Here is a 144,179-nt window from a genome sequence, read left to right on the forward strand (position 1 = left end):
AAAGAGGAAACAGAGAAAAGGAGCATTCATCACAGGAGCAGTTGTAGACAGCCCGGTTTTTCAAGGCTGCTCCATCAATCAATATGCCCATGGCTGATCACGTATTCCAATGGCATGTTCCCACATTTCTTCTCTGTACTGTTGATTCCCTCCAGGAATATGAAATACGGCACTCTCCTTCTTGAATATATTCAAGATTTGGGCTCCGCTGCTTTCTGTGGTGGAAAATTCCACACAATCATGACCTTCTGGGTGAAGGGAATTCTCCTGCTCTTTGCTCTAAATGGCACATGCCGTGCCTTGCTTTGGGAATTCCCAGCCACCGGCAACGTACTCCCTAATGGAACTGTATAGGCTTCTATAAGATCTATTCTCTTTCTTCTATAGTAAATCACTTGTTACGTACCCCGTAAGTGAGTCACTTACCAGCAAAGATAGAGAGGTCCGTTGAAGTCTGATGGTACTATTTTTAACAGTATTTATTGATAAAAATACACAAAAATAACATCGGTGCAAACATACAGATAATATATGTCGTCAATACTAAATCTAAAAGCACGGGTATAATCATAATCAATAAGAAATAGCTCTATTGTTGTCTAGGGGATAATGTATTGTCCGATGGAAATATAAAAGTCACTCAAGTTCATTCAAGCTGCAGGCTGAAGTCTTTGGTTGGAGTCAAGAGAGAGAGATTAAAACTTGCCCATTCCTTTTATGATGTCAATCCTTCGAGAGTCGTTGGAGCTGATTTCTCCTTTGTTGTTAGCTAAAGCCGTTCTTCCGTGGCAAGGCCCACCAATTCCGAGGTAAATGGAAAAGGACGCACGTGTCTTTTATCCCCACTCACAGGGTCTCAGATGTCAATCAGGGTGGAATGATGCCATCCCCCAACCAGCCCACGTTGCCTGAGGGCTTCCACGAAGCACAGTACTCAATACACAATTCCGTCTCCAAGAGACAATGGCCGCTTCCCGTTGCTTTGTATCGCTGAGGGCCAGGACATTTCAAACCCCTTTGTGGATTCTGCATGTCTTTCTCTCATTTCCTGGGTCTCCTGACCCGAATCAATAGCGATCTTATGATTCTCACAACGGAGGGGGCTACTTTCCACCCTTCGGCCCCTCAGAGTTGGGGCGCAGGCGTAACACACTATACATTACAATAACAGATAAATAAATATTGCAGAAGAGGAATAGCAAGGTAGTGTTCTGAATGCCCCACAAACACTACATCTCTCTTCCTCTTTTGCACTCTCTATTTATTCAAGTTCAAAGTACATACAACCTTGAGATTAGTCTCCTTACAAGCAACCACAAGAAAGGAAACCCAACAGAACCCATTACAAAAGAAAACTGTCAAACACTCAATGTGCAAAAATAAAATAACAAAAGGTGCAAACAATAAAAAGTAAGCAATTATAATGCAGAACTAAAGTTCAAGGAAAAGAGTTCACAGCCACAAAGCCAGTCATCACCGCAGTCGGTCCGGGGGCCCATTGGTTGCAGGCCAATTCAGCCCAGAGTCAAGAAAACCTCACCAAGCAACAAGCTGAGCACCAGCTTGTCCCTCACCTCCGGCTCTGATATCCTGACCTTTTCAACACCGGCCTGGCACTTTGATCATTCAAGCATCAGCTCATTCCTTATTCTTGGGCCTGGGCCCTACTGTCTCAGATCTGAGGCTCCAAATCTGCTCGACCAATGGTCAACCACCAGCCTGTTTCTCGCTCTCGGGCCCAGGCCCCGCCACCTCGATTCGGCTCATTCCTTATTCTCGGGCCTGGGCCCTGCTGCTTCAGATCTGAGGCCCCAAATCTGCTCCAGCAATGGTCAAACACTGACTTGTTTCTCGCTCTCGGGCCCAGGCCCCGCCACCTCGATTCGGCTCATTCGCTCCATGTCACAACTGTCCTGCACCTTCGAGACTTCAGTTCACAACACAAAAAATGGCAGGTCACAAAGCTCAGCTCTGAAAGGGAAATTACAGGCTATTGATTACAGTGATCATGTTCCAGAGGAAGTGTGATTCATAAAATAGTTTTTAGTTTTGGTTGTTACCAGTAAAGCATCATTTTAAAACAGAGTTATAAGTTATAGTAAATTATTGCAATTTTACATCTTGTTCTGGACTGCTGCCATAGAACAAGTTTCATGACACCTCTCAGTGATAATAGACCTGATTCTGATGTCCCAGTGAACATATGCTTAATCAACACAATCTCTCAGCCTTGACATCCTAAAAGCAGTCTTGTCAACCTTCATTTGACTCCTTCCAAAGGTACGAATATTCTTTTTCATATTTGAAGATCAAAACTGTTCACGTTTCCTGACATCGTCCTGTTGAGGCTCTTCACAGCTACTCAAGACTTCCTTGCTCCTGCACTCAAGTCCTCTTGCAACCAAGGCCAACGTGCTATTTGCTTTACAAATAATTGCTGCAGCCTAAAAATTTCTTTCAGTAATACATGGGGGGTGACACCCAGGAACTCCCACAAACAAATACCTGTTCCATCCTCAGTACCTACCCTATCCAGCAAAACCTGGATCAATAATCGCAGGGCAGAAATATAAAATGACTGGCAAAACACTAGATGCAAAGTGAGGAATTGTTTAGAATATGGGACTTAGTGTGAGGGGTACAGAATTGGAGCAACAGCTTTTGAGAGCAATTTGAATGAGTTATCTGAGGAAATTCTGGGAAATAAGAAATCAGCTAACTTGTAATCATTTCTTTCTCATGGCTTAAGCTGGTATTGAACGAGATAGTTTTTGGCCTCAAGCAACCATCTAAGCCTCAGCTATGATAAAGTCAATTGGCATAAAGAAAAGGAATCGTCATCGCTAAACGCTTAGGCATCAAACCCCTTAAGAGCCATAAATGAACAGGAACTTGCATTGTGTTCCGAAAAGAGTGATGTCAGTGATAAGCTCTGTGAAGCATGTTATTAAAGGCTGACTTCAAAGTTACCCAAGCTAGCAAGATACAGGTCACTAACAGTAGGTTACCATTAACTGTATCATAGGACAAATATCCTTTCGCTTTGCTTGGACAATACGGTTACTACATAAACTGAACACTGGCCATCTTAATGGAAAGCAAAATACTTCAGGCACAGGAAATCTGAAGCAACGTGAGAAAACACTGGAATCAGTCTGCCGGGAGAGAGAGAGAGAGAGAGAGAGAGAAGCTAGCTAGCTCAGTTATCCTCACAGAACTGTGCGATGCTCATCTCTAGGAAAGAGCACATTTCCCTCACTGTCTGCTTTGTGAATTGTTGCTTCCCCAGTTGGAACTTACATACACAGCAACATAGGGAGGCCTTGACAAGAGCTCACAATTGATTTGATAAGAGGACCTTATCCACATTTACCTTGCAATACCTAAAGTCAGTACCAGAATGCTAAAAGAAGCCAACTAAATGAACTTGAAAACAATAATTTATTTTTAATTGAGCTTTTAAATTACTTTCAACATGGGCAAATGAGGGAATCTTGTACATGGGCAACTGCCTTGAGATTTGCACTGGATGGTCCCAAGTCCAGTATCACCGGCCATTTAACAAAAGTGACCCTTATTAACATAGTACATTACAGCACAGCACAGGCCTTTTGGCCCACAATGTAGTGTCAACCTTATAATCTTATCTGCCTCGGCAGGACATTCCATGCACCACTCTCCACGCATCCACAAAAACACCCAACTCTGACATCCCCCTATACTTTCCTCCGATCATCTTTAAGTTATGCCCCCTTACCATTTCCACCCTGAGAAAAAAGATGCCTCTCAACATCATATACAGTACACCTCTATCATGTCACCTCTCATTCTTCTTCACTGCAAAGAGAAAAGCCCCAGCTTACTCAACCTACCTTCATAAGACATGCCCTCTAGTCCAGGCAACATCCTGGTAAATTTCTTTTTGCACCCTCTCTAAAGCTTCCACATCCTTCATATAATGAGGCAGATTGTGCATGCTATTCCAAGTGTGTCTAACCGGGGTTTTATGGACTGCAACATTACCTTAAACTCAGTCTCGTACTAATGAAGCCCAACACAGCATACATATTCTTAACAACCCTATCAACTTGCACAGCACCTTTGAGGGATCCAAGGACATGGACCCCAAGATCCCTCTGCTCAGAATCCTGCCATTAACCCTGTGCTCTGCCGTTAAGTTTGACCTTCCAAAGTGAATCACTTCACATTTCTCCAGGTTGAACTCCATCTACCACTTCTCAGCCCAGCTCTGCATCCTATGTCCTGTTGTAACCTACAACAATTCTCCACACTATCCACAACTTCACCAACCTTTGTGTTATCTGCAAACTTACTAACCCACTCTTCCACTTCCACGTCCAAACTATTTATAAAAATCACAAACAGCAGGGGCCCAGAACAGATCTCTCCAGAACACTATTGGTCACTGTCCTCCAGGCAAAATACTCTCCATCTACTAACATCCTTTGCCCTCCTTGGGCAAGCCAGTTCTGTATCCATACAGTTATCTCTCTGGATCCCATGCCTACTGACTTTCTAAATGAGCTTACCACAAAGAATTTTATCAAACACCTTACTGAAATGCACATAAACCATATCCATTGTTCTACCATCATCAACAGTCTTATCACAACCTCTAAGAATGCAACCAGGCTCCTGAACCATGACTTGCCCCTCACAAAACCATGCTGACTATTCCTAATCAGACTACGCTTCTCTAAGTACTCCTAAATACTGTCTCTAAGAATCCTCTCCAATAAGACTCACTGATCTATAATTCCCAGGGTTATCCCTATTCCCTTTCTTCAAGAAAGGAATAATACTTGTCACTCTCTAATCACCTGGTACTACTGTAGCCAGTGAGGATGCAAAGATCATTTCCAAGGGCGCAACAATCTCTCTACCGCTTTCTGTAGTAACCTAGTTATATTGCGTCTGGCCCCAGAACTTATCTATCCTAACGCTTCTTTTTCCCTAAAGTTGTAGCACGTCCTCTTTCTTAATGTTGACATGTTCCAGCATATCTGTTTGTTTTACGCTGGCCTTGCAATCGTCCAGGTCCCTCTCACTGGTGAATACTGAAGCAAGGTATTCATTAAGGACCTTCCTTACCTCCTCCAACTCCAGGAACATGTTTCCTCTTCAATCCCTGATCACTCCTTCCCTCACTTTGGCCATCCTCCTGTTCTTTACATACATGTAGAATGCTTTGGGTTTTCCTTAATCCTACTAGCCAAGGCCTTCTCATGCCCCTTTCTGGCTTTCCTAAGACCATTCCTCATCTTTCTACAGCCCTCTTTGATCCTTGCTTCCTAAACCTTAAATGTGCCTCCTTCTTCCTCTTGACTAGATGTTCTGTTTCTCTTGTCAACTAAGGGTGAAGGAACCAATCATCTTTTCTCTGTCTCAATGGGGCAAACCTATCCAGAATCCCCAGCAAGTGCTCCCTAAACAACTTCCATATTTCTATTGCACATTTCCCTGAGTATATCTGTTCCCAATGTATGGTCCCCAGTTGCTGACTAATAAGAGCATTAAAACTCAAAGCTTTTAAGTATGAAGGATGTCACCGTAACTAACTACCAGAGACAACCAAGAGGAAACCTAGTTTAATAAAATCACTAAGCACCAATGGAATGTACTATTATTAAAGATAATCAAGTATTCTGATCAGGTTTAATGACTATTACCAGAAGAGGAAGCACTGGCTAATTAAAGCCCATTAAGTGGTGACAAAATCCATTCGAGTATTCTAGTTGCTATCCTGAGATCATCATCGACTTTATGGATTTGGAATTTTACTTATCTTTATAGCTTATTTTCATTTTGTGCATTGCATTAACCATCTGGATTACACATGAATCTGACCGCCATTTTAATTTTTAAGGCAATTGACCACCTTCCTCAAGAGCACACAGCTACTGATCACTCAGCCTTCAGAAATATTAAGTTATGTTGCCTCTACTAGTACTCAAAGGGAATATGGGTTCATTGTTTGTGGGAAGGCGCATCAGGCTGCATTTTTTGCCGTTTCCATAAGTGTGACTGTTTTTTCTAAAACGAGGTATAGTTACAAGTTCTCAACCCAGCACAAATGGAAACTCTGTAAGGAGCCAGCCAGATTCGAACTCAGGACCATTCGCCTCAAAGTCTGGGGCTGATCCCACTACACCACTGATCAGCTTTCATTGTTTTGTAGTAATACTCAATGTTTCTGTGTTGTCCTTCAATAACATCAGACTACTCACTTCTGTATTATTTTGTCTTTTAATTTTGAGCTGATAAAGACAAAGACACTGAAAGCTAATGTCTCCGTAATGTCACACAAAAATAACGGCTACTTCTAAGTAGAGTCAGAGTAGGGAAAGTGGTAAAAATACACAACTTAGTGAAGATTAAAAACCTAACAAGGAGATTTGGCCAAATTATGGCTAAGAGGGAAGCTGAGAGCCAAGGAAATACTCCTAACGATCAGGAAAATTTCAGAAAAGGAATTCCAAGACATTGTTAAGAAAAAGGAATATATTACTGATAGTAAGGTCTGCTCACTAGAAGCTGTTGAACATCAGAAAACGGGCAGCTTTGGATACTATTTCCATGTCACTTTCTTGGCTTTTGCAAATGGACCTGTTCTTGACAAGCAGGAAATTGTAGAATTTTCACTTTTTATATAATGAAATATCTTTTGCAACCAAAGACATTGACCATAAACACCAGTGTTAAATCATGTACTTCTCCACAGTGAACACTGAAGCAAAGAATTCATTAAGGACCTCTCCTATCTCCTCCAACTCCATGCGTTTCCTCTACAATCCCTGATTGGACCTATCCTCACTCTGGCAATCCTCTTTTTCTTCACATACTCATGTGGAACACCTTGGGGTTTTCTTAATCCTACTCACCAAGACCTTCTCATGCCACTTTCTAACTCTCCTAAGTTCTTTCCTAAGGTTCTTCCTGGCTACCTTATAATTCTCAAGACCCCGTCTGAATTTTGCCTCCTAAATCTTAAGTATGCTTCTTTCTTCCTCTTGACTAAATGTTCTACCTTTCTTATAATCTATGGCTCCTTCACCCTACCATCCTTTCCCTGGGTCTCGGCAGGACATACCTGTCCAGGACTCAATACAAGGGCTCCCTAACAACTTCCACATTTCTGTGGTGCACTTCCCTGAGATTTGTTCCCAAATTACACGCCCACATTCCTGCCTAAAACTACTGTAATTAGCCCTTCCCAATTAAAGATTTTCTGATATTCTGTTCCTAACCTTTTCCACGGCTATGTTAAAGGATGGGGAGTTATAATCACCATCTTTGAAATGTGTGTGGTTGGGGGTGGGGGGAAGGAAAGCTCTGCTTGGTGGTGGGATCCTAGATGGCAGAACTGGCAGAGAAGCCACTCCCCCATTTCTTTTACATCCCTTCCTGTCCCTATTGAAACATCTAAACCCTGGCACAGTCAACAGCCATACCTGCCCTTGCAACAGCTAAGTCACAATAAGTTCCTTTAAAAACAAAATTCATCACATTGGCACATCCATGATTATAAAGCACATGCGGACACGATAGGGTCTTTTAAGAGACTTTTGGATAGGTATATGGAGCTTAGAAAAATAGAGGGCTATAGGTAAGCCTAGTAATTTCTAAGGTAGGACATGTTCGGCACAACTTTGTGGGCCAAAGGGCCCGTATTGTGCTGTAGGTTTTCTGTGTTTCTATATCATTTCAGCCCCCCCCCCCCCCCACTCCTCAAACTTGCTTGCTTGGGAAACACAAGAGTATTCAATTGCAGTCACAGACCCACAGAAGTTTGAGATACTTAAATGAATATAGCACTTTCATTTGGCCAAATTATTAGGAAGCATACTTACTTTTCTTCATATTAATGATTCCCTAAAGTAATAATTGATTCTGTTAAAACTCTAAAGAGTGCCTCAACTAATCTCCATATTCTGGTGAGTGTGCCGTGAAATGTGCAAGTTCATAGGGATCTCCTCTTCCTAGGGCTTTTAAGTCAGGATCTCTAAAGGCTGCTTACAAGGCAAATGACACAAGGACGAGCGTGCTTGGGAAATTGCTTCTGTTTCCCCAACTCATTTAGGTGATAAGCATTAAACTGAAGGCTGACATGGCCAGAGATGAGTTTTCAATGAGAAATCATATGCACCCTAGCAGAGGATCCAGGTAAAGGAAACTATTTAAAACCTCTAAGAAAAAGTGGTGGAAACTATGGTGGAAACAATCCTTACACTTCCAAGAAAATGAGTAATTTCAGTCAGTGGCAAAGAAGTAATGTTGAAACACTGAGCAGCTGAGTTCAATATTATACATACCTAAAAGATAGGATGTACAAATCAACATATTTAAAAATAAAATTGGTCCTTCCAAAGAAATAGGGTCAAGGATTTTACCAAATCAGTCATCACTGAAGCACAACTTCAAATAAAGACATGCTGTATGTTACATATGGAAGTAAATACATTTATTTATATTGGAGGCTCAAATGAAATGGGAACAGAAATTGTTAACTTAATGATTATAAAATTGAATCACTTTCATGGAAAGTGCTAATTTTCAGCTTTATTGCAAAATTGACATTCTGGTAGAATTATCAAAACTTACAAATTTGTGAGACAAAAAGACTGCTTGTCATTATCTACCCTTGTCAGATTTATCATAACATGTGAGGAGCTCTGTGCTATCCTCATGGAATATAGTTCTTAAAACATCTTCTCAGGATTAACTCAGAGCAGCTTTACAAATAGTTAATCAAACTGAATCCCTAAAGAAATCAGTGCCTTTGAGAGGACAATATTGTAACTTCACAATATGGTTGCCATAAATGGATTATTTAGGCAAAGCTTCCGTCAGCTATGATGAGAAGATTTGTAATATTTAAAGAATAGGAACTACTAGCTTGTCTCTTAAGTGCAATATTCAAATCAAATAATTTGAAAATTGTTAAAGCTCCAAATCTTTGTACGTCATATTATGAATTCCTCCTGGGTCAGGTTAAATGACTCATTAGAAGACAAAGTTATTAGAAAAATTTGGTGGCTCAGACTCAGATCTATTTGATTCTAATGACTTAGCACGCCGAGGTAACTTAATTAATTCTAACTGACTGATCCAGTTTGTTAAATAATGAAAAGGCCCTAAGATCCAAATATGCCAAGGTAATTCAAACAAAGTAAATCATTTATCTTGCCTCTTGCCAAGAATTGTGAAATACCAATACTGAGGTCCTTTTGAAACAGCAACTGCCAACTTACATCACAAGCAATTTAACAAGCTTCTATTATTTTTAGCTAGCAAAAGAAAAATTGTTTTAAGAGGAAGCACTGTGACGATGGAAGAAGTCATATCTAATCTATGAACGTCTACGTCAGATTTATCCTGTCAGATCTGTGCCAGAGTCGGCATACATTTTGTTTGATCATATGGATTACATCAAGCATAAGTATACAAATTTACAGCTTGAGAGTAAAAATACTTGTGAGTAGCCAAGTTGGTGCAAAGCTTTTCATTCTACCCAATAAAGCATAGTAAATGGCCATTTAATCAAATTTTTCCAAGTGCATTATTCTCAAAATTCTTTATGTTATTTATTTTATCTAATGGTCACTAGTTGGCATGTGTCCTAGTGGGCAAGGCATCAGACTAGTAACCTGAAGGTCACTGGTTCGAGCCTCAGCTGAGGCAGCGTGTTTGTGTCCTTGAGCAAGGCACTTAACAACACATTGCTCTGCGACATCACTGGTACCAAACTGCATGGGTCCTAGTGCCCTTCCCTTGGACAACATCGGTGGCGTGGAGAGGGGAAGGCCTGCAGCTTGGGCAACTGCCGGTCTCCCATACAACCCTGCCCAGGCCTGCGCCCTGGAAACTCCAGGCGCAGATCCATGGTCTCTCGAGACCGACGGATGCCACCACCACAATGGTCACTATATTGGAATATAAATTACGGGAAGGCCAGCATTGATATGCTGACTGGTTCTGTATTGTTAAGATTAACCCATGATGTATTGAAAGCATTGGCAACTTTCCACGCTAATTTGTAATGTTTACATTTATAATATCTACCAACTTGATATACTTTAATGATCATTCTGTTACCAAAGCATTCAAGTTTAAGCACTGCAACACCACCATTGGCAATAGTGTTGAAGTATAGTACAAATTTAGATAAATAGTTCCATAAAAAAAACAAGGAGACACAACAGAATCAGATACAAAAATTGACATTAGTATTACTTCAAAATGGGGACAAACTCACTGTGCATTCATGTCAAATTAGGCCTTGTTGCATTAGGTAATATGTGAGGACAATGATGGGCAGTAGATGCAATAGCTTGTTACATTTGTGTTTAATGCACCGTCAGAAACACCATATTAAAACTGCCATTACATGTCAAAGCAATAAAAGGTTTAAGCATAGAGACAAAGATTTTGCAAATGTTGGAAATCTTGAGCAACACACACAAAATGCTGGAGAAAATCAGCAAGGGTAGGAGAATAAAGAGTCAATATTCTGAGCCAAGACCTTTGATCAGAACTGGAAAGGAAGGGGCAGAAGTCAGAATACGATGGGGGGAGGGAGGAAGCAGTCCATGCAGGCAGGTGGTGGGGAAACCAGATGAGGGGAATGAAGTAAGAATTGAGGAGGTGGTAGGTGGAGTAGTAAAGAAGGAATGTGGTAGAAGAGGATGGTGGACCATGGAAGAAAGGAAAAGAAGAGGGCCTTGAGATGGAAGTGATGGGCAGCTGAGGAGAAGGGGTGAGAAGAAGAAGAAACAACGAGGAATAGAAAAGGAGAGAAGGAAGAAGGGGGAGGAATTACTGGAAGTTAGAGAAATTGATGCTTGTGCAGTCAGGTTGGAGGCTACCCAGACAGAATTTGAGGGGTTGCTCTTCCAACCTGAGTGAGACTGCACTGGGAACACTGAATACAATAGATGACACTGACCGACTTGCAGGTGAAGTGCAGCCTCAACTAGAAAGATAGTTTGGAGACATGTATGATGGTGAGGGAGGTGATGTAGGCTATGAGCATGCGCATGCCATATAATTTCACAACCAATACAATTTCAGATGCTTTACCCCATTGATTATTGAATCATAAGGATCTTTCAAGTGTACAGTCCTATTAGTCTCAACAAGACATTCAAAGTTTAATTCTTTTTGATAACCACTGTAAATATTGTAGTTTTGAGCCTGTACAAACAAGCTGGAGGAACTCAGCAGGTCGGGCAGCATCCGTTGAAACAAGCAGTCAATGTTTCAGGCCGAGACCCTTCGTCAGGACCCTTCGTGAGTCCTGGCGAAGGGTCAAAGCTCGAAACGTTGACTGCTCATTTCAACGGATGCAGCCCGAGCTGCTGAGTTCCTCCAGCTTGTTTGTACATGTTGATTTGACCACAGCATCTGCAGTGTACTTTGTGTTTACTATAGTTTTGAGCCTTACTTGTATAGGACCCAATGTATTTTCTGATGAAATAAAATGTAATTGGACATGACAATTTATTTGATGAATCTGTATAATTACCAAAGAGAATATAAAATTCAAGCTGTCCTTAGACTTGTAAATTATATTTTTTTTTATTTAAGACAAAAACATAATTAAACAGTCTGTCTCAAGTAACCCCTTAAATACACCTAAAAATCAGTATCAAAAGTGCAACAATTTATAATTTAGAGTAATTTTTCAATATATACATACAATATTATGCTATCAAAGAACATACATTTTTCTGTAGAAATTTTTTTCCTTTTTTTTTTAAAACGCAATATACAAAATATTCAGCTGTGCCCCAAAGAACTTCATGACTTAAAGACACAAATCAGTTCCATTATTCACCGGTTACATTTCTCTATCACCCTGATTTCTGATGGCTAATATGCAATGTTGTAGTACTTTACCAAACTATGCACCATCTGACTGCAATACAATAGCCAAATTAGTTCAAAGTCACTAAAATCTACATCCAAAACATTTTGTTTCACAAAACCCGAGCAAACACAGGAACAAATGCGTAATGCTGCAATATTCTAAAGATATATCATTCTACCAATGATTTTGTTTTTCTTTTATTTAATTGAAGCATTCCTTTATTTTAAAAACAAGAGAGTGACTATTAAGTGTACAATCCTTCCAAAGTTAAAAGTAGGGAGGCAGAGAGGAGGAAGCAAAATGCATTCAATAGAATGTTCATGGCTTCTCTACTCCTGATTCCCAAAAATGTGTTTTAATGCAGGGATAAAAGGAAATTGAAGTACTATTAAGTCCAACAGACTTAAATAAAATATAAAATTTTTAAAGATAAAAGCTAATTGGGACTTGAGCTACTACTTTATCTACTTAGAAGCCAATCAGTCTGAACAGGCCCCGTTCCCAACAACTTAACATCTTGCCACAATAACATGATACCATACCTTTCTGAAGAAACCTAAACAAAAATGCTAAGGGCTAAATGGCATCAATCGTAAAGACCACAGCATTTCCTGAGGCAACAAGTCAAAAAGCATTATTCTAACAGCTACAAGATGTTCACTGATGAATTAAAGTTTTCTTTTTAGCAGCAGATAGACATTCTTCATTGGATTTCAAAGTATCAATATGAAATACTATACAAGAGAAAGGTGGTAAAGTTCTCCACCTAGTTTATTCAAAACAGTGATTTTGGTCTTAAACCCTAGGTTAAAGTTTTTGCAGGCCACTTTAAAATTCATTTTGGGATGAGTATAGTATGCTCTCATATCAATCATAAATGCTCGGATCCTGTTGAACTAACGGGTAACAAATCTATCTTCAAATTATAGGCATGCTTCGGACATCTAATCAGATAGCATCAAACCTTGATTCAGAAACATGGGCTGGTGTGCATCATGAGGAGTAGCCAGGCAGCGATTTACAATCAAGTTTGATTAAACTTACTCAATTTGAAACTAATAAAGGGAAGGGAGTTAGTTTTACAAAGAAAGCCTGCCAGTCATTTATAGGAATTGTATAAACAGTGTGCATCAATTCCCATAAACAGAAATGCAAAACAGTTCCAAACCTATATATGCTGTGTAAACAGGGTCTTCAAATATTACATTCATCTGTGACTGTGAGTTCAATAAGTGCATGGGAGCACAAACCATATATTCCAGGCAAAATAGTCAGTTACTTCAATCACCACATTGAAGAACATAAAGTAGGAGAAATTCTAAGATGACAAAGAATAACTTTACAAAATAGTGAGCAAAGATTTATAGGAACTGAAATAGTAAATAGAAACCAATGAACCTTAAAATGATTAATCACATTATTTATATATTATATACAACTGAAAATAAGTAGTGCTCACTCCAATATAACAGAACAGTAGGGGGATTTCATTCTACTAAGGCATTTAAAATATGATTTTATTTACTTTTTCTTTATATATTTGCATGGAGACAAAAACAATTGGAATTATTTTTATAACACTTTGCCACTTTACAATTTCTCTGGGATACGAAAAGCTATTAAAAAAGTATTTTAGTTTGTTGACGCTACAAAATTGTTTTTATGTTGTATTTACAAGGCCCTATAACTCTGCCATTGCTCTTGCCCTGTATTTAACATCTACACATATAGGATGCTTCTTGTGCATTAGACAACTCAGTAATCAGCACCAGATTTTTGTTAACAAAAAGTTCAGATGATTAGATGGTAAATTTTTTTAAAAAACACTCAAATTTAATGCAACTTAACACCAAGACTTCTGGAATATTACATATTCAACTTGTGGAAATTGAAAAGAGACAACTGCAAGACTAGATGTTGGTCAAGTATTTTGTTTTGTTAGAAAGAGATTCAGAAGCCTTACAAAAATCCACAATATCACGTTAGTCTTTGGTGACAATTTTTGCGCAAACTTGTTATGATGAACTATCATCATTTTTGGTCAATATTTTGAAAAAAAAATTCAGTAGTCCCAAAATTTGAGGATGTAAAAATTGCCTAACATAAAATGCCAACTGGATGAAACCAGGGAAGATTAATCAGGTCAAATATCAGTTCACTTTGGTTTCATTCATATGCATTTAGCATGCATCACCTTCAGTTATGTCAGACTGAGCTCTGGAACCAACATTTTAGCACCAGCTCAGTGGCCCACTTACACAAGCAACATTGCTGCTACTCATTTCAATGTAATTTTTTTTAAATGAGTAAAACTGCTTTCATCACAAAGGATATTTTTGATTAGCCATTAAAATCAGTATGACTCTAGTGTAACTGAAACTCGATAAGCAAGATGCAATGTTCTTCCATCTTATGCTTCTTCTGAATGATCTCAGTGCCTTGTTCTGCAAGGGTCAGCATTTGGAAGTGAGTGAGATGGAACTGTTCTCTTGCACTCATTTAATCCCTGGACTGGTAGAAAAGGATATAACCAGATTCAGAGGTCTTTGAGATATCAGAAGTCAATCCATAGAATTCCTCAATAGCTTGTGCATCTATTTTCTGTTGGATAGATAACAAATTATATTAATGGAGAAAGTGCAAAAGAGGAGCCATCTTTTACCCAAATAGCTTAGTCTACCAAAATAATCATAAATGATTAATTCTAAACACAGTTGGTGCAAGAATGAATCACAGAAAGGCTTTTATCTAAGGCATAGATAATCTGCATTTCTTTTTATTAAAAGTCCTCAAATTAACAACCTACTGGGGAATTTTAAAAAAAATCCATGGGAACAAAAATGGGCGACTGGCAATCAAAACAGGACATTGGAAAGTATACCGATTTACAAGTTTGCAAAACTGCTCAAGAAAAATTTCAACCCAACCAGTTTTCTACTAAAGATATATTCTGAGAGCAGCATCAACAATGAATGCGTCCTTTACCAACTTCAAAGATTAACTTTATCAGTCAAGAATGCATCTCCTCAAATTTGACTGTCCAAGAAGTTTGTCTCCATCTTGTATCATGAAGCATCTTACACATCATGATATCAATCCAATCTGATCCAGATTTTAAAAGCCAGTCCCTATGCTGAGTGATACCAAGATGCATTATTGCACCCCTCCACCCCACCAATGTATTTTCAAATCCTTGTCACAGCAATACTGCATCCCAGTTCCTGCAAGTTTTCCAATGAAGTTAGGCACTCTGCAGGACAAATGAGAAGCTATTCAACTTACTTTGCCTCCACTTCAGAACCAAATTTTAGACATCAAGTTGCAAAACACATGCATGAATGCATACCTAAGATGGAACTTCAAGTCATTATTAATTCATTCACTGAAGCATTCGAGCAAATAACTCTTGCATCCACAAAACAAAGCATCTCTACCTATCTGCCAATACTGCACAAGACTGGCAAGGTCCTGGGAAAGCACGGACCACTTTCTATATCTCAGAGGTCATCTGCAGTGAAGACAGATCAATAAAACTCATTATTGCCTGCAACCTGTCTTTGAAAGAGTGTTTTTGTACACCAAAACACAAAACCTTACAATAAGCTCAGTCTATGTGGCAGAAAGGAAACCTGCATTTCTGTATACTTCCAAGTCGGTGACTACCTATAGAAAGCATCTTAAAGCTCACTAGACCAACACTCTTCATAAAGTCTTACAAATCTACTAGCAGGACAAGTGAACCAATGCCAGAATTCTTTGCCAGGCCAAAATCAGCAGAGGTCTCAGTAACACTTTAAGCTACAATGGAAAGACCATATCATTCACAAGCCAGCACCATTCTCCCTATTCAGAAGATGCTCTCAAAGAACCTTTGGCAAAACTACTAGATCCCCACTGATCCAAACAAATCCATAGCACATAACCGTTAATAACAGAATAGCAAACTTTCAAAACAAGACTAAAAATATGTTGCAATACAACTATTACTGTCAATAGGATCTCCATTTCAGTATCAGAAATATAACATTTGCATATTAATTACTCCTTACAAATTCAAAGCATATAATGTATTGCAATAAAAATCATCTATACTAACACTCTTCTACTAATTCCTATTTGGCCTTGTTATTCTGTGTTATTAAATTTTTTTCCAGAATAAGAACAAAATCTCCCACATGATAGCATGCAGCTCAAGTGTGCATTCTGCAGTGACATTTCTCCAAAAGGTTAAAAGATGCTTAAAAATAGACTTTTAAAAGATGTTTAAATTTTAATACAATGAAGCATACCCTAAATGTCATACTAGATATCTCGTATACTTTTCTTCAGAATAAACAAAATATTATTGCCTACGCATGTAAGGGATGTCTTCCAATTGCACTACATGAATTACTGCCAGAAAAGGGAAATCATGACAAGATGTTTACTGCTTCATCTTTAACTTTCAGGTTTAGAACTATACTTTGAATATTTGCCAGACCACTTTGAAACAAAACTTTTTCCAAAGCTGCAGGGCCACATGGATTGGAGCTGTGCTGAGGGAACCAATCTGCACACCATAACTGTGCCGACTCTGAAAGAGCTAAAAGCAGGACCCTTGACATCTCTCAAATGAACTTGGGGCTGGGGGTTGCCCGCAGGGGGGTGGGGGGAGCAGGCGGCCAGATCAGGAGAGGGGAGGGGGAGGAAGCCAGGTCAGCAGTGGGAAGTGGGAAGGGAGGAGGGACTAAACTAGCAGAGGGAAGGGAGGAAAGTAGTGTCCAGCAGAAGAGGGAAGTGAAATGAGAGGAGGGGCAGTGGCCAGGAGAGGAAAAGTCAGGAGTGGGGGTTGGCTGGCCAGGAGAGGGAATGGGGTGTTGCTGGGTGTTGTGGGGAAATAGGCGGGGGAGGGAGGGGTGGAAGAAATGCTCATCTGTACACCACTGTTGTAATGTGTGATTATTTGAGTTATTGTCACCTTTATCTTTATGGATCTGTTGATCAACTGGTGGATGGTCTGTATTTGTATTTACAAATTCTGATAGCATGATAATACACCATTATTATATTTCAGAATTTCCTCTGCTATTCATAACCAAGCCCCTGAACAGTTAAGTAGTTCCTAAGAATTTGTATGCTCTAGTTTAGACGTTTGCCTCATCATGCTATGACAGGTATGTATTCTGTTGCTCTCATAAGAATAACAATCATTGAATATAAATTACTTCAACATAAAATAGGGATAGCTTTTATGACCCCAAAGTTCTATTTCTTAAACTATTAATTAGTCTCTTTTTATTTTGCATGCATCATTTAAATCATTTTTGACAGGGCACATGCATTCTGAATGTTAAACTATTTTTTCTTTACCTCATTTTCCCCTCGCTCAGGTTTCTTTGAAAAAAAATAGAAATTGATACTTTATAATTTAACTAAAGTACTGTTTCTGGTCCTGAATGCAATAGTTAATTAGCATTAAGTTTCTGCAAATCCTAATACAAAACAGTTTTAATCCAAATTTCAACTACATAGTAAAAGTAATGTTTGGAATAACTTTAATATTTGTGAAGCTCATTGTTCAGAACAGGATTAATAATAGTTTCAGAAAACAAACTTCAATCATATTCAGTAATAACTGCATTAAACATACCTCTACAATATCATCATCGAATAGCAACCAGAAATCATGGCTCTTCACTATTGCAATGTAGTGTCCCCTGTTAGGACCACTGATCAAAAGAAATAATTGACATTATTAGTAGGGAAAAATGCACTTCAAAATTCTCATAACTTCACATAAATTATCTACTAACAATGATTAAAATTTGCAGCAAAACCACATCAAGTGATAATGAAATTGCCTTTAAATGTTCATCTGTCCAATTTATCTCCAACTCCATTCACATTTTGAAAATCTGCCAGGTTACCTTGTAAACTATGGTCAAAGCACAGTTCATCATTTTACTCAACCTTTTCAGGAAAATTTTGCTTGAATTGTCAATTAACTGAATTTAATAAATGACTGTATACTGGAGATTGCAAAGGAAATTTACAATAGGTATTATTAACCCTGCTTTTAGTTAATAATGAATAAATATGTAATATTTACATTGGTATCGATACCCACAAAGGGGAAAGTATTTAGAGATATTCTTGATTCATCAACCAAAAACTATTGACTTATCCATCAGCTTCATACCTGCATTTAACAGCATTTAGTACAGGCATTCAAAGATAAAAATGTTCTCTACAGATGCAAACAAAGTTTTAAGAATAATTTAATTCATTCAACACAAGAGCAACACCCATCTGAGAGCACAGTAGAGCCATGGGACATTAACAACACGGCTCTGTTAAAAGTGTGCCCACGAAACTAATTACACTTCTACCCAGATGTTTCTAGTTGGTTCAGCATAGCTGCAAGATTCTGGAAACTATTTTGAAATGCCTGAATCACAGTCAAAAGAAATGCAGTAGAGCTAATTGCCACAACATCAACCTAAAAGAGCTGTATTCCAGAGGCCAAGTAAGAGTGTCTGCTCTTCACATCAAGGCAGCACCAGTAAAAGTGAAATTAATGGGAACATTTTCCACAGGTCATAACCACTGCAAAGAAAGATGCACTTGTAGAATTTCTTCATTGCAGCATTCTAGGCACAACCATCTTCAGATGCTTCATCAGTTGTCCACACTCTACGAGCAGGTTAGATGGTGGAATATTCATTGATGATTACAAACTGTTCAATTCCATTCATATTTCCTCAGTGTAATGTTAGTGCTTGCTTGTATGTAGAGAGATTTATCATGGTGGCATGACTGGAAACTGTGATAGTTAAGATTTTCTACCATACTGCCTTCTTCAATGCCAGAGCCAAACTACCTACCCATGACATTCAATGGTATTACCATTGTTGACTCCATTATCAATATCACCACTGACCAGAAACTCAACTGGATCAATCACCAGTATTACTATACAATACTACAGACTTGGTATTCTGCAGCAAAAATCAACTCAAATTATAATTTCACCATCTACAAGGCGGGAGCATGATTGAATACTCTCCATTGCATGCATGAATGCATCTGCGTCAGCATTCAAGGAGATAAACACCATCCCCGGACTACCTGTGAATTCAGTATGGTATTTACAAAATTTAACACCCCATTACTGACAACTTTCCTCAAAATCAACCCTTCCATGCAGTAAATATCAACAGTCGGCATATATTATCTGTAATTCCCCAAGTCACACACATCCTGATTTTGAATACATATAGTTCCATTCCTTCATCTTCACTAAATCAAAATCCTGGAACAATTACTACAGGGCTTCAGTAATAAGGCTCAGCACCACCTTTGAGGGCAATTAGGGAGGAGCATAAAATTTTGGTTTTATTAGTATTCTCCACAATCCCCGAGGAATAAAAACAATTAATGGTGGTATGGAGAGATTGGATTAAAGGATAGAGAACATTAATGAAAACAGTGTTAAATTTAAGATAAATTACTGAAGCTCTTTAAACCAAAATTCAAAAGCAAATTTAAACATTCAACAATGACAAAACCATAAACATCAACTAATCACCCTCATGTATTCCTTTAGGTGCCAGTTTTTCCTGTGCTTTGGCTTTCCTCCTGACGGACACAATGCATTCTCATGTGATTGTGAATTGGTCAGTGACTTATAATGGAGAAGGGTACTGAGGCCTTGAAAAACCACCATGAGAGTACCAAGCACCTTTTGCCTTGGCTGACTAACAAACAGTCAAGGGCACTGGCAAGATCATGAATACTAATACCCTGAAAGAATGAAGTAAATACATTCTCTACAAAGACAATGCCTAAATAGCAATATACTGGAGAGCAGGAATGCCGCAACACTTAGAGAATGGCCAACCTATGCTAATATTCCAATTGCGATTCAGAAACTACAGATCGATTTTATTGATTCAAGAAATGCAGATATCTCTAAGGTAGGATTTTCTCCCCCCTCCCCTCCGTCCCCAATTACAGCTGACACTATTAAGTTGATTCAGAGGACAGAAAAGAGTCAACCACAGTACTTTATCATGTTCTGACACTTGGGCTATATATTTTTTTTCCGCATGACTATGCTTTTTGGCTCGCTAACGTGTATGTTTTGCACCTTGGCCCCAGAAGAACACTGTTTCATTCTGCTGTACTCTTGTATAGCTGAATGACAATTAAATTTGAATTTGATTTTATTTGAAACAACTTGCCTAGATTAGTTGGGGGTTAGTAGTAGGAGATTTGGCTTCCTGAACGCCATTCATGAACCCAACTGATTTTAAGCAGCTCCCCTCTATTATTTGTAGTTTAATTCCCTGAATACAATGGTATTTAACCTTGAGTCTAGAGATCAAGATCATATCAATAGCCCATACTTTTGACTATTAGCCCAATAACTGAGTAACTACACTACCAAGCATTTGTGCAGCAAAGCTAGTAGAGCTTCTGCCTCAACTCCAGAAACCTTGGCTCTGGTGTTGTGTACAGAGTCCGCATGTTATTCCTGAGATCAGGTGCTCTGATTTCGTCCCACATCCCAAAGAGACACATGGTTTGATAGGTTAATTAGGCACTGTTAACTGCCCTTAGTGTGTAGGAGTCAAATATAATCTGGAGGTGGTGGGGTGGAACTGGGAATGTGAGAAGACCAGATCCATGTAGGATTGGAATAAATAGGGTGTTGGGTTTTCAGTTGTCTTCAACAAAGCAAACAAGTTTTCTGGAAAGTTTGATGATGACCAGTTTTTTTAAGTGTGCAAAACTGTTATATCCACTTTCCAGTTGTCTAAATGAAGACCTCATCCAAGTTCTCCACAGTAGAGTTCCTTGTATCTCATCCCCTCAGCTACGTTTTTCACAGCACTTCTTGCCAGTGATTCACTGTGTGGTTTTCCTATCTCTAACCCAACTTCATGTGCACAAAGTAAGAATATTTGAGCTAGAACTTATGAGCTACATATTAAATCACAGTATGCCTCCGTCTTCATTATTTAATAACCAGACTGTACTTCTGAAAGCAGAAAAAGTGTTATGCTGAGAGTAAGCATGGTGATGTAAAGGGGTGAATGGAATGAGAGACAGCATGGAATAGGCCTTTCCATGCTGTATCTTTAAGGCATGCTGCCCAGCAACCCTTCAGATTTTATGCGTTGGTAATCATTTACCAAAATTCTCTAGACACTGGGCAGGTCCCAGTGGATTGGAAGACAGCAAATGTCACGCCACTTTTTAAAAAAAGTATGTAGGCAAAAGACGGGCAACTATAGGCCAGTTAGCTTAACATCTGTAGTCGGGAAAATGCTTGAAGCTGTCATTAAGGAAGAAATAGTGAAACATTTAGAAAGGAGTGGTTCCATTAGACAGACGCAGCATGGATTCAGAAAGGGCAGGTCCTGTTTGACAAGCTTACTGGAGTTCTTTGAGGACATAATGAGTGCAGTGGATAGAGGGGAACAGATGGATTTCGTATACTTGGATTTCCAGAAGGCGTTCAATAAGGTGCCGCACAAGAGACTTATAAACAAGATAGGGAAGCATGGAGTCGGAGGAAGTGTGTTGACAGGGATAGTGGATTGATTAACCAATAGAAGGCAGAGAGTTGGTATAAATGGGTGTTTCTCCAGTTAGCAGTCGGTGGTGAGTGGGGTGCTGGGCCCACAGCTATTTACCATTTACATTGATGATTTGGAAGAGGGGTCTGAGGGTAGCGTAGCAAAATTTGCTGATGACACTGAGTGGAAAAGCAAACTGTACAGAGGATGTGGAGAGGGATAATAGGAGGCAGGGTTTAAGGGTCTGCACAGCATTATGGGCTGAAGGGCCTGTACTGTGCTGTACTACTCCATGTTCTATATAGATAGTCTGAGTGAGCCAAGGTCTGGCAGATGGAATACAACGTTGGTAAATGCAAGATCATCCACTTTGGAAAGAATAATAGAAGAGCAGAATATTATTTAAATGGTGAAAGATTGCAGCTTGGTGCTGTGCAGAGAGACTTGAGAGTGCTTGTGCATGAATCGCAAAAAGTTGGCTTGCAGGTTATTAAGAAGGCGAACGGAATTACTAAAGAGATTGAATTCAAGAGCTGGGAGGCCATGCTGCAACTGTACAGGGTACTGGTGAGGCCGCACCTGGAGTACTGTGTGCATTTCTAGTCTCCATACTTGAGAAAGGATATACTGACTTTGGAGGCAGTGCAGAGGAGGTTCACCAGGTTGATTTCAGAGATGAAGGGGTTAACCTTGAGGAGAGATTGAGTCGCCTGGGACTATACTCTCTGGAATTCAGAAGACTGAGAGGGGATCTTATAGAAACAAACAAAATTTTGAAAGGGATAGATAAGATACTAGGAAAGTTGTTTCCATTGGTAGGTGAGACTAGAACTAGGGGGCATCGCCTCAAGATTCAGGGGTGAAGATATAGGATGAAGATGAGGAGAAACTGTTTTTCCCAGAAAGTGGTGAATCTTTGGAATTATCTGCCCAGAGAAGCAGTCGAGGCTTCTTCACTAAATACATTTAAGATACAGTTCAATAGATTTTTACATAGTAGGGGAATTAAGGGTTATGGGAAAAGGCAAGTAGATGGAGCTGAGTTTATGGATAGATCAGCCATGATCTTATTGAGTGGTGGGGTAGGCTCGATGGGCCAGATGGCCTACTCCTTTTCCTATCTATTATGTTCTTATGTTTACTCTGGCCTAATCATGGGACAATTTACAACGACCAATAAACCTACTAACCAGTAGTTTAACTAACTACTATGTACTGATCAGTATGTCTTTGGACTGTGGGAGGAAACCAGAGCAGCAGGAGGGAACCAATGTGGTCAAGGGGCAAACATACAAACTCCTTAGAGGCAGCAGCAGGAATTGAACCCAGGTCACCGGTACTGTAAAGTGTTATGTTAACCACTACACTACTGTGCTGCCACTAGAAGCCAAGTGATGAAGGCAAAGCAGAATTAAAGGAATAGGTACAAGTGTATCATTGTCTTCAACAACCTGTCTCACTACTAGCACGTTTACATTCCAGTTATGACAGGTATACACCAAGTTTTTTTGAATGTGATAAAGCCTATCCCAAGCCGCAAAAGTGAACCTCACTAGTCAGCAAATATGAAAAACATTAGTTAGCAACAGATCTGGATGAAGTTGAATAGCTGAGTGTGTGTAAAGTCTTTAGTAGTGGCAACAGTGCAACATGTAGAGGGCCTCACAAATGTCCAATCGGTATAATGGCCAAAAAAGATGGCTGTTAGATCAGTGGGAGCAGTAGACCCAGAAGCATTGAGTAAGATTATTTGTGAAGACTTCATATCCTTCCTTGGCCTCTGATGCAGTCATGACTGCTCCAATTTTGACCCAAATACTCTCATTTAATAGCAGGTCAAGCTGTTTTAGCCCCATTAATTAGATGTCACTGGCCCAAGTTTTATCAACTTGTCCCATAAGTGATGAAATTTGAAAGCAGGCACTTTGTAGAAACTGGGAATATCAGTGGAGCAGCAGTAATGTGAAAGTGTTTGCTCCTGACCCATAGAGATTATCGGCAGGTGATTGGTGGCAAGGTGATTCACCGAAGAGTGCTCAGAGCTGTATTGCAATGAGTAGCACATTGGATTTGAGGAAGTATTTACTGAGAACTTTTCATATTTTGCCTCCAGGTTCACTGCACACACCTTACATCTAGTCCCATAGATGTCTCCTTCACTTTTTTTTCCCCAACATTTGGCTGAAGGTTATTGGGTCCTCAATAGAAAAACTACTTTCTAACTTGTCAACCAAGGCCTCAAGTGCCATGCTGAAATTCAGGCTGGAACTCTCACCCGTTTTTCACCATTCTTTCAGTAATCTGTAAAGACCTTGGAATACTTTCCACCATCTACTCCATTCAAGTGCTGGTTTTGATCAACACAAGCTATCTTATTGCTGTGCAGTTTAAAGTCCCTTTGTGATGATGTACTAAGACAATTAATGGTACAATTTGTCATAGCTGGAAGTGGAGATCATGATAATCAGCAGGTAGGATGAATTCTATGCAGTCTGCCCCGGTCACATGAATGCAGGTTAGAATCACGCACTATGATTCTACTCTGCTTTCCAGCATTTATCAAGTAGGAAACCTTTGCATCTGAGTATGCATCTTGCCCATGAGACTCTGCTGTGATGAGCAGATTATAGCTCACCTAGATCACTATGGTACTTTTATTTTATTTAGAGAGACCCTTCTGACCCAGTGAGCCTGTGCCATCTAATTACACCCATATGAATACTTAACCTATCATCTGGAATGTGGGAGGAAACCAGAGCTCCCAAGGAAACCCACATGGTCACGGGGAGAACTTATACACTCCATACAGCAGGAGCCACCAACCTTTTTTGCACCACGGACCGGTTTAATATTGACAATATTCTTGCGGACCAGCCCGGGGGGGCATGTGGGTGTTAATATCGACCGGAATATAGGTGATAAGTCAACTATAAGTCACTTATAAGTGCCGAATACACTGAATTTCATTTCTAAAAGGGTTTATCTAATGAATTTAATATTAAACACACAGCGCATATTTACCTTGCATGAACATAGTGATAAGTCAATTATAACTCACTTATAATAGCATCATAACATTTTAAGTAACATTTGGATATTAAACACACAGCACATATTTTCCTCATATGAACATTGCAACACACCAATGAGAGGACAAGGTAAGGGCCGGAGGTCCCCGTACCGGGGCCGCAGCAGTCACAGTCCGGAGAGAGCAACTGACCGACCAAGGAGTGCGACAGGGCGTGTGCTCGCACCCCCCCCTTGTAGGTAGGTAGGATTTATCAGCCAACAAAAGTTTGGCTCGAGGGATGACTGTCAGTAGATCGCAGCGAGGTAGCTGCTCTGCTACTTACGAAACCCTGAGCCCGAATTAGGTCATTTGCAAATATTTTAGCACCGGGTTCCCCACAAATATTCAGTGTGCTAAACAGGTTTAGAGGCGGCACCCATCTGTCCGCGCTCCAGGCCAGTATCAACCGCACTTCTCGCCGGCCGTGCGAGGCAGCCGGTTACCCGAGACCAACCAGTGATCCCTGGCGCGAGGGTATCACTGCGCTTAGGTGACTGATGACCTTGCATGTGTTCAAGTTCAACAGTGGGTGTGACAGGGAATGAGGAAAGGTGCAGCTGACTCATATAATTTCATATCGACAAATCATATCCTTGCGGCCCGATAGCACATGCTTTGCGGCCCAGTGGTTGGGGACCACTGCCTTACAGACAACAGCCAAGAATGAACCCAGGTCTCTGGTGCTGTAAAGCGTTACACTAAAGTTACACTACCATGCCATAACTGGTGACAATCAATAGATAGTAGTCTATTGTCCTTATTTATATATTAGATGCAAATTTAAACTGAGTGAAATGTAGAATGTTCTTTGCATTTAACAAAGTATTCACTCCTCTATCTCAGCATTATAAAACAAAGTTGGTGCATGTACAATCACATAAAAGCAAAGACTCTCAGAGTATTTGTAACATGCTAGTCATAGGAACTTTTGAATCTTGATTCAGAGGCGATTCTCTAATACTTATGGTACACTAATTAGCTTCCTGATCATCATTCCCTTGCATTTCCCCCCCAATTTCAATATATTTCTTCTCCCCACCCTTTCTATTACCACTGCCGTCTCCTATTCTCTCAATCCAGCTGCATTATGTCTTCTCTCTCCCATCCTCATCACAGAATATTACTTCATTCTTGCTTCACTTAGGCAGGGCATAAAAGAAAAGAGATGAAGTGGGAAATCGCTGCTGGAAATAAAATGCTGTAGGCAAAGTGGAAGATACAGCAGAATTTTGCAAAAAAAAAGAGTAAATTTTTTTTGTATTCTTAATTATAAATGGCCTGCATTTGTGCCTCTAATCTTCTCAAAACTTTTTCTAAGAGCCCTATTGTCAGGTTAAAGGAGACATTAACTTAAGTACCTAGAATATGGTTTAAAGAGTGGTCAATAGAGAGTTAGGCTACATCCACACTAGACCAGATAATTTTGAAAACACTGGCTTCTCGTAAAAACAATAGGCGTCCACACTATGTGTTTTTGAAAATATCTCTATCCACACTGAAACGGAAATTTCAGCGAATCTCCTCCTTCTGCGCATGCACAGGACACATCTACCGAAAACAAGCGACATGTTTGGTGTCAAATCTCGCTGTAAAAGTGCACATTTGAGCAGTTACAGACTAGAAAAACTTAAATGACAGCTGTTGGCTCTTGCGCAAGAGAACTTAAAACGAAAAAAATCAAATAATGGAGCGTACGGCGGCAACCAACAGGGAGTTCACGGACAGATTGACCCGGCTGATGATGAACATTGAAAAACTGACTAACTCTGTTGCATTAATAATGCACCTTATTAAATGTATAAAACATGTCTGCATCAGTGTTATCTTGTATTTCCATACAATGTTACATTAGGCTGTTACACATCTATTGTCAGAGAAGTACTCGCATAAATAGGTAAACCATCTTCATACGAGCAAGGACAGAAAACAGGGCAAAGTGAGTACAGTATACTTATTTATTCAGTAAGTTATCAGTCAAAGTATTTGGTGAGTACATTTCTAACTCTTCTGGCTTCAGTCTCGTTGTCGTCTGTTCTGAAATTGTTAGGTTGCGTTCAAGAAAACAATGAAATTGCGCGCTGCTGTCTGACAGCGTTTTCAGATTTCTCCGGCTACCCTATCCACACTGATTTGCCCAAGCAGTGTTTTCAAAATTACCCACCCTGGAAAGCGTTTCTGAAAAGCTCCGGTTTCAGGGAACGAAAGCACCATTTTAGAGTGGACGGAGGGTAAAAACAAAGAGAAAAAGTTTTGGTTACGGATTTATCCGGTGTAGTGTGGATGTAGCCTTAAAGAGATGAGCAATTTTAGCAGCTTGAAACACTGGCGCCAATGATTCAGAGATTAAAATCAAGCATGATCATGAGACCAAAAGTGGAGGAGCATCAAATTTGTATAAAGCAATGTCTAAGCAATAGAACAGAACAGAAAGACCATGGTGACATTCTGCTTCACATTCCAATGTCCATGTGAAAACTAACTTACGACTTGGATGAAGTTGTAAAGGTCATTATAAGAAAAATGAGTAACTACTGATAGTTTCTAGGGAGAAACCACAAGTAATGAGAAGGTTCCATCATTAGGGACCCCCACCACCCAGGCCACTGCTGCTATTAGGAAAGTGGTACCAAGAACCTCAGGACTCTCAACACCAGGTTCAGGAACAGTTATCCCCTCTCAATCTCAGGCTCTTGAACCAAAGGGGGATAACTTCACTCAATTTCACTTGCCCCATCACTGAAATGTTCCCACAACCTATGGACTCACTTTCAAGAACTCCCATGTTCTTTAAATTTAATATGTATTTATTTTTGCATTTGCACAGTTTATTGTCTTCCACATACTCCCATGTTGATTCATTGATTCTACTATGGTTACTATTCCATTATGGATTTATTGATTATCCCTTCAAGAAAATGAACCTCAGTGTTGTCTATGGTGACAAATATGTACTGTAATAAATTCACTTAGAATTTTGAAGGTTATAGGGTTGTAAAAGTTACACAGGAAGAGGAAAGGCTACTGAGCGATCTGAAAACAAATGTGTTGTTTAAATGGAAGACAATGGAATTAATGCAAAACCAAGATTTAATTTATGTTAGGCTTCTGGCAGCAGAGCCTTAAATTATCTCAAAAAATCATATGCAGTCCATCATAATAGAAGAGAAAGACATAAATAAGGGCTATATCAGCAATTTAGAACAGTGGTAAATTAGAACATTACAGAAATTAGAAAACCTTAGTAGTGGCCTACATACATGACTAATACTCATCTCAGGATTAAACAAACAAGATTGTGAATAGTCTGATGTTCTTCCAGCAGCTGTTAGAAGGGATGGAGTCAGCAGCTTGGGAGCAACAGCTTCAGTCTTTTCAAAATTCAGCTGGAAGAAATATTTATTCATCTTTGATAGAATACTAAAATGGCAATCTCTAAACAACAAAGGGATTGAGAAAGATTGTTGTTTGGTTTAGGCCGTAAGACACTGAAACAGAATTAGGCCATTCAGCCCATCAAGTCTACTCCACCATTTCATCATGGCTGATCCTGGATCCCACTCAACCCCATAGACCAGCCTTCTCACCATATTCTTTGATCTGGTGAAGAGGGATGCTTATGTGAGAATGCTGTTCTTTGACTATAGCTCAGCATTAAACACCATAATTCCCTCCAGACTCAACAAGAAGCTCAGAGACCTCGGCCTTCATCCTGCCTTGTGTAGCTGGATCCTGGACTTCCCATCAGATGGCCAGCAGGTGGTAAGAGTGGGCTCCCTCACCTCTGCCCCTCAACACAGTTGCCCTTCAGGGCTGTGTCCTAAGCCCCCTCCTTTATTCTCTATCTACCCATGACTGTGTCACCACCCACAGCTCCAATCTAATTAAATTTGCAAATGACACTACACTGATTGGCCTAATCACAAATAATGAAGCGGCCTACAGAGAAGAAGTCACCAACCTGACACAGTGGTGTCAAGAAAACAACCTCTCCCTCAATGTTGCAAAAACAAAGCAGCTGGTTGTGAACTACAGGAGGAATGGAGACAGGCTATTCCCTATTGACATCAAAGGATCTGGGGTTGAGAGGGTGAACAGCTTTAAGCTCCTCAACATAAACATCACCAAGGATGTCACATGGTCTGTACATACCAGCTGTGTGGTGAAAAAGGCAAAACAGCGCCTCTTTGAAGGCTGGTTGAAGAAGTTTTTTCCACCAGGCCATCAGACTGCTTAATTCATGCAGATGCAACTGTATTTCTATGTTATACTGTTTGTTGTACATAATATTTATTATAAATTACTATAATTGCACATTTAGACAGAAACGTAAAGATTTTTACTCCTCATGTATATGAAGGATGTAAGTAATAAAGGCAATTCGATTAATTCCCTGACCAATCAGGAAACTACCAACTCCTGCTTTAAATATACCCACGGATTTGACTCCACCAGAGTCTGTGGCAGAGCATTCTACAGATTCACTACACTGAATAAAAAAGATTCCTCCTTACCTTTCTTCTGAAAGGTTGCCCTTCAATTCTCAGGCTGTGCCCTCTAGTTCTGGATGCCCCCTTTCCACATCCACCCCAACTAGCCCTTTCAACATTCACTAGGTTTCAATCAGATTCCCACACATTCTTCCAAATTTCAGAGAGTACAGGCCCAAAGCTGCCAAATGCTCCACATATGTTAACCCCTTCATTCTCGGAATCATCCTCGTGAACCTCCACTGGACACTCTCCAATGACAATATATCCTTTGAGTCAGGATGGGGCCCAAAATTGTTGACAATACTCCAAGAGCAGCCTGACTAGTGTCTTATTAAGCCTCAACATTATCTCCTTACTTTTATATTCTATTCCCCAACCTATAAATTAACCTTCTGGGAGACTTGCATGAGGCCTCCCAAATCCCTTTGCACCTTTGATGTTCGAACTTTCTCCCTATTTAGATCATAGGCTGCACTACTGTTCCTTGTACCAAGATGCATCATCATACATACTCCATCTGTCACTTTTATGTATTCTAATATGTATTCCATCTGTCACTTTTTTGCCCATTCTTCCAACTTGTCTAAGCCTTGCTACAATTGTATTGCTTCCTTGGTACTACCTACCCCTCCACTCATCTTCGTATCATCCGCAAACTTTGCCACAAAGCCATCAATTCCATTATCTAAATCACTGATAAACAACATGAGAAGTAGCGGCCCGAATACTGACCTCTGAGGAATACCATTAGTTACTGGCAGCCAACCAGAATAGTCCCACTTTATTCCCACTCGCTGTCTCCTGCCTGTCAACCATCCCTCTATCCACACCAGTATCTTTCCTGTAATCCCATTGGATTTTATCTTGTTAAGCAGCTTCATGTGTGGCACCTTATCAAATGCCTTTTGCTGGTACATATGAAAACTAGCAGTATTTTTGATGAAGTTGTGAAGGTCTCTACGTAAATGAGGAAAAGGAGGACATGCTAATCGTTCATTGGGGAACACCAAAAGTAATGACATAACCTTGAGAGGCGGAAGATATGAATAGAACCAGGTAAATGAAGACAATTCAACTGAGAATGATAAATAGTGGAAAGACTGTGCCTAAAGCTGCAAATTAATGAGAAGTTTGGGATGGGAATGGAATGCTGAGCTATATTATCCTTATAATTTCAAGTATTTCATAAATGACTGATAACAAGTTTGATTCTGTGATACGGCGGGAATGTGACAGCACTAATTAAAAAAAAATCAAACAAAATTGTGCGAATATTTAAAGCTATATGAAATGTTGGTTAGAGATGGAATTTTTTGCACAAAATTGAACGAATTAAGATTTCTATTGAGAAAAGCGATTAAGGAATACCTTGAGGGACAATGCCTACGTGTCAGCTTACAATTGGACTAAGAATACAAGCTTGAGGGGCAAGCATAGTGAGAAAGGGATCAAGGGGGAAATGTGCAGGAGTGGAATTGTAGAAAGATTAAGTTTAAGCTTGGACTGGAAAGGAGATCATTACATGATATGCTGTGTTCTTACCTTCCACAGTGCACCACTACAGCAACTAGGTCATACATTCTATCTGGATTAGTAGCATCCCCTGACGTGTTGAATAATCGGAGTTCCAAAGGAAAGACTACTCTGTAAGATAACTTTGTGTATCGATGTAATTGATCCATATATTTAAATCTTTTCAGATGAAGAGCTAAAATCATAGGAAGCTTTTTTACTTTCATCCTGCAAAATGACAAAGAGAAGGAAAAGTGACAAATGCTACAATACACAAAGCTAACATTTTAACATAATCTAAATGTCTGTTCGAGTCATCCGTTTAGGCACAAAATGTTTTGTACGTTTATATTATACACCTAAATTGCATAACTACTGACAATTATGGGATCTCTACTTTCATCCTCTTCATTCAAGTAGCACATGCTAGTACCACGGGTCAAGGTGCATGCTGCCGATCTAAAGCTACGACCATTAAACACAGGAGTAGAATCAGGCCATTCAGCCCATTGAGTGTTATCTGCCATTCAATCATGGCTGATTTATTACCCCCTCAACCATATTCTCCTGCTTTCTCCCCACAACTTTTGACACCCTTTTTAATCAAGAACCCATCAACCTTTGCAAAATACAGCCAATAACTTGGACTTGTACTACCTCTATGTTAGTGATGTTGTGAAAAGATCTGTATGGCATAACTTTCATTCATATAGGAGGAGTTAAGGATACTTCCTTCTACATCTAACAGATAAACATTTTTAAAGTTCAACTTGTTCCAATAAAAGGAACTCAATTTCCTCCTCTAAAATTATTTAACACAGTATTTTAATAGAGTAATTTCCATTTCCTCTTTTACCAGGAAACAAGTTTTAAGTATTCAGCAAGTAGCATTTAATTGTTAAATTGAAAGCATACTCAACATTAACTCAACTATGCACAAAAGTGAAATGATTATTGTGTGTAGTTTATAGTAGTGATACACCCCAGTCCATCACAGAAAAAGCCCTCCTCACCGTTGACCACATCTACAAGTACTGCCACAAGAAAGCAGCATTCATCATCGATCCCCACCACCCAGGCCAAACACACTTCTTAGTGCTACCATTGAGGTACAGGAACACTACCAGGTTCAGGAACAGTTATTACCCTTCAACCATCAGGCTCCTGAACCAGTGTGGATAACTTCACTCATCTAACACTGAACTGCTTCCACAGCCTGTGGGGTCACTTTCCAGGACTCTACACCTCCTTCTCAACATAATTTGTTTATTTATTTGTGTTTTTGTATTTGCATTCTTTGTTTGTCAGGTCTTGTTTATGCAGTTTTTCATATTCATTGTTGTGTTTCTACTGTGAATGCCTGCAAGTACCGTAATGCATATATGTATTTTAACAATAAATTTACTTTGAACTTTAAAGGTATACTTGCATTCCAGTTATATTGATGGAGGACCCAACTTAGCAGAATCTGAACTTTCAGAAAACTTTAAGAAAATTATCCTTGATCTTCCACTCCAAAATTTCCAAACTCATTTGCATCCAATTATATTTCTTACAAGGAAGTGGAGAAACAGAGGCACAAAACTATAAATTCCTAAAATTTGCTCAACATCAGCAAATGTTAAAGGTAAATCATCGACCTCACAAAGTATATTTGTAGAGTGATCAGATCAGAAAAAAAAGTGTTTGTCATCATGCTGACTATTTCCTCAGTCTAAAGATAACTGAAAGAATGTCCCTCTCTGGAAGTGGCTAAGTTCTCATATTAATGTCAATGATTCAGAGTATAATTTTAAATCAAACACAGACTAAATTTGAAAAAAAAACACTATTTTAAGATGGTAACCAGTTATGTATTTTAGGAAAAACTTGCTAATATAACATTAAATGCTGATGAACTATTTTATCCAGTACATTGGTGCTGCTTCTGCAGGCATAGAGAATTTGAAAATTTCAGTGCTTCCACTGCCAATTTCTACTCGGCTCTTCTTTTTCACATTATCTCTGTTTTCTTCCCCTTCTGGATCTCTCTGCCTCTATCTGAAGCCATAGCCCAGCCCACAGACCCCTCAGCTATCCTGATTATACTTCTTCCCATCTTCAAAGTTCAGAGTAAATGTATTATCAAAGCACATATATGTTACCATATACTAACGGGAGATTTATTTTCTTGGAGGCATTTACAAAGATATAAAATAGAAGTTTTCAAAAAAAACTATACAAGAAGTGACAAACGCCAATGTGCAAAACATAACAAACTGCAAATAAAAATAACACTGAGAACCTGAGTTGTAAAGAGTCTGAGAAAGTGAGCTTGTAGATCGGAGAATCAATTCAGAGTAGAGCTGAACAAAGTTATCCACACCAGGTCAGGAGTCCAATGGTTCAAGGTTTCCTGAACCTAGTGATATTGGACCCAAGGCTTCTGTACTTCGGATACAACGGTAGAAGCGAATACAGAGCATGGCCTGAATGGTGGGATTTTCGATGATGGATGCTACTTTCTTGTGACAGCTCCCCATGCAAATGTACTCAATGGTGGAAGCGCTTCGCCTGACAGACAATCTGAGGAATAATGATACTGACTAGGGTCATCTGTCTTGTACAGACACTACCTAGAAAGCAGCAATAGGCAAACCGCATCTGTAGAAAAATATACCTAGAACAATCAGTCATGAATAGAGAATCAGATTAAAGATGGAAGACAATGATCACCCACATCATGATGATGAACCTTAAAAACTAGTTTTGAGACAGAGATTACTTCAGATGAGTCTTGAATAAAGATAGATATGAAAAGTAAATCCTTCAAAAAAAATTTGGAATAGATATGTCATATATACATCAAAAGAAAATAGTTAAATGAAATTAAATGAAAAACAAGCCAGTTTCCAAAAAACTATTTGCTGTAAATTGTATAGCTACCAATGAATATTTAATACATCAGCTTTTTTTTATATTACAGTTTGCAATGTATTCAGTTCCACATCACCAACACAGTGACAACAAAGCAATTTTAAAAATCTGCAGAAACCAAAATAAGACTAAGAGCTCCCTTGCTTACAAGGTGCAAGAATCTCAAAAAAAAACTGGGAATCAGTAAAATGAGTACTTTTGTGTTACATGATGTGTTTCCTTTGAGGACCTGAGAGAAAAGACTTTTTTTAAAGCAGGAAAACCTAATTGGACATTTTTGTCTGAAGATCTGTCAAATACAATCACATAGTTTGGATAAGAAAAACATCATCATTGCCAGAACCAGAAAGAGGGAAGACATCTTGTGCAAGCACTTATGAACATGAATTCCTTATCTGAAAATAAATAAGGACAGCAATTTACAAAACTGATTAAACTGGGCTAAATAAAAATTCTGTAATTGTATGCATTCAATTTTAGAGTAACTATTTCAAAAGTTCAGTTAAAGTTGTCCTTTATTTACACATCAGACAAGGCAGAGAATGTGGTTGGAAGAGATAATAAATCAGCCATAACGTGCAGAAGACATAATAGCCCAAATGTCTACTTCTGCTCCCGTGTCTTATGGTCTTACCGGATTTCCAAAACTTTAGAAAAATAACTGATTTAAATTAAATCTGAAATAATATACAGAATCCATGGAAAACTTCCAGATTCGAAACTGTGTACAGTTTATGACTACTTCTTCTTCTGAGAATTAAAATTAACTCACTGCATAATATGTTAATAAATAATAACATTATTTACAGCACATTAATGGTTCATTGAAATCTTACCTTTTCTGAGCTTCTTGTTTACTGCAGCACACCTCACAGTAGTATTTATATTCACTACACAGTGTCTCTGTATTACTAAACCCCCTGCACAAAAAACACAAATCTCTGTAATAATCTGAAATACTTAGGAATATTAATTTTTTTTAAAAGATGAAGATTAACTATAATTTTTAGAAGCCATTTATAAAGCTCTGGTCTAATTATTTAACATGCAATATTTGTAACAATTATGTGCTGCATTCTTTAAAAAATCTACAAAGCTATTTAAACATTTTACTTAGCATACCTCAAGCAATGCGTAATTGAAGTGTTCTGCTCCACATCAACAGATAGGTCTAAAAAGTCTTCATCTTTGCTACTTACCTGTGAAGTAGGGACAATTTAATTACTAATAGTAGGAAGGAACAATGCAATACTCTGAAATTATTGAAATACAATACATAATAGAAATTTATTTCCCAGTGTTCAGTGGTTGGTTAAATGAATGGAAATTGAGTTCTGTGTTTAAAGCAAAACAAATTAAACCATTATTCAAACATGTATTAAAAAGGTATTTCAAGAAAAAGAAAATGTGAAAAGTGCAGGAACATGGTATTACATTAGATACTCTGATGTGGAGCTAGCATTGGCACAACTGAACAAGTGATATCCAATGGAATTCGTGCCACTATAGCCAATGAATGGGGTGCAAACATAAGCTTTTGACAATTATCTGACAAGTTAGTCATTCACTCCACCTCTTCCTCATTCTTTAAACTAAATCAACATTCAAAAACAAAAACTTGAAAATAATAAAGTTTGACCAATTTTAAAACTTAAGTTCACTTACAGTTTCACAGTTAAGACACCTGGTTTCATTAGTTAATGTTCCTTGAAACATCTCATGCACCCAAGTTGGTTCCAGTACATCATTACCATTGTCATCATTAATACAACCATTATGTAGCTGTCCATTTTGTTTCTCTTGCTTTTTCTCTTCCTGCAGGATATCAGCAATAGTGTTTAACAGATAGTTCAGGAACTCATGAGCATCTTGCTGCATGTAATTATCAAAAAGTTCTGAAACAATAAAAAAGTTCAGTGATGAAAACTTCGGACTGTATGAATAGGGAGATTAACATGACGCAATAAAACTTAATTTAAACTACTCAATTTATACTACCAGCTATGATCTTTAACAGTCAAGTCACAAAAATTAAAAACAAAAGATGCTGAAAATATTCAGTGGACCAGGCTGCATCTGCGGGAAAGGAAACTGAGTTAACATTTCAGACAAAAGACCTTTTGTCAGAGCTGGTCTTCAACCCAGAATGTTAACTTGTTTCTCTTCACACAGATGTGGCCTGGCATGCTGAGTTTTTTCAGAGTTTTCTGTTTTTATCTTAGCACACCTAATAGAAACAAATTAATAGAAACAAATATTTTATATCTTGAAATTGCCAAGTAATAACTGCCTCTAATATAAATAATCTAATCACCTATCATTGACATCAAAAACTCTACCATAGCCAAATTTCAGAATCAACACCCTTGGTGCAAAATTAACCAGAAACCCTACTGGATTGGTCATATTTATTCTGTTGTTGAAAGACAGGTCAGAGTCATTACCGTACATGATGTTACTCAGCTCCTATAACACCAAAGTTTTTTCCACCATCGGGCACCACCATAGGCACGAATCAAAAGTATAACAATATACAATCATCTACCTAAATGCAGCTCAATCAAGACTCAAAGCTCTCACCCAGGTCCCTTGCTTTCAGCTCCCTTTTTTTTCTGGTAGTAGGCATTATTATCCTCTGTTGCTAAGTGTATTCACAGTCTGGGAGTTTGACTGTCCTGACCTATACTCTTTATATTGTGTTGTGGTCGGTCTGGAGTTGTTGTTTTTTTTCTTGTGTTGTGGGGCTTGGGGAGGACACTAAGCTTACTTGTCTTTAATTTAGGTGCTTTTTTGTTAAATTCTCTTCCTTTGTAGCATATTGTTATTGTATGCTTAATTTTGCACTGTATTAATGCTCCTCATTGGGATTTGGGGTTTTTAATTTGTAAAATGTTTTGAAAAACTAATTAAAATTTTTTTTTTTTTTAAAAAAGCGCACTCACCCAGGACAAAAAAAGCCTACATCCACCATTTTAAGCATTTGTTCCTTCCAACAATAGAATATCACGGCATTAGGAGAACAAGATCCAGTAACATTCAAAGATTACTTTGATTTGTGAACATGACTTTGCCTGGGTGGAAATCTGAAAGAAGCTTTGAGTAAGCTAACCGGTACAGATGCTCAAGGATGGGAGATCAGCCAATAGTTAAGAACAGTCAAGTCTAAAGATTACAAAGATGTGGATAAATATTTCAGCTGTGCTCAAAAGGAAATAGAGATGAAAACTAACGTTGTCTTGGAAGCAGAAGCAAGCCATCTTTGAGAAGAAAAGAGTATGCAAAGCATCTCAGACCAAGTTTGAATAGGAAAATAAGGTCAAAACTGTCAGGACAGGTGGTGGAAAGAAAACAAAATAGGAAGAAAAAAATACTCTTCCTTAAAACTCCGATAATCTGGCACACTCAGGACTTTGGTGGTTATGTATTAGGAGATATAACTCCTATCAATACCTGCAAACAGATTTATTTTTCCACATATTACAAAGTATAATAAATTTTCCATGGTCCCCCGAGCTAGATACCAAAACATCACTTACAAACAATCAATACTATTTATTAGTTTTTTACTCAGAGACTGGGATATTCAGGCAATCTGTACTCATCTGATTTATTAATTACTGTGCATCTGAATATTAAAATCAAGAGATTACTGCAACACCAAAGATAGACAAATTGTTTTCCTCAATGACCTGCACAACAATCAATCATCCCCACTTATATTGTCAGCAGCTTTAATGTTTAATTTTAAATTATTGCTCATTTATATTGAGTGTATACCTGGTAATGATAATCAATTTGAAAAGATACAATTTCCTTTTTTTTAAAAAAAAATTACCATTTTCTTTTCGTAGTCTTGTTATGAATTTCTTGGGAGGTATTACACCAACTTTCTTCTTTTGTGTGGCTATGTTATGGAAGAGATCTGCCAAGCACGTGAGTAGATTTTCCTTTCTCCTTGGCTGATTCTTGTAGGCTAGAACTTTCTCTCGAAATGGTCGACAAAAATAAAGTGCCTGGAGGACTGAATTACAGTAGCAGGTGTTCCCAAACTGAAATGAGAGGACAAAACTAGTTGAAATTTATCACAAAGTAGTGCCAAAAGCAGTTACTTAAAATACATTTTCACAAAGTTGCACAAGAATATGTTCATACTTCAAGCCTCCAGAAATTACGAAAATTGTAATAAATTGTTAAGTGAAACATCATTTTTAACTTTTGTTTCCAATCCAGGAAGAGTAAAAGGGATTCAAAATTCTAAGTAAATTTATTATCAAAGTACAATATACAGCCCTGAGATTAATTTTCTTCTAGACATATTCAATAAATCTATAGAATAACCATAACAGAATTAATGAAAGACCGCTCAACTAGGGTGTACAACCAGCATGCAGAAGTCCGTAAACTATGTAAATACAAAAAGAAATAATAATAATAAATATTGAGGAAAAAAGATGAAGAGTCCTTGAAAGCAAATCTGTTGGTGTGGGAACATTTCAGTGATGGGGTAAGTGAAGTTGAGTGAAGTTATCAATTTGGTTCAAGAGCCTGATGGTTGAGGAGTAGTAACTGTTCCTGAAGCTGGTGGTGCGAGTCCTGAGGCTCCTGTACCTTCTTCCTAATGGCAGCAGCAAGAAGAGAGCATGACCTGAGTGGTTGGAGTCCCTAATGACGGATGCTGCTTACCTGCGACAACATTTCATGTAGATGTGCTCAATGCTTGGGAGGGCTCTACCCACAGTGGACTGGTCCATAGTCACTACTCTTTGTTGAATTTTCTGTTCAAGGACATTGGTGTTTCCACACTAGGCTATGATGCAGCCAGTCTACGTAGACGCTTTGTTAAAGTTTTAGATGTCGTGTCAAATCACCGCAAACTCCTAAGGTGTACAGGGGCTGCCGTGTTTCCTTCATAATAGCACTTACCTGTTGGGCCCAAGTTGCTGTTATGTATTATGTACACATGTACAATTAACATTGTGCACAAGATATTTTTCTTAAGTTGTTTAAAAATATTTGGTCACTTTTCTAAATTCTTCATGGAAGCCACGTACAAATTACAAATGTTAAGATAAATGCATAAACTTAATAGAGCTACAATCAAGAAATGTATATCAGCCTACTAACACACTTCATGCTCAGAGCTTCTTGCTTCCAATGAGTCTTGTCCTCTGCAATTAACAGGCTAAACTTGGATCTGCCCAATAGGATTGGAATAGATCCAAGTTTATCAGAGTATGTCAGTGGAATAGGGACCAGATGCTGAAGAATTTGAAGTGGGAAGAGGCAGACCTTTGGATAAATATTCTGCTTACTCCTCTTAATTCAGTAAGAATGTTTTAATAAATATATTTTTTAAAATCACAGTTATGTGATGCAGTATTGGGTAGACCTGGGCATGTTGAATTCAAACTAATGCATCGTTTGTGTACATGCATGACATTGTAGGTGGTGGTTTTCGCATTAGGCATGTCTAAGTAAAGGCAGAAGACTTTAGCAATGCATCATGGGAGTAGGAACATAATCATGAATCACACAGGAAATTGTCTCCCTCAGACTGGCACAAATTAGTCAGGCAAAATTTCTTTCAAGTAGTGCAGTTCTTCTCTTAAGCTATAATAATGCCAAATTGCTCGATGACCTTCTTAACCATTCAGCACTCCTGCCTGAGATTCTAGTCTGACACTAATTTAAAAGTATTATGCTGTTATCATTAACCACCTGATTTGCTACAGCCCATGTGCTGAGGTAATCTGATAGTCCTCAAAATTCTAATATTTATACAATATAAAGCAACGTTTCTTCAAGTCAGTGTGGTAAAGAGCAATGCGTATTTGCAGCAGGTTCAGGAAATAATGTAAACGATGAGCTGGCATGTTGCCATGGTGTGTTTATAAATGGGACATACTGTAGACTGGGTGCTGAGTGAGAAGCTTCTTCTAGTGTTATTGAAATTACACTCAAACAAGTTGAAAGTATTCTTTCACAGCTTTACCTTGTACGCAATGGAAATGATTAGGGGACTCAGCAGTGACTCAGGTGCCAAAAACAATACTTACCTTCCCAGCTTTTCTTTTAGCCAGTGTTTATGTGGCTATTCCAGTTAGGTCAATACTAAAGCTCAAGTTCATAGGAATTTCAGTCATGAAATTGTCATTAAACTAAAGATAAGGTTGAATCCTCTGTTGGAGATGGTCTCTGCCTTTCATTCCTGTGGCATGACGATTACTTACAGTGCATCAACCCATGACCAAGTTGTGCCTAGGTTTCTTTACTGCCAAAATTGCTCAATTCATCAGCAAATTTCCCCATTTTAAGCTAAACACAGAAAATGCTGGAGGAACTTAGCAAGTTGGGCAGCATCTATGGAAGGGAATAAATAATCGATGTCTAGGTCTCAGGTTGGAGGAGAAATATCTCATATTAAGTCCAATCTCAGGTTCAAGGAGCAACACCTCATTTTCCATCTGGGTAGCCTCCAACCTGATGGCATGGAGATTGATTTCCTTGAGTATTTTCTCCTCCATTTTCTCTTTTTCCATTCTCCATTCTGACCCCTTCTTTTCTCATCTGTTCATCCCCCTTTCCTTTCATCCATAACCCATTGTCCTCTTCTCTGAGAGGCCTCTTTATTCAGCCTTTTACCATTTTCACCTATCCCTTTCAGCTTCTTACTTCAAATTCCCCTCCCAGCTTCTGGTTTCATCCAGCTCCCACCCACCCAGTCTCACCTATCACCTGCCACCTTGTAGTCCTTCCCCTCCTCCACCTTCTCATTCTGATGCCAGTTCCCCTTCCTTTCCAATCCTAACGAAGGATCTAAACCCAAAATGTCAACAACTGATTCCTCTCCATAGATGCTGCCTGACTTGCTGAGTTATGTATTGCTCAAAATTTCCAGCATCTGCAGAATCTCTTTGATTTTAGGCAGTTGAAAATGTTTGAGGTTTGTCCATTTTCCTGATATCCTGGAGTTGAGATGACTGGCTTCCAACTACAATCACCTCTTTGTGAGATGAACATCTCTACTAAATCTAGAATTTTTCTCTCTGTTCGGACCGATATTAGTTTTACCCGGGCTCCAGCATGCCAAATATGTTCAAATGCTACCTTTATGTCATGGACAGTCACTCTCACAGAAAGAATGTAGTTCTTTTATTCATGTTTGTTCCATGGCTAAGGAGGTTTGGTGACAATTACAAATCCAAATAGATGTATGGGTTTGTGCTACTGGATGACATTGCCAGTGACACCATTCAGAGCAGACTGATAGGCCAGAAATTAGCTGGAGTGAATTTATCCTCTTCCTTTTCTAATGGTCAAGACATCACTGAACAGTTTTGCATATTAGTAACAGTCCTTAACAGCCCAGAATGGCCAACTCTGGGGCACAAGTGGTCACAAGCCTGGAATGTGTTCCATAGACTCAGTGTTTTCTTTGCGCAGTCAGAGCGAATTAAATGGCTGAAAACTAATACTGATCACTGAGATGGATTATCCATCCATTACCTCTTGCTGAAGATTGTTTCTTCAGACACATCCTTTGCACTGAAATAGTAGGGTCTGCCATCAATGAGAATGGGAATAATTTTGAAACCATGTCAAATTAGTTCTGCTGAGTTTGCATGGACTGCATCAAAACAATAGCACAATTTAGCAGAAACTTCAACCAAAATTTAACAAGACTTCTTGATGGTTCAATAGGTAAATACATTAATTTGACATAGTCGTAACTGTTCTAACAGGCAAAAGTCACCTTTGACATCTAGTTTGCACTTGTCTTAATTATACTGATGGTGGAAAATTATTAGTCAGCAATCTTGCTGGAACTTAAGTTGAGTGATTAATGATGAGAGTATAGTGTTGACTATCAAGAAAGTTCATGACAGGTTCCATTAATATAACAGCTTAATCGTTAACTTTCCACTTTGCTCATGGAAAAGCAGGCACATGGGGAAGCTCTTGGAGGATTGAACAAACACACTGAGGTATAGCATAGCATGACTGCTTTCAAAGGGGATGATGGTGTTGAGACTTAATGAACTAAGTGGAAAGTCTCATTTGTACTCTACTTTTGACCTCCTAGAAACCCATTTCAGAGGTCTGCTCTCTTTTCCCAAGTACTTTATTTTTATTCTCATTCTACGTGAGGTGCATGCTCCTTCCGAACAGTTTACTTTTTGCAAAATACAGGATGTACCATTGAAGGTTCAGGAGTGCCAATCTACAGCATTCTTTTCCTCACTGGAGGTACAACTAAATTACATTTACCCTCTCTGCCAAATGAAATTTCAAAAGTTTGAAATATCACCCAGAATGAAATCAAACTTTATTATTGATCCATTTATAAATTCTAGTTAGCAACCTCTTTAAAAATACTTCAATCACAATGATATAATCAGCATTGATCTGTTGGTGCCATTTTGAAATTTCAGATACTTACATTGACTAAACCAAAATAATGCTCATTGATTGGAAACTGTTCAGGCCCAATCTCTTTCTCCAGAGCAGAGGCATTGATGCCCTAGGAAAAAGATAGAAAAATAATTGTTTTGATTGATTATAAGCAAAGAAATCAAAGTACAAGCAGACTGCGCTTCTGGAAGATCCTAGACAGAATCTGTAATTTGTGATATTTTCACACAGTATCTAAAGTTCAAACAACACAGACAAAATGCTGGTGGAATGCAGCAGTCCTGCTGTGTTCCACCAGCACTTTGTGTGTGTTGCTTGAATTTCCAGCATCTGCAGATTTCCTCGTGCTTGCGTATCTAAAGTTCAAAGTTCAGTGCAAGTATAACTTACAGATTTTCCCAAGACACAAGATGGCCCACTAAAGTGCTATGTTTGCACTTAATGTGAATAGTATCTCATTTCTGATCAGGACTTTAATAAGCACAGAGCTGCTTACAGTTCCACGAGGATAAATGGCAAGGGATTACTTATTTACACGACTTCAAAACTCAGCTGAGGAATGCTTCTGATGATGAATAAACAATTTAATTAAGTGTTAACTGTTCTCTCAACCAAAACTCCTGAATTTTTTCAGATATTACTAAGCAACTACAAGACCCAATATACTGTTATTGGCAGAGTAAGCCATGTAAAAAATGTTAAACCATAACTCCCTCTTCATATGTCTTTTAATATTTTTGGGGGTTTTAGGACTTGAATCTTTGAACTGAATTATTCAGGTTCTGTTATCCTCAACCTAATTTGCACCCGCACTCCCAATATCAAATTGCTCTCTAATTTACACAACTCAATTTTTACTTGCCAGGACCTGTGAAAAAATGTTTTCATTTTCCCTTCACCTCTTGATGTTGCCTCATTCCTGAAATTTATGTCATGTTGTGCCATGCTCAAGTGAAACCATCAATTAATTACTACTGTGCTGAGTTAACTGGTTTCAAAGTTTGTCCATTTCCCTTTCCTCCACTTATATAACAGTAGCTTACTTGCACATTGCACAGAATTATAAAGAAGAGTCATTTTATGTTTTTTTCTTTTTTCCAAATATTTATCCACTTCTTCTTTGCAAGCCATTACAGAAGGAGTTCTGCTGGATGACAAACTCTGCAAGTAAAAACTTTTTGTAAATGTAAATTGTAATGACATCCAGCTAATAACTTACTAATTAATGGAAATCGTTCATAAGTAGTTACATTATCGAAACCAATCATTTTTGATGACTAGATTTTCCCTGATCCTTGTTTATTCTTATTAATAAAGCCTTGCAGATCTGGCAAGAATTTATTTGCTTCATTATTTGCAACAAAGCCATCTATTCCATCATTAAATCATTGATATAAAGCATAAAAAGCTGTCCCAACACCGACCCCTGCGGAACACCATTAGTCACTGGCAGCCAACCAGACAAGGAAACTTCTATTCCACTAGCTGTCTCTTACCAATCAGCCAATGCGCTAACCGTGCCAGTAACTTTCCTATGATACCATGGACTCTTAATTTATTAAGCAGCCTCGTGTGTGGCACCTTGTCAAAGGCCTTCTGAAAGTCCAAATATACAACATCCCCGTAAAGAGCTGGGATGTTGATTGATGAAAGAGATAAAGGGCTGGAGAAAGGAGAATATGACAGGAGAGGATACAAGACAATGGAAGAAAGGAGAGGGGGAGAAGCACCAGAAGCAGATGATAAGCATGTAAGGTGGTAAAGTGAGAGAGGGAAACAGTAATGGGAAATAGTGAGAGGGGTGGGGGCAATTACTGGATGTTTGAGAAATCGATGTTCATACTATCAGGTTGGAGGCTACCCAGACGGAATGCAAGGTATAGTTCCTCCAATCTGGCAGTAGAGGAAGCCATAAACTGACATGTCGGAATGCTAATGGGAAGTAGAATTGAAATGGAAGGGCATCAGGAGATCCCACTTTTTCTGGCGTACAGTGCTCGGTTGAGCGGTCTCATCGATATACAGATTACCTCAGTCTCGTAGGTGAAGTTTGGGGAGGGTTTTGCCTGCAATATGAACTACTACGTACAATGTTTCACGGTATTCATTAGATACTGTATATATTCTATTAATTTACTGTATGTACTAGAAACAGAAACATAGAAAACCTACAGCACAATACAGGCCCTTTGGCCCACAAAGCTGTGCCGAACATGTCCCTACCTTAGAAATTACTAGGATTACCCATAGCCCTCTACTTTTCTAAGCTCCATGTACCTATACAGGTGTCTCTTAAAAGACCCTATCGTTTTTGCTTCCACCACTGCTGCCAGCAGCCTATTTCATGCACGAAAAACAAACGTTTGGCTCGAGGGATGACTTTCAGTAGATCGCAGTGAGGTAGCTGCTCTGCTACTTACGAAACCAAATTAGGTTGTCTGCGAATATTTTAGCACCAGGTTTCCCACGAACATTCGGTGTGCTAAATAGGTTTAGAGGCGGTGCCCATCTGTCCGCGCTCCAGGTCAGTAGCAATGACTCTTCTCACTGGTCGCGCGAGGCAGCCGGTTACCCGAGGCCAACCAGTGACCCCTGGCACTAGGGTATCACTGCATTTATGCGGGATTCTCAGCCAAGCACATACACCAATGGTCCGAATCTGCAGTTCCTCTCGTACTGAGCAGGATTACTGTTGCAACACATTCTCAGTAGGGTAAAACTAACCTGTCCCACAACGGTCTAAAACTATTAAATGAGCCACAAGGTAATATAAAACTTGGGTATACCACAAGGAGGTTGGGGGGGGGGGGGCAATTAGTTCTGGTTGCCTCATTATAGGAAAGCAGTGGATGCTTTAAAGAGGGTGCAGAGGAGATTTACCAGGATGCTGTCTGGATTAGAGATAATGTCGAGCGGAAAGATTGAGCGAGTTAAGGCTTTTCTCTTTTGGGTGAAAGAAGATGAGAGATAACTTGACAGAGGTGTACAAGTTAAGAGGCATTGATAGAGTAGACAGCCAGTGCCTTTCACCTGCTTCCCGCCCCCCCCCCACCCACCACCGACATGTAGCAATGGCTGATATGAGATGGAATAATTTTAAGGTGATTCCAGGAAAGTTTGGGGGGTGGGAGAGGAAATATCAGAGGTAAATTTGTTTTTATATAAAAGCAGTGGTAAGTGCATGGAATGAATGCACTGCTGATGGTGGCGGTGGAGGCAGATACATTAGGGAGATTTAAGAGATTTAAGACAGCACATAGATGAGAAAAATGGAGGACTGCATGGAAGGGAAGAATTAGATTAAACAAAGTTAAAAGGTTGGCACAACAACAGGCCAAAGGGCTTGTCTATGTTCCAGTGTGATTATGGATAGCATTCGTGAGAATATTCAATTAAAAAAATTATAGTGTACATAGAACAATGTGATATGGGTAGCTATATGGGTGATACGTCTCTAACTTAAATCAGCTTAGAGTAATTTCTCAGTAACCAAACCTTTACAAACTAGAGTTCAATATCCTTAATAGTTCACATATTTGCTGGCCACATAGATAGGTTTCTCAAACAAGAGAAAATCTGCAGATGCTGGAAATCTGAGCAACACACACAAAATGCTGGAGGAACTCAGCAGGCCAGGAAGCATCTATGGAAAAGAGTACAGTCGACATTTCGGGCTGAAACCTTTCGGCAGGACTAGTAAAAAAGTTGGAGTAGATTCCAAAGGTGGGGGGAGGTGTGGGGAGAGAGAAATGGCAGGCAATAGGTGAAGACCATGGAAGAAAGGTGGGGGGAGGGGGGAAAAACACCCGAGGAAGATGATGGGCAGGTAAGGAAATAACATGAGAGGGGGATGAGGGGATCCCACCACCAAACACATCTTTCCCTGCCCCCCCACTTTCTGCTTTCCGCAGGGATCACTCCCTATGCGACTCCTTTGACTGCTTGTCCCTCCCCACTGATCTCCCCCCTGACACTTACCTTTGCAAACGGAACAAGTACTTCACCTGCCCCTACACCTCCTCCCTCACTACCATTCAGGGTCCCAAACAGTCCTTCCAGGTGAGACGACACTTCACCTGTGAGTCTGTTGGGGTCATAGACTGTGTTTGGTGCTCCCGGTGTGGCCTCTTGTATATCAGTGAAACCCAACATAGATTGGGAAACTGCTTCGCCAAGCATCTACACTCCATCTGCCAGAACAAGCGGGATTTCCCAGTGGCTACCTATTTTAATTCCACTTCCCATTCCGATATGTCCATCCAAGGCCTCCTCCACTGTTGTGATGAGGCCACACTTGGGTTGGAGGAATAACACCTTATATTCCGTTTGGGTAGCCTCTAACCTGATGGCATGAACATTGATTTCTTAAACTTCCAGCAATGCCCCCCACCCCTCCCGTTCTTTCACCATTTCCCATCCCCTTGTCCCTTTCTCATGTTATCTCCTTGCCCACTCATCGCCTCCCTCTGGTGCTCCTCCCCCACCCCTCCTTTCTTCCATGGCCTTCACTTGTTGCCTGGCGTTTCTCTCTCCCCTCCCCACACCGTTCAAAACTACTCCTCAGCATTTTTTTCCTCCAGTCCTGCTGAAGAGTTTTGGCCCAAAACATCGACTGTACTTTCTTTCCCCCATAGATGCTGCTGAGTTCCTCCAGCATTTTTGACAGACAGACAGACATACTTTATTGACGCGGAGGGAAATTGGGTTTCGTTACAGTCGCAGCAACCAAGAATAGTGTAGAAATATAGCAATATAAAACCATAAATAATTAAATAATAATAAGTAAATTATTCCAAGTGGAAACCAGCCTATTGGCTTAGGGTGTCTGACACTCCGAGGGAGGAGTTGTAAAGTTTGATGGCCACAGGTAGGAAAGTCTTCCTATGACGCTCAGAGTTGCATCTCAGTGGAATGAGTCTCTGGCTGAATGTACTCCTGTGCCTAACCAGTACATTATGAAGTGGATGGGAGACATTGTCCAAGATGGCATGCAACTTGGACAGCATCCTCTTTTCAGACACCACCGTCAGAGAGTCCAGTTCCACCCCCACAACATCACTGGCCCTACGAATAAGTTTGTTGATTTTGTTGGTGTCTGCTACCCTCAGCCTGCTGCCCCAGCACACAACAGCAAACATGATAGCACTGGCCACCACGGACTCGTAGAACGTTGTGTGTTGCTTCGGAATCGAGCATTTGCAAATATTCTCACGTTTGTGATGTAGATATGTTTCTATTTTCTTTCTTCTATTAGTATACACTAAAGTTTCAGATACATTGAAAACCTTGTTCATTAAGAAATCATTTTGAAGTTTTGTTTTCCTATTGTGTCTCTGTCCTTCCCCACTTGGTTTTCCTTTGTTTTGTTCTCTATCAGGGATGTTGCCTCACTTCACAAATATCCTATTTTCAACCTTTTTTTAATATATGTCACTTCAAAGCCTCTCAGAGGATCTGATTACATTTCTCCTATCCACAAGAAAGCCAGGCCAGCACGTGTTGAATTAAACACTGTTAATCCTTTCCATTTGCAGGTCTACTTCAATTATCTAGATCAGATCTTTTGATATTTTGTGCGGACAGTTAAGCCAACTAGGATGAGGAAATTGAGTCACCTTGGAACTGCACCAGACAAGATCGACAGGCAGCAATTTCTAAAGGGTACATTACCTGCTGGAGTTTTACTACAAAACAGTTTAATGATCACTTTTACAGGCACCTGCCCTTTTTGAATTATAGTTATGAATTATAGTATAGCTACATATTCTCAAAAGTCAAAGAAAACAAAGTACAAAAACTGTTTGGCTTTACTTGTAAGACACAGAAAAATGGTGCTCTACTTAATCATTCAGTACTGCAATGATTCTATCTTGGTTTTCTTTGTTCTATTCAGATGGTAAATAACCTAGCTTGTTTTATTGGAAATAAACACCATATGAAACTTAGATTAAAAATTCAAAATCTTGCCAATCAGGTCACTACTCTAGAGGGAATAATTGAACAGAAACCAGGCTGTTTTCCGCATTTTTAAGAAAAAGAATCATGCTTGCTCTCTCGTATACACCGCGTAGACATCAACAAAAGGAGATTGTTAGCTGCCTACTGGACTGACACACAGATGGGGAAAAATTACATCATCTAGACAAATGCCTACATATTCTCAAAAGTCAAATAGTGTAATGGTCAAACTTATATCAATATTTATGTTGATAAATCAAAGGAACTTAGCATGAATCTGTGAAAAGATGAACCACCAAACCCATATCAGGTTTCATTTTGAAAAGCCTGAACACTTTCTCAGTCAAAGTGAAACAAAAGGGCATGGGCACATCATAGGAACAGGCAAAGAGATCCCAGAAGACAATATATCGGAAACACTCAGCAGAGGTAGGTGAAGAAGTAGAGAGCGAAAAAAAGAGAAAGAGAGAGCAAAGTTGCCAAGGTAACAATTATTTAAAAATGGGGAGAGTCAAGGCTTTGGGTTATCAGAACTGGAAAATTGAGAAAATAAGCATGGCCTGAAAGGAACAGAGGGATTGGAATGTCTGTGCTAGGGTGAAAATCAACAACTACTTTAGAAACAAGATGGTGACAAAAGAATAATAGTTACAAACTGAAACAGAAAAGGGTACAGTCTCTTCTGTGGACCAACAGAAATGCAGTTACCTGAAACTGGTAAGTCTGAAAGCTTCAACTTACCTAGAACATGTAGCAATATTAAATTTTAAAAGAAAGGACAATTTACAGCAGCAAAGCTGATGATCGGGTTTTAACTTACAGCAATACAGTAACATCTCAATCAAAAATGTTCTGTTTGCTGATTTCTGAAGAGCATTTCACAAATATTCTCTGGTAAAAGTATTTTGGAATTCCACTGGATAAAATATTTTCAGCAAAAAAGTTACTTAAAATTTCCTTACATGAAAGATCAGTACAAATATTAATTTATCTCAGCATAGCCATGAGGAACAGAGAAAAGCAATTTGATTATGTATTTAACTTGAAGCTAAAAGACAATAGTACAGTAAATATAATGCTTGAGCAACACTGACAGATTATACAGCTGAAAATACATCAGAAGGCACCTGTTAATTCAGTTTACTGGTGTATGATACCATCAGCTTAGAACACAGAACAGTACAGTAAGGGACCTTCGGCCCACCATGATGTGCTAACCAACATTAACCTACCGGTACTTCACAATCAATCTAACTCTTTCCTCCTACACAGCATATGACCCTCTATTTTTCTTAAATATCCATGGTGCCTATCTAAGAATCTTTTAAATGTCCCTATTTTATCAGCCTCTACCACCATCCTAGGCTGTGCATTGCAGGCACCCACACTTAAACATTTTACCTCTTATATCTCACCTAAACTTTCCTCCATTCACTTTAATTAGATGCCCTCTGGTATTGACGATTGCTACACTGGAGAAAAGGTAATGGCCACTCTTATAAACCTCTATCAAATAGCCTTTCATCCATCATCGTTCCAAAAAGAAAAGTCTTGCCTTACTCAACATTTCCTTTAAAGACTTTCTCTAATCCAGACAGCATTCTGGTAAACCTCCTCTATAAACTTTCATATCCTTTCTATAATGAGACGACTAGGGCTGAACACAATCCTCTTAGTTCAAAGTAAATTTATTATCAAAGTACATTTATGTCATCATATACAACTCTGAGATTCATTTTCTTGTGGGCAGACTTGAAAAATCCATAATAACCACAACAGAATCAATGAAAGACTGCACAAACTTGGGCGTTCAACCAGTGTGCAAAAGACAAAGTATGCAAATACAATAAGATAGATATAATAAATAAGCAAGCAATAAATATCGAGAACGTGAGATGAAGAGTCCTTGAAGAGAGTCCATAGGTTATGGAAATATTTCAATGATGAAGTGAAGTTGAGTGAAGTTATCCCCTTTAGTTCAAGAGCCTGATGGTTGAGGAGTATTAACTATTCCTAAACCTGGCAGTAAGTCCTGAGGCTCCTGTATCTTCTTCCTGATGGCAGCAACAAAAAGAGAGCATATCCTGGGTAGTGAGGGTCCCTGATGATGGATGCTGCTTTCCTGTGACAATGTTTGATGTGGATGAGCTCAATGGTGGGGAGGACTTCACCCATGAGAAGGACTAGGCTGTATCCGCTACTTTTTGTAGAATTTTCCATTCAGGGTATTGGTGTTTCCATACCAGGCTGTGATGTAGCCAGTCAAAATACTCTCTACCACACATCTATAGAAGTTTGTCAAAGTTTTAGATGTCATCCCAAATATTCGCAAACTCTTAAGGAAGTAGAGGCACTGCTATGCTCACTTACGTGCTGTGCCCAGGACAGGTCATCTAAAATAACACCAAGGAATTTAAAGTTGCTGACCTCACCACCTTTGATATTCCTGTGAGGACTGGCTCAAGAACCTCTGGTTTCCTCCTCTTGAACTCAATAATCAGCTCTCTGTTCTTGTTGACATTAAGTAAAAGAGTGTTATGGCACCACTCAGCCAGATTTTCAATCTCCCTCCTATATGCTGATTCATCCTGTGACAGTGGTGTCATCAGCAAACTTGACTATGGCATTGGAGCTGTGCCTAGCCACACAGTCAGAAGTGTAAACTGAGTAGAGCACACCTGTGCTGAGGGAGAACACAGAGGGGACGTTGTCAATTCGAACTAACTGGAGTCTGAAAGCGTGGAAATCAAGGATCCAATTGCACAAGGAGGCAGTGAGTCCAAGGTCTTGAAGCTTATTGATTAGTTTTGAGGGGATGATGATTTCGAACACTGAACTATAGTCAATGAAGAGCATCCTGATATTCAAACAACAACACACACAAAATGAGGGTGGAACACAGCAGGCCAGGCAGCATCTATAGGAGAAGTACTGTTGACGTTTCGGGCCGAGACCCTTCGAGTCCTGACGAAGGGTCTCGGCCCAAAACGGCGACAGTACTTCTATAGATGCTGCCTGGCCTGCTGTGTTCCACCAGCATTTTGTGTTGTTGTTGTTTGAATTTCCAGCATCTGCAGATTTCCTCGTGTTAGCATCCTGATATTTGCATCTTTGAGACCATAAGACTAATAAATATGGAGCAGAATTCTGCTGTTTAGCCCATTGAGTCTGCTCTGCCATTTCATCCTGGCTGGTCCATTTCCCTCTTACCCCAGTCTCCTACCTTTTCCCTGTAACCCTTCATGCACTGACTAAGCAAGAATTTATTAACTTCTGCCTTAAATGTACCCAATGACTGAGCCTCCACAGCCGCCTGTGGTAACTAATTCCACACATTCACCATTCTCTAGATAAACAAATTCCTCAACTCTGTTCGAAATGAGCATTCCTGTACTCTGAGGCTATGCCCTCTGGTCCCAAGGTGTGGGAGTTTGTGATGATTTTACAATCAATGCGAGCAAAGGAGACATTAAGCTCTTCTGGAAGCAAAGCTCTGTTGTTGAATGTAGCTTCATTTAACTTTATAAGGTAATAGTATTCAAGCCCTGCCACAATTTTCGAGCCTTCAATGATTCATTTAGTCCAGAATTGCCTGTGAGATGGCTTTCTGGAGATCGTACCTGGACCTTTCTTGGTCACACCAGACTTGAATGCCTCTGTTCTGGCCCTCAGCAGATTGTGGAACTCATGGCTCATCCAGGGCTTTCAGTTGGAGAAGAAAGAATGAGTTTGTGGAGACACACTCGCCTACAACTGTTTTAATAAAGTCTGTGACAAACATAGTGTATATACTCTTTCAGATCCACAGATGAGTGCTTGAACATGGCTCAGTCCACCGACCTGAAGCAATTTTGTAGCTGCTCCTCTGTCTCCTGCAACCACCTCCTTGTTGTCCTAGTCACTGGAGCTTTGCTCTTTAGTCTCAGCCTGAATGCAGCTAGGAGACGGACAGCCAAGTGATCTGATTTACCAAACTACTCTTTGGGCATGGAATGATGGATAGTGAGTTGGGACCTTTTGTGCTATTGGTTACAGGTTGATGGTAATTGGGAAGGGCTTTCTTCAAACAAGCCAGGTTGAAGTCCCCGAATACAGTTTGAAATGCATTGTGATGTACTGCTTCTTGTTTGGGGACATCATGCAGCATCTCAAGTGATTGATTATAGTTGGCCGCTGCTGGTATGTAAATTGTGCATAGGATTATGGAGGAGAACTCAGAGTAAATAGAATGGAAGGGCATTGACCATGAGGTGATCAAAGTTGGGAAAGCACGAGTTCAACAAACTGCACATTGGAGCACCACCAGGGGTTTATCGTGAAACACAAACCTTGCCTTTTCTGAATCAACAGTTCGATCCATTCTGTAAACTGAGAAGCCTTCCAGTTTGATTGCTGTATCTGGCATGCTGACAGAAAGCCATATTTCACTCAAACCATAGCTACACTCACTCAACAATCCTTCATTTCACTCCAATACAGCAACTTTGCCTTCATGCCCTCAATTTCATTCTCCAGTGACTGCACATTTCTAACAAGATGCTGGTTAGAGGGGGCCTCTTCCCTCTATGTTTCAGCCTGGCCTGGAATTCCCCCCACCCCACCCTTCCTGCCATGACAATGAGCTTTTGTGAGCTTAAAGGTACTGTACTTGCTTGGTCTGCCAAGTCCTTCAGATGACCATGAAATCAGTAGATCATTAAGTTGATTTTAAAATACATTGCTTAGAGGGAAATTACATGCTGCAGTTTCAGTGACAGCAATTCAAAAGAGCTATATTTAATAGTATTGTACACAGCCCTCAGAATATCCGTGTTCACTGACGCCATTTTGATCATAACTGTGGTCCAACCAGAGTTCTGTAGACTGAAACATTACCTTGAGGTTCTTGAACTCAATCCCACATCTAATGAAGGGCAGCACACCATACACCTTAACCACCCTATCAACCTGCGTGGCAACTTCGAGGGATTTATGGACTTGGACCCAAAAATCCCCATTCCTCCACACTACTATAGCTCAGCATTTAATTCCATCATTCTCATAATCCTGATTGAAAAGTTGCAGAACTTGGGCCTCTGTACCTCCCTCTGTAACTGGATCCTCGACTTCCTAACCAGAAGACCACATTCTGTGCGGATTGGTGATAACATATCCTCCTACCTAATGATCAACAATGGCGCACCTCAGGGGTGTGTGCCTAGCCCACTGCTCTACTCTCTATACACATGACTGTGTGGCTAGGCATAGCTCAAATACCATCTATAAATTTGCTGATGATATAACCATTGTGGGTAGACTCTCAGGTGGTGACGAGAGGGCGTACAGGATTGAGATGTACCAACTACTGGAATGGTGTCGCAGCAACAACCTGGCACTCAGAGTCAGTACGACGAAAGAGCTGATTGTGGACTTCAGCAAGGGTAAAATGAAGGAACACATACCAATCCTCAGAGGAATCAGAAGTAGAGAGAGTGAGCAGTTTCAAGTTCCTGGGTGTCAAGATCTCTGAGGATCTATCCTGGTCCCAACATATCAATGTAGTTATAAAGAAGGTAAGACAGCAGCTATACTTCATTAGGAGTTTGAAGAGATTTGGCATGTCAACAAATACACTCAAAAACTTCTATAGTTGTACTGTGGAGAGCATTCTGACGGGCTGCATCACTGTCTGGTATGGAGGGGCTACTGCACAGGATCAAAAGAAGCTGCAGAAGGCAGAAGGTTGTAAATCTAGTCAGCTCCATCTTAGGTACTAGCCTACAAAGTACCCACGAATTCTTCAAGGAGCGGTGTCTCAGAGAGGCAGCGTCCATTATTAAGGACCTCCAGCACCAAGGACATGCCCTTTTCTCACTGTTACCATCAGGTAGGAAGTACAGAACCTGAAGGCACACACCCAGCAATTCAGGAACAGCTTCTTCCCTTCTGCCATCCAATTCCTAAACATTGAATCTTTGGACACTACCTGACTTTCTTTTTAAAATATTAAGTATTTGTTTTTGCATGTTTTTAAAAATCTATTCAATATATGTATATCATAATTGATTTATTTATTAATAATTTTTTCTCTGCTAGATTACTATTGCATTGAACTGCTGCTGCTAAGTTATTAAATTTCACGTCACATGCTGGCGATAATAAACCTGATTCTGATACTACAAATCTTGCCTTCAAGTTTTATCTTCTGGATTAAAACCCCTTGAAGAAAGTTGGAAGTGTTGTAGACAGTGCAGAAAGTTGTTGTAAGTTGCAAGTAAATATTGGCTGGATGCAGAGTAAGGTGAAGAGACAGCTGGAGTCTTCTGCAAACTTATTAACCAACCCCTCCACTTACTCATCCAAGCCATTATACAAATCACAAGGAGCAATGGTCTCTTCACCTAACTGTGCATCCAGCCAATATCTACTTGCAACTTACAACTTTCTGCACTGACTACAACACTTCCAACTTTCTTGTCTTCTGCAAACTTATTAACCCCTCCACTTATTCATCCAAGCCATTATACAAATCACAAAGAGCAACGGTTGCAGATCAGATCCTTGTGGAACACCTCTAGGCAGAATATGCTCCATCTAGTACCTCCCTCTGCCTTCTGTGGGTAACCCAATTCCAATTCCACATATCCAAGTTTCCATGGATCTCATCCTTCATAGGACTGATTGCCTTAGCAGGAAAATATTTCCACAACTTGTTCAAAAGAAACAGGAATTTTTTATTTCTATTAAATATTGTAATCATATTAAGATATTAAGATAACTGAAATTATTTTAAAACTCTTATTTAAACCCTGTTTATAAAGAATTTTGTTTCACCGGTGCAGACTTCACTGATTTAATCCACTTTATTAAGACTGAACTGAAATGAATAAAAATATTCAGAATTTTTGCGAAGTCTCAAGTAGCCAGCAAGTAATAGTACTGGAATAGTTGGAATGCTGTCAATATTTCCCTTTCATTTGTGGAAAAGTGGTGACATGCTCCAAAATACCAGATTAGTATCTCAGAGAGCTAGATGAACAATTAACAAGGAATTTATCTTTTATTCTGACCGTGGAATTTAAAACTCAGTTAAAACACTGGAACTTAAAAAAAGCAATGATGATCACTAAATTAGACTGTCATAAAAAAAATCTGGTTGACTGAGTTCTTTGAGAAAGAAAATCTGTCATCCTTACTTGGCCTATGTGCGACTTCAGATCAATAAGTTACGTGATTGACTGAAATGGCAGGGCAAATTACTCAAATGTAGTAAAAGTATGAAAGCCAAATTGGAAGAATAAATCTGCAATGATCACCAACATCAGTTTAAATCATCAAATTCAGGCACAGTCACTTCCAGCCCGGCAAAGTTATTATCATAAACATTTGAATGTCATGTCTAGATTTGCCCAATGGATTAGTCAAGAAACAGAAAATACTGTTGATGATCAGCAAGTCAGACAGAAGCAATTTGAGCTTTAATGACTTCACTGATCTCAGTACTAACTCTGTTTTATCTGTCTACAGATGCTACCTCCAACATTTTCTGTTTTGTTTCAGGATTTCCAGCATCTACTGTCTTTTCCTGCTCTAGTTTAAACTTTATACATGTCCTATCCCACTGCCAGAAGAGAAGATGACACTCCACAGGTGGATAGAGTTGCCTTGGGAATTCTCAGTATTTACTTCAAACTGCATGAGGTTTTATAGCATGAGGCCACCCATTATCCTTCTTCAGCTGATACATTAGTGCTCCTGGAAAAACCATAATCAAAGAACATTACCTAAAATGGATTGGTAGTATCACCAATGACTGAGCTTATTGAGCCCTAGTTCAATGTTAATTAACATTCATGCATGAATACCGCCAAATGAAGCAGCTTCACTCCAGGGCCAGGGTGCAAAACACATTGCCAAACGTCATACACTGCACAAGGCACATATGATCACAAAAAATAATATATAGTCCTCGTCTCTGAGTCCATGAATGTTGCAGCAGTCTGTAGTCGAACACAATACATCTTGTCTTCTGCCAAGTGAACACTGGAAGACAGCACCAATTCCAGCATGTATGCTGTGCCACACTGCCTCCGTCACTATGGTGGAGCACACCAACTCTGACGCATCTCTCTTGGGCAGCTGCAAACAGGCAACACCCAGGCTTGAGGCCTAGTCCTCACTACGACCGAGGCCATGCAGCCCCCCCACCCCCCACCATGCCAATAAACCAGTGAATCACACTTGCAGCATTCCACATTAACATGTCCAACAGGGTCTTGCGATTACAAACGACTAAGACGATCACTCACTGTTCAACTGCATACCTCCTTCACTCATCCCCTCCAATGCCTCTCATGCAGGCAGCAGTATGATCTGCACCAAGTCCAGCTTCCACAGGTTTATAGTGACGACAGAGTGGTTTAGGGGAGATCTTTTCAATGTAGAGGGTGGTGAATATTTGGACTAAGATGCTGGAGGAGGTAGTGGACAAGGTGAGCAAGGACCAGTTTCTGTGATGTACTTTTCTATGATTCCATCAACTTAATCTCCTCCTAAACCCAACTGTGAATCCATGTCAGCACTGATAAAAGTGATCATTGTGCCATTTTTAGAGATAAAATGCTGTCTTCATACCAAGAGCACTGGGTGGCAGAACAAAGCAGGCGGTCCAAAGTTAGGCATCTAATGGTTAAAAATAAATACTGTAGATTCCGGACTACAGAGCGCACCTGATTAAAAGCCGCAGGCTCTAATTTTAGAAATAAAATCAATTTTTTAATTGTAAAGGCCGCACCGGATTTTAGGCCGCACCGCTACTTTTAAATATACATACATATCGGTAACACAAATTACGTTGCATATACTTTTTTACTGAACAGCACGAACAACATTCCAATATCTCCTAGCGACTGGTAAAAATATATATACTGCAGCCTACCAGGAAAAGTTATTGATCGACTTTAACTTAAAAGCAGCGTTTTCGCTCGGGTCTAATCGGGTCTGACGCACTTGCGCAATGCGATCGGGTCTAATCGGGTCTGACGCGCTTGCGCAATGCGATCGGGTCTAATCGGGTCTGACGCGCTTGCGCATTGCGATCGGGTCTAATCGGGTCTGACGCGCTTGCGCAATGCGATCGGGTCTAATCGGGTCTGACGCGCTTGCGCAATGCGATCGGGTCTAATCGGGTCTGACGCGCTCGGGTCTTGCTTTTCTTCGAGTATTTTCCATGTTGATGAGGGTGAGTACAAATGACTGATTTACAATAATTTAATTGTGAAAGTGCGCTTGATTTATCGTACAATTTCATTGGACCTCTGTGAACTACTCATCAATTTTATTGGTCTACTGTTACGAGGCAAAATGTTTACGAGGCGGCATGAAAAAAAACCATGTATTAGCCGCTCTGGATTATAGGCCGCAGAGTTCAAAGCTGTTCAAAATGTGGGAAAAAAGTAGCGGCTTATAATCCGGAATCTACGGTACATCACAACATACTACATCCTAGTGTATCTGTTATCCCACCATTACAACCAGCAGACTTCTCGTGTTTTATGGTGCAAGAGGATCAATGCTGGTTCAACATGTATGGAATGGCACATCAGCAGTAACAGCAAGCATATCATACCCCTCTGATGAAGCTGCAAGCAGACTATGTGCAGGCCAAACAGTGTGCAAATGAGCAACGCCAATCCCACAACCAAAGCTTGCAGTGTTGTTACGCCTAGTCAAAAGAAGTGGTGGACAACCACCGAGCTAGCAGGAGGAAGCAGCTCCAAACACACTGCAACCTCAGCGATGATGGAGTGCAGTACTTGACTGTGAAGGTGAAACTAAATTATTCATAACTATGTCATAAGTTATCAAGAGGATTTTTTCATTCAGCCTCACTGGGGATCCCCACTATCACATAAGCAAACAAGGTGATTCAGTGTGACATCGCGTATAACTGAGAGACCTGGATATAACAAAAATAAATTAAAATATAGAACCATAAAATAAACTGGCTAAAATACTGAAGGCGTGCTGCAGAACCAGCTGTGCCTCAAACCAAGCTGCTCCAGCACATTTACCAAGCTGACATCTACCCAACAAGTGGAAAATTGCCCAGGTATGCCCTTGCTTGCAAAAAGACAGGACAATCAAATCCTGCTAAAGACCACCTAATCAGACTGTTCCACAAAGATCAAAATAATGGAAGATGTTATTGACACTATCATGAGCTAGCTGCTCCACAATAACCTGCCCACCAATGTCCAGTCAGGATCGCCATTTCCAGACACTCTCTCACCCTTGGTCCAAATAGGAACTGAATTCTAGATGTGAGAACTCAACATCAGGCTGCACCTAATAGAAAGAAGCATCTAGGAACCTTGGCAAAAGCGTAAGTAATTATTTCAATGGCTGGAATTACACCATGGACAAAGATGGTCATGGCTGTCAGAGGTCAATTATCCCAACCCTAGGACAGCATTGCAGACTGCTGACAGAATCCAAAGTCCAAACATCTTAGGTTACTTGATCGATGACCTTGCTTCCTTGAAAAGGTTTTAAATTGGGATGTTTGCACAATGGTTTACTTTCACAGCTCCTCAGTAAATGGAGCGGCCTGTACCTGCATGCAGCCATATCTAGACAACATACAGGTATGGGTGATTACAGACAAACTGTACGCATACCACAGGAGTGCCAGATAAATCATCTCCAACACACAGTGTACCACCAAGGGGAGACTATTGACCAGAACCACAACTGGACCTGCCACAAAATTACACTAGCTACAGAGATAGGTCAAAGGTTTGCATGACTCGCTTCCTGACACTCCAAAGCCCTTCCACCATCTAAAAGGCACAATAAGGACTGCAATAGAATACTTGCATGGAAGATTGCAACTCTAACACTCAGGAAGTTCAACACCACCCTGAGTAAAGCAGCCAGATTGAGTGACCATCCTAAACATATATTCTCTCCATCAACATTGCAGCATGGCTGAAATCTGTACCATCTACAAATGCACTGCTGTAACTCATCCAGGGTATAGCCAAACCCTACACCCTCTGCAGAAGGTTTTTGGGATCACTACCTGCAAAATGCAATCCATTCTAACCTGGAAATACATTGTAATTTATTCATAGGTACTAGATGCAAGCTCATCAACACCCCACCCAATAGCATTCTGGGAAAACCTCAAAAGGACAGCAACATTTAAAGAGCTTATTGTCATCAGCACAAAGGCAATTAAGGATAGTGAGAACAATGGCCTTACCAGCAAAATGCACAATCCAAAAAACTGAATAAATAAATGAAAATTCCACATAGATGCTCTATCAGTCACTCATAAAGAATTTTAATTGCTACCTTAATGACAAAAAACCTTCCAAAATATCATATCAATGGAAGAGATACAGGGAGACAAATTCACACCTTCCAACACAATCTCCACCTGGTTCGAAATGCCCATCATCCTTCAACTCCCTTCAGTTCGCCTATCACCTCTGATCCTCTTGCACACTCAGCCTCTCTTCTTTATACTGGCTATTAGTCCTGATGCAGGGTTTCAAACTGAAGTGTCAATAATCACATTCCTTACAACAGATGCTGCTTAATTTGCTGAGTTCCTTCAAAACACTGTTTGTTTGGAAGGATCTCGGCCCGAAACGTCGACAGCGCTTCTCCCTATAGATGCTGCCTGGCCTGCTGTGTTCCACCAGCATTTTGTGTGTGTTGTTGTTTGAATTTCCAGCATCTGCAGATTTCCTCCTGTTTGTTACACTGGCTCTTTTTATTTTGCAGGTGCCCAAGGGCTTGCAACACTAGAAAAGGTCTACGAGATGTATGAGTTGAGACTATAAAACATTGTAATATACACAAAAAAATGATAAAAATGTCATCTGTTTAGTAACTGGAAAAACTGCGCAAGGATTTAGCAGAAGGAAGGAAAGCCCAGAATTCTGGGAGAGGGAGCTTAGCTGTAATTAGAGCATTTTGATGTGGTGTCCAGAAACATTGGAATGGGAGGACTTCCACATTTGAGTGTACATGAAAAACACTACACAACATTACTAAGAAAAGCACATGACAACAGCTAGGCTGCACTTTCCAGCATCTGCAGATTTTCTGTTTGTGACATCAGCTGGGTAAAGTTTTGGTGGCTAGCAAGGAAGGGTGGGAGGTGACAAAACTATGAGCACTAAGAGCTGGCTAGTTTTCTTAAATGTTATTGCAGAAATTACTTAGTGATACATGAAACATTTCAAACCTAATTAAGGAATTTATGTTAAATATAACACCAGTTTCTCTAGATTAATTCTGCTGAAAACTCAATAATATTGACTACCCTCTTTTAGTAACTGGCACTACTGTACCCTTCAATTTCTATAAATTTTCTGAAACATAGGCAAATAAAACTATTTAAATGTCTGACAGGTTTTTACTACACATTTTTATTTAGAATATTTAGCTCAGGAAACCTCAAACCACCAGTTGGTTACAACAACTAGGATACAGCTCAGGGAAACACAGATACAAAGTGGACATACATTTAACCCACAGGTTGGGGAGAAAATAGATATTAAAAGGCAACAGAAATTGGGAATCCATCAGCACCAAGCCTCCATCACATCTGAGAGTACCTTGAGGGCAAGCAAAACTGTCAACTAACGATCAGAGAAAAAAATAACATAGATGAATTTAATTTTGACAGTAAAAATTGAAAGTATGACCAAAATAAATATCAGGAATTTGAAGAAAACCTATATATTAACTATAAGCATGGTTAACAATAAGTCCTGTGCCAAAGACAAAATACTGCGAATTCAAACATGCTTGGTATAGTATTACTATGGAACTGCTGCATTTGAAAAGGCTATACAGTATTTTTAAACACTAAAGATTCTGCAGATGCTAGAAATCTAGAGCAACACATCAAGATGCTGGAGGGACTCAGATCAGGCAGCACCTACGGAAATGAATAAATTGTCAACATTTCAGACAGAGACACTTCAGCAGGACTGGAAAAGGGCAAAGAAGCCAGAATAAGGTGGTTGAGGAGTACAAACTAGAAGGTGATAGGTGAAGCCAGGTGGGTGGGGGAAGGGAGATGAGTAACAAGCTGGAAAATGATTGGTGGAGTAGATGTAATCTGATAGGAGAGGAGAGTGGACCACAAGAAAGGAAAGGAGGAGGGGCACTAGGGGGGAGTGATAGGCAGGTGAGGAGAGAGGAGCCAGAGTGAGGAACTAAAGAGGGAAGTGGGGGGATTCTGGAAAAAATGTATTTTACATATAGTAAAGGACATATATACCACTTTAGAAGGATAGAAATCGAAACAGATGGATATTTCATGATATTCTAGCTATTAATCTCTCAAGCAACAAAACTACCTAACCAATGAGTTATTTTGTAGGATCATGCAGTAACCAAAGTAGGTTTCGTATTTATCCCACAACAACGCCCATTCTTCCAATCAATTTGAAACAATTTGAGCTCACCATAGAGAAAGTGTTTTTTTTTTAAATGGTTTGAAAATTTATGATTATAAAGCATATTATTCTGGCACTTTAAAAGACAATTTTGTGCTAAAACGCCTGATTTTCAATGCATTCCACTAGTATCTAGTTTACAGTTTAAATTCCACATTTGAATGTGGTGCTGTTCTTAGTGGCATGTGCCAGTGTCCTATGATAACCAACTAGAAATTGTTTCCATTTAAGAGAGAACAAAATCAGATCTTAAAATATATGCTGATAATTAAAGTGCAAGTGAACAAAGAAACTGATTAGGAACTACTATGTCATGTGTGAAATCCTCAGGATGTCCTAAATCCTGAACAGTATTAATGACACAATACATTAGTAAAATCGCTTATCAGCTTATCTTCAAATGTACTTTGTCACATGTAAATAGCGCTGAACCTTTCACACCAACCACTTTGGGGAATGAAATTGAGATACCAAACCACGTGATATTCTATTTACGAAGTCAATTTAGATATAATTTTTATTACAAAAAAAGTGATAGCACTGATGTGGGAAAATTAAAAAATCCTGTTTGACTAAAACCACAAATTATACTGCAACTTGTAACAGTAAAATTGAGTTTAATTTATAAACCCCAAGACACAAATAAACTGCTTTTTCTATTGTGAAAATGCAAATTAAGTCAATTACAGATGGTTTCCAATTAAATCTGAGAACTTTCATGAACAATCCAAAATAAGGTTATCAGGAGGAGCTTGACAGGGTGGTTCCATTAGGAAAGTGACAAACAGTCTTGTTGTAGACTCAATGCTGCGCCTTAGCAGAGCCGGGGAAATATGTTTTGTACTTTCTAAACGTCCCCAAGCTTTATCAGACTAAATACTGAACAGCCAAGTTTCCAACACGAGGGTTGCAGCCAGATTATTGGCGGGTAAGGTCCACACACTGCGCGCTAGGCTGCCCGTTCATTGCACCTGCCTCCCGGCCTCGGTTGGAACTCCTGCCGCGCCCGGCTCCGGAAAGGCCAGGTCGAACACGGCGAGAGCCTGCGGGGCTGAGCAGCCCGGCTCCAAGGGGCGAGGCCTCTTTCCTCCATGTATCTTAAGGACTATGCCTATCTCGCTTGCTTCCCTGGCCTGTCAGCAGCCATCAGGCCGGAGTGGAGCCCTGGACTGGGAGTGAAGCAGCGACCTGGCAGCCAGGCGGCCGGCTGGGCCCCGGGGCCTGCTCCACACCGGGAAACCGCCGACAAAGCCGCCGCCGCTGTGGAACCAGAAGCGAGGGAACCCCGCAGGACACCTACCATGGTACAAATGGAAGCGAGTTTTCCGACTGTCATTAGTATTTCCATCCGTCCAGCGCCATGTTTCATCCGCTCACTCGGCTCCGATTAGGGGCGGGGACAGTGTGGACGACGCTGAGACTTGTGGTGCCTTAGCGCCGGCTGCTGAACGCCCGCCCCATGCACATGCATTCACAACAGAGATAAACAACAGAAAGCAAGTGTAAGCAATTTGAATGGCACCTGTAAGTATTAAACGCGGACTTGTGATTCAGTTGCTGACAATACACATGCTCTCGGGAGCCGTGATACCCACTTCCAAATCGGTTTTAAATTCACGGATGAAACCGATGTGGGAACTACAGACTTTGCCATGGATGGGGCAGAAAGTGAGATGGACGAGAGGGTATTCCGTGAGGCGCTGCGCTCCTTCTGTCCGTTACTTTGGACTTCGATGTTCCGACTGCCTCTCCCAGTGCTCCTTCTCTACTTTAAGCGGTCAAAAGACGGGACTCCCAGTAGTCTGTGGGGACGATACATATCGTGTCCTCCAGGGAGGTTTTAAAAACATTCAGCTTGTTTCTCCCCTCCCCGGTCATCAGTTCCTATTATATAGGAACAGTATCTTTCAAACAGGTAAGAAAGGATTTTGGTAAATGTTGGAATCAGAATCAAGTTTACTATCACACTGACACATGCTTTGATATGAAGAAAAAAATCAGTTGTAAATAAAGCAGGGGAATTAGTTTATCTAAATCAAAGCAGACTCTAGTTAGCCACAATGGTGTTATATTGGCAAGCGTTATTTGTTAGAGACACGAGACTGAGGGTGCTGGAAGCTGGAGCTGTACAAAAGTGCTGGGGGAACTCAGCAGGTCAGGCAGCATCTATGGAGGGAAATGGTCCGTCTTCATTTTGGGTTGAGGCCCTTTAAATAAATGTAGACTCACTATTGAGATGAGGGGTTTCAATTCGAAATGTCGACTGTGGCCTATAGCCAGGGGCAGAAAATTATGTGTTCCATGCCCCATTTCAGAGACTTCTAAAATCATATATCTAAACTAAAATGAAGGTAGTAGGTGAAACATCAAATCATTACAAGTTAGTATATATATATCTCTCAAACAACATCACTCAAAATAACTTATAATATTTGAAAAAGTTCTTCATAGAAATTCACAACAAAGAAATGAAAAGAGAAATCCAAAAGAAATAATGAATGCCCATCAGCCTACTCTTGGTTATCAGAGAAATGATAGAAGCAGTTGTTGACAGTGCTACTAAATACCACTTGTTAACAAATAACTTTCTCATTCATGCCAGCCTAGGACTTCAATGGGATCATTCACAGCATATTCCATTACAGCTGTAATCAAAAAATAGATATGAATTCCAAAGAAGTAATTGAAGTGACTGCCTTTGATATCATGGCAAAATATGCTCAAATATATAATTAAAAGAGCCTGCAAAAAAAATTGAAGTCAATAATAAACTGGTGAGTTCTGGCACTGGATTCTGTTCTAGCAATCCTCTTGGGAATATACCCTGTGTATGACGTGGCTCCATTTTGCTGGCTTCCCAAGGGATAACACACTTAAGTGGCTAAGCCAGGCCTAGCCAATGGATCAGAGTCAGGTTTAACATCACTGGCATATGTGGTGAAGTTGGTGTTTTGCAGCAGCAAGTGTATTGCAATACATGATTATAAAAAAGCTATAAAGTACAAAAAATATGTAAAAATTAAATAAATAGTGCAAAAAGAGAGCAATAAAAGAAGAAAGTGGTGAGGTAGTGTACATGGGTTTTGATCTTCAAACATCCTTTTTCTCAGACAGTAAAAGGCTAAGCTAGTGTGTGGCCTCTGTTGGTCGTGGTCAACCATGTGTACTGCACCTCTGGTAGTCACCAGGAGTGGCTTCTCCAGGGCGCAGGCCAGGGCAGAGTTGATATGGAGATCCGTCTGTTGCCCATGCAGTGGGTCTCCCCTCTCCATGCTGATGACAGGTCCAAAGGAATGACGAATATCGATACAGTTTGGTGCCAACAGCATCGCAGGAGTTGCCGTGCCAGTGCTGGGTACAACAGTCTGCCGCCTTTGGGGCTCTGACTCCGGATTTTTCCTCATGGTTTACTCCCAAAGCCTTTCCCATGAGCGGGTATAGCCGCAAGGCAGCGGAGGTTTGAAATCAGCATTTTCTCTCTCCTAGATGAGCTACCATCCATGGTTAACGAGCCCCATCTGCCCAGAGCAACTGGTTTTAAGGGGCAGTGGCCCACCTTTGCCCCTTCTCCTGTCAGTGAGAACAGCTCTGCCGGGCATAAGAACTATGCCACACATGAAGGCCAGGAGTTGGACTTGGTTGACAGAGGCTGTTTGAGATGCACGCCATGAAGAGCATTCGTTCAGCAGTGGGAGCTCATCCCCACTACCACCCTTCAGCTATGACTACCCTTGGTAGTATACTGAAAGTAAATGTTAATCACAGAAGTTTGTCCTTGCTGAGAACTGGCTCTGAAGATAAAGGATGTTAATAACAGAGAGTATTGTTGTACAGTGGTTGGTAGAGAATCTTTGCTTTGTGGATATTAGTGTTGGTGCCAACCTGTCTGTGCTTAAGTCATTAATAATTTGGAGCTCAACCTCCAAATAAGAGTAAATTCAAATGTCCCAAGTGTGTTTCAGCTCAGTTACTGAGGCTGGGGTGAGTGTCTTTAAGGAGTAAAGTCTGAAAGTTTCCAGTTGGTTCTGTAGATTAGTTTCAAGTCAGAATGAGCTTGTGGGAGGTAAAGTACAACAGTGCAATAACAAAAATTGTAATGAAGTTTAGGACAATGGCACAGTTTTGTATCACACTGGCCTGCACTGAGACTGGTGCAGTGTGCATCATTTAGTTAGGATCATGGCTTGAAGATGACTTCTTGTGAGTAGTCGATTTGAGGAAGATGCTACACAGACCCTCCTGGTCAATGGCATCATATGCCACTTGTAAAAATACCATCCCCTTCTCTTAGTTCTTCTGTTTCCACTGCATGTGCTCTCAGGGTGAGGCTTTTCATTCCAGAACAACTGAGATGTCCTCTTTCTTCAAAGAAAGGGGCTTCCCTTCCTCCACCATCAATGCTGCTCTCACCAGTGTCTCTTCCATTTCACACACATCTGCCTTTCCCATCCTCTCCATCACCACACCAGAGATAGGGTTCCTCACCTACCACCCTACTAGCCTCTGCATCCAGCACATAATTCTCTGTAACTTCAGCCATCTTGAATGGGATCCCACCACCAAGCACATCCATCTATTCCCCTCCCCGACTTTCTGCTTTCCACTGGGATTGCTCCGTATGCAGGTCCCTTATCCACTTGTCCCTCCCCACTGATCTTCCTCATAGTACTTACCCTTGCAAACAGAAGAAGTGCCACACCTGCCCCTACATCTTCTCCCTCACTAACATTCAGGGCACCAAACGGTTTTCTCAAGTGAGGCGAAACTTCATCTGCGAGTCTTTTGGGATCATCTAGTCATCTACTGTATCCGATGGGGTCTATTGGTGATACTTGACATAGATTGGGAGACTGCTTCATCGAGCACCTTCACTCTGTCTGTCCCAAAGAGTGGGATATCTCTGTGGCCACCCATTTCAATTCTACTTCCCATTCCCAACTTGACATGTCAGTCTATGGTCTCCTCTTCTGCCATGATGAGGCAGGAGTAACACCTTATATTCCAACTGGGTAGCCTCCAACTTGATGGCATGAATATCGATTTCTTGAACTTCCGATAATTTCACCTCCTTTTCCTTCACCATTCCTCATTCCAGTTTCCCTCTTTCACTTTATCTCCTTACCTACTTATCATCTCCCTCTCGTGCAGCTCCTCCTTCCTTTTCTTTCATAGTCTTCTTTCCTCTGCTATCATATTCCCCTTTTCCAGCCGTTTATCTCTTTCACCAATCAACTTCCCACCCATTTACTTCACCCTTGCCCCTCCCAGTTTCTCCTATCACTTGCCACCTTGTATTTCTTCCTCCTTCTTCTTTTCCTTTCCAGTCCTGATGAAGGGTCTCGGACCGAAACATGGACTGTTTACTCTTTTCCATGGATGCTACCTGGCCTGCTGAGTTCCTCCAGCATTTTGTGTGTGTTGCTCTGGATTTCCCCCAGATTTTCTCGTGTTTGAAATGCTCCAATGAGTATTTATCGTCAAACATTCTATTATTGTAAATTTAGCGTTTCTTTTTTTCCACTTCAGAGTTCACTACAAACTTTGCACAGTTCAGATTAGTTTACTGCCATATACACCAGAATGCAATGAAACTCTTTGCATGCATAAAGCTCAGAGAGTAAATGGTATACATGGTAATAATAACTACAACTATAAATAGAGAGATGAGATTAAAACTATGACATGGTGCATAATACACATATAGCAGTGCAACCCGAAGTAGTGCAAAATGGCAATGTTAATGGTTTGAGGAGTGGCAGCAACACCAGAAAGTGGATGTGAAAGAGGTGATTGGGTCAAAAAAGTAATAACAGTGGGGAAGAAGCTGCCGTTGCATCTGTTTATCCAGGCTTTCAAGCTCTTGTATCTTCGACTAGAAAGTTACAGAAAGAAAAATAAATGGTGAGAAAAAGGGTGGGTCAATTTTGCTGATGAAATGCACCATGAGAATGTACTGAATGGAAGGAAGGATGTGATGAACCTATGCTAGACTGGGCAGTGTTTACATTCTGCTGTTTTGCACTTGCTATCAGATTTATTTTTAGCATTTATTATTACCATATATGATGTTTACTCTGAGCTTCGTGCGAACAAGGCATTTCATTGCACCCTGTGTATGTGACAATAAATGAATTGAATTTAATCTAATGCGGCAAAGTAAAGCCCAATTGGTTGATGGCGATGTCTGCATTTCTCTTGGAGACATCACGTTATGAAGATCATCTCCACAATGCCTAAAGTTAGATGGAATTCACACTAACATTTGAGGAGCAGTTCTTCAGCCATTAGGAGGTGACAGCTGAAGATGACCTTGGCTATCTATGGCTTCCTCTGTGGCATATAGCAAGGAGCTCCCTCTGCAATTACTGTAGTGAGATTTGTCACCTTTCTCAAGGATGGTTATGGTTATGTCTCTCAGATCCTCATCAATCCTGTTCTTCATTGATATCAACATAAATACATGGATTTTGTGGATGGAATTTCTCACTGCAAATTTTTTGAACATTCTGAGGCTTGGTCATGGCTAGAATCAACTCCTGCCTCAGCAAGGACCTGGGCCCACAGCAATTTGCCTATCGACACAATAGGTCTACAGCACATGTGATCTCAAGGCTCTCCACGTGAACTTGGATCACCCAGACAATACGAATACCTATCTCAGGATGCTGTTCATTGACTATAGCTCAGTGATTAACACCATCATTCCTATAGTCCTGATTGAAAAGCTACAGAATCTGAGCCTCTGTACCTCCCTCTGTAATTGGTTCCTCAATTTCCTAACGAGAAGAGCACAATCTGTGCGCATTGGTAATAACACCCCCACCTCGCTGACAATCAACACTGGCACACCTCAGGGATGTGTGCTTAGCCCAATGCTCTACTCTCCCTATACCCATGACTGTATGACTAGGCATAGCTAAATGCCATCTATAGATTTGGCATTTACAGCCATTGTTGGTAGAATCTCAGATGGTGATGAGAGGGCGTACAGGAGTGAGATATACCACCTAGTTGAGTGGTGTCGCAGCAACAACCTTGCACTCAATGTCAGTAAGACCAAGGAGCTGATTGTAAACTTCAGAAGCGGTAAGATGAGGGGACACAAACCAATCCTTACAGAGGGATCACAAATGGAGAGAGTAAGCAATTTCAAGTTCCTGGGTGTCAATATCTCTTAGGGAAATTGTAGGGGAATTAAGAGTTATGGGGAAAAGGCAGGTAGATGGAGATGAGTCCATGGACAGATCAGCCATGATTTTATTGAATGGCAGAGCAGGCTCGACAGGCCAGATGACCGACTCCTGGTCCTATTTCAATAGGTGCATTTAATGTCAGAGAAATGTATAATACCCTGTACAATATACATCCTGAAATTCTTCTTCTTTGCAAACATCCACGAAAACAGAGCAGTGCCCCAAAGAATCAATGACAGTTAAATGGTGGAACCACAAAGCCCCCCCATCTCCCCCCTCCCTCACACAAGCAGCAGCAAAGCAATGACCCCCTCCTCCCCAACAACGAAAAAGCATTGGCACCCCCCATGAGGAACTCAAGCGTGCAGCAAAACCTCAATAAAGATACAAGACTTGCAGTACCCCAAAGGCTACTTGTTCACCCGGTATTCGACGTGTGTGTCTCTCTCTCTTCCCCTTTTCTTTCTCTCCCCCCCCCCCCCCCCGGCGTTTCACAGCGAGAGGGGAAACGTAACAAAGCAACTCACTGATTTATGGTGTTAAAAATCTGTTGCCTCACTTTTTCCGAGTTCTGTGCCCAAAGAACTCAGGTCTCTGGGATCACAGCCAGCAGCCAGCTTACTGCTTACAATCTTCCATCTTCCACGACACATCAGGCGGCGGCACCAGCCCTGAATCAGCACATCTCCAGAGCCACGAAAATCCAGCACCCTGAAGGCGCACTAGTCTTCCAGGCCGCATCCTTGGTATATCGAAAAACAGCCAGTCATGAGGCCCCAAGAACAGGTCCCATTTCAGTGAAGAGCTGAAGTCAGCGTGTAACTCCAGGGTCTCCAAAAAGACCTTGAGAAGGAAAAAAAGAGATATCAAAGATAGAAATAGAGTTGTTTCTGAAGATGCAAGCAAAGGAGTTGCCGTTAGGTTCCATCGTCCCCCTAAGCTCCGAAGGCATTCTTACGTTATTATGTCCTTAGAATCTAACCTGATACCAACACGTTGATGCAGCTATAAAGAAGGGAAGTCAGCAGCTATAGGAGTTTGAAGGAGATTTGATTTGTCGCCTAAAACACTCAAACACTTCTACAGAAGTGTGGAGAACATTCTGACTGGCTGCATCACCATCTGGTATGGGGGGGGGGGGGGCTACTGCACAAGAACGAAGTAAACTGCAGAAACTTGTTAAATTAGTCAGTTCCATCAAGTCGCACTAGCCTCCATAATGTCCAGGACATCTTCAAGGAGCAGTGCCTCTGAAAAATGGCATCCATCATCAAGGATCCCCACCACCCAGGATATGCCCTCTTCTCATTGTTACCATCAGCAAGGAGATACAGAAGCACACACGGCGATTCAGGAACAGTTTCTTCCCCTCTGCCATTCGATTTCTAAATGGATATTGAACACATGAACACTACCTCACTACTTTTATAAAAAAATTCTGTTTTGCACTACTTATCTTAATTTAACTATTTAATATACATATATACTTACTGTATTCATTTTTTCTATATTTATCATGTATCACTTTGTACTGCTGCTGAAAAGTTAGCAAATTTCACAAAATATGCCGGTGATAATAACCTGATTCTGATTCTGTATTTTTTACTTGGCATTTGACCTTTACAGATGTTGTCAGTCAGTATACATTATTATCTAAACATTAACAGATCCCTCACTAGATCTGGGTTCTATTGTGCTATCCAAAGCATTCCAAGATACGTTTGTAAGCAAAGGTAATGATATCAAAAAGTAAGCAGTATTAGCTCTTGCTATTCAGTCTGAATGCCATGTAAGGTCCAGATCTGTGGATTGAAGAGTCATGTGGTCCACCCACTGGTTTATAAACATCCAGCTCATTTCAGAGTTCCATCACCTCAAATTGTAAAATAAATCTGTTAAAAGGAAGTTTTTTTTAACACTAATGGATCAGCTTTACTTCAAGGGATTTGCTGTGTCCTACTCGTTGTACATTCTCATGAAAACTAAGTTTGACAGTAAATTTTAATCTATATGCAGTATATTGATATATGTAGTATTTTTCCATATATGTAGAGAAAAGAAGAGCATTCTCTGTGATCTCCAGTGACAAATAGTGCAAATAAAAAAGTACTGAAGACATGAATTGTAGAGTCCTTGGAAGTGAGGCTGGAGGATGTGGAATCATTTGAGAATTGTGGTAAGTCAAGTGATTTACACTGGTTCAGGAGCCTGATAGTTGTAGAGTAATAACTGTCCCTGAACCTGGTAGTGTGGGACCTTAGGCTTCTATACCTCCTGCTCAATGGTAGTAGAGAGAAGAGAGCTACAGTTGGTGGGGCCCTTGATGATAGATGCTGTTTTCTTGTGCCAGCACTCTATGTTCTATAGTTGCACTGTGGAGAGCATTCTGACAGGCTACATCACTGTCTGGTATGGAGGAGCTACTGTACAGGACAGAAAGAAGCTGCAGAAGGTTGTAAATCTAGTCAGCTCCATCTTGGGCACCAGCCTACAAAGTATCCAGGACATCTTCAGGGAGCGGTGTCTCAGAAAGGCAGCATCCATTATTAAAGACCTCCAGCACCCAGGGCATGTACTTTTCTCACTGTTACCATCAGGTAGGAGGTACAGAAGTATGAAGGCACACACTCAGCAATTCAGGAACAGCTTCTTCCGCTCTGCCATCCAACTCCTAAATGGATATTGAAGTATTTCTGTTTTTGCACATTTTAAAAATAATCTATTCAATATATGTAATTGATTTACTTGTTTATTTATTATGTTTTATTTTATTTATTATTGCTTTTTTTTTCTCTCTGCTAGATTATGTATTGCATTGAACTGCTGCTGCTAAGTTAACAAATTTCATGCCGGTGATAATAAACCTGATTCTGATGTAAATGTGCTCAATGGTGTAGAGGGCTTTGCCTGTAATGGACTGGGCTGTGCCTGTAATGGACTGGGCTGTGCCTGTAATGGACTGGGCTGTGTCCACTACTTTCTGTAGACTTTTGTGTTAATTTCACACAGAATTGCCTTTTCACTCTCCTGACGACCTTCCAAGGGCCAAACCTGGAATTCTTATAGGATCCTACATCAGTGGGCTTAAATGCTTAAATGCCATGGCCATCACCAAATTCATTCAAACCTGACTGGATGAGTGTGTGCCTTCGAGAACATATCGTCTTTTCCCAAACCAGAAGTGCTGGATGAACCAGGAAATTCATAGTCTACCGAGGGCTAGATTTCTGGTACTTAACACTGGCAGTCTGGAAACTATAAGAAATCCAGTTACGATCTACTAAAGACCATTATGAGAGCGTAAAGGTAATTCCATGTGAAGTTAGTGACAAAATCAAACGGACAATAGCTGAGACAGGGTTTGCATGCCATTACTTCCTACAAGGCAAAATCTAACAATATAAATGGCAGTGCTGCTTCATTCCCTGTTGAGCTCAACACCTTTTATGCATGCTGTGAAAGGGATAATGACACGATGCCTTTGTAAATCCACACAGCATCTGGCAACCCTATGATCGCTGTCTCAGAGACTGAATTAGAGCATCCTTTAAGAGCGAACTCTCACAAGGCATCAACCCCGACTGTGTACCTGGTTGGGTACTGTAACCCTGTGCCAAGCAACTGACTGGGGTGTTCAAAGACATCTTCAACCTCTCAGTGCTACAGTCCAAGGTTCCCAAGGACAGCAATCATACCAATGCCCAAGAAGAGCAGGGTGAACGGCTTCAACAGCTATCGATCAGTGGCACTCACATGCCCCACAATAAAGTTCTTGGAGAGGGTGGATTTTTTTTATAATTAATGCCTGCCTAAGCAAGAACCTGGACTCACTGCAATTTATTTACTGACACAACAGGCATACAGTGGACACAATTTCACTGGCTCTCCACTCTGCTTTGGAATACTTGGACAACAGTAAAATTTAGCACAGGCTGCTGTTTCTAGATTACAGCTCAGCATTCAATACTATCATCCCTGCAGTATTAATCTCCAAGCTTCTAAACCTGGGCATTTGAACCTCAGTTTGTAATGGATCCTTGACTTTCCTGCTGGGAGATCACAATCAGCAATACCGGTGATAATATCTCCTCCTCAATGACAGTCACACCTCAGTGATGCATGATTAGCACACTGCTCTACTCTCTCTACACTATTGATTGTGTGGTTAATTCAAATACCATCTATAACTTCAGAGATGACACCACTGTTGTTGGTAAAATCTCAGATGCCCATGAGAAGGCATACAAGAATGAAATATGTCTGCTGGTTGAATAATGTTACAACAGCCTCGCACTCAGTGTCAGCAAGACAAAGAAATTGAATGGGGCTTTCAGGAAGGGAAAGTCAGGAGTACCCACACCGAACCTTATTGAGGCCATGGAAAGTGTGAGAAGCTTTAAGTTTCTGGGTGTCCGACATCTCAGAGGATGTATCCTGGGCTCCAACATATTGATGCGATCATGAAGAATGCACACTAGTGGCTCTAGTTTGGAAGGTGTTTGAGAGGACTTGGTATGTCACCAAAGATTCTTTCATATTTCTATATTCAGTGGACAACATTAATCCTTGGCCTCCAAGAGGATCACAACCTTGTCATAGGGTTTGGAGGCTTGTGTGCCTCAATGACCCAGAGAGCTATGTTGACTGGATTCAGGGCATTAGGCTCTGGTTTTTAATAGGGTCACCCATGCCAAACAGGTCAAAGGGCAGAGGCCAGCCTAAAAGTGGTCCACCTGCTCTCCAGGCTTGGGTGTTCAGCTTAGGCTAACAACCCTAACTAGTAAGGCAAAACTGTTCAGGAAAGAACATTGAAGAATCCTCTTAAAGCTGAGTGCAACAGTATCCCTCAGTCTCCACCTGGAAAGGCATGACTGGGGGTAGTGAAAACTGAGCTGCTGACACGATGAAGGAAGGCCTGAACACTGCCAGAGATGGAGGACCTAAATGCCAGCAGCATAATGGGCAGCAGAGAGAGATTAGCCCTTGAGGTGGATTGCCCATAACGAAGCGATTTCCAGGATTTTGACTCAGGAAAACAGTGATATATTGCATAGTCAGAACATAGTGTAACTTGGATGCAACCTCCAGGTGGAATGGTTTTTAAAGCTACAGATAAAATTATTTCATTACAGTAAAACAATTTTCATTAACAATTTCTAGAGCGTACATTAGTAGTCCAATTATTCACTACTTCATTGTTTTTTCACCTTTCAATGAGATGCATGGGCTTTGTGAAGTGATATCAGCTTCTCAACATCAGGCTGAATGAAGCATCTGACAGAGAAGAAATCTCAGACCCCCATGTTCCTTAATTTGCAGTTTGTTTTGTTGCTTTGAAAGAAATTAGGCAACTACACTGAAACAAAACTTCACTAAGTATGATGTTGGAAAGGCAATAAAGAACATCTTGACCTTTTTCCACGGTGCAGGATTGCATTCTGGGATTTCTTTCTGCAACCAAAAGATGATATAATTTTTTAACCTCAGCTTTAGCGCAAAGTCATTTTGTAGCAAGACACATTCTTCCTTCATTCTTCCTGTTAGTTCCTCATTATAAATGTTCAGGAATGAATTTATTACCCAGAATATGGATCAAGAGAAGATCCTGAAATCTTTCTGATGCTCACCAAGGCAGGCAGAGTATACAGCATCTGATATTCTTCCTTTCTGTTCCTACTCAGAGGCTTGGAAATTGGAAAAGGTTACACTTAAACAGGATTAACTTGGACAGGAATGTGAAGATGACTGATTTGAAGTTCACGTCATTTTCTTGCTAATGAAAGTTGATTTCATTAAACACCACAAATAATTCTGACAAATAAGCAATGTTGTGTCTAATATTCTTGAGTTGATTACTGAATAAAGATCTTGAACCTTCATAAAATGTTATCACAGTTTCAGAAAGTGCATAAAAGCATCTCAGGCAGTTTCCTTTTGAAAGCCACCCGAACAGAAAGTGTTCAAACTGTTCATCATTCTCAGTCCAAAACTCTTGAAGTCGTCAAGAATTGAAAGCACGGGACTTGATTTTACTTTCCACTGTGTTAACAGTATTTAATGATTTGTGCAGCCAATCACTTAGATTTTCTGTGACAAGATATTGTCTATGAATTACACATTGAATTGTAAATATATTAGGTACAGCTTTTTTTCCCCAGTAGGTAATAAACCCATGTCATTGATAGTGACCATCTGTTTCACAAGCAGGAATGTTGGTGAGTGGAATGTCCTCTTTGAAAAATTGCTCAACAACCTGAAATATTGACTCCCTGTTCATACCTGTTTCTAGTTCCCTTGCATATAACAACTCTTGAATCATGCTTTCATATTTTATGAAGTGAACATAACCAAAAAGCACAGATTTGTTGCCTGGCAAAGTTAACTCACCCAACTGCAGAGAAAATTCTGTCGTCCTAAGTATGTTGCAAAATGAGTCTTCAACATTCTCAGACAATTCATCGATTCTTCTTTGAACTGAGTTTGCAGAGTGGAATCGCTTTAATTATTTGGTCTGATGATTTATGCAAAATTGTACTCAGAATCTCCCTTACTGCTGGCAGAACCAGTTCTTCTCCAATAGTATGGGGTTTTCCAGATTTAGCAATGAGCAATGAAATGTCATATGAAGCACACAAACATACACTGTTTTGTTGTGAAGTGCAGACAATCATGTTTTGAAGTGTTTTCCATTTCTGAAAATGTTCACGAAGTAACTGAAAATAAGCCAGTTTCTTGCTTTCTTTGTCAGAGTGTATTCGCTTCAAAGGTTTGAGGACCCTAGACAGTTTCATTGCCTTCATTTGAAAAAAAAAATTTTCTAAATATATTTTTATTGAAGGAATGACACAATACAGAATACACAATGGATTACATTTTCCTCCATTTTGCTTTTATATCTTACCCCTAAACAAACCTCCCCTCACCTGCCCTCCCCGAACATACCATGGCAGCTAATGTATTTACTGCCATGCCATGTTGTATGCCATGCCATACAACAATTCACAAATACAAGTATGGACATTTCACAGCCATACCCCCACACTACTTCAAGACGAAGGCCCACACACATCCACAACATGTCAGATGATCCAAAATACACTCATATTACAATTCATCAACCACCCTGTGAGGTAAACCATATGCATGTTAAAAGGGAGGCAACTTCCCAAGTACAATCAAATGCCCTCAACTAGTAGGTAATTTCTTAAGACTCCCAAAATATAACAAGAAAGGTCCCCATTTCAAATAGAACTTTTTCACAGACCCCCTCAAAGTGAATTTAATCTTTTCTAATTTCAGAAAAAACATTACGTCTTCTAACCAAGCAGCAGCAGATGGGGGAGTGGCAGATTTACAGACCAGCAAGATTCTCCTATGGGCCAATAGCAATGTAAATGCAATGATATCCGACTGGCTTGTTGAAAACCTTTTTCACACAACGGACACATTGGTTGTTTAAGTCCAACCTCAAGCACTGTAATCAATAAAGGGTAAGTTATAATGTCATCAAAGATCAGGCATAACCTGACTCTCTGCCAGAAGTTACCTAAAGAAGGGTAGCAATATCTCAGTTGGGCTATGGGGTAGAGAAATGTGGCCAAGACCATCCAAAAGAACAGATTCTAAACATTAGCCATCGAATGCCATACCCCACAGGAATTACATCACTGTGTTGTTAGAGAATGATAATCATACCAGTTAACACTATATTACAGTAGTAAACAGCAATAATGCGTGGGCTGGGCCCAGAAATAACACATTTCTTCAATCCAGACTACTCATGATATACCAAATCAGAAGTGTCACATTGCTTTTCAACTGTAACATGTTTTGAGGAAAGTTCACATGAATGGTGGGTTAGCAAGAGATGAGGTGATTATGTGATCATTGTAATCAACTATGAGGCACGGAGGATCAAATGCTTAATAAGTAACTAATTTCTTAAATTAAGCCTGCAATGCCTCAGCTGCCCAGCTTGCTACTGAGCGCTACCACTCCCTTTACCTTTATTCCCACCTTAGAAATTCCCACTTCTCCTGTGGGGTGGGGGGGGGGGGGGAATGATACCACCCACGTTTGGAACCACAGCTATAGAGGGTGGTAAATCTTTGGAATTCTACACCCATTAGTGTTGTAGAGGCTAGATCATTGGAAGTATTTAAGAAGATAGATCAATATTTGAGAGATCAGAGAACTAAGGCTCTGGGGGAGTGAAGGAGATTTGAGACCTCATAGCTGATAGATCAGCTATGATTATATTGAAAAGGTGGTGCAGGCTTGAGGCTCTGAGTAATGGTGTTCTGAAAAGCTGTCAACCAGACTTTATCTTCAAAGTAGAAGAGAACACAATGCATACTGTGAAGGTGTTTTGCCATAATCAAATGAAATGTATCATACCTCATTGGTCTTGTTAATGCAGTCCTACATTTTCTGAGCAATATTGGTTTCCTTCATGTATATCATGATTAGATACTTTCAGAAAGAACAGGCACCGCTTTCTGTGAGAATGGAGTTCCTGCTAGACCAATCTTTTGATAGAGTAGGGCAGATGTACCTCTCTCTGTAAATTTGAGTTTGAAAGTAATAGTTATTTAAAGTTTAATCCATGGTGGTTACATTTAAAATAACCTCAAATGTATTTCTGGCATTGGGATCGTTTACAAATAACAGACACAGTCCAGACTGTGCTGAGGAAATTTCTCATTCTCGAGGCTGGCATTTGCAGCAGAAAATCTTCAAGGTTTCCTGCAGCAAGAAGTAAAGATATATCACACTGTCTTCTTGAGAGAGATCTTACCCAGTTGATAAACATTTGTCCAAGTCCCGCATTAGATTCTGCCATAGCTCTGTGAAAAGTGGTGTATTTACCATTTTCCTGTATGCATAAATGTAGCTGTCATTTGTTCTGACTCCATGGGCACTTGATAACAAAGCAGAACACATCCTTGATATGTTTGCTATCTTTTATGGATTCATTGAAAACATTGGGTGGAAAAGAGAGCCAGGAACTTAAACTATTTGTGTGACAGTAAGTTTATAATGTCTATTTGGAGACCCTGGCATTATAAGTATAAAGAGCTCTATCAAAATATGCAGGCTAGGCCTCGAACAGAAGGATTTAGCGTCATCAGGTAAAGGAGGTACTCCCATTATAGAAAGAATGTGGAGGCATTGGAGAGGGTGCAGAAGAAGTTTACTTGGATGCTGCCTGGATTAGAGGGCACATATTATAAGGAGAGGTTGGACAAACTTGGGCTGTTTTCTCACGAGTGAAGGACCTGATAGAAGTTTAAAAAATTATCAGAGGCATAGATAAAATGGACAAATTGTATCTTTTTCTCCGGGTCAAAATGTCTTAATACTAGAGGTCATGCACTTAAAAGTGAGAGGGGTAGGTCCAAAGGAGATGTGCAGGGCAAGTTTTTAAACACTGAGAGAGGTGGGTATCTGCAATGTACTGCCAGGTTTGGTAGTGGAAGCAAATACGTTAGAAGCATTTGCGAGATTCTTGGAAAGGCACACAAATGCACCAAGACTGGAAGGAGATGATCAAAGCACAGGTATAAGGAAGTAGTTTAGCTGGGCATTTCATTACTACTTATTAATTTTGTATCACAGTGTGGGTTGAAGGCCCTTTTCCTGTGTTGTACTGTTCTCATGTTCTGAAGTCAAGTCTTGATTAACCAAGCTCTGTAATTTCCTTCCAAACCTGTCTTTTCTCCTTTAAGAATACACTAAGAAACAATCTCTGACAGATTTTGAGCATTGATCTAACATATGGCTGGTTGTGAACTTCTGATAATATTCCTGTTAAGAGTCTTGGGATGAAACAGAAAATGCTGAAAATACAAAGCAGGGCAGGAAGTAACTCTGGAGAGAGAAACAACAATTAATATTTCAGCTTGCTCAGTTTTCATCAGCACACACAAAATGCTGGTGGAACACAACAGGCCAGGCAGCATCTATAGGGAGAAGCGCTGTCGACGTTTCGGGCCGAGACCCTTCGTCAGGACCCGAAACATCAACAGCGCTTCTCCCTATAGATACTGCCTAGCCTGCCGTGTTCCACCGGCATTTTGTGTGTGTTGTTCGAATTTCCAGCATCTGCAGATTTCCTCGTGTTTTCAGCTTTCATCAGAGAACCTTGGGATATTTTTCAACATCAGAGGGTCTGTGTAAGTTGTTTTTGTTATATGTCATTGTGAGCAGCTGCAAGCGCACATTGAGCTCAGTTGGGCTTTCTCTCACCCACAGTTGAATGTTGAGTCACATTAAAACTTCACATGATTGTACTCTCACTATTGTAATATGAACTTGAAACAAGATGTTCTGTATTCATATTTAATTTAATTTCGTACATTTCATGTAGATTAATTAAATATTACTTCAGATTCGTTTTTTATGGTAACGTCAAGCCCACTCATACTAAATAAATCTTCTACAACGAGAATATTCATAGATATTTCTTGTTAAGGAAACACCTCTACTGACTCTGAGATTATTCATTTCCACAAAAGTTGCATTTTGATCCACTGAGCAGTTTATATTGAACACAACCAACCCTTTGTGTATTCCCAACTCCAAGTGAGCCATCTTAGAGTAATTAAAGCAAACCCCACCCCAACCACGAATCATGTGACTTACGAAGAGCTGGATTCTGAAAACACATCCCGCTCTGTTTTTGAAAAATCATGTGGTATTGAAATACGAGCAAATGTGAATGTGCATTTGCACACATAATATTAAATTTCAAACCAAAAGGGTTTCCGGCGAATAGGGTTTTCTGATCAGGCGGAGAATGGCCAGCCACCGGTTGCCATGTAAGGAGTATGAGGCCCCCGTTCGCCCTTTCCGCGGAGCGGCGCCATCTCGCAGGTAGTGGCCGGCGGAGCTGAGCTTTGAAAGAGGATAAAGTGGTCGAAAAATAGCAATAGAAGTGGGGGCTTTGGCTTTGATGAAGTCTTATAATATTGTAATTTGACGGAATAGCGAGGTGATCCGGGTTTCGGCCTGGTTGCTGGTATCTGCGCTGGAGAACTGGGTTAGAGGCCCGGACATGTGGCGGCGGGTGGGGATGGTCGATCCTGGGTTAATTTGGGAGAGGGAGCGATGGGGGAATCTGTCGTCCGGGCCAAACATCGGGACCCGGGCTGGTAAGGATGGAGTACTGAGGTTAGTCTTGACTAGGGTTAGCTACGTTCCCACGATTCGTCTACTTTGTTCGCTCGATGAAACCATTCAGTGTAAAACGTATTTTTAATCAGTACCTCTCGAGGGGTTTCAATGAATTAAATCTCGCTCATTCATTTTCAGTGAACATTCAAGATGACTAACACCAAGGGTAAAAGGCGCGGAACACGATACATGTTCGCAAGGCCTTTCCGCAAGCATGGTGAGAACTTTGTTTTTAAAATAACCACTGATCCTTGTACCAAGCGCTTTGTTAGAAAACTGGCGTTGCAGAGGTTCTGATTTTGTGCTGTATAACGACAAATAGAGACTGACATATCAATTGTAAATTGAAATCACTATTGTGGAACAGCAAAATTTATCGGAAGTACACCACATGGTGTTCCTTCACTCATTTGAAGATTTCTTTATTCCAGACCAATGAAATAATGGCTGATTCGTTACCCTTTTTTAATTTTATATTTGGTAGACAATGTCATTATATGGATTCAGAAAAAAAGCTAGTGCTCGATGATGATTAACCTCTTTTGATTGCCCTGTGGGGCAAGCTGAATTAATTATTTCACCGGTACTGAGAGCAACTAGAACATTCGGTATTTTAGAGTTGTTGGTTAGTGTTGATTTCAAATCGACCTGGTGGAATGTTTAAAGGTAATGAATATTCTGGAAATTGACTAATAAAATCTTATTATTCCCTTCAGTATTTCATAGAAAATTAGATGCTTCGTGTGCACAGAATTTAAGAGTAGGCCCTTGTGTCTGCTGCACCGTTTGTGAAGATTTTGTTTGATACTACTTGTGCTAGACTTTCACCCCCTTAAGAAGTATGTTTGCCTGCGGCTTACTCTTCAAAAACTCTGTATCCACAGGTGTGTGAAGAAGTGTTCCCAAGACAGCTGTTATGAAAAAAATGTTGCCTAGCATTGTTTTTTAAATAGGCAGTCAATTATTCTTAAATAGTGATTCCATTTGTAGATTCTTGCACTAAAGGAAACATTCTCTCCATGTCCACTCTCAGGGTCTTTTTTTAATAAAATATCACCTCACTTATTTGAACTCTTTAATAAATGTGAACATACCATATTCAGCTTTTTCATGTGAGTCAAGTGCTCGTTTCTGGTACTAGTTTAGTAAACCACTTTTGAACTGCTTCCAGTGCAATTGTGGACCAATACTGTTTGGAGTACTCCAGATGCGGTTGCACTGGTGTCCTGTGTAGGCAACCTGTATTAATCATTTAGTAATGGGAATTTGCAGTTACAGAATTCACAAATTGCTGTGCAAATACTGAGATGCAGAATGAAATTTTCTGTCATGGAATTGGTGTGATTTAAGGTTTTAAAAAAGTTTCTTTTCAACTGGCAGTCCAGAAAATTGAAATGCAAAATGGTTTGTAGGAATTTCACTTCCCCATCAGCCTACATGTGAAACATTACTTACCTACATTAAATTGATTTAAATCCCAACCTCACTATCAAACCCGCTGATAGGGGGGAGCTGTTGTAGTCTGGCGTACTGACCTCTACCTGGCCGAGGCACAGCGACAACTCTGATACCTCCTCTTATTTACCCCTTGATCATGACCCCACTATGGAGCACCAGGCCACTGTCTCCTATACCATCACCAACCTTATCAGCTCTGGAGATCTTCCATCCACTGCCACCAACCCACACCCCGCACTTCCTGTTTCTACCTCCTACCCAAGATCCACAAACCTGCCTGTCCAGGTAGACCCATTGTCTCAGCTTGCTCCTGCCCCACTGAACTCATTTCTGCATACCTTGACACTGCTTTATCCCCCCTTGTTCAATCCCTTCCCACCTGTGTTCGTGACACTTCTCACACTTCGTATTTTTTCCAATGATTTTAAGTTCTCTGGCCCCCACCACCTTATTTTCACCATGGACGCCCAGTCCCTATATACCTCCATCCCCCACCAGGAAGGTCTCAAAGCTCTTCGCTTATTTTTGGATTCCAGACCTAACCAATTCCCCTCTACCACCACTCTCCTCTGTCTAGCGGAATTAGTTCTTACTCTCAATAATTTCTCCTTTGGCTCCTCCCACTTCAAACCAAAGGTGTAGCCATGGGCACCCAAATGGGTCCCAGTTATGCCTGCCTTTTGTTGGCTTTGTGGAACAGTCCATGTTCCAAGCCTATACAGGTATCCGCCCCCCTCCTTTCCTTCGCTATATTGACGACTGCATTGGTGCTGCCTCCTGCACGCATGCTGACCTCGTTGACTTCATTAACTTTGCCTCCAACTTACACCCTGCCCTAAATTTTACCTGGTCCATTTCTGACACCTCCCTCCCCGTTCTTGATCTTTCTGTCTCCATCTCTGGAGACGGCTTATCTACTGATATCTACTATGAGCCTACAGACTCTCACAGCTACCTGGGCTATTCCTCTTCCCACCCTGTCTCTTGCAAAAATGCTATCCCCTTCTCTCAATTCCTCCGTCTCTGCTGCATCTGTTCTCAGGATGAGGCTTTTCATTCCAGGACGAAGGAGATGTCTTCCTTTTTAAACAAAGGGGCTTCCCTTCTTCCACCATCAACTCTGCTCTCAAACACATCTCTCCCATTTCCCGCACATCTGCCCTCACCTACCATCCCACCAGCCTCCGGGTCCAATGTATAATTCTCCGTAACTTCTGCCACCTCCAACGGGATCCCACTACCAAGCACATCTTACCCTCCCCCTCTTTCTGCTTTCGGCAAGGATCGCTCCCTATGCGACTCCCTTGTCCATTCGTACCACCCCCATCCCTTCCCACCGATCTCCCTCCTGGCACTTATCCTTGTAAGTGGAACAAGTGCTACACCTGCCCTTATACTTCCTCCCTCACCACCATTCAGGGCCCCAGACAGTCCTTCCAGGTAAGGCGACACTTCGCCTGTGAGTCGGCTGGTGTGGTATGCTGTCCGGTGCTCCCGGTGTGGCCTTTTATATATTGGTGAGACCTGACGCAGACTGGGAGACCGTTAAGCTGAACACCTATGCTTTGTCTGCCAGAGAAGAAGCCACACTCAGGTTGTTGGAACAGCACCTTATATACCAGCTGGGTAGCCTCCAACCTGATGGCATGAACATAGACTTCTCTAACTTCCGTTAATGCCCCTCCTCCCCTTCTTACCCCATCCGTGATATACTTAGTTTTCTCCCCCTCCTTTTGTTTTCTCTCTGCCCATCACTGCGCATTCTCCATCTCCCCCTTTCTTTTTCCCTAGGCCTCCTGTCCCATGATCCTTTCCCTTATCCAGCTCTGTATCCCTTTTGCCAATCACCTTTCCAGCTCTCAGCCTCACCCCACCCCCTCCGGTCTGCATCATTTTGCATTTTCCCCTCCCCCTCCTACTTTCAAATCTCTTACTATCTTTTCTTTCAGTTAGTTCTGACGAAGGGTCTCGGCCCGAAACATCGACAGTGCTTCTCCCTATAGATGTTGCCTGGCCTGCTGCATTCCACCAGCATTTTGTGTGTGTTGCTTAAATTGATTTTTCCTCAGTTCTTGCTTGAAATGTATCTCTCTTTGCTCATTCTGATTATGCATGTCTGACTTGTGTTGGAGTGCGATTGAGTAACACCGCCAAATGTGTACAGTTCTCAAACATATTCTGATAATTGGAAGCTGCATTAATCATCTTGCCTTGGAGTGAGTTACAGGACAAAAATAAGCTGTTTGCCCCACAAGAATCCACACTGACGATCAACGATTAATGCTATTCTATTCTGTTTTCCATCACCTCTCCTTGTATTTTACCACTTGTACTGTATACCTTGAGGTGATTCATGAGGGCCAATTCACCCATCAACCTGCATGTCTTTTGGGGTTTGGGAGGAGACTGGACACCTGCAAGAAACCCAGCGTTGCAGGGCAAACGTGCAATTTGATGTAGATGAAATTGGGATTTAGCGTCTTGTGCTGCAAGACAGTGGCACTAACTGCACCATTGAACTGCCTACAGCAAAATATCCTACATGGGCTGTTTGGAGGCACCTAGGAAATTCTGTTTATGTGGTGAAATGAAACCTTTATTTGTTTGTATTGAATTGTTTATTGTAACTTATATGTGTATTTAATTTGTTGTAAATTCTGTCTTTTAGGACCTGTTCCCCTGTCTACCTATTTCAGTATATACAAGAAGGGAGATATTGTTGACATCAAGGTATTTATTGTCTTTATTGTTGTTAAATAGAACCTTGGTAGGGTCTGGTAAAATAAGCTAGTTCACTGCAGAAATTCTACAGTTTTAATTGGGAGTTACCCCTGAAAACTGAGCATTTAAAATATTTTTGAAGAAATATTAATGTACTTAATGGGATGTTCATTGTTCTGAGGCCAGTGAGTTTAATAAGTATCAGATGCTGCTCTGAGGTTTGAGTTTACTCATTAATGATCTTCAAATGATTTTGTGTTTTATATCTTAGTTTTAGCCTGAAAATTCCATTTAGATTTTGCCTTTTTTAAAATGTTCACATTTCAACTTTTTAATTGTTACTATTTCTAAAATTTAATAAATACTGCAAATGGCAGTGATAAGCCCAGTCTCCAGAGATGTGGAAAATCTCCAGTGTGAGATGAATAATACTAGGTTTGTGATGTATATATTGGCTATGTGGCTAATTGCACAAAATAAATGTTGAGGGTTACTAAGCAGGATTGCTCAATTTGCAGCTGCTATTTGCTTTTTATTGCAAGTTTGATTCTAACCACCAATCCTGTGAGTTTTGGAGCTGAAAGCTCTGGGGTTCCTCCAATGCTGAGCGCTGCTGCATTCTTGAATCTTGCTGTTAGTGATGTTCCCCCCCCCCCCTCTTGGTAACCAGATCTCGAAAACTGGAATCCTTTCCTTATTCTTCCTTGCCGCCTCTTTATTCTGTTTACAAGCCAATTCTACATCATAGTTATAAATTAGTTCATCTGTACAATGGAGAAGCATCTTTTTATTCCTATTTGATACAGAAAGGCAGATGAAAAGATTTGAGCATTGTATTTGTATAAGCTTTCTTCTGTATGAACCTTATTGAATTTTGCTTAATAGATCTTCAGAAATAACAATAAACTACCTTGCTGTTTTAGGGCACAGGCACTGTTCAGAAGGGCATGCCTCACAAATGTTATCACGGGAAGACTGGAAGAGTTTATAATGTTACACAACACGCTGTGGGCATTATTATTAACAAGCAAGTCAAGTGAGTATTAAAAATTCAGTGTTTTTATTTCAACGTTGGAAAACATTCCAAAATTGCAGAAGTTTGATCAGAGATTTGACATTAAGTCATGAGTTACTTGTAAGTCTAAGTGAAAGTTTGCTGAATTGGGTGGCTGTTCCTTAAAGGACCACATTGGATGGAGGAACCAGTTGGCTCTGATTTGATGTGTTCGTATATCCCTTTTAGGCATGTGGATGGAAGTGTTGGAATTAGAGTAGATTGGGACCATGAAGAGATTTAAAAGCAGGGAGGAAAACAAGGCTAGTGTTGAAATAATTAGTGAAGGATGAGTGGATGATGCAGAGTGAAACAGTGTAATAAATAAGAGCGAACTGTCACAAGAGTGTTATTCAGTCTGGACAGGGGAATCTTGGTGAGGTTTCCAGCCATAAGTGGGCTTCAATGGATGCAGAACCAGGTAAATGTGTCTATTAGTCTTTATGATAAATGTGGAAATTAATTTGGATCGATATTTGGGATAAACAAGATAGAAAACAATCTTTTTCAGTAAAAGGTAGTGTGATAGTTATATTGAAGTCACACTGGAATTTATAGGCAGTAGATTGGCTTTCCTAGTATCTAGGAAGAACTGCAACTGGTTCGAGTCCATCGTGGCATTGTGATTGGCTGAGATGCAGCTAAGTGTAAAAGTTGGCGCTGTCTTTCTTTTAAACGGCTGAAAGACTGGGGAAATAGTGGACTGTTGCGTGGGAAGTAAGTAAACTTGTATAGTTCAGCATTCTTGGTTTTACTGCTGGATTATTTTTTATTCCTATTAATACCCAAATGTGCTTTTTTTAAATTTCCTGGTTCAGCTTTGGGAATAGAAATTCTTAGCTCTGCCTTGTAACTTACAGATCTACCCATGTTCCTGGCCCTGGTGCTCTGAATCCCTACCCAAGTTCTGGCTGCATACTTGGCACACAGCTGGGCTTTAGCTGCACAACCAGTTTGCAACCTGTGCCCCAGGATTTCATTCTGAATTAATGAGACAAATGCTATTCCATCAGAATCTGAACAATTGGGTGCCCAGTTAAGTTCTTTGACAGGATTGGTGGAGAGGGCTCGTATGGTCTCTGTTGTCATCCATATTGTGAACCCAGGAAGCCTTGGGAGAAGGTGGGATGTGGGGAGAGAAGTGTGAGAAACAAGATGCAGACAGCAAGGGAGTGAGTGATGCATCTGGAAGAGTTCAACAGATGAACTACATTTATATCTGCTGCAAAGTTTAAATTTTGTGGCATTAATGTAAACTTTCATGTTGCCCCCTTCACTTTACCAATAAGACATGTGTCTTCATTGGTCATTCAAGTGGGGTAGAGTAAAGTATCCTTTTATAAACCCAAGTATACTGTATTTTACTTGGTTTCTACCACAGGGGACATTTATGAAGTTGACAGGAAGAATCGTGTGATATTTTTTGGTCTGTCCTTGGGGAAAACCTGAACAAAATTTGGCTTTCTCCAATATACTTTTAAGTTGTATCCAAAACATGCAAAGGATTCTGTGCCATGAGCCCAGTTAGTACTACTGTAGTTGTTTTGTGTAGCTGTAAACTGAGTTCTATATCGATCATTTTTCATAGTTTCTGCAGAATCAGTCTTATCACTAGTGTCTGTCATGAAATTTGTTTTGTAGCAGTACAGTGCAAGGCAAAATTGTTATAATTTACAAAAACAAATAGTATGAAGACAAATAATGAAGTAGTGTTTGTGGGTTCGTTGACTGTTCAGAAACTTGTGGAGGGGTAGAAGCTGTTCTTAAAAAGTGTGGGTCTTGTGCCTCCTGTACCACCTCCCTGATAGTAGTAAGGAGAAGAGGGTATGTCCTGGGTGGTGAGGGTCTTTAATGATGTGTGCACCACCTCTTGAAGGTGTACTCTGGCAAGGAGGGTTGTGCCCATAATAGAACTGGCTGAGTTTACAGCCATTGCTTAAAACATTAAAGAGTTGAAGCAACTTGTGTGATTAAAGTGCGTTCTACCAGTTAAAATTTGGAGTAGCTTTCTGTTAAACAAATGAAATATAAGAGTGCAGATGATGGAATGTGGAGCAAAAAAACAAACTGATGGAAGAATTCATCAGGGCAGCATTTACAGAAATGGAAAGAACTATCAATGTTTTCAGTTGATGTCGCAACCTGAAATGTTTACATTTACTTCCCTGCTATAATGCACTGTTCTGTTCTTCCAGCAGTTGTTTCTATCTTTAAAGAGCATCTTGTATATAATATGCTGAATCATAACATTGTACACATTTTTAAATTGTTTTGGTTGTAGTAGCATTCTGTTTCATTACTTTGATTTGTATCCTAGGGGCAAGATCCTTGCCAAAAGAATTAATGTGCGTGTGGAGCACATTAAACATTCAAAAAGCAGAGACAGTTTTCTGCTTCGTGTGAAAGCAAATGAACAGGCAAAGATAGAGGCAAAGGAAAAGGGGACTTGGGTTGATCTGAAGCGCAAGGTAAGACACCTGTGCAAATTAAATTTTAGGTAACCGTTTAAAGCACAAGTGGGATATCAATATTTGAATGGTTGGAATTATTTTTGTTTACACTCTGGCCACTTTATTAAGTGCACTTGTGCATCTGCTTGTTAATGCAAATATTGGCCAATCATGTGGCAGCAGCTTAAATGCAGACAAGGTCGAAAGATTCAGTTGTTCAGATCAAACATCAAAACGGGAAAGAAATGTGATCTAAGTGACTGACCGTGGAATGAATTCTGGTGCCTAGAGGGGTGGTTTTGAAAGACCATTTCTTGAGTTTGCAGAGTGGTGCAGGAAACAAAAAATCCACTGAACAGCAGTTCTGTGGGCAAAAATACTTTAATGAGAGCAGTCAGAGGAGGATATAGGAACATGTACTTAATAAAGTGGCCACTTTATTGATAACACTGCTATTTCAGGGAATAAATTGTCACTGTAACCAATATTTCCAACTGTGCTGTCAATCTAGCAAGGTTAAACTAAAGTGTAAAACTGAAATGTTTTACTTTGAAAGGGGTGATGGATAGGAATTTATTTTCATTAGGCCTTTGACAATAGACATTAGATTTTCTTTTGGTCATCACTTGTTTTACTTTGACAAAATGCAAGTGCATTCTCCATGTCCAGTGACACACCAGCTTTATGTTTAAGTTGATCCTGAAACACCTGATTACGTTCAAACCTTGTATACCATGATTTTTTGGGTGGGAAGGAACTGGGTTGGATAACTTTTTTGAGTTGCATGAATATAATAACCATATGAATGTAGAAAATGTTTATGAAGCAATCCAGTTTGACCTGGAATATTAATTTTGTTATGGGTAATGTGATGATTTCAGTTTGGATTAGATTCTAAACTCTTGTCAATATAAAATGAATTCCAGGAAACCAATGTTATTTTTCTACTTTTCAGCCTGCTGAGCCCAGGAAGGCACACTTTGTGCGAACAAAGTCCAACGTGCCACAGCTGCTGGAGCCTATTCCATATGAGTTCATGGCATAATTGTTATAAACTTGAATAAATGTCTGTCTCTCATTTTGTATTAATTTTGTGTGTTCATTAGCACCTTTCCACCTTGCTGGGCCAGTTACAAGTGGGGCTCTGTTACTGCTGGCTGCTTTCTAGTATTTTCCAGCTGGCTTCTTGTGAATTAAGATGAAAAATTTTAATCAGTCATTATTGGGTGCAGGAACAAAGGGCTAGAACACCTACATTCATGTAATTGTGGGAGAATAAAAACCCATTTCCTGATCTGCAACTTAGTCATAGAAAAGTACTACACAGAAATGGGCCCTTTGGTCCATCCAGTTGATGCTGAAACCACCTACTCCAAATATCACAATCCCAGGGTTCCTGTAGTTTATGGATGTACAAATACCATGTGAGCACTCTAGGTTACAACTAAGACCAGGCCCACTGATTTTGCTCTCAAGGCTTGGTGTGGCAACTGTATACACATTTGATAACAGGAATTTAAATGAAGTCTAATTTTGAAATTTTATAAATGAACAATATTGTACTGGGTTTAATTAAATGGAAAATACAGCAAAGAAAGCAAAGCAATAGATTCAGCTGGTTACCTTTTCACTGACATTTGGTGATGATTTCAAATTAAGGGTCAACGATCCCTCCCATCCAGCTAACAATCTCTTAACATCCTTGATTTTCCCCTCATCACCATCAGGCAGGGGGTACTGTAGCATTGTGACAACTGTTAGGATGGGAAATAGCTTCTTCCCTAAGACTAAACTCCACCAAGGTCTCATCATGTATGCAGCCCTAGCAGTGTATACTGTCTACTTTTTAACTTGTCATAAATGCACTGTATTATCTGTTACTTTGTGGTAATATTCATGTATTATGTGTGAGTTAATACTGTGTTGTGCACCTCATCCAGAGGAATGTTCTTTCATTTGGCAGTATACATTGTGGTTGAACTGAACTTCAACTAGAATTCAAAAATGGGAAAGGTATTACAGCCCCCCACCCCCCAAAGTCACTGGGACATTGGCAAAAGATATGCAGACAGATTAAGGAAAGGGATAAAAAAACATTGGTGTCATGGGGGACTTCCCTCGTATAAACTGGGATCTAATCTGTGCATCCTAGAGGGTTTCTTAAACCAATATATAAATAGTCCAACAAAAAAAGAGGCTGTACTGGATCTGGTGTTGGGTAATGAGCCTGGCCAGGTGACCGAACCTTCAGTGGGTGAGCAGTTTGGGAACTGACCACAACTCCTTAAATTCTAAGATGGCTATAATAGATGGGGCTAAGTATGGACCTTGCCAGAAAGCTTTAAACTGAAGCAGGGCAAATTATGAGAGCATTAGGCAGAAACTAGGAAGAGTTGATAGGGAACAGGGACCCCTCCCCCCATGACCTGGAGAACTATGTTAGCTGGAGTTTGAGTCTTGGTAGGTTCACCCATGCCGAACAGGTTAAAGGGTAGAGGTCAGACTGAATGGTCCTCTAGGTTTGGGGGTTCAGTTCAGGGCTAACAACCCTGACTGACCAAAATAATTTTGGAGAGTCTTGTATCTGAATTTGTATGACTGACAATGGTGAAAAGGAAGCCCTGAACACTGCCAAGATCAAGCTCAAACTTGTTTTTTGGAGTGGACTAACCATGTACAGCACTGGCAAGTTGGCACAGTAACTGTAGAAATGTGTCATTGCAGCCAACATATACTAGACTTCAGTGAAAGCAGATGAACAGAGCCTGGCAAATCAAAGGCAGCAACTGGTGAAACATTTTTATACTTAAGGGAAATGGTCAGCATCATAGTGTAACTAATTTTGAAGGAAAGGATTGAGAAGTGCTTGCTGGCGTAGAAACCAATCCAACAGTAGGCAGATGAGAGGCTGAAAGGGAAGCAAGTGAACATGACCCAGTGCTATGCTCCATCTAATGATAGTGGCAGAAAAGAAAAGGACATGAACAGCTGCAATCTGAGGTAGTGTCAACACTACACCCTTCTAGAAATTGTATAAACTCAAACAGTCATAGGGATGTCGGCTACAAAATGGGAGCTAGAAAACGTATGTCAAAAGGGCAATGTTACACATTGGGGATTTCAATATGGAGTTAGATTGGGAAAATCAGGTAGGAGCTGGATCCCAAGTGAGGAAATTTATAGAATGTCTATGAGATGGCTTTTCAGTGCAGCTGGTGATTGAGCCTATTAGGGGATCAGCTATTCTGGATTGGGTGTTGTGCAATGAACCAGAATTGATTGGCGAGCTTAAGGTTTTTTTAAAAAAAACCCTTAGGGGTAAGTAATCACCCTGAAATTTGAGAAGCTAAAGTCAGATATATTGGTATTACAGTGGAGTAAAGGGAGTTACAGAGGGGAAAAAATACTAGCAGGAATGATGGCAGATAAGCAATGGCTGGAATCTGAAAGCAATTTGGAAGCCACAGGATGTATAGATTTCAAAGAGGAGGAAGAAGTATTTGAAAGGCAAGATGGCACAACTGACTAACAAGTCAGAGCCAAGATAAAAACCACAGAGGGTATATAATAGAGCAAAAATATTGGGAAATTAGGGGATAGGGAAGCTTTTAGAAATCAAATGAAGGCAACTAAAGAAACCACTAAGGAGGAAAAAATGGAATACAAAAGTAAACTAGTCAATAATATTAAAGAGGATACCAAAAGTTTCTTAAGATACATAAAGTGTAAAAGAAGTGAGAGTGGATAACAGACTGCTGGCAAACTATACTGGGGAGGTAGTAATAGGACACAAGGAAATGGTGAACAAACTTAAGTATTTTGCATCAGTCTTCACTGGAAGACACTAGCAGTATGGTGGAAGTTCCAGAGGTCAGAAGTGTGCGAAGTTGCAATTATTCGGGAGAAGGTTCTTGGGGAAACTGAAAGGTCTGAAGGCAAGTATGTCACTTGGAACAGATGGCGTATACACCAGGGTTCTGAAAGAGGTGGCTGAGGAGATTGTGGAGGCATTTTTAATGATCTTTCAAGATTCACTAGATTCTGGAATGGTTCCAGAAGACTGGAAAATTGCAAATATCATTCCATTCTTCAAGAAGGGAGAGAGGCAGAAGAAAGCAAATTATAGGTTAGTTAGTCTGACCTCAGTGTTTGGGAAGATGTTGAGAGTGAATTGTGAAGGATATGGTTTTGGGGTATTTGGAGGCACATGGTTTCCTCAAGGGAAAATCTTGCCTGACAAATCTGATGGAATTCTTCGAAGAAATAACAAGCAGGATAGACAAAGAAGAATTGGTTGATGATGTGTACTTGGATTTTCAGAAGGCCTTTGACAAGGTGCCACACATGAGGCTGCCTAACAAGTTAAGAGCCCGTGGAATTATAGGGAAGATACTAGCATTGATAAAACAGTGACTGGTTGGCAGGAAGCAAAGAGTGGGAACAAAAGGAGCCTTTTATGTTTGGCTTCCAGTGACTAATGGTGTTCCACAGGGGTATGTGTTGGGACCCCTTCTTTTATGCTACATGTCAATGACTTGGATGATGGAATTGATGGATTTGTTGCAAAGTTTGCAGATGATACAAAGATAGGTGGAGGGGCAGGTAGTGTTGAGGAAGTAGAGAGGCTACAGAAGGACTTGGACATTAGGACAATGGGCAAAGAAGTGGCAGATGTAATATAGTGTTGGGAAGCGTAAGGTCATGCACTTTGGTGGAAGAAATAAAGGGGTAGACTCTTCTAAATGGAGAGAAATTTCAAAAATCTGAGGTGCAAAGGGACTTGGGAGTTCTAGTGCAGGATTCCTTAAAGGTTAATTTTCAGGTTGAACCTGTGGTGAGGAAGGCAAATGCAATGTTAGCATTCCTTTCCACAGCATGAAATCCAGTAACTGACATGGTGCTACCCAATGGACATGACAAGAACCAGATTGACCATTTAATGATCAATGGTATTTGGAGATGATCCTTGCAGGATATAAAGACTAAGAGAGGAGCAGATTTAGGAAGCAATCACCACCTTGTTATAGCTGTGATGAAACTTGAGCTGAGAAGCACTGGGACCGGAACACATGTACAAAAACATTATGATGTTGTAAAGCTCAAGGACACCAGTGTGAGATCTGCCTTCACCATTCAGCTTAAGAACAGATTCCAGGTGTTGCAAGACCTTGACGCAGATGTGTCAGTAGGCAGGATGACACAATGTGGAAATGGATTGCCTCAGTCTTCAAGGAGAGCAGTGAGGCTTGTCTAAGATACAGAGCTGGAAAGAAGATCAAAGAATGAATACAGCAAGAAACATGGACAGCCTTAGAAGAAAGATAGAAAAGGAATAAGAAAGTGTTAGATGCAAAGTCAACACGAATTAAGGAGAAACTCCAAAAGCATAAACTGAAGCTAACAAAGTGAAAAAAACTTGTAAGAAAGGATAAAGGAGTCTACATGGAAGATTTTGTAGAGGAGGCCAAAGCACCCAATCGAGATCAGAGAAATACTGTATATACAAGATTTGAAAATTGGTATGTAGAAAGTTTTCGACCAGATCCAGTGGTCCCATGAGAGCTAAGAACAGTTTGCTTTTGACAACTGAGAAAGAGCAAGAAGCATGATGGATGGAGTATTTCAGAAAATTACTGAATAGATCACCACCAAATGAAGAAACTGACAAACAAGAGGCAGCAGAGGATCTTGACATAAACACAGATCCACCCAAGAAAGATGAGATTTTTGCTGCGGTTAAATCATTGAAGAACAGCAAAGTTCCAAGACATGACAATTTGAATGCCAAACTCTTCAAAGCTAAACCAAAAGTTGTAGCAGCCATCCTGCAACCATTGTTTACTTTAATCTGAGAACAGGGACAAGTACCCAAGAACTGGACAAAGGGAGTTGCTGTTTGGATTCTGAAGAAAGTGCGCCAAGTGATTGCAACATCTTGGGTGACATCACACTTTTGTCAGTACCCAGCAAGATTCTCACCAAAGTCATTGTCCAATGGATTACAAATGCTGTCGATATGTATTTGAGGAAGGAGCAAGTTGGTTTCAGGAGAAACGGAGGCTGTGTTGACCAGATCTTCACATGGCGTAACCGTAGAACAGTGCACAGAATGGCAGAGGTGCTGCATGTGAATTTTATGGACTTTGAAAAGGCTTTTGATAGCATCCACAGGGACACTCTCTGGCGACTTCTCAGGTCGTACAGAATCCCTTCCAAAATTGTCCAGCTTATTCAAATTTTCTATGCTAACTTCACCTGCACAGTTGGGGACTGCAATTTGAGCTTTGAGTCAGGCAAGGCAGTGTGATATCAGTGATATTATTTAACCTCGTGATTGACTGAGTTAACGTAAGCCAAGAGAGATTAGGTGGACTCTATTCTCTACTTTAGGAGACCTTGACTTTGTGGATGACCTTGCACTACTATCACATACATACCAGCACATGCAGGAGAAAACTCAGTGCATGTGTACCTTTGGTGGACAAGATGGGGTCAGAGTCAGCTAGAGAAAGACTGAGACCTTGACCCTCAATGCAGAGTCTCCTGCCATCAAGGAATATGGCATCAATTTATCCAGCACCAGCAGATTCATCTATTTGGGCAGCATCATTCGGCAGGATGGTGAGACCAAGGATGACATCCAGTGTAGACTCAGCAAAGCTAGAAAATTCTTCAGATCAATGTGCAACATACAGGAATCAACCAAGTACATCATTCACATCAAGATGAAGCTGTACCAGAGCTGTGTTTAGTCCACACTCTTGTATGTGTCAGATTGCTGGCATATGACAGAGAATGGCCTTGCCAAGCTGTCGTCATTCCACACCATGAGCCTCCAAAAGATTCTTTGTATTTTCTGGCCAAGAAAGATCTCCAATCACAACCTACTCCTTCAGTGTCACCAAGAGGATATGGGTACAATCATCAGGAGAGAACGGAGGTGAATTGGACATGTGATGAGAAGAGGCCAACTCCGTCTCAAGGCAGCACTTCATTGAACCCCTGAAGGGTGCAGGAAATGAGGAACACCAAAGCCAACTTGGCACCGTACGGTGGAGGCAGAAATAAGGACCCGGAACCACACCTGTTGCACAATAGAGATGGCCAAGGATAGACAGAGAAGAAGGACTTTCATTGCTGCCCTAATCGCCAGTGGCGTAAGTCAGCAACTGTTCCAGTCAGAAGCAAGGACAAGGATGACAAAACAAGAGAACTTTGGATTTTGAGAGAGATGATGAATTTAGCTAAATATGGAAAGTTTTGGAAGCTAGAATTAAACAGAGCCCTTGAGGATAATAAACAAGCCAGAAAAGAACTCAAGAAGGGAATTAGGAAAGCAGGAGGGGCCAATGAAAGTCCTTGGCAAGAAGGGTTAGAGCAAATCCCAAGGCATTGTATACATCTATCAGGGGCAAGAGGTTAACTGGGGGGAAGAGGGTAGAACCACTCAAGGATAAAGGGTGTAACATTTTTTTGGATGCAGGGGATGTGGGTGAGTTTCTTAATAAGTACTATACATCAGTATTTAGTATTCAGTATGATGTGAAGGATAGGGAGATCAGAGTCGTGAGTATTGATACACTAGGCATTTCAAAGTGAAAGTATTAGGTCTCTTAAAGAGCATTAAGGTGGATCAGTCCACAGGGCCTGATGGGATATACTCCAGGTTATTGAGAGAGGCAAGTGGAAAGATTGCTGGGCCCTTGACTAATATCTTTGTGTCTTCTCTAGCCACAGGCTAGGTCCCAAAGGAATGGCATATAGCTAATGTTGTTCCATTGTTCAAAAAAGTGAACCAAGAATAATCTTGAAAGCTCTTGAGCAGTGAGTCTCACGTCAGTGGTGGGGAAGCTACCGGAGAAAATTCTTAGGGATAGGATTTGTGAGCATTTGGAAAACCATGACATAATTAGGGAAAGCCAGCATGGCTTTGTATGGGGCAAGTCATGTCTTACTAGCTTGATTGAGGTTTTTGAGGAGGTGACGAGAGTGATTGATGAAGATAGAATAGTGGATGTTGTCTGCATGGATTTTTGTAAGGTGTTAAGCAAGGCCTATCATAAGAGGCTCATTCAGAAGATTAAAATGAATGGAATCAATGGTGAATTGACTGGATTCAGATCCAGCTTGCCCAAGAAGGCAGAGAGTGGTTGTTGAAAGGATATGCAGTATTCTAGCTAGAGGTCTGTGATTAGTGGTGTTCTGCAGGGGCTTTTGCTAATCGTGATATTTATAAATGGCCTGGATGAAAATGTAGATGCATGTAAATGTAAGTTTGCACATGATACAAAGATTGGTGGTGTTGTGGATCGTGTAGGTGACTGCAAAGAATACAGCAGAATATAGATCAGTTGAGGATATGGGCAGAGAAATAAAAAGTGGAGTCTATCCTGGCCATCTGTGAAGTATTGTACCTTGGTAGGTCATATGTAAAGAGAGAGTACACTTTAAAGGCAAGACCCTTAATGACCAAAAGGAGCTTGGGGTCCAAGTTCATAGCTCCCTAAAAGTGGCTACACAGGTTGATTATGAAGGTGTATGGCATGCTTGCCGTTATTAGTTGAGGCATTGAGTTCAAAAGTCAGGAAGTAATGTTGCACATTTATAAAACTAGTTAGGCTGCATCTAGAGTATTGCACAGGTTGTGGTCATCCAATTATAGGAAGGATGCCGAGGCTTTGTAGAGGGCGCAGAAGAGGTTTACCAGGATGCTGCCTGGATTAGAAGGCATGTGCTATACAAGAGGTTGGACAAACTTCCCTGGAGCGGCGGAGGCTGAAGGTAGATCTGATAGAGATTTATAACATTATGAGAGGCATAAACAGAGTACTCAGACAAAATATTTCCCCAGGTTTGAAATGTGCAATACCAGGGGACATGCCATGTGCAGAAGTTCGCTGACGACACGGCCATAGTGGGGTGTGTCAGGAATGGACAGGAGGAGGAGTATAGGAAACTGATACAGGACTTTGTGATATGGTGCAACTCAAACTACCTGCGTCTCAATATCACCAAGACCAAGGAGATGGTGGTGGACTTTAGGAGATCTAGGCCTCATATGGAGCCAGTGATCATTAATGGAGAATGTGTGGAGCAGGTTAAGACCTACAAGTATCTGGGAGTACAGTTAGACGAAAAGCTAGACTGGACTGCCAACACAGATGCCTTGTGCAGGAAGGCACAGAGTCGACTGTACTTCCTAAGAAGGTTGGCATCATTCAATGTCTGTAGTGAGATGCTGAAGATGTTCTATAGGTCAGTTGTGGAGAGCGCCCTCTTCTTTGTGGTGGCGTGTTGGGGAGGAAGCATTAAGAAGAGGGACGCCTCACGTCTTAATAAGCTGGTAAGGAAGGCGGGCTCTGTCGTGGGCAAAGTACTGGAGAGTTTAACATCGGTAGCTGAGCGAAGGGCGCTGAGTAGGCTACGGTCAATTATGGATAACTCTGAACATCCTCTACATAGCACCATCCAGAGACAGAGAAGCAGTTTCAGCGACAGGTTACTATCGATGCAATGCTCCTCAGACAGGATGAAGAGGTCAATACTCCCCAATGCCATTAGGCTTTACAATTCTACCGCCAGGACTTAAGAACTTTTTAAAAGCTATTATTAATGCTTTTTGAGATAGTGATTTAGATGCATATCATATTTTTTACTGAGTTAAGTATTGTATGTAATTAGTTTTGCTACAACAAGTGTATGGGACATTGGAAAAAAAGTTGAATTTCCCCATGGGGATGAATAAAGTATCTATCTATCTATCTAATGGTGAGAGGGGGCAATTTTGAAGGAGCTGTGAGGGGCAATTTTTTTTACAGAGTGGTGGGGATCTGGAATGCGCAGCCTGGGGTAGTGGTAGATGTAGTTATATTAGGGACTTTTACAAGACGTTTGGATGGGTACATGCATGTGAGGAAAGTGAAGGGATATGGACAATTTGAAGGCAGAAGAGATTAATTTAGTTAGCCATTTGATTGCTGGTTTAACTGGTTTGGCACAACATTGTTCTTGGTTTGTCCTCTTCTGTGCTAAGAAGGAGTTAACGCCAAGCATCTTGTCCGACATTTATACTTGTTTAACATCACAAAACCAGTTCATCTGATTATTGCTACTGTTTGTGGGAATTTGTGTGCCAATTTTCTTATTTTGTGAATGCATTTATGCACTTGGTTGGACACAGTGAGCTTTGGATTGTTTATGGGTGTGTTGGTATACATGTTCATTAATTTTTGCTCGTTTTTGCTTGTTTCGGGTTTTGTGCACAATTTTCCTGAAGCACCTGATCTCAGATAGATAATAGACAATTAATGCATACCCATTAATAATCTAACAAAACACTTCAGAATATAATTTGACATGAAATATTGCTGTGAGTTATATATCCTCTGCCAACAACACAGAATTGTTCTCAATTGTTGCTGCTTCTTTCTGGTTACTAATCGGAGCAGATGTTACTAATGATTCAGAAAAAAAATCAAATGATATAGCAAATTACATAAATATAAAAATCAATTTAGAAATTATTAATATAATATTGGATTTAAGTGTCTCCTACATTTATAATGTTTGTATGAAAGATGGAAATTTTCTATTTCAGAACCAGAGTAGGAATTTGTTTACTCTTTAGCATTCAACAATCTTGAACTCCCAGAGTGACAGTGAGCTAAAATTTAAATATTCAAAATTTCTGGTAAACTATCAGGAAGCAAAATATTAAGTGTTACATTGGTTATATTAGTTCAGCAATGTGTAACTATAAGAAACTAAGAGAGTGAAGAAACATCCAACAGGGTGATCTAGGTGGGAAAGGGCTTTTCATTATATTTCACCAAATGATTCCATCTGTGACCTGGCATAACTCTCCTTCACCCAGCTTTTGGAAAATCAGACCACTCTTCGATTCTGCTTTTGCCGATGTACAGGCAGAAGCTGAAACAAGAGGCGGCCATAGTTAAAACTGTCCACTGTTGGTCCCACCAATCAGCCGCCATGCTGCAGGACTGCTTCGAAGACTTCGACTGGAATGTCTTCCATGATGAGGATATCTCCGAGTTCACGGATTGAGTCATGTGCTTCATCCGGAAGTGATCGACGATGTTTTCCCCCAGAAGTCGGCCAGGGTCTTCCCAAACCAGAAACCCTGGATCAATAGTTCTGTGCAAGCAGCACTTACCGCATGACATTGAGCTTACATTGCCGGCAATCAGCTGCAGCTCAAGAAAAGCAGCTATGATCTGGCAAAGCTATCAAGGCTGCAAAACACAATACAGGGACAAGATTGAGTCAAGATTCACAACGAATAGAACACGTGACTTGTGGCGAGGGTCACATATCATCACAGACTTCAAAGCCAAACGTAGCAGTGCCACGAACATCGCGGAAGCTCAGACCTTGGTCTTGACCCTGCCTAGTGCAGCTAGATCATGAACTTCCTGTCAGATCACTGGTGGGTGATAAGAGTGGGCTCTCTCACCTCCACCCTCTGACCCTCAACACAGGAGCCCCTCAGGGCTGTGTACTAAGTCCCTTCCTTTACTCCCTGTATACCCATGACTGCGTTGCCACCACAGCTCCAATCTGCTAATTAAATTTTTTGACAACACTACATTGATTGGCCTAATCTCAAACAATACGAGGTGGTCTACAGGGAAGAAGTCATCTCTCTGACACAGTGATGTCAAGAAAACAACCTCTCCCTCAATGTCACAAAAACAAAGGAGTTGATTGTGGATTACAGAAGGAATGGAGACAGGCTAACCCCTATTGACATTAATGGATCTGGGGTCGAGAGGGTAAACTACTTTAAGTTCCTTGGCATCCACATCACCGAGGACCTCACGCTGTCTGTACACACCAGCTGTGTGGTGAAAAAGGCACAACAGTGCCTCTTTCATCTCAGACGGTTGAGTAAGTTTGGTATGGGTCCCCAAATCCTAAGAGCTTTCTATAGGGGCACAATTGAGAGCATCCTGACTGGCTGCATCACCGCCTGGAATGGGAACTGTACGTCCCTTAATTCTGCAGTGTGGTGCGGACAGCCCAGCACATCTGTAGTTGTGAACATCCTATGATTCAGGACATTTACAAAGACAGGTGTGTGAAAAGGGCCAAAAGGATCACTGGTGACCCGAGTCACCCCAACCATAATCTATTCCAGCTGCTACCATCCGGGAAACGGTACTGCAGCATAAAAGCCAGGACCAACAGGCTTCAGGACAGCTTCTTCCATCAGGCCATCAGACTGATGAACTCACACTGATTTGAGTGTATTTCTATGTTACATTGACTGTTCTATGCATTATAAATTATTATATGATTGCATATGGCACATTTAGACAGAGACGTAAGGATTTTTACTCCTCACGTATGTGAGGGATGTAAGAGATGAAGTCAATTCAGTTCAATTCAATTCAGCAAGAGGAAGCATAAGAAGGAAGGATCAGGAATAGTCCATCTAACCCTTTGAGCCTGCTCTGCCATTCAATCAGATCATAGCGGGTCCATCTGACCACGGACTCAGCATCACCTTCCTATCAAAGTATCCAAAGTGTTAAGTGATTACAACTAGGGTTACAGCTCAGACGCCTGATTAATAACCAGTGCTGTAGGTTAGGTTAAGTAAAACAAGGATTAGGTCGTTATGTAAAACTTTTAATGGTTGGTTGGTTGTGCTCTGTTCTAGTCTCATAAGCATCTGATAAGCACTGTAGCTTCTGCTAATCTTTTCTCCAGCTAAATATAAAACAATCCTTAAAAGAAAAAAAAGAGCAAATGTAGACCCAGTGAATTTTGCACCATGACAAAACAGAAATAAAAATGAAATAAATATTGTGCTCATCCGTACGTACTGTTGCACAATGCTGATGCAGAAGCCATTGACATTTTATTAGACAATGTAACCCAAATGTTAGTGAAATTAAACTGGTGGGTGTTAACTGTCAATTTGAACAATTCAGCCCACAGTAGGATTGGATTCCTGTTATATTGCAATTTTATGTTTGTGAAACTAGGTTTTGTACATCCAGTCAGTGAATCACCATAGTTTAATGACTACTCAATATTTAGTGATTTTCTATATCTGCCCACTCAGAAGTAATTTTTGTACCCAATTCTATCATTCTACAGTTGGTCTTATCCAAATAATGTCACGGCACCCTTACTTGCAATTTAAATCCTAGTTTTGTATTTATCTTGTAATACAAGCTGATTGTACTAAAGCCCTGTCCTACCCTATCCTCACCTGCATTAGACTCCCCTCCCCTGCCCCTGGATGGCACTGTTCTGTCCTACTTTCCTTCAGTGGATCCATCTGCAAGAATCTTCCCTGGATCAGACTGCCCTCCCTTGCCCCGTCCTCACCTAGACAGGACTGCCCCAGATCAGACTGCCCTCCCTTGCCCTGTCCTCACCTAGACAGGACTGCCCCGGATCAGACTGCCCTCCCTTGCCCCGTCCTCACCTAGACAGGACTGCCCCGGATCAGACTGCCCTCCCTTGCCCCGTCCTCACCTAGACAGGACTGCCCCGGATCAGACTGCCCTCCCTTGCCCCGTCCTCACCTAAACAGGACTGCCCCAGATCAGACTGCCCTCCCTTGCCCCGTCCTCACCTAGACAGGACTGCCCCGGATCAGACTGCCCTCCCTTGCCCCGTCCTCACCTAGACAGGACTGCCCCGGATCAGACTGCCCTCCCTTGCCCCGTCCTCACCTAGACAGGACTGCCCCGGATCAGACTGCCCTCCCTTGCCCCGTCCTCACCTAGACAGGACTGCCCCGGATCAGACTGTCCTCCCTTGCCCCGTCCTCACCTAGACAGGACTGCCCCGGATCAGACTGCCCTCCCTTGCCCCGTCCTCACCTAGACAGGACTGCCCTGGATCAGACTGCCCTCCCTTGCCCTGTCCTCACCTAGACAGGACTGCCCCGGATCAGACTGCCCTCCCTTGCCCCGTCCTCACCTAGACAGGACTGCCCCGGATCAGACTGCCCTCCCTTGCCCCGTCCTCACCTAGACAGGACTGCCCCGGATCAGACTGCCCTCCCTTGCCCTGTCCTCACCTAGACAGGACTGCCCCGGATCAGACTGCCCTCCCTTGCCCCGTCCTCACCTAGACAGGACTGCCCCGGATCAGACTGCCCTCCCTTGCCCCGTCCTGCCACTGCTTAACTGGATTGGGTGCTCCACCTAGACACGACACTGATCTAGCTGAAAATGTGTCATGAAAATTTGAAAAAACTCCAGACGCTGTAACCATGAAATAAAAATGTTGCGCTGGAAACACAAGTCAGTCAGCATCCGTGGAAGAGGAATATGACATGAGATAATTCTGTTTTTGACCATGTCAAGAGTGGGGAACACTATCTACATATACCTAAATCAGAGGCCTCAGTTACCTGGATCTGACTGTGCGAGTCTTGCCTGAGCTGATTTGAACCATGATCCATCCTTAACGGGGTATTTAAAAAGACTAAAGGTGCTGGAAATCTCATATAAAAATGACACACTCAAAGCAGAAACAAGAGAAAATCTGCAGATGTTGGAAATCAAATTAACAAATACAAAATGCTGGAGGAACTCAGCAGGCCAGGCAGCATCAGTGGAAAACAGTAAATTGCTGACATTTCGGGCCGAGACCCTTCATTGGGACTGGAAAAAGGTGAGAGGTCAGAGTAAGAAGGTGGGAGGAGGGCAGGAAGAAGTACAAGATGGTAGGTGAAGGTGAAATGGGGAGGGGGAGGGGTGAAGGAAAGAGCTGGGAGGTTGGATTGGTGAAAGGGATAAAGGGCTGGAGAAGGGGGAATCTGACAGGCGAGGCCAGAAGGCCATGGAAGAAAGGGAAGGGCAGGGGCAGGGAAGGGAAAGAGCACCAGGAGGCGGCGATGGGCAGGTAAAGGAAATAAGGTGAGAAGGGGAAATGGGAATGGTGGGGGTGGGGTGGAAATTACCGTAAATTGGATAAATCTATGTTCATGCCATTGGGTTGGAGGCTACCCACACAGAATATAAAGTGTTACTCCTGCAACCTGAGTGTGGTCTCATCGCGGCAGTAGAAGAGACCATGGACTGACGTGTCGGACATGCCATCAAACAAATAAAACATTAACAATGGAGATTTTGAAAGAGTTAATCTTTCAGGTTCACTTATGAAAAGGCATGATGCTGTGTGATCTGCTGAATATTTGCAAAACTTTCAGTTGTTATTCTATACGTATGCAGATGTATCTGGATTGGATACTTAGATTGTGCGGTGTTACTCCGGATCAGAACTGCCCGATCCTGACCTGGTCAGTAGGTCTTGGTTTTAGGCAACACGAGTGAATCTGCAGATGCTGGAAATAAATAAAAACACAAAATGCTGGCAGAACTCAGCCGGCCAGACAGCATCTATGGGAGGAGGTAGTGACGACGTTCCGGGCCGAAACCCCTCATCAGGAGTGAAGTAACACGGGATGGTCGAGGGGGGATAAGAAGTGGGGGGGGGGGGAATGAAGTAGAGAGCTGGGAAGTGATAGGCTGGAGGGAAATGGGTTGGGGGGGGGGGAAGGTGGAGAATTATGGGAAATAAAAGAGAAAGAAAGGTAGGGCTGGGGGGAGATTATAGTGAGGGGGGAAAAAAGAGAACCAGACTAAAATAATAGATAGGGATGGGAAACCAGACTAAAACCATCTTAATCTGTTTTTGCTCATCTCGGAAATTCGGTGAGCGGGGAGAATGGCTTCCTCGATTGTTGAAAATAGCCCAGGGTCGGGAAGTGCAGGACTGTCATACCATTGTCGGCGTGTTCCTTTTACCTCAGTGCGGGCACAATGGGCATTTTGTGCGTGTGGACGTATTCGGTGTATTTACGTTCGGGTGTTCGTCAGAGCGACTCCATTGGTTTATGGAAGCTGTGGGAGGCCGCTCAGCCGCAAGACTCAATATATGAAGTAGCGGCACATCTATCTGTCTGCAGAATTTCCTCCAGAAGACATTCCTTCTTTGTTTAGTCGTGTCGGCTGCGTGAACTTTCATCGGGTCGATTTCCCACCGGAGAGGACTGATGCGTTTCCATAATATGTCGACTAACTTATTATTGGTCCCAATACCGGAATCAGGCGACAATGTAACGACCAGGGACACCAAGATCGCGGTTTTGGGATCGAGCACTGTTGGGAAAACAGGTAAGGCACGTTTCACTTATTGAGAGAGAGATTTGTAATTGTCGATTAACATTTCGTCAAAAGAACGAAACTTATTTTGTTTATATCGGTTATCACTTAGGAATTTGCATTGGCTGAATTAACTCAGCTGCTCAATCTCAGCGGATGGATGGAAAGGCAATTAATTTTTTGCTCCTGGATAACTTGTTTTACTACTAAAACGATTTGTGTTTACATGCTTCGTAACCCAGGGATAAAGATTCTGCATTCCTTGTCCTGAGTGTATTTCTATTTAACGTTAAACACCTTGTGTGGTTTTTGATAATTTTAGGTTATTTTAAATTCCCATTTTGGGATCGAGAAACCACAGCCCTTTCACCCTGAAACTTGGAATAAAGTCCAGCCAAAGTAGGTGTGTGCTATCTTCCTTTGTGCCGTGGCGAGAGGTTGGTCAGTTCTGGGCAATGGCACCGTTTGACTTGGCGGTGTGTTGCCCAAAACTGTCCCCTCATTGAAATTAGTCACCCTGCCCCTGAAGGTCTGTACTTGGGTCCACGGAGATGGCAACTTTGTAGGCAAAAAAAAACTGGGGTAGATAATTTATGTTAGCGCAATGAGTTGGGAGTTGGTGTTTCCGGAATAAAATAAGCCAACTGCAGTTCTTCAAATGCATTTTAACTCTGAATCAACCCGAAGGCCTCTGCAGAAAGATATTGAGCATAATTTTATAGTAAACCAGTCTAATCATGTGTAGAGTATTGTGGTCATATGGTGCCTCTTACTACCTTAGGACGAAAAGATAAATCAGGAGTATGACATTTCACCCTTCAAACCTTTGTCATCGTTACAATGATGGCTGATCCTCTATCGCAATAGTATATCCCTGCTGTCCCTCTATAGTCATTATGCTTTGTGTGTACAGAGGTCTGAAGGGATGTCCAAAACCACTCTTACTTCAAGTAAAAACACCTAGTGATATAAAATAAGTTTGTCAGTCTTGGGGCATCCTTACATCCTTATGTATTTACTGGAGTCTAGAAAGCCTAAAAATCATTTACACAATCAGCAACATGATACTTGAAGCAAAAATAAAATGCTGGAAATGCTCAAGCAGCTTCTGTGGAGGAAGTAACAGAGTCAGTGTTTCAGGTCATGAACTGGAAATGTTTAAGTCTGTTTTTCTGTTTCTGCAGCCAGAGCCGCTTAGTGTTTCCAGATTCTTCTGCTTTTTTATCTCAGTTTTCCAGCTCCTGCAGGGTTTTTGCTTCTCAGTTATGACTAGATAATCAGTAAGAGTGAAGATCATTGAGGGAAAGGTCAAGCCCCTAAGATAGTTCACCTGCTTTTTCAAAATTTTACCACAGAATCTTTACATGCATCTGAGAGGGCATCTTAAAGATAATGTGACTAATGTATCAGCTCAGATTTTTGGAATTGGTGCATTATTGTTACATGTGCATAGTGAAAACTTGTCTTGTGTACTGTACATACAGGTCAGATCATTGCACAGTAAAGCAATAACAATGCAGAATAAAGTATAACAGCCACAGAAAAAGTGCAGTGCATGTAAACAATAAGTGCAAGATAATAATGAGGTAAATTGTGAGGCCAAGAGTCCAGTTTATCATACTTGGGAACTATTTAATAGCTTTAAAAACAGTGGGAGGTAGTTGAATCTTTCTGGCAGTTGATTTTTTTTTCTGCAATTGGGAATAATATAATGTACTTTCAATTTGATAAGCACATCCTGATTTGAAAGGCAATGTTACCACAAAGTCCCAACACTTGCAGTTGGCATTCAGAACTCTTGATGTGTGTGAAAATAACTAATTATGACTGGCACCGGCTCAGTGATTTAAGGGGAAAAAAAATCTGAATTCTTGAATTGGCAGAGAACAACGTTTTAAAAGGACAACTGTGAGCACAGTGAACGTGTGCTGACAGATGTATATTACAGTATGCTCTGAAACTCAGATATATTCTGTTAGTCTGATTGCAAAGAATGAGGCAAGGAGGGGAACACAGAAACTGCCACTGTGGAAAAACGCCAGCTAATGGAATTAAAGAAACTCAGGCCATTTTGTTACACGTCTGAATTTTGGATGTGGAATTTATGTATCTGTTATAAATTCATTTGTAGGTTAATCTGGCTTTTACCAAAATATACAGAATTGGGGGTGAATAAGTTTGGAATATTTTGAAATTATCATTGTATTTTCTCAATTTATAGCCATTTAAAAGACTTAACAATTGAGCAAAGGATTTGAATGAAAGGAGAGTTCGTTTTTCCAATTTATAGAGAATAGGAGTCAACAACAACAGGGCTGGGCTGCTATTATCTGTTGGGAAATTCACTTTCACAGAAAATATGGGAAATTAAAATACCTGATGGACTAACATGAAAGGGACACTTTTCTTAAAATGTAGTGGAAGTAAATAATGAGGATAATGTTCATTGTGGAAACTTGGTGCTAATTTGCACAGAATGTGATCTTAATATTTAGCCAAATGTTTTGTCAATGGGTATAAATGGTGGAGGATAAAAAAAGTCTCTGCTCCAGAATGTTTTGTTCACTTTGAAGAAAAAGAGTCAAGAATGTTTGCCTATAGTTTGAACAAAGTGTACAAGCCAAAAAATCTAATTAAAGGCCAATCAGAACAAATATAGCAATTTGTTATCCAAATGTAGGTAAAAGTCCCATTACAAATAGCTCTAGAAACAAATATGATTTATGTACAGAGGTCATCTTTTTTACTCAAATGCACATTGTGTAAGAGTAAACCAAATAATGCATACCTGCTAACTCTCCAATATTCTTTTAACATTAGTCATTAATGGCATTTCTCTATGCCCTTCACGTGAAATACATGTGCACACAGCTGACCTAAACTGTTGTACTGTCTGAGCCAATTAAGAAACCATATTTTAAAATTGTATATTTCAGTGGTTTTTCAACATCTCTTACTGGGCTGTACAGCAGTTTTGGACTTCTGTGACAGAAAATTACCTCTGAGTTACAGTTGCAAGAAAATGTTTGTGAACCCTTTGCAATTACCTGGTTTTCTGCATTAATTTCGCATAGAATGTGGTATGATGTTCATTTAGGTCACAATAATAGGCAAACACAATCTCCCTAAACTAATAACACACGAAGAATTGTACTTTTCATGTCCTTGTTGAACACATTATTGAACACAGATGATTAAAGGCATTGATCGTGTGGATAGTCAGAGGCTTTTCCCCAGGGCTGAAAGGGCACAGTTTTAAGGTGCTTGGAAGTAGGTACAGAGGAGATATCAGGGTTAAGTTTTTTACACAGAGAGTGGTGAATGCGTGGAATGGGCTGCCGGCGACAGTGGTGGAGGCAGATACAATAGGGTCTTTTAAGAGACTCCTGGACAGGTATATGCAGCTTCAGAAAAATAGAGGGCTATGGGTAACCCTACATAATTTCTCAGGTAATTATGTATTGTGCTGTAGGTTTTCTATGTTTCTACATTGTTTAATCATTTACAGTCCAGGCTGCAAAAAAAATATGTGGGCCTTTGTACTTAATAACTGGTAGAACCTCCTTCAGCACCAATAACCTCCACCAAACATTCCTGTAGCTGCTGTTCAGATCTGCACAATGGTGAGGAGGAATTTTAGACCATTCCTCCGTGCACAACTCTTTCAGTTCATCAGTACTTCTGGGATAGCTTGCATGAGCAGCCCTCTTCAGGTCATGCCACAGCATCTCAATTGGGTTAAGTCTGGTGTCTGACTTGGCCATTCGGAAACACAATTTTTTTTCTTTTTAAACCATTCTGTTGTTGATTTACTCTTGTGTTTTGGATCATTGTCTTGTTGCATCATCCAACTCCTTTTAAGCTTCAGCTGACAGGCCACTACCATGACATTGTCCTATAAAATGTCTTGATACAATTTTGAATTCATTATTCCCTCAATGATTGCAAGCTTTCCAGGCTCTGAGGCAGCAAAGCAACCCCAAACCATGATGCTCCTTCTACCATGCTTCACATTTGGGATGAGGTTTTGGTGTTGGTGTCCTGTGCCCTTTTCCCTCCAAACATAGCAGTGTGCATTTCTGCCAAAAAGTTCAACTTTTGTCTCAACTGTCCACAAAACATCATTCCAGAAGCGTTGTGGAACAACCAGGTGGTCTTTTACAAGCCTAAGACTTACAGCAATGTTTTTTTTTGGAGAGCAGTGGTTTCCCAAGTATCCTTCCATGAACACCATTGTGTTTTTCTTATAGTGGACACATCAACAGAGACTTTAGCAAGATCTAGAGATCTTTGCAGATCTTTTGCTGTTACTCTCGGGTTCCCTTTCACCTCCTTCAGCACTACATGTTTTGCTGTTGGTGTGATCTTTGCAGGACGCCCACCTCTAGGGAGAGTAGCAACAGTACCAAACGACCTCCATTTGTGGACAATTTCTCTTACTGTGGACTGATGAACACTCAGGTCTTTAGAAATGCTTTTGTAGCTGTTTTCAGCTTCATTCATCTCAACAATTCTTCTAAGGTCCTCAGAAAGTTGTTTAATGGAGGCATAATGCACATAAACAGATCTCTCTTGAGAAGAGCAGACTCTGTCAGCAACCTGACTGTGTGTCTTTTTTTTTATAGAGCAGGGCACATCTACAACCCACCCCTCCAATCCCATCTCGTTGATTGGAACACCTGACTCCAAATAGCTTTGAGGTTCACATACTTTATTTGTACCTAGACTGTGATTGTTTAAATGGTGTACTCAGTATTTACCAGAAGAAGTACAGTTGTGTGTGTGTGTTATTAGTTTAGGTGGATTCTGTTTGTCTATTGTGACTTAGATGAAGATCAGGCCACACTTTATGTGTAATTAATGCCGAACACCAGGTAATTACACTAAGGGTTCACAAACGTTTTCTTGTACATTAGAGTGCATAATGAGTGAATAAAAGATAGTTTGCTGAATTCTTCATTCATTAACAGTTAGGACTAAACAGTGAGTTTTGATAATGCTTAATGTAGATTTACATTTCCAATATCTCACTGAGGAATACGTACGAGTTTTTATTCTTTAGCTGAAGTTAACATATCTTTGGATTTCAAAACTGACTTGACACAGTGGAACTTTGCTAATTTTACAACCTCTTTTTAATTATACAAAAATCACTTGCAGCAAAAACTGGTAAAACCATTGACAGATGAAATCAAGTACACCCAGTAATTTACAACCTTGGACAAAGTTGAACATCTGTTCTCATTTGCAGTTCCACACTAACTGAATTGTACCGATGCATATTTGCTGTATTTAGAAATAACTATGTGTAACATTTACACCCTTAAGTATTTTATCCTGTAGTGCAGGGATTTTTAGCTGCCATATGTCTGAAAGAGATAAAGGATTTAAGGTGTAGAAGTTTTCCCAGAGCTGGATCCAAATGTAAAAGATTGTCGGGTTACACACACAATGCCGGAGTAACTCAGCAAGTCAGGCAGCAATTTCTTGTGCTTACCATTGGTGTATTAGTGTCTTTTGCCTGACCTACACAAACATTTCCAATTATTATAATAAAAACATATGAACATCTATAAAAATGCATAAAGCTACAGTCCCATGCCCTGCACTGATGATAAATAAATCCTTGCACATATGCTGCAGTTAACTAATCCATTGATTTATTTTGCAGCTTTTCTACATTGTGTCAGGTTTTGTTTGGTGCTCTGGGCATGAGCTGGAGAAGTTGGTTCACCCCAGTAATTCTTGCTTTTGTTAGTTTTCAGTCACATCTTGCAATAGTGAAAAGCTCAAAGATCTAGTGGTTGCAACCTTGATCAATCTGTCGGGTATTCTTCAGAATTGCTGTCGACTGGATCTTAATTGTCGGATAGCTAATGAAACAATCTTTTTAAGGAGGAAGGTTATTGCATCTGTCTTTCTCTTTTTTTTTTTGAAAATCTTGGACAGATGCAAAACCAGCTGTGACTCTGATGCTCAGAATGAAGATTATCATTTTCTAAAAGGTGAATAAAAGAATGAGAGAATTTGTAGTTGCAGATCACTATTAACATGTATTTTTATTTCTTCCCAGCCTTGATCGTTCGGTTTTTAACCAAGAGGTTTATTGGTGATTATGAATCAAACACAGGTATGTTTTTGTTAAACCACGAGGCCAAAATTGAACAATAGAAATCAATATTGATGGAATGAAATAAATAATTTCTAATAAGCCATTGATTTTATCTTCCAGGAAATCTTTATTCAAGATTGGTTCTAATTGAAGGGGAACAGCTTTCACTACAAGTCCAAGACACACCTTGTATCCAGGTATTGGATCATTATATGTTTGGTAATGTAGAGTACAAATTTGCAGAATTCAGAGTAAAATATGTTTTAACTGGCACTAATAATGGACAGACATTTCAGGGGTCATTCTTATTGTTTGCTTTTTGCAATTTATTTGGACAAGAGAAAAGAACTGTTACTTGAAAACAGCACAATGATTTTCTGAGTGTTGGACAATTTTGTAATAAAAAAAATGTTTTATTTTTAGGTTCAAGGAGAATGTGCACATTTTCCTGAATTGGTCTCCAGATGTATTCACTGGGCAGAGGGCTTCATCTTGGTATATTCAATAACAGACTACAGCAGCTACAAACTGATTCGACCCTTGTATCAGCATATTCGCAAAATGCACCCTGATACCAAAGTTCCTGTGATCATTGTTGCTAACAAGAGTGATTTACTTCACGCCAGACAAGTCCAGACCAATGATGGAATCCAATTAGCAAATGAACTTGGTACAACATTCTTAGAAATCTCCACCCGAGAAAACTATGGGGATGTATATGATGTTTTTCAACATATTCACAGAGAAGTTAGCAAGCTACATATGAACAATAATGTAGAAAAAAGAAGAGGATCGATTATTCCACGACCAAAGTCCCCAAACATGCAAGACTTAAAACGACGCTTCAAACAGGCTTTGTCATCCAAAGTAAAATCTAGTGCTACTTTATGAAATTGATTTTGAAATTATTTAATTCTGTAGATAACAAACAGAACTGATTTATATGTTTAGTGTTTGTTAGCGGTGCCTCACTCATCCAGAAAGATTACAAAAATGTCTTTAATAGATGGTTGGGTATGTCGATTTGTGTGGCAATAAATATTGAGCAGGGTTCAGTCGTACTTCCTACGTATGACAACTTTCTTGTCAATTATGGCCATTTTTTAAAATGTCCTGTTGAAAAAATTTCATTGCATAGTTGTCAATTTAATCTTGAAGCAAATTATAAAATCAGAAGGAACTTCTGCAAAAAATGCAGAGGTGGACTTCGGTGAACAGCAAAGTCACGTGAAGATTAATAGCAGACAAGGACTGCAGAAGTGTGGAGTGTAATTAAATTGGTTATTCAGAGACTCTTTGACAGGCACAAAGAGGCAGCATTATGAGCTAGCCACTGGGATTCTAAAACTTGTGAATTTGGTTTGACTATCAACTCTAGTTTGAAATATTATGTCGATCACGCTTTGTGAATTTGTAATCCCAGCAGTCTAATTACTGGAAAGAGTACTTTTTAATGTATTTTGTATCAACAATAATCAGTTATTATTGTGAACAAACAAGTGTGACTATTTCTACATTCATATAAATTGTTTATATGGTTTCCAGAGTTATTCTTGTACTATTAGTAAGTAAATTGGCATTTCCAGAATCCACAAGGGCTACTGTTATTTTTTTTCTGAAGAGAATAAAGTTTCCATTTTATATTTCATTTAGTTACAAGACCAAAGAAAGTACATTGAGTTCCTGTGCATTTCCAGTAATTTATTTAGAGCCCTATAGCATGGAAGCAGCCCTTTGGCCCATCTATTAAGTACTCATCTATACTAGGAATCAGCTTGTAGCATTCTATACCATGGCATCTCAAGAGCTCCCCCGAATACTTTGACCACCTTATCAGTTCCTGATTTCAATCATCTTCTTGGTTGGAAAAGTTCTTCTTCAAATCTCTTTGAATCAGCTATCCCTTATCCTAAACCTATGCTCTTTGGTCATAGATGTCTCTGTTGAGGGATGTGAAATTCAGGACTGCAACACTATTCTACATTCTGTTATTGTTCTCATTTGTACTACCTCAATGATGTGATGAAATGATCAATATGGATGGCATGAAAAGCAATGTTTTTACTGTATCTTGGAACATGTGACTAAAATAAACTAATTTATCATTAGGTGGAATTTTTTCATCAATCCTATCTGTGCTCCTCATAATTTTGCATATCTCCACATCAAAGGAAACAAACACAGCCTATCCTGTCTGACCTCATAGCTAAAACACTCCATCCTAGTCAATATCTTGATGCCTGCCTTCTGCACCCTCTCCTTTGCAATCACACCCTCTCTCTAATGTGGTGACTAGAACGACACATAGCAATCCAGTTATAACCTGACTGTTCTATATAGTTCTACCATACTGTGCACTTATTGAATGTCCCAGCTAAAGAAGGCAAGTATCACATCTTAACAGCCATATCTACCTTTGCTTGTACCTTAGTGGATCGTGTACACCAAGGTCCTTCTGTTCCTCAATATTTTCTATCATTCACTGTGAATATTTTACTCTTATTAACCTTCCTAAAATATGTCACCTCACATTTTTCAGAATTAAATTTCACCTGCCAATTCTTTGCACATCTTTCAAACTATCAATAGACCTTCTTCACCACCCACCGCACTGACAATCTTCATGTCATCTGTAAACCTGCTAAGTAAGTATAGCTCCTACGTTCACATCCAGATAGTTAATGCAGGTAACAGCAAGGATTCCTGGATGGCTTCATGTGGGAGGTTGTCAAAAGTCTCAATGAAGTCCATGTAGACTATAACAACACCACTATGCTTATCAGTACTATTAACCATTCCAAAGCACTGATTGGGTTTCTGCTATGGTAATCCTAAAAGGTATTGGAAAAGCTGGACAGGAGAAATTAACGACAGGTATCTCAGCACATGGTGGAAAATGTATAAATATTCAATTTAAATACGTCTCATAGATCGATAAAATTATTGATTCTTTAAGTTATTTTAAAAACCAATCTGATTGTATTGCATAGGTTGGAAAATTTTTAATATGTATTGCGGAAGTATCCATTTGTACGAAACGGCAACTTGTTGGCAGGTCAGATAAGCTTGTAGTTTTGTGGGAACTAAGCCTCAAAAATGTTTACTTAAAAGGTTGATCACAGTAAAATTAGTCATTCATTTGCTTTGAAAAGTTTATCTAAGTAATTACTGGACCCTTGGATATAAAACATAAGAGTAATATAGTCAACTGTCCTACTCGGCATTATCAATACAGAAATTCTTTGCACTTCTCTGTAAATATTTTAGTTAATTATCTGATGAGAAAATATTGTATTCTTCAAAGGTCAAATTATACACTACTCAATATGTCTTGCCAGACCAGAACATAGAGATGACAATATACAATCTATAACATGAGTTTAATAAGAGTCAGGTAAATGAAGTAATGACAGGTCCATAATAATGGGAAATATGCAGATAATGATTAACAGTCAAAGTTAATGTTGAGGAAATTATGGGCTAGGAAGTACACTTTGCTATGTCTATTCAGAATCTAATTAGGTTTATTATCATAGGCACATGACAAGAAATTTGTTGCTTTGTAGCATCAGCACAGTAGAAGACATAAAAATCATTAAAAGTTACAATAAAAAAAGTGCAAAAGTTGAATAATGAGGTGGTCTTCATGAACCTTTCAGAAATCTGATGGCAGAGGGCAAGAAAGTGTTTTTAAAACATTGAGTGTAGGTTTCTGTACCTCCCTGATGGTAGTAACGTGAACAAGATATGTCCCAGATGATGACGACCTTTAATGATGGATGGCACCTTATTGAGGCACTGCCTCTTGAAGAGATCATTAATGGTGAAGAGAGTTGTGCCCATACTGGATCCATGAAACAATTTTCTCGCAAGATCTGGGAAGTCGGGAAACCTCATGGTCTCCCTGAAGGTAACATCTGTGGGAAGTGCACCTAGGTGTAGCTCCTGACAGACTGTGTCAATGAACTGGAGCTGGATCTGAATTTACTCAGGACCATATGGGAAGTTGAGGGCTTCGTAGATTAGACTTACTGAGGTGGTCACACCTAGCCGTAGGCTTCAGATAAATGGGTGGCCACTAAGAAGGGCAGTAGACAGCGAGTGTAGGGTTCTCCTGTGGCCATTCCCCTCAGCAATGTATCCCTTTTCAGATACTTCTGAGGCCATGGATGACATCAGGATACGGAACAGCAAGGAGGTGAGTGACACTGTAGCTGTCTCTGAATCCCAGCAAGGAAGAGTGAAGTCAGACACAGCGATAGGGGACAGCCAGGAGATCCTTAGCTGCAGAAGAAATGCTAGGATGGTGTTTTGCCTCCTGGGTGGCATGCTCAAGGTTGTCTCACAGCAGCTGCAGAATGTTCTCAAGGGGAGGGTGAGCAACCAGAGGCCATGACACAGATTGAATTACTCTTGATGCCATGTGCTAGTCAGGCAGGAACAGATAAATAGAACAAATGAATGAATGGATGAGGACCTGGTGCAGTGTCAGGTTTCTAGATCATTGGAACCTCTTCTGAGAGGAAGTAGATGCCTTGACCACAAAGTACATGCCGGAGTAAGGTAATATAAATGTGTGTATTTTAATGCTAGGGCTATTATAGGTGACATAGTCATTTTTATGTCAGTGATTTTGATCCTGATTAATACATCAAGAACAAGAGGACAATTAGGAAAAGGGTAGGACCACCCCAGAAAAAAGGAGGGAAAATTTGCTTGGAGGTGTAGGATAGGGGTGAGGTCCTAAGTGAGTACTTTGCTTCAGTATTTACCAAAGAGAAGAACATGGAAGATAATAGGGAGATCAGTGTGCCATGTGCTAATTTGTTAGGGAATTTCAAAATAAAGGAGATAAGTGTTGGGTCTCTTAAAGAGCATTGAAGTGGATAAGTCCCTAAGGCCTGAATGAATATACCCCCAGGTTATTGAGAGAGGCAACAGATGAGATTTCTGGTCTATGACTGATATCTTTGTGTCCTCTTTAGCCACAGGTGACACATGGAGGACTGGCAAATATCTAATGTTATTCTTTTATTCAAGAAAGAAAATAGAGATAATCCCAGAAACTGTAGACTGATGAATTTCATGACTGTGGTAGGAAATTACTGGACAGAATTCTTTGAGGATAGGATTTATGAACAATAAACCTACATATATGGTGTACATATATGTACTTCGATAATTTTTACTTTTAAAACCAAGGCCAAATTAGGGATAATCAGCATGCTGTGTGTGGGGCAAGTCATGTGTTATTAATGATTGTGTATTTCAAGGAGGTAATGAAGCTGATGAAGGTAGAGCTGTGGGTGTTGGATCATGGATTTCAAGGCATCTTGGCAGCACTCCCTAATCTAAACAGTGGCATCTCATTCACTCTTTCATTGTCTGAGCTAGGGACTGCCTTGATGTGAATATCACAAGAGCCATGATTGGCTCTTCAACAGCCAACTGAGGACGCACCAATAGACAACCCCTTAGGAGAACATCATACTCAACTCAAGTGATCACACTACTTCACCACAGATTTTAGTAGGATGTCTGACAAGGTCCCTCATGGACTGCTCACCTAGAAAAGTTAGGTGTATGGGATCCATCATGAGTTGATCATCTGGATTCAGAAATTGCTTGCTTATAGAAAACAGAGGGTAGTGATTGATGGGACTTATTCTGGCTGTAGGTCTGTGACTGCTGGTTTCTGCAGGGATCTAAGGTTCTAGGACCTTTGCCATTCCTGATACATATAAGTGACCTGGATGGATGGTTGATGGGTGGATTAGTAAGTTTGCTGATGATACTAAGATTATGGTATTGTGGATAGTGTAGAAGACTGGCAAAGGGTACAATGGGATAAAAATCCAGTGCAGATATGTGTGGAGAAATAGCAGATGAAGTTTAAGCTGGTTGAATGTGGTGTTGCACTTGGGAGAAAAAATCCTAAGGAGATAGTACACTGTTCATTGCAAGATTCTCAACAGTGCTGATTTGCAGAGGGATCTTGGAGTCCAAGTCAATAGCTTCCTAAAAGTGGCTACCCAGGTTGACCTGGTGGTAAAGAAGGCAAATGGCATGCTGGCCTTTATTAGTTGAGGAAATGAGTTCAAGAATCAGGAAGTTATGTTGCAGCTTTATGAAAACTCTAATTAAGATGCCTCTGGACCGTTGTATTCAGTTCTTGTTGCTCCATTATAGGAAGGATGTTGAGGTATTGGAGAGGGTGCAAAAGAGCTTTACCAGTTTGCAACTGGACGAGAGGACATGTGGTCTCTTAGGAGAAACTGGACAAGCTTGGGTTGGGCTGGAGGCTGAATGGCGGTCTGATCGAGGTTTATAAGATTATAAACAGCATAGATCTCTACTTAAGCTTGTTTTTTTATCCCCCAAGATAGAAATATCTAATACCAGAGAGCATAGGGTACATTTAAGTTAAAAGAGAGTAAGTTCAAAGGAGATGTGTGGGCAAGTTTGTTTTGCACAGAGTGGTGCCTGGAATGTGTTGCCTGGGGTGGAGGTAAAAACAATAGAGGCATTCAAGAGGCTCTTGGATAGGCAGCTGAATGTGCCAGAAATGGAAGGATATGGACATTGTGTAGACAGAAGGAATTATTTTAGTTGAGTATTTGATTACTAATTTAATTGGTCCAGTACAAACTTATGGGCTGAAAGGCCTGTTCCTGTGCTGTACTGCTCTATGTTCTAAGTTCTGTTGTTGAAGCAAAAATAAATCCTGTCAAATTTCAAGCCTTATAAATTTAGATGAACCTCATGTGCAGGTCACAATAACTTAATTTAGTTCTACTATTAAATGTAATTTTAGAGATTGTTACATGATCAACTGACTAATTAAGTTGCAAACACGAGGAAATCTGCAGATGCTGGAAATTCAAACAACACACACAAAATGCTGGTGGAACACAGCAGGCCGGGCAGCATCTATAAGGAGAAGCGCTGTCGACGTTTCGGGCCGAGACCCTTCGTCAGGACTAACTGAAAGGAAAGATAGTAAGAGATTTGAAAGTAGGAGGGGGAGGGGAAAATGCAAAATGATAGGAGAAGACCAGAGGGGGTGGGGTGAAGCTGAGAGCCGGAAAGGTGATTGGCAAAAGTGATACAGAGCTGGAGAAGGGAAAGGATCATGGGATGGGAGGCCTAGGAAGAAAGAAAGGGGAGGGGAGCACCAGAGGGAGATGGAGAACAGGCAGAGTGATGGGCAGAGAGAGAAAGAAAAAAAGGGAGGGGGGAAAAAAACCAAATATATCAGGGATGGGGTAAGAAGGGGAGGAGGGGCATTAACGGAAGTTAGAGAAGTCAATGTTCATGCCATCAGGTTGGAGACTACCCAGGCAGAATATAAGGTGTTGTTCCTCCAACCTGAGTGTGGGTTCATCTTGACAGTAGAGGAGGCCATGGATAGACATATCAGAATGGGAATGAGACGTGGAATTAAAATGTGTGGCCACTGGGAGATCCTGCTTTCTCTGGCGGACAGACCGTAGGTGTTCCGTCTCCATCGCATCTGCTCTCAGGATGAGGCTTTTCATTCCAGGACGAGGGAGATGTCTTCCTTTTTTAAACAAAGGGGCTTCCCTTCTTCCACCATCAACTCTGCTCTCAAACACATCTCTCCCATTTCCCGCACATCTGCCCTCACCCCATCCGCCGGCCATCCCAATCAGGAAAGGGTTCCCCTTGTCCTCACCTTGTCCCCACCAGCCTCCGGGTCCAGCATATAATTCTCCGTAACTTCCGCCACCTCCAACGGGATCCCACCACCAAGCACATCTTTCCCTCCCCCCCCTTCTGCTTTCCGCAGGGATCGCTCCCTACGCGACTCCCTTGTCCACTCGTGCCCCCCCATCCCTTCCCATCGATCTCACTCCTGGCACTTATCCTTGTAAACGGAACAAGTGCTACACCTGCCCTTACACTTCCTCCCTCACCACCATTCAGGGCCCCAGACAGTCCTTCCAGGTGAGGCGACACTTCACCTGTGAGTCGGCTGGTGTGGTATACTGCGGCCGGTGCTCCCGGTGCGGCCTTTTATATATTGGTGAGACCCGACGCAGACTGGGAGACCGTTTCGCTGAACACCTATGCTCTGTCCGCCAGAGAAAGCAGGATCTCCCAGTGGCCACACATTTTAATTCCACGTCCCATTCCCATTCTGATAGGTCTATCCATGGCCTCCTCTATTGTCAAAATGAATCCAAACTCAGGTTGGAGGAACAACACCTTATATTCCGTCTGGGTAGCCTCCAACCTGATGGCATGAACATTGACTTCTCTAACTTCTGTTAATGCCCCTCCTCCCCTTCTTACCCCATCCCTGATATATTTAGATTTTTCCCCCCTCCTTTTTTTTCTTTCTCTCTCTGCCTATCACTCTGCCTGTTCTCCATCTCTCTCTGGTGCTCCCCTCCCCCTTTCTTTCTCCCTGGGCCTCCCATCCCATGATCCTTTCCCTTCTCTAGCTCTGTATCCCTTTTGCCAATCTCCTTTCCGGCTCTCAGCTTCACCCCACCCCCTCCGGTCTTCTCCTATCATTTTGCATTTCCCCCTCCCCCTCCTACTTTCAAATCTCTTACTATCTTTCCTTTCAGTTAGTCCTGACGAAGGGTCTCAGCCCGAAACATCGACAGTGCTTCTCCCTATAGATGCTGCCTGGCCTGCTGCGTTCCACCAGCATTTTGTGTTTGTTGCTTGACTAAGTTAACTGACTTTTATTTGCAAATGACATGTAAAAGTAGTAGATGTAAAATCGAGAAGCACAATAATCAATAATGGTGAATTCCTGCCAGGATGATTCATAAAGTAAATATAAGTAGTTCAACGTCATGTTTTCAGGCATGTCACTTTTTGGGGGTTTAATATTCAAAATTTATCCGCTGACATTCAAAATGCAAAACTATATTTACAAAAATATTTAACATTTTTAAAGCTATTGTTTACAGCTAAAATATATGTGTGTAATCTACAAAACCAAAGCTGATTTATTTAGAAAATCAATGCTGTTGTACAGATATCAAAGAACTTTACTGAGCAATAAGCTGTGGAAATCTGTCATTTTAATGAACAATAGTACACTAACATCAAGATAACTATCTGACTTGTATGCTGTATGTCTGGAAAGGCTCATTGTACATTTTAAGAAAGCAATGCATATATTACCTTTGGAATAACAAAAATCTCTCAAATTAACTCATCCATTGATTTAAAACAGGTAATACTGGTTTCAATTCAGAAATCCAGAGTTGCCTGTGTTGTGCTTTCAGCTAATGATTGTTTCTTTGGGAGGAAGACTATGTAAGGTAAGGTAAGAGCATCTGACTTCTGAATGATTGAAGATCACAGTCCTTTGAATTTGGCTTTTTCATTGCAATGGATAAGGCTATGGACGGACAAATCAAAATGTAGATTGGAAGTACAATATTTTATATTTAATTTGAGTACCTTATTACCTAATGGTATGAGCATTGAATTCTCCACTTTCAGGTAACCCACTTCCCCAGCGCTCTCTCACCACACAGACATGCCTGCCCACTTAACTTACTTCTCACTTTGTTCATCTCTCCCATACCCTCGATCCACTTGGTTCCAACAGTCCATCATACCCTCTCCATCCAGCTTCACCTACCACCTATGAGCCTCAATCACACCTTGCCATCTACTCCCATTGTAGATAGATAGATAGATAGATACTTTATTCATCCCCATGGGGAAATTCAACTTTTTTCCAATGTCCCATACACTTGTTGTAGCAAAACTAATTACATACAATACTTAACTCAGTAAAAAAAATATGATATGCATCTAAATCACCATCTCAAAAAGCATTAATAATAGCTTTAAAAAGTTCTTAAGTCCTGGCGGTAGAATTGTCTACCTGTCTGAGGAGCATTGCATCGATAGTAACCTGTCGCTGAAACTGCTTCTCTGTCTCTGGATGGTGCTATGTAGAGGATGTTCAGAGTTATCCATAATTGACCGTAGCCTACTCAGCGCCCTTCGCTCAGCTACCGATGTTAAACTCTCCAGTACTTTGCCCACGACAGAGCCCGCCTTCCTTACCAGCTTATTAAGATGTGAGGCGTCCCTCTTCTTAATGCTTCCTCCCCAACACGCCACCACAAAGAAGAGGGCGCTCTCCACAACTGACCTATAGAACATCTTCAGCATCTCACTACAGACATTGAATGACGCCAACCTTCTTAGGAAGTACATTCAACTCTGTGCCTTCCTGCACAAGGCATCTGTGTTGGCAGTCCAGTCTAGCTTCTCATCTAACTGTACTCCCAGATACTTGTAGGTCTTAACCTGCTCCACACATTCTCCATTAATGATCACTGGCTATATACTGGAAAATTTTCCTGTTCCTTCTCAGGCCTAATGCAGGGTCTCAGTCAAAACATTTCCACGCCCTTCGGAGTCTCTTTTGTCTCTAGTTTACTTCACTTCATTAAGCTGTATGTTAGTAGGATTCATTGTAAGTATAAAGTACCTTCTTCTGGATGAGGACTCTTTCCGCTATAGCAAGGGGGATAGATTCGGAGCAGAACCAGCAGCTCAGGAGAATCTATTGCTCTTTCCATTGATCCCATCCATCACTGACACACTTTGACTGAAGTGTATCTTCAAAGCACCTCACTAAAGCTTATTAATCAGTCCCACAAACCTGTAAACTGCTTTGTACAGGTCAGATGCCTTGCATTTCCTGGTGATGCAGCCGGTCACTCAGATAGTTGTCTATTTCATGCAATGAAACAACATGAAGGATGTGACCTAGCAGCCTTGAGGCCAGTTGTTTATCATTACTGCATGTTACCTCTCTTATTGGTGACTTTAAGATGATCTGTTTAAATGGTTACTTCTTTGCTCAGGTTAACACCCTCACCCCTTACATATGTTATTCATTTTCTGGTGGGATCATTCTCCCTCTCTGCAGATACTATTAGGTTTGTACTTGCCAAAGTCTCAAGTTTTAAGTTGAATGGTCCAACCATTATTACTAGCATGTTGACTGGAAAATGTTGCCACTTAAGATTGGTTTGAAACTTAAAATATGATCTGTACTTTCCACTGTTCTTCAGAGAAGAATTTGTTCCATCATGACTAAAATAAAGTCCTTATGAAAAGCAACTAAATATAAATTTCCTAATTTGTTTTCATTTTAACAACAGCAATGGTTCAGATCAAAGCCAAGTGAAAGATGTAACTCCTAAAATGACCTCCCTGTATACAAAAGAAGTACTTTCAGTCTTACATTCAGGTGATAGGAGCTCAGTATAACACATCTGACTTAATGAATTTGCTCTAGGTGCTTTTGAGCAGTACTGACAAGTATTAAACCTTAAGATGTTTATCACTTGTCAGTACTGCTCAAAAACACCTGGAGTTAGCATTCCCAAGAGTTATGGTGCTCAGTAGATTGATAAAACACAAAAAAAAATTGCAGGGAACTCTTCCCAACAGTAAAATCAGCCACTGGATCTATCTGCTGACTTCTTATCTGATTTAGAAAACAAACAATGCAAGTCTGCTGAAGGAGCATGGTCAACAATAACATGGTTTATGTAGTAACCAGTGGAAAATGTGCCAGAGAAGAGCATCCTGTGCAATATCCAAAAATGTATTACGGTAAGTCAAAAACCGAAGGTCTAAAAATAGGCAAGGCTAGAACTAAGCTCAGAGATAATCACTGCACCAGAAAAGACAGGTCTCTGGGGTATAGCTAATTTTGCAGTCCATGTGCGTTTCCTTTTTGTTACTGTAAATACAGGTAATCACTAACTCAGTATTGTTCTATTGTAAATGAGTCAGAACTGAACATCCTTTACTGAAGGCAATAACTTTCAACTGAATTGCAGTGTTTGAACACCAGTGAATCAGACTCATACTACATAACGTAAACCAGTTCTTAAAGAATTCCACCCACTAAAACATGCGTGCAAAAATTTGGCCTCAATCCTCATCTGTAAAAGTCAATCGTGCTCCAGATGTTCACTGGACATCTCTGAATACCCTTCATATTGTTTGTTGGGTTTGGAGGGAGCAGTCAGGAAGGGTGTGGGCTTTATTTGGGAGGGAGATATAGTATTAGTAATTATAAAGTTTTAAAATGACTTTCAGTCAGGAAAAGTGATGGAAGCCCAATGATTGTGGACAAGTTAAATGCGGGAAAGAGTTTGATATACAAAAATAAATTTTCTTGTTGGCTAATTGTTGTGTGCTTTAAGATTTAATGTAGATGGATGGGTTAGTAAATTTGTGGGTGATACCAAGATTGGTAGAATTGTGGATAGTGTAGAATACTGGCAAAGAACACAGCATGATATAGATCAGTTGCAAATATGGGCTGAGAAATGGAGTTTAACCCAAATAAATGTGAGATGTTGCACCCTGGTAGGGCAAACGCAAGGAGACAGTACACTGTTAGGGGCAAGATCCTTAACAATATTGCTGAGCAGAGAGATCTTGGGATCCAGGTTCACAGCTACTTGAAAATGGCTACACAGGTCAATAAGGCGGCTAAGATGTCTAATGGAATGCTTGATTTTATGAGTCGTGGCACTGAGTTCAAAAGTCAGGAGGTTATGTTGCAACTTTATAAAACTCAGATTAGGTGACATCTGGAGTATTGCGTACTGTTCTGGTTGCCCCGCTATAGGAAGGATGTTGGGGCTTTGGAGAGGGTGCAGAAGAGGTTTACCAGGAGTTTGCCTGGTTTAGAGGACGTGTGCTATCATGAGAAGCTGGATAAACTTGGGTTGTTTTCTCTGGAGTGTTGGAGCCTGAGGAGAGATTTGATAGAGGTTTACAAGGCCGTGAGAGGCATAGTTAGCGTGGCCAGAGAGTATCTGTTTCCTAGGGTTGAAGTGTCTTATAACAGATGGTATGCATTGAAGATGAGAGGGGCTAGGTTGAAAGGGGATGTGAGGGGTAAGCTTTTTACTCAGGCAGTCAGGGATGCCTGGAATGAGCTGCCTGGTATGGTGCTAAAGACAAACACTTTAGAGGCATTTAACAGATGTTTGGATAGCCACATGGATGTAAGGAAGATGGAGGGATATGGACATGGTGTCGATAGGAGGGATTAGTATTTGGGTGTTTTGGATTTCCTTAATAGCTGGTTTGGCACATCATTGCGGGCCAAATGGCCTGCTATAGAGTTGTACTGCTCTATGTTCTCTTAGAAGTGGAAGAGATGCTCAATAAATTGCAAATTCTGAAGACACAGACAATGTGGAATAGCTCAACAGTATCATGTTTTGAGGAGCAGTGCTGGTTTGGAGCAAACTGTCTCTGAAGGAGGTAGATCCTGTGATCTTTCCTTTGGAAAATGTACAATGATGTGAAGACAAGGAAAATTGCCCATCTTTCAAATTTTACAGTTAGTAAAAGCTGGAAAGATACAACATATTAAAAATGCAAAGTAGCAATTAAGATAGTCAGAAAAAGATTAACAACTAACTATCCAAAGAAGCAAACTAGACATTGTACATATATGATACTTGTAAGATGAACAGAGGAGTGTGAAAGTTGGTATAGTTAGTGTGCAGGTGTTAATGCTGGTGCCTCGTATCTCCAGTGATCAGGGTTCAGATGTGATGTTGGGTGCTGTCTGTGTGGAGGTTACACATTCTTCCCATGACTGTGTTTTACCCAGTGTGCTATGGTTTTCTCTCACATCCCAAACATGTGCAGTTTAATAGGTTAGTTGGCACTAGCAAATTGCCCTTGGTATAAATAGGTCACAGGAACACTGGTGTGAATTGATGGGCATGCGAGGGAGGAAAGGTTATCAGGAAATAACTGGGGGAATCAGATTGCTCTGAGAGCCAGCGTATACAATACTCAGGTTGCCTTCTGTTCTGTATGAACTATAAAAATCAATTATATGAGGTTAAAAGGTTTTTAAATAACTCTTTTGGTAATGTATTGCTTCTCACGGCCAAACAGGGCAGAACAAGGAGTTTAAAATCCTGCCTTCTATTCATATTGGATGCATGTAATTCTTAATAAGGTGCAGCATATTTTATGATATAAAATCTTGGCTTGTGCACAAGGCCTGTGTAAGATTTTCAAGCCCCAAAGTCCCACCACTGTATTATTGCTGATCTCTTCCTCCCCTCCTCTGCCAGGGTTCATGTACCTAATCTCCACTTGCAGGTTGGACTTTAACAATTCAGTACCACTGAACGAGAGACATTAAACAAATTGACATATTGTCAGCTGTATAGCTGCAAGATGACAAGGCTTACTGGACATTAGTAGCTGCACTTATCAAAGACTTCCCAAGATGTTCCAGGTTGGTGTAACACTTCATGAATGCTTGGCATTTACAATTGGATTTTTTTTTGAATCAGTGTTATGCCATACATGGCAAAATGGAAGTGAACATCATTCAAATTTCAAGCATGTACGGTACTATTGTTTGTGCAATTTGAACTTGGAACCAAACAGAGTTTATGTTTGAAATCCAAATTCAAATATTTAATGATTTTGATGAATAAAAGTCTGTGGTGTTTCCATGGAGTACCAACCCTGCACTGACCAACTAGGAGCTTTTTCTGGTCATGTGAACAAACTGACTGCCAGGGCAGAAAATCAAGCAAAAGAGGATCTGTCAGACTGTCCTTTCACTTAAACTGGAGGGTGTTTCTCCTGGATACTTTGCAATGTCAGCTGATCAACTCAGTTCCAGGAGCAGGAAGAATTACCTTTACCTGACTAACAAATTGAATACTGTACTAGGTTTCCCTCAGGGAATATCCCTATCACTTTCCAGAACTTTGTTGCCATCATCTGCCAGTGAACAGAGAAGCTTGACAGGAAGTTCCCAGAACAGGTTTGTACCTGTTTTGTTCAAAAGGCCTCTTTTACTTTATTTTAATATTAATAAAATATTCTATTCAGCTGTAGAAATATACAGCAATGAGTTAAAAAAGTAATCTTTCTACAGAGGAGACTGTAGTGTTCTCGCACAGGTATAAAAGAACTCTGAACTAAACACCAAGCATAAACCAATCAATGAGGCGGTCCCAATAAGATTAACCATTTACTGTTCACTCTTCCACATTAACGTATGGTGAAAAGGCGTTGCTTCACTAATGTTTCTAGTGCGTAGAAAGAAAACTTTTCACGCGCTGATCCTGCACACATAAGCCCCCCCTTCCCGTTTCTCCAAACCGGTATTTTCCCACAAGACGCGGCGAAACCGGGTGTGACATCATCGCATGCCGCGATATATCACAGACAACGAATTTACTTTAAACAACCTTAACTTTAACTAGAAAACGATAACAAACGAATTACTAAAGCGAAAATATAATAAACTAAACAAATGCCTTGAAGGCAACACACTCCCCGCCTGACCTTCGTAAGGTCACAATGAACATAATACAAAACTTCAGTCTCTAAATCAGTCCTTAGGTAGAAGTAGAATGACTTCTGCAACTGGCCTTTGGTAAATTTTCACATCACCTTGGTCAGAAGTTTTCAACTCAACCTTCCTGACATGTCCATCCCTACTAGGGAATGTGTTAGTGATTCTGGCCATTGGCCAGCAGTTGTGGGCGATTTGCTTGTCCCTGAGCAGGACTAAATCTCCAACTTGAAGATTCTTGCAGGGTTCTGTCCACTTTTGTCTGTATTGCAACAAAGGTAGATATTCCTGTCTCCAACGAGACCAGAACCGATTTGCCAGAGCCTGGACCTGTCTCCATTTCTTTGTGTACAAACCCTTATCGGAGAAGTCCCCAGGTGGAGGGGGAGCTCCTGCCTTCTGCGTAAGGAGCATTGATGGCGAGAGTATGAAGGGGTTTTCCGGGTCAGAAGACACAGGTAGGAGTGGTTGTGCATTTATAATGGCTGTGACCTCTGCCATTAGTGTGCACAGTACCTCGTGGGTCAGTCGGGTGCGTTGATGCAGAAACATTGAATCAAGAATTCTTCTGGCGATACCAATCATCTGCTCCCATGTGCCTCCCATGTGAGAGGCGTGTGGTGTGTTAAACTCCCAGTTGCATCCCTGCTGACTGAGGTACTTTTGCACTGTTTTGTCCATCCCCAGCTCCTTGAACAAAGTTCGTGCCGCAATCAGACCTTAACTGTTTTGCAGGGCCTCTTAGCGCAAAGAAGTGCCTGAGAGCATTATTACAGCTGGATGTGTCCAAAGATTCGATGACCTCAATGTGTACCACTCTTGAACTCATGCAGCTAAACATGATGGCCCACCGCTTGCTCTCTGCTTGTCCTCCTCTGGTGCGTCTTGTAGTGATAGTCCAGGGACCAAATACATCGAGCCCCACATATGTAAAAGGAGGGCAGGCTTCGAGGCGTTCTGGTGGGAGGTCCGCCATATGTTGAGCTTCCAACTTGCCTTGCAGTTTCCTGCAGGTTACGCATTTATGAAGTACTGAATTGATCAGTGTTTTACCTCCCAAGATCCACAGTCCCGCTGCCCTTATTGCTCCTTCCATCAGGTGACGGCCCTGATGCATTACCTGTTCATGGTGATGGCGAGTGAGCAGTAAGGACACATGGCTGTCTTTGGGCAGGATTACTGGCCTCTTTTCTGCAGCTGGAAGTTGGGAGTGTATTAACCGGCCTCCAATGCAGATGATATCGTTCTTCAGGATCGGGTTGAATTTCCTCAAAGGGCTGTCCTTTGGTATTGGTTTATTAACTTGGAGAGCCGAAAACTCCCTTGCAAAAGCTGCTCTTTGAGTTGCTTTAAAGATAACGTCCTTTGCCTGGGCCAATTCATCCGCAGTGCGAGGTAAGTTACATTTGTGCCATCCCTTGCATTTACTATTTCGGGATGAATGTTTGTGTGATCTGGCCATGTGAATGAGGAACGCAAGTCCTCTCACTAAAGAATTCAAAGTGGAGAACCGCTGAAAGCGTTCGTTAGTACGTATCGATTCTTCCAGGTAGGTGACTCCTGTTTGTATTTGCGGCCGAATTTCCAAGTCTCTTTCAGGTTCGGTCAGCTCAAATGTCTCGCTCATTTGAGTTTTTTCTGATGGTGGCTGATACAGAAAGGGGGGTCCAGTGAACCAGGATGTCTGAGCCAGGCGGGATGCAGGTAAGGATCTCGATGCATGGTCTGCAGGGTTATCCTCGGTACGTACATAATGCCATTGTTCAGGCTTTGATGACGGGCGGATACATTGAACTCTATTATGAACGTACACGTAGAAGCGTTTTGATTCGTTATAAATATAACCAAGCACTACTTTGCTATCTGTGTAGAACTTGATATCGTCCAGCTCTAGGTCTAGCTGGTCCTGGATAAGATCTGCCATTTCCACAGCCAGGACAGCTGCGCACAGTTCAAGCCTTGGAATTGTCGGCTCGGACTGAGGAGCGAGCTTCGCCTTACCAGTTACAAATCCTACTTCAACTTGACCATCCTTCCCGACTACTTTCAAGTGAGCCACAGCACCGATGGCCTTGGTAGACGCATCCGAAAAAACACACAATTCTGTGTGCGCTGCCTCGGTGGGTGAGGTCGCAGTGTACCTAGGTCGGATATGAAGCTGTTTTAGATCTTGAAGTGAATCTCTCCAAGCCTCCCACTTGCTTAGCTTGTCTTCTGGTAGGGGAGTATCCCAGTCAGAGAGCTCAGAGGTAAGTTCTCTGAGAAGGACTCTTCCCTGGATCGTAACTGGTGCCAGTAGACTCAAGGGATCGAAAACACTGTTGACAGTGGAGAGAACTCCACGGCGGGTAAATGGCTTGATCACGGTGGGCATGGAGAATGTGAATGAGTCAGTCGTAATCTCCCAGAGGAGACCCAAGCTCCTTTGTGTGGGTATGGTTTCTCCATCTAAATCTAGGTCTTTGATTGCCGGAGCACAGTCATCGTGTGGAAAGGCCTCCATTACTGCCTGACAGTTTGATGCGAACTTGTGCAAGCGGAGGTTTGACTCAGCGAGTGAGGCTTGTGTACGTCGGAGCAGATCGATTGCTTCGTCTTCTTTCTGTAGTGATATCAAGCCGTCATCGACATAGAAGTGCCTTTCTACAAACTTAACGGTGTCATCGCCGTGCTCCTGTGCACCCTCTCTGATGGCTCGTCGCAGCCCATAGATGGCCACGGCAGGTGATGGGCTATTGCCGAAAACGTGGACTTTCATCTGGTACTCAATGACTTCCTTGTTAATGTCATTGTCCTTGTACCATAAGAAACGGAGGAAATTGCGATGGTCCTCCTGTACTAAGAAGCAATGGAACATCTGCTGGATGTCCGCTAAGATTGCGACCTTCTCCTTCCGGAAGCGCAGCAGGACCCCGAGAAGGGTATTGTTTAGGTCGGGGCCTGTAAGGAGCATGTCATTAAGGGAGATACCAGCGCACTGAGCACTGGAGTCAAAGACCACTCTGATCTGATTGGGCTTTTGTGGGTGGTAAACACCAAACGTTGGGAGGTACCAGCACTCCTCACCTTCTCTCAGTGGCGGGGCTACTTCAGCATGTCCATTAGCGAAGATCTTCTCCATAAATGCTACGTATTGTTGCTGCATCTCAGGTTTCCTTTTCAGGGTTTTTTTGCAAGGACGTGAACCGCTTGACTGCCTGCCCTTTGTTGTTTGGCAAGCGCTGGCGTGGTTCTCTGAACGGTAGTGGGGCAACCCAATTACTTGCTTCACCTCTGAAGACCTTGGTGTCCATTACTTTTAAGAAAATGGTGTCTTGTGCTGATGGAGCAAGCTTATTATCATGCTCAGTTTGAGCGAAGACTGACTGACCCAGTGTCTTGTCGGTTACTTTACATTTGTTAAAGCCTTGTCGTGCTTCCTTGATACACATGAAACTTGTGCAGGGTTGAAAAATTGAATGGCAGCCACTCTCTAGCACATTGGTCTTGAGTGTGTTAACTGTCGGTTTGTGTATGTTGCCAGGGCACACCTCTCCTATCACCACCCAGCCCAGATCCAGGCGTTGCGCAAAAGGAGCGTTGTGTGGTCCGTTGACCTGCTGCCTAACCTTGTGCACCTGGAGAACATCTCTTCCTAATAGCAGGAGTATTTCTGCTTCTGGATCCAGCTCTGGGATGTGTTCGGTGATGTGGTGGAGATGTGGTTGGTGTAGCACCGCACTTGGCGTCGGGATCTCAGTGCGGTTATTCAAAATTTCATTGCACTCTAAGAGTGGAGGGAGACAGATAACAACTTTACCATCCAGGGACTCGAGCTGGAAGCATTCTGCCTTCCTTCCATATGTTTCCACGCTGCCTGAGCAAGTTCTAAGGTAGTATGGGAACTGATTACTCTCAATGTTGAACAAGTCAAAGAACTCTGGTCTGACTAGTGAGTGATTGCTCTGATCATCCAGAATTACGTAGGCTTTGATGGCCTTGTCTTTGGCTCCCTTAGGGTTCACCTTAGTGAGGCAGATCTTTGAACAAGAACGGCTTTACTGAGCTTGACCGCAAACTTCTGTGCAGCTCGAGCTGACAACAGTTGTCCTGGAGTGAGCCTCTCCCTCCCCGCCGTCCTGTTGTGGGGGTGAAGGAGCTTTGTCGGTTTGCGGTAACGGGCCAGGATGCATGGCCCCGTCGTGATTAGTGCTATTACATTCCGGGCACTTCACGGAGATCGTACACTCTCTAGCAAAGTGAGAGGTAGAGGAACAGCATTTAAAACATATTTTTCTCCTTGAGAAGGGCCATTCTCTCTTCAAGGGGTTTTTTCCTAAACGTTCTGCATTTTTTGAGGGGGTGGGGTTTGTTATGCAATGGACAATTCTTGCAAGGGTCATTGTTAGTTGTAAAGACTTCAGTTTTACGCACTGAGACCGGTTTATTAATGTTGAAATTATTCTAAGTGGATTTAACTGGCTTGGTGTAAATTGTACTGCTACCTGGACTCATGAAGCTAGGGTCGTTTCGCTTCTTCGTCTCCTTGCACACAAACCTAGTGAAATACTCAAAGGGAGGAAATCGACCATCGTTCTCTTCCTTGTACTCTGAGCCAACAGACACCCACCTTTCCTGCAGCCCAAATGGAAGTTTGTCCACGATTGGTCTAATCCCGTATGAAGTATCTAGGTATGACAGACCAGTTAAATAGCCATCTTCTTTGGCGCCTTGAATCTCCATGAGTAAATCTCCGAGCTCTCTTAACTTAGTGTGGTCCTTGGCTGACACCTTAGGAAAATTTTCCAGACGTCAAAATAGTGCCGTTTCAATAATTTCAGGGGCCGCATAGCACTCCTGAAGTCTCTCCCATGCTTTGCATAAGGCTAGCTTGGGTTGTTAATGTACACTGAATGTATGCGGCTCACCTGTTCGCATGATTCTTTTCCCAGCCATTTCATCATAAGATCCAACTCTTGGGTTGCTCCGAGCTGGACTCCGTGGATAGCATTGGCGAATGAGGAGTGCCATGCACGGTAATTTTCAGGTTTATCGTCAAACTGGTATAGTCCCGAAGTGACGAGATCTCGTCGTGCTAAATACTGTGCCATGGGTTCAACTGCAAGTGGCATGCTGGCTGGGGGAATATGTCGGCGGGTATATGACTGAGGGTGTACATTTGTTATGGAATTTGCTGTTCTGAATTCAGCCTTTGCCTCTCCTCTTGCCAAATCTGGTAAGTTTGGTGTCGAGAAGTATTTGTCATCAGCCCTTTCATTCTTGAATTCATCAAGGAGTTGCAAGGGTAAATTGCCTTCCTCAGGTGAATGTGATGCAATCGGGCCTCTCTGAGACTCCTCGTGAGGTGGGATGTTAGCATATAAGTATGGAGAGGAAGAACAAATCTTCAAGTCCATTTGAGATTGGACATAGTTGCTTGTGCGTTCCAATCTGGTCTTTTCTGAAGTAGATTTTACGTCAACCAGAACATGCATTTCTTCAGCACTTTCTATTATCTCTGCTTCCACCCTGGCAGCTTCTGCTTCTCGGTGTAGCGTCAGCACTTCTAACTCTGACTCTATCCTTACCTTTTCCAACTGGTTTTCGGCTTCTCTGGCAGCTGTTTCCTTTTGGTTTTTGGCTTCTCTGGCAGCCGCTTCCTTTTTCAATTTTGCTTCCTGTTCGGCGTAGAACGCTCGCACCTTGGCGGCTTCTGCCTTCGCTCTTGCAGGGGCAGCCTTACTTGTTGATGCCCTACTGCCCCTGTCGCTGGATGGCAATGACTTGATGCTGGATCGTGTTGTCATTGCAGCACTTGAAACACCTGGTAATGCCGCCTTTTCACTGTAGTGTTCTCGCACAGGTGTAAAAGAACTCTGAACTAAACACCAAGCATAAACCAATCAATGAGGCAGTCCCAATAAGATTAACCGTTTACTGTTCACTCTTCCACATTAACGTATGGTGAAAAGGCGTTGCTTCACTAATGTTTCTAGTGCATAGAAAGAAAACTTTTCTCGCGCTGATCCTGCACACATAAGCCCCCCCTTCCCGTTTCTCCAAACTGGTATTTTCCCACAAGACGCGGTGAAACCGGGTGTGACGTCATCGCATGCCGCGATATATCACAGACAACAAATTTACTTTAAACAACCTTAACTTTAAATAGAAAACGATAACAAACGAATTACTAAAGCGAAAATATAATAAACTAAACAAATGCCTTGAAGGCAACACAGAGACTATGTGCCAATGCTTTGGGATTTAATTACACTATTTCCTAATGGTCTTAGATAAAATATTTTGCTCCCTGTCTGCATGCATCTTGCTCACTTGCTTCATCAGTAAAATGTCACATAATTAAACTCTCAAGCCTGCTAAACCTATAAGCTATGATTTTGCAACCAGCTGCACATGTGACTGCTGCCACGGTATGACAAATGTCATGACATACTGTATGACAGCAATAATAAATCTGATTCTGAAGTTTCGAATACTCTTGCAACCACTTTAACTGTGCAGGACATCAGGCACTATCTGTCTGAGAATAGTGACATCACTGCACTGATTTAATAATCTCCTTCAGGACTGCAACATTTCCAAACTGCTTCCCACTCACCTTTCTTCTTTGATTCTCTGTGGTTTCATCTGGAAGTTGGCTTAACTTCAGAGGAAGATGTATCACAGTGATTTAGTGATATGCAGGTTCTTTTGAGTTGCTGCTTGCATTACTGAACAATAGAAGGTAAGCGATCAGCACAATACCTTTTATTGAGGGTAATAACTCAAATATAAGATCATATTGTATTGAAAGTCAGACCACATGTTCATAAAGATAAATTTTCACCTATATTGTACAAACATTTGTATATGCTACACAATAGTACAAATATTTCAGAAAAATCATATTGAAATGAATCCACAATAACATTACATATTATTTTACTGGATCCTTGACTTTTTGATCAGCAGACCATCAGACTATCATCAGTAAGGATAGGCAACAACACCTCTGCCACGATTATTCCAAACATAGGTGCTCCAGAAGGCTGTATCCTCAGCCCTTACTGTACTTCCTGTACATCAATAACTGCTTGGCCATATTCTGCACTAACTCCTTCTAGATGTTTGCAGATGATAGTGGGCTGCATATCAAACAACGATAAGTTAGAGTACAGGGAGGATACAGAGAGTTTAGTGACATGGTGCCACAACAACAACCTTTCCTTCAATGTCAACGAAACAAAAGAGCTGGTCACTGATTTCGGAAAGGGGGGCAGTGGGCATGCCTGACCACATCAATGGTGTTTGGGTCAAGATGGCTGAGAGCTTCAAGTTCAATGCCTCTTTTTCCTCAGGAGGCTAAACAAATTTGGCAAGTCCCCATTTACTTACCAATTTTTAGCGATGCGCCACAGAAAACATTCTTATGCACCACTAAGCTCAAGGACAGCTTCTATCTGACTCTTGAACAGGCCTTTTGTACAATGGGATGGACGCTTGGCCTCAAAATCATTCTGATTTTGCACTTATTTATCTGCAATGCACTTTTTCAGTCACATTTTGAATTTATTCTGCACTGATATTATTTTACCTTATTCTAACTCTGCACTGTGTAATGATTGGATCTGTATAAACAGTATGCAAGAGATGTTTTTCACTGTATCTTGGTACATTTTAATACCAATTGCAATACCAATATTCATATATTAGAAAGATCCATTATCAGTGTGAGGCTAAAGCAAACTCAAGGAACCATGCCTCATATTTCACCCGGTTAGTCTAAAGACATGAACATTGAATTCTCCAATTTCAAGTAGCCTGCTCCCTCTGTCTCTTTTTCTCTCTTCCTGATTCACCCATTTCCTCCTACACTCAGCACCCACTCAATTTATCTATCTGCTGTTTACCCTGCTAATGCCCGATGCACTGCTAGATCCTGTTCAAACCCTGCTGATGACACACAGTGGTTGGTCTCATCAGCAACAACAAGGAAGCAGAACGGTGAAAGCACAGCAACGTGAGTGTCAGCTTGGACTAGGCCCGAGAGATCATTGTGGACTTCAGGAACGTGCAGGCTGACCACTGCTCATGGCACATACACGGCTCCTCTGTGGAGAGAGTTAGGAGCACTGTTTCTGGGAGTGCACATAACAGATGATCTCAGCTGGTACCTCAACACCACACCTCTTTGGTCAAGAAAGCACAGCAACGTCTCCAGTTCCAGAGGAGATTGAGCTGAGTAGGGTTCTCTCCTCCCCCTTTTTAAAACAATCTTTTCAGGAGCACCATTGAGAGTGCCCTGACCAGCTGCAACACCGTCTGGTATGGGAATTGCAAAGCACCTGATCACAAGCCGCTACAGAGGATTGCCAGGACTGTTGAGAAGATCATAGATCTTCTTGTGTCATAGATGCATCTTATTATGTTAATTTACTTATGGTAATATTAATTTGTGGTATGTGTGTGAGTTATATGTACTGTGGTGTGTGCTTTGGTCCAGAGGAACATTGTTTCGTTTGGCAGTTGGATTGACGGTTGAATGACAACAAACTGAACTTGATACCAAACTTTGTAACTTCTGTAGCATTGTGAAATGAGTTGCATCCCCCATTGAGTTTCTGTGGCATTTCATCTTATGCATACACAATTTCAATACATTAAAATCCTCCACATCAATGGACAACATGTAAGACACCACACGTGAATTTCTATCTCCAGGCATGAGTCAACTCCTGTCTCATTTCCTCTGCTGAAACTGTCATCTGTACCTTTACACAATTCCAATGGCCAGCCTTGCTCAGTTTCTGCTCCATGCCTTGCAGTCATTTAGAAACTTCCTGCACATAATTTAACTCTCTACAAGTACTCTTCAGACTGTACTTTCATTTTGTGCTGAACTAGGCTGACTTCCAGAGCAGAGAACGTGTTTTCAGGGTCTAGTGAAGACACTGCAGCCAAGTATAAAAACTGAATGGAGCACAGAATCTCTCAAACAACCCACCCATGTACCATCTTGAATACTGCCCACTCTACCTCTGCTTGAGTCCATAAATGGCATGTAAGCATCTTCAGAGCCCTCAGAACGAGATGGGGAAACAAGTTATCCTTGACCACAAGACTGAGAAGGTATTAACCCCAGTTCTGCAATGTCTCAATTTGAAAATTCTCATCTTTGTTAAGTTCTTTTGTGAATTGGCTCTCCCTACCATATAATCTCCAGCTCTACAACAAGCTGAGCTGTTTCTTTTATTCTGTCTTTCCGTTCATTACCGATTTTAGTTGCTCCACCAATCTGTTCAACAATCTCTTTGACTCCCCCCCCCCACCATGAACCACCACCAGGTAGGAGGTACTGTAGCACCAGGACAAGAACTGTTCTTTCTCCAGACCGTACGACTACTGAACTCTCTGCCACCAGCTAGGTCTCATCACATATGAAACATCAGCAGCATTACACTGTATATTTTATAACCTGTGTCGTAGATAGATAGATAGATACTTTATTCATCCCCATGGGGAAATTCAACATTTTTTCCAATGTCCCATACACTTATTGTAGCAAAACTAATTACATACAATACTTAACTCAGTAAAAATATGATATGCATCTAAAATCACCCTCTCAAAAAGCATTAATAATAGCTTTTAAAAAGTTCTTAAGTAGTTTACTTAAATACATTGAGTCCTAACCCCGGCACTTTAACATATCTTACTCCTGGTGGTAAATGCATCTTATTATTTGTTAATTTACTGGTGCTAATATTACTTTGTGTTATGTGTGTGGTTTATATTTATTGTGTTGTGCACCTTGGTTCAGAGGAACATTGGTTCATTTGGCAGTATACATGTGTACTGTTGAATGACAATGAACTAAACTTGAACAATGGTGCCTTTGCTTCTAGCTATGAGTCCCTAGGGCCTAAATTTCCTGTCTCTCCTTTCTTCCTTAAAGAGCTTCTTGGATGTTCTTGACCTTAATTCTGCTTCACAAGTATGTTTAGTTCTTTTGTTGTTGACTGAAATGTAAGTGTTAAGTACACACAGAGTGTTATAAAATTTCTGCATATAGATATTTTATGATTGACTTCTCCACCTTCACAATTAAGAATCAGCTTCCGGTTGCCAAACTGCATTGCTGAAGTTGACTATTTGCTGCATTTGTCTTTTTAGTAAAGTGTGGCTCACAGCTTTAGAGCTTACAGGCCTTTGGTCTGTTTTTAAGTAGCTAAACAGGAAAAGCTCCAGCAAACTATAAAACAAAGTTGAACTATCTATTCCTTCAGTAACCTACTTAGATTGTGACAAGTTTGCTGGAAGTCTGCAGTGCCTTGGAGGTTAAATGGGAAGGTCCACATGAAACAAGATAGGAGAGGTTCTGAAAATAACCTATCAGAAATAGAGAAAGGAACTCTGGTAGACAAAATATATCATGAGGATCTGTGAATCATGGAAAAAAATCCGCCTTTAGATAAAAGAACAGGTGAACAACATGGCCAATATGTTAATGGGGGAATCAACTGTAGGTTTTCTGATCACAAAAATAGAAAATCTGCAGATGCTGGGGAGGGAAGAGAGAAATACAAGGTACAAACAAGCTGGATGAACTCAGCAGGTCAGGCAGCATCCGTTGAAATGAGCAGTCAATGTTTTGGGCTGAGACCCTTCGTCAGGACTGAAGAAGGAGGGGGCAGGAACCCTATAAAGAAGGTGGGAGAAGGGGGAAGGTGCAGGTGAAAAACCAATCGGAGGAAAGATCAAGGGGTGGGGGAGGGGAAGCAGGGAGGGGATAGGCCGGAGAGGTGAAGAAGGAATGTAAGGGGAAAGCACTATGGGTAGTAGAAGAAGGCAGAATCATGAGAGAGGTGGTAGGCAGCTAGAAGAGGAGGCAGAGTGAAAGTGTGATAGGGGAAGAGAGAGAGGGGGAATTACCGGAAGTTGGAGAATCCGATGTTCATACCAAGGGGCTGGAGACTACCCAGACGGTATATGAGGTGTTGCTCCTCCAACCTGGGTTTGGCCTCATGATGGCAGTAGAGGAGGCCATGTCGATCTGACGCAGATTAGGGGACTGCTTCGTTAAGCACCTCCGCTCTGTCCGCCACAACAGACAGGATCTCCCGGTTGCCACCCACTTCAACTCTCCTTCACATTCCCATTCGGATATGTCCATACATGGCCTCCTCTACAGCCATGATGAGGCCAAACTCAGGTTGGAGGAACAACACCTCATATACCGTCTGGGTAGTCTCCAGCCCCTTGGTATGAACATCGAATTCTCCAACTTCTGGTAATTCCCTCCCTCTCCCTTCCCCCATCCCACTTTCACTCTGCCTCCTCTTCGAGCTGCCTATCACCTCTCTCATGATTCTGCCTTCTTCTACTACCCATAGTGCTTTCCCCTTACATTCCTCCTTCACCTCTCCAGCCTATCCCCTCCCTGCTTCCCCTCCCCCACCCCTTGATCTTTCCTCCGATTGGTTTTTCACTTGCACCTTCCCCCTTCTCTCACCTTCTTTATAGGGTTCCTGCCCCCTCCTTCTTCAGTCCTGACGAAGGGTCTCGGCCCAAAACGTTGACTGCTCCTTTCAATGGATGCTGCCTGACCTGCTGAGTTCATCCAGCTTGTTTGTACGTGTTGATTTGACCACAGCATCTGCAGTGTACTTTGTGAGAAATACAAGGGGATAGGTGAAACCTAGGAGGGGGAGGGATGAAGTAAAGAGCTGGAAAGTTGATTGGTGGAAGAGATACAGGGCTAGAGAAGGGGGAATCTGACAGGAGAGAACAGAAGACCATGGAAAATAGAAAAGGGGGAGGAGCACCAGAGGGATGCGATGAGCAGGCACCTTATCTCCTTGCCTGCCATTGCCTCTCTCTCTCCCCTCCCCAACCTTTTAAATCTTTTTTTCTTTAGTCCCACCGAAGGGTCTCAGCCTGAAATGCCGACTGTACTTTTATCCATAGATGCTACCTGGCCTGCTGAGTTCCTCTAGCATTTTGTGTGTGTAGTTTTTCTACAGCACATGCAAAGGATCTAGTACAAACAGAATGTGATATTATATTAAATAAACATATCTTCTTTATTATACATGAAGAACAATTAAAGAAGTGATCTGATGAGAATGACAGGTCTACAATGCAACACAAGTTAATTAAATACTTAAATAAGTTGTGCAAAAATAGAAATAAAAAAGTAGTGAGGTAGAGTAAGTGTTCAACGTCCATTCAGGAATCAGATGGTGGAGGGGAAGAAGCTGTTCCTGAATCGTTGACTGTGTGCCTTCAGGCCCCCGTACCACCTTCTTGATGGTAGCAATGAGAAGAGGGCATGTCCTGGGTGATGGGGGTCCTTAATGATGGATGCCACCTCTTTGAGGCATCACTCCTTAAAGATGTCCTGAATACTACAGAGACTAGTGCCCATAACAGAGCAAACCATCTCTGCAGCTTATTTTGATTCTGTGCAGTAGCCCCCTACCCCCCATACCAGACGGTGATGCAGCCAGTTAGAATGCTCTCCATGATACATTTGTGGATATTTGCGAGAGTCTTTGTTGACATACGAAGTCTCCTCGAACTCTTAATGAAACACAGCTGATAGGAAGGCCATCACTTAATGACCAAGACTAGAAGTCAGCACGGAAAAGTATCAAAGGTTCTAATTGGGTCCGATTCACACCCAGTGGCCACTTTATTAAGTACAGGAGATACCTAATAAAGTGGATACTGAATACGTGTTCGTGGCCTCCTGCTGCTGTAGCACATCCACTTCAAGGTTCCATGTGTTGTGCATTCTGCATACCACTGTTGTAATGCATAGTTATTTGAGTTACTGTCACCTTCCTGTCAGCTTGAACCAGTCTGGCCATTAATCTCTGACTTCTCTCATTAACATGGCATTTTTGCCCAGTGGATGTTTGCCTAATGGCTGAACTTCGACTCACTGGATGTTTTTTGTTGTTTTTCGCACCATTCTCTGTAAACTCTTCAGACTGTTGTGCATGAAAATCCCAGGAGATCAGCACTTTCTGAGGTACTCAAACCACCCCATCTGACACCGACAATCACTCCATGGTCAAAGTCACTTAAATCACTTTTCTCCCCATTCTGATATTTGGTCTGAACAACAACCGAACCTCTCAAGCATGTCTGCATGTTTAATGCACTGAGTTACGGCCACAGGGAGGGTCAGTGCTTTGCTGCTGCTTGTGCATGGAAGGGGGGAGTGGGGGGCTTTGAGGTTCTAATATTTTAAATGTCACTCATTCTTTGGGGCACTCTTCCGTTTTTGTGGATGTTTGCAAAGAAAAAGAAATTCAGGATGTATATTGTATACATTTCTCTGATATTAAATGGAACTACTGAACATGATTTGATGATTAGATATTTGATTTATGAGCTGTATAGGTGTACCCAATAAAATGGCCACTGAGTGTATAAGCAATAAGGAGAGTTTCTACTCCATTTGATAAAGAAGGGGGGAAAGGTGGGAAACCACACTCACAGAGCACTGGATCCCAAATAACCAAATTTGTAGCTACAATTCAGGATGGTGTGATATCATTCTACCTGAAGTTCATGAGGAGCAAACTCTTAAGATAGGTCTGAAACTTTGGAAGAAGGAATGGCATGATCACCTCAACCACATTTATGATCATTGGATCAATTTATGGTCCATTATAAAGCAACAATTCTGCATGTCCCAGCAGTAAAAACTGAAATTGTGAGAAGGTAGAGGTGGCCATGACAATGTAACCCAACTCCAACTAGAAGTGCTTTTGGAATGAACCAACACAAGCATTCCCATATTTAATTACAGTATATACCTTCTGTCCGTGATTCACAGAACACAAAATTTACACATTGTGCACATGTTACAAAATATAAACGAATAGGATAAATTACTGAGGAATTATGAAATCTTCAGTCTTGGAAAATGTGAAAAGCATTGAATTCTCTCTCTGAGCTTGTGATCTGAATGTGTGATTGGTGATATATTGGTTGCAGTTTACTGTATTCAATACAAACATGCCTCCTGTGTAATGACATTCAAGAAGAAAAAGCTTTGAGAAATAAAAATCAGAAACTCCCAGTATAAAATGGTAACTAATGATGAAGGACCAGAGGAAAGGATAGGAAAGTGTAAAAGAAATTACTGCATAATTGTGAACATTTAAAGCAGAAAAGAGCATGGAATCAGAAACGAGATTTGGAAGAGTTTGTTGAGCATTAATTGCCGTACATAGGGAAGCTCATGATCGAAGGCAAGCATAAGCAGCAAGTAAAATTATTGCACCAGAAGTCTCTATGCTTGATTATTCTCTGTGCTAACTTCTCTTTGTAGCTTCAGTTCTAGTTCCAAGATACAAGCGTAGCTTTTACGCAAGTTGTAGAGGTCGTGTAGAAAAAAGAAATAAGACTGAAGCAAAATATCAAAGTATGACTAAGAGTCTACAACCTGGAAAATAGGTTCCTGAGAGATGAACACATAAAGGTATTAAAGATAATAACAGAAACAGAAAAAGATAATTGATAAATATTACTTTAAATTATTTTTAGAGAGCAGGCAAGTGTAGAATTAAGGCAGAGCATTGAATGTGAGCATTATTTTATGACCATGAAGAATAGTAAAAGACAACACCAAGGCAGAGTAATTGAAACAATTAACTAGAAATGTTTAGGAGACAAGTTAATGAGGTATTTGCAAGGAATTCTTAGATCTATATAGTTAGAAGAATTATGCTGGGCTAATTAACTTACTTAATAATAGTTTTCATGATTGTGTTCTAATTTCCATGTTAAAATCCACAATTCGTTGAAAGAAATAATATGATAGTACCTAATTGGACACCCTGATATAAATATGGATGTCTGCAAAACTGATGACTTAATTTTTTCCTAGTCAAAACTGTCAATAATCCTTGGTCCACAAGCTGTATATCTACCGGAATTTTAAGAAAATATTTGCTGTTTAATTTTCAACATTATCAAGATCAGTATTCCTGTTACTATTCAGGTTAAATTGCTAGCCATTACTTATGGTTGAAGTCAGTAAGGAGTCCAATTATGTATGTCTGATTGTTTCTTTTTCTGATAGCATAGTGGATTTTTAAATTTGGGAAGAAGCTCTGAGCCATTCATTAATGACAAAGCAGAATAAAATATGCACAGTTCAGTCTGCTATCTAATAATAATATCTGGTGCATATTATAGGTCCCGGAGTCATAGCTAAGGAGAGAACTGCACGCCTATCTGAAGTGTTCTGTTGTCATGGTAACAATCTGGGTATGAAGAAGATAATACAAACACCTAATACAACCAGTAAAAGGCCACTGCAACTATCATCTACACTTTCTCATCCAAGGCTAAGCAGTGGGAGGAATATTGCTAGACATTTTAATCAGTGAGACAGGCATTGGTCTGATGAGATGGCCTTTCTATTCCCTTAGCACATTATACATTTGTATGATGGATTGTGTAACAGCTCGCAATACATGACTCACTTATTAAAGGGAAAATTACAACAGCTAAACATGAATACTCAAACATTCTTCGAGCTTAACTTAATTTTAAAATGTTATTGCATTTCACAGTGCTGCAGGATTTGATTTTACATAAACAAAATGTGTGTTTATCTTCTTTAGATATAAAATCAACTCGAGCCTTATAAAATTGCATCAGGAATTTTTTAAATGTTATATCAAACTAAATTCTTAATTCTCAATGACAGCTCAAAAGTTACTTCAGAAGTCACAGTGAAAAATTAGCTGATCAAGAGTGGGAATGAACTACCGTATTCAATTGTGTGTCCTTAAACAAGTGGAAGGGGGATTAACTGCGACATTCCATTCATGTTTCTTTGGTTTATTGAAGAATACTGTGAGAAGCTGCATTGTGTATTCAGTGTAGCTTTATTAGCTTTATTTGACACTGCTCAAATTTCTTATATTAAATGAGATAGTAAATCCCTGAATCATAACAGGTTCTTTTTAAACACAAACTGAGATGAAACTGAAAATTGCTAGTTATTAAGTAAAAAAATAATTAAACATTGTTCGATGTCATAAGATAATTCAAACACTCAGCAGATTAGGAAGAATTTAATAAGGGAAACAAATCATTTATCAGTAAATAGCCATCCTCAGAACTCAAAATTATTTAATTTGGCTATGGCTCAGCAAATAACAATCTTCTCTGAGTCAGAAGCCTGCAGGTTCGAGTATCATTCAAAGACAGACATGAAAATCAATGTGACATTGCATTATAATGCTGAGGCGATTCTACAGTGCAGTCCAATGTATAGCAACCATTTATTCAAGCTAAATTTTACTGTAGTTTGTGGGAGTATACTGTGCAGAAATTGGCTGTTAAGTTTTCTGTGTTACAAGTGACTATGTTTCAAAAGTATTTCCGTTGTTAAAAAGTCCTTCTAGAAGTCCTCAAAGAGGAATGAAAGACTCTTAATAGACACAAATGCACGATGTGTGAATAGCATTTGGATCAAATGGGGGAGAGAAAATTAACCAAGACACACAGGAAAAGACAAAGAATGATGTGTGAAGAATATGGGTATTAGGAAATAGTCAAGTTGAAAAGCAAATGAATTTCAAGCTGGTTTTGGACTTCACCACATTACACTTCATAGAACTCTATCTCTGCTTTATATTTTCCTTCCTTCTCAATTCTTTCTTTCATCGTTTGTGACTATTAGCTAAAATTGCAAGTTAAAAATTTCTATATACATCCTCATTGCTGCAAGTTATCTGTTTGCATGAACTCTTTGGGCATTTCTGGATTGCTCTGCTCTGGTAGGCTATGATAGCTCTACATTACAAGGTAACATGACAGTATCCCATTACTTCACATTCACTGATATTTGTTTCCCTGGTCAAATTCTGCCTAACCTGCTGAGTGTCGGCATTATCTTATTTCATCGGGTAATGCTTAATTGCTTTTAATGAGCAATTTTCTGCTCACCACAAGCTCATGTTGCAGTCAAGAGGTTTGAGTGCATTCCAGACTGGTTTCTCAGCACACTGAGGGAGCGTTCTGCTGCTGCTAACTACTTTTTTCAACTTCTTCTGTTAACTACTAACTATCCACTACTCAGGAAATCAAAACATTCCATGGCATTCATTCAAGAAAAATGAGGGAACTTCTCTTCATTAATATTTCAATTCAATCTAAATAGCTTGAGTATCTTTCTCTAGTCATTGATATGTTACCACTAGAGGTACACTGATTGTAGAAGTAGGCTAATACTATCTACAGTATACCAGAGAGCACACTAACTGCATTGTAATATTGTGAATGATGCTGAATAAATAAAAAGTCTTCTTTTTGCAACTCGGTGATTAACATTGCCATTCCCTCAGCATTAATAAACAAGCTTCAAAACATAGGCCTCTGTATCTCACTCTGCAACTGCATCCTTGACTTCCTTATTTGGAGACCACAGTCAGTGTGGATAGATAATTACTTCTCTCTATAAGCATACCCGTACTATTCTCTATTCACTCATAACAAAGTGGCTAAACAGCTCAAATGCCAGCTGTACGTTTGCTATTACTGCTATTAGTAGAATCTCAGATGGCAATGAGGCAGCTTTCAGGAATGAAGTAGGTCAGCTGGTTGAATGGTGTTGCAAACTCAAGGTCAGCAAGAAAAGGAATTGATTGTAAACTTCATGAAGGAGAAGCCAGGAAAACATATGTTTCCGTCCCCGTTGAGGGAAAGGGTGAGCGCTTTGAGATCATGGGTGTCAACACTTCAGAGAATCTATCCTGAGCCCAATACATTGATGAAGGCGCACAAGAAGCTTGAGATCAAGATCAGCTTGTTAGCATTCAACCATTCACATGTATGGAATACTGCCTAATGAAACAATGTTCCTCCAGGCCAAGGTGTATAGCACACAAATATAACACAAGGTAATATTACCAAGGTAAAGTAACAAATAATAAGGTACATTTATGACACAAAGAGATTGTTGGTCTCAGCACTCCTGATAAATATCTCTGATGGATGAAAGAGGGACCTCGATGATCCTCTCGCAATCCTTACAACCAGATGCCTTGCAGTTCCTGTACCAGGTTGTGATGCAGCTGGTCGGGACACTTTGATGGATGCTTCTGTAAAAATTGGTTAGAATGGGCGGGGGTGGTGGGGGGAGGGAGGGGAGCCTCATTCACCTCAAACTCCTCAGGAGGTGGAGATGCTGCTGTGCTTTCTTGACCAAAGAGGTGGTATTGAGGGACCAGGCGAGATTGTCCATTATGTGCACTCCCAGATACTTGGTGCTCCTAACTCTCTCCATGGAGCAGCAATTTATGTGCAGTGAGGAGTGGTCAGCCTGCACATTCCTAAAGCCCACAATGATCTCTTTGGTCTTGTCCACTCAGGTTGTTGCGCTTGCCCGTTTCTACCTCTCATTGCACAGAGAGAGGTACTGAGACCCAGCGAGGACAGTTTACCAACCAGCTTCTGAGGGCTGATTGTATTAAATGCTGAGCTGAAGTTAATAAGCAGCATCCCGGCATATGTGGCACCATTTTCCAGGTGGGACAGGACAGAGGGGAGTGCAGAGGCTATAGCATCATCAGTGGAAAGGGTTCAATGTAGCAGGAAGATGGCATTTAATGCCATCCATAACCAGCTGCTCAAAGCACTTCATTATTGTTGAGGTCAGTGCCTTGACGTCAGTCCACTTGAGGATATTTGGGTTGTCATAAAGATGTTGTAAATTTCTTTTGATGTATGTTGGAGAGCATTCTGATTGATTACATGACAGCCTGGTATGGACTCTTCCAGTGCACATGATCAGAAGAGGCTATAGAGGCTTGTGGACTCAGCCAGCAACATCACCCTCCTCACCATCGAGGTAAAGGAGCCAGCATAATCAGAGACCCCACCCACCCTGGACATTCCCTCTTCTTCCCTCTCCCATCAGGCAGAAGATAAAAAAGTTAGAAACATGTACCACCAGGCTCAGGGACAGCTTCTATCCCGCTGTTATCAGACACCTGACTGGACCTCTTGTATGATATAATGGACACTTGGCTTCATGATCAGGCTTCTTATAAACTTGCACTCTTATCATTTACCTGCTCTGCACTCTTTTGGTAACTTTTACAATTTATTTTGCATTGTTATTGTTTTACTTTATTCTGGCTCAATGCACTGTGTAATGATTTGATCTGTATAAACATCACGCAAGAGATTCTTTTCACTGTA

General features: G+C 40.9%; 3 protein-coding genes and 1 non-coding gene across 4 annotated transcripts; 3 read left to right on the plus strand and 1 right to left on the minus strand.

The window, feature by feature from the left end:
* Positions 1–11,586: 11,586 nt before the first annotated feature.
* On the minus strand, positions 11,587–62,700 carry usp12a (ubiquitin specific peptidase 12a). The gene is made up of 9 exons (XM_073043802.1): positions 62,572–62,700; positions 41,882–41,962; positions 37,277–37,490; positions 35,107–35,336; positions 34,564–34,640; positions 34,278–34,361; positions 30,556–30,753; positions 17,520–17,598; positions 11,587–14,491 (listed from the first exon to the last, which is right to left on the minus strand). Exons 1-9 carry the CDS (start codon positions 62,638–62,640, stop codon positions 14,390–14,392), a joined length of 1,134 nt encoding a protein of 377 aa, XP_072899903.1. The 5' UTR covers positions 62,641–62,700; the 3' UTR covers positions 11,587–14,389.
* A 16,566-nt stretch (positions 62,701–79,266) lies between these two features.
* On the plus strand, positions 79,267–88,400 carry rpl21 (ribosomal protein L21). The gene is made up of 6 exons (XM_073043804.1): positions 79,267–79,339; positions 79,778–79,856; positions 83,766–83,827; positions 84,742–84,854; positions 87,190–87,340; positions 88,278–88,400. The coding sequence occupies exons 2-6, from the start codon at positions 79,790–79,792 to the stop codon at positions 88,365–88,367; spliced, it is 483 nt and encodes a 160-aa protein (XP_072899905.1). The 5' UTR covers positions 79,267–79,339; positions 79,778–79,789; the 3' UTR covers positions 88,368–88,400.
* Positions 86,136–86,262, plus strand: LOC140727162 (small nucleolar RNA SNORA27). Its single transcript, XR_012098803.1, has one exon. It is a non-coding gene; the product is annotated as a small nucleolar RNA SNORA27 (small nucleolar RNA).
* Positions 88,401–103,121: 14,721 nt separating the features above from the next.
* Positions 103,122–111,693, plus strand: LOC140725963 (ras-like protein family member 11A). Its single transcript, XM_073041876.1, has 4 exons — positions 103,122–103,485; positions 109,547–109,603; positions 109,706–109,782; positions 110,009–111,693. The coding sequence occupies exons 1-4, from the start codon at positions 103,365–103,367 to the stop codon at positions 110,474–110,476; spliced, it is 723 nt and encodes a 240-aa protein (XP_072897977.1). The 5' UTR covers positions 103,122–103,364; the 3' UTR covers positions 110,477–111,693.
* The last annotated feature ends 32,486 nt before the right edge of the window (positions 111,694–144,179 follow it).

The sequence above is a fragment of the Hemitrygon akajei genome, chromosome 4 (assembly GCF_048418815.1).
Source record: "Hemitrygon akajei chromosome 4, sHemAka1.3, whole genome shotgun sequence".
In the NCBI taxonomy this organism is placed as follows: domain Eukaryota; kingdom Metazoa; phylum Chordata; class Chondrichthyes; order Myliobatiformes; family Dasyatidae; genus Hemitrygon; species Hemitrygon akajei.

Excerpts from the sequence above, each read along its gene's own strand:
- usp12a (XM_073043802.1), bottom strand. The coding sequence starts at position 62,640 with ATGAAACATGGCGCTGGACGGATGGAAATACTAATGACAGTCGGAAAA. Across the intron at positions 37,491-41,881 it reads ATTATTTTGGTTTAGTCAAT|TTTGGGAACACCTGCTACTG; the intron begins GTAAGTATCTGA and ends CTCTCATTTCAG. Across the intron at positions 34,362-34,563 it reads TCAATTACGCATTGCTTGAG|GGGGTTTAGTAATACAGAGA; the intron begins GTATGCTAAGTA and ends TTTTTTGTGCAG.
- LOC140725963 (XM_073041876.1), top strand. The coding sequence starts at position 103,365 with ATGCGTTTCCATAATATGTCGACTAACTTATTATTGGTCCCAATACCG. Across the intron at positions 103,486-109,546 it reads GAGCACTGTTGGGAAAACAG|CCTTGATCGTTCGGTTTTTA; the intron begins GTAAGGCACGTT and ends ATTTCTTCCCAG. Across the intron at positions 109,604-109,705 it reads TGATTATGAATCAAACACAG|GAAATCTTTATTCAAGATTG; the intron begins GTATGTTTTTGT and ends TTTATCTTCCAG.
- rpl21 (XM_073043804.1), top strand. The coding sequence starts at position 79,790 with ATGACTAACACCAAGGGTAAAAGGCGCGGAACACGATACATGTTCGCA. Across the intron at positions 83,828-84,741 it reads GAGATATTGTTGACATCAAG|GGCACAGGCACTGTTCAGAA; the intron begins GTATTTATTGTC and ends TTGCTGTTTTAG. Across the intron at positions 87,341-88,277 it reads GGGTTGATCTGAAGCGCAAG|CCTGCTGAGCCCAGGAAGGC; the intron begins GTAAGACACCTG and ends TCTACTTTTCAG.